At 39.7% G+C, this 144,179-nt stretch overlaps 10 protein-coding genes and 2 pseudogenes across 17 annotated transcripts in view; 8 read left to right on the forward strand and 4 right to left on the reverse strand.

The window, feature by feature from the left end:
* Positions 1 to 764: 764 nt before the first annotated feature.
* LOC122670148 (UBP1-associated protein 2B-like) lies at positions 765 to 54,153 on the forward strand. Of its 6 annotated transcripts, none has more exons than XM_043867132.1 (2): positions 765 to 2,409; positions 53,960 to 54,153. In XM_043867132.1, the coding sequence occupies exon 1, from the start codon at positions 824 to 826 to the stop codon at positions 2,396 to 2,398; it is 1,575 nt and encodes a 524-aa protein (XP_043723067.1). In that variant the 5' UTR covers positions 765 to 823; the 3' UTR covers positions 2,399 to 2,409; positions 53,960 to 54,153. The 6 variants fall into 6 exon arrangements, with proteins under 6 accessions (XP_043723067.1, XP_043723069.1, XP_043723070.1 ...); XM_043867134.1 differs by having other exon boundaries at positions 765 to 2,398; XM_043867135.1 differs by lacking the exon at positions 53,960 to 54,153 and adding an exon at positions 5,144 to 5,282.
* On the forward strand, positions 19,861 to 20,084 carry LOC122670150 (annotated as a pseudogene).
* Positions 20,941 to 25,119, forward strand: LOC122668348 (disease resistance protein RGA2-like). Its single transcript, XM_043864933.1, has 2 exons — positions 20,941 to 24,197; positions 25,074 to 25,119. The coding sequence occupies exons 1-2, from the start codon at positions 20,941 to 20,943 to the stop codon at positions 25,117 to 25,119; spliced, it is 3,303 nt and encodes a 1,100-aa protein (XP_043720868.1).
* On the forward strand, positions 29,923 to 32,022 carry LOC122668349. The gene has a single exon (XM_043864934.1). It carries the CDS (start codon positions 29,923 to 29,925, stop codon positions 32,020 to 32,022), a length of 2,100 nt encoding a protein of 699 aa, XP_043720869.1.
* LOC122668350 (putative F-box protein PP2-B12) lies at positions 42,451 to 43,885 on the reverse strand. Its single transcript, XM_043864935.1, has 3 exons — positions 43,598 to 43,885; positions 43,409 to 43,527; positions 42,451 to 42,942 (listed from the first exon to the last, which is right to left on the reverse strand). The coding sequence occupies exons 1-3, from the start codon at positions 43,883 to 43,885 to the stop codon at positions 42,501 to 42,503; spliced, it is 849 nt and encodes a 282-aa protein (XP_043720870.1). The 3' UTR covers positions 42,451 to 42,500.
* LOC122668351 (F-box protein PP2-B15-like) lies at positions 44,696 to 46,625 on the forward strand. Its single transcript, XM_043864936.1, has 3 exons — positions 44,696 to 44,884; positions 45,750 to 45,871; positions 46,065 to 46,625. The coding sequence occupies exons 1-3, from the start codon at positions 44,696 to 44,698 to the stop codon at positions 46,591 to 46,593; spliced, it is 840 nt and encodes a 279-aa protein (XP_043720871.1). The 3' UTR covers positions 46,594 to 46,625.
* On the forward strand, positions 50,897 to 52,951 carry LOC122668352 (putative disease resistance protein At3g14460). Its single transcript, XM_043864937.1, has one exon. It carries the CDS (start codon positions 50,897 to 50,899, stop codon positions 52,949 to 52,951), a length of 2,055 nt encoding a protein of 684 aa, XP_043720872.1.
* A 1,124-nt stretch (positions 54,154 to 55,277) lies between the features above and the next one.
* LOC122668843 lies at positions 55,278 to 71,582 on the reverse strand. The gene is made up of 2 exons (XM_043865393.1): positions 70,662 to 71,582; positions 55,278 to 56,539 (listed from the first exon to the last, which is right to left on the reverse strand). Exons 1-2 carry the CDS (start codon positions 71,515 to 71,517, stop codon positions 55,284 to 55,286), a joined length of 2,112 nt encoding a protein of 703 aa, XP_043721328.1. The 5' UTR covers positions 71,518 to 71,582; the 3' UTR covers positions 55,278 to 55,283.
* An 11,663-nt stretch (positions 71,583 to 83,245) lies between these two features.
* Positions 83,246 to 107,658, reverse strand: LOC122668353 (putative disease resistance RPP13-like protein 1). The gene is made up of 3 exons (XM_043864938.1): positions 104,460 to 107,658; positions 95,716 to 95,718; positions 83,246 to 83,672 (listed from the first exon to the last, which is right to left on the reverse strand). Exons 1-3 carry the CDS (start codon positions 107,636 to 107,638, stop codon positions 83,246 to 83,248), a joined length of 3,609 nt encoding a protein of 1,202 aa, XP_043720873.1. The 5' UTR covers positions 107,639 to 107,658.
* LOC122667231 (50S ribosomal protein L3-1, chloroplastic-like) lies at positions 85,345 to 86,478 on the forward strand. Its single transcript, XM_043863479.1, has 2 exons — positions 85,345 to 86,011; positions 86,138 to 86,478. Exons 1-2 carry the CDS (start codon positions 85,345 to 85,347, stop codon positions 86,425 to 86,427), a joined length of 957 nt encoding a protein of 318 aa, XP_043719414.1. The 3' UTR covers positions 86,428 to 86,478.
* An 18,632-nt stretch (positions 107,659 to 126,290) lies between the features above and the next one.
* Positions 126,291 to 127,624, reverse strand: LOC122668354 (annotated as a pseudogene).
* Positions 127,625 to 130,082: 2,458 nt separating this feature from the next.
* Positions 130,083 to 144,179, forward strand: part of LOC122669150 (ABSCISIC ACID-INSENSITIVE 5-like protein 2) — a 15,115-nt gene continuing 1,018 nt past the window's right edge. The window contains exons 1-3 of one of the 3 annotated variants that reach the window (XM_043865833.1): positions 130,083 to 130,245; positions 130,835 to 131,953; positions 132,052 to 132,123. In XM_043865833.1, the coding sequence (XP_043721768.1) occupies positions 131,108 to 131,953; positions 132,052 to 132,123 (918 nt within the window). In that variant the 5' untranslated portion in view covers positions 130,083 to 130,245; positions 130,835 to 131,107. Of the gene's footprint in view, positions 130,246 to 130,296; positions 130,722 to 130,834; positions 131,954 to 132,051; positions 132,124 to 144,179 lie in introns of those variants that run through there. The other 2 variants (XM_043865834.1, XM_043865835.1) reach the window with 2 other exon arrangements.

Below are 144,179 nucleotides of genomic sequence, written 5' to 3' on the forward strand. Positions count from 1 at the left end.
TTACCCACAACACAACCACTCACCTTTTTTTGTTCAATGAAAATAAAATCTATCATTTCACATGTATACCTAATTTTTTTCATTATAAATAATACGAGGACTGAATTTTCGCACACCAATCCAGGGGTTCAGATGGTATTGAGAACAATGGGGGTATTATTGACTTTGTACTAAGGGGTGGAATATTTATGACTTTAGATGGGTGTAGGAAAACTTTTTTTATAATATTAATTTGGGAGGGGTCTCGTGCACGGCCGTCCACCAAACGATTGGATGGGGCTGAGCAATGTACCATAACACAATCTCGTGTTTGAGACTTCCCTCTCCTCCCCAGTCCCTCATATGTTGGCCTTTGAGCCTTCCCTCCTTCTCTGTCGGTCCATGGGCCTCCCCTCCCCCTCCTTTAGTTGGCAAAAAAAAAAACGAACTCATTGATGTCTTTTTTCTTTTTTGCTCCTATCTTTCCCTACTCTTATTTACTAATAGCCATGGTTCAAAACCAAGACTGAGTTGGATCGTCCGTTCCACCCTCCAACCATCAGGTTAAAAGATCCCACCATCGGATTGGACCAATAATATGTAGGCCCAACATGCAAGCCCAATAGCCCATACTTTTTTTTCGCTAGACCCCAATAGCCCATACAGACACGATACGGAAATGTTGTTTTTTTGGTAAACCACCTGTATATATATGTTTCAACCGGTGTTCCGAACCCTACGCAGAAAGTAAACCCTAGCTTCGTTTTCCGTCGTATCGTTCAGCTCTCTCTCTCTCCTTCTCTCTCCTTCTCTCTCTCTCTCTCTCTGCGATTGAATCAAATCCATGGCGAAAAAGCGAAAGCTCGAATGCAAACCTGAACCAGAGCCAGAGCCAGAGCCAGAGACAGCAACCGTAGAAACCGTAGAAGAAGAACAGCAGCAACAACTAGAGCAAGAAGAACAAGTCCCCTTCGAGGTTGATGAAGAAGAAGAACAAGTAGACACCGGCGACGCAGAGGTCGCCGAAGAAGAAGATGAAGAAGAAGACGAAGAAGTAGACGAAGAAGTAGACCCAGAAGAAGACGGAGAAGAAGAAGAAGAAGCAGAAGCAGCGAAGGAGGGAGATGTTCAAAACCCCTCAAACCTTACAGCATCATCGACGGCTGTAGCAGCTTCTTCTGCACCATGGACTGCTGCTAATACCACTGCAGATGATGACGACGATGGAGAAGAACCTGTGCAGAATCTTCTGGAACCATTCAACAAGGAGCAACTGGTTGATCTCCTCCGTGAAGCTACTGAGAATCATCCAGACGTGCTGGATCGAATCCGCAAGCTTGCCGATGTGGATCCTGTTCATCGCAAGGTCTTTGTACATGGTCTTGGTTGGGATACCAATGCAGAAACCCTAATCAGTGCTTTCAAGCAGTACGGTGAGATCGAGGATTGTAATGCCGTCTGTGATAAGATTTCTGGGAAATCCAAGGGTTATGGGTTCATCCTCTTCAAGCACCGAAGTGGGGCTCGTAAAGCCCTAAGACAGCCACAGAAGCGGATCGGTAATCGGATGACGGCCTGCCAGTTGGCCTCTGCCGGGCCGATTCCGCCACCCGCACCGGCTGCACCGCCGGTTTCAGAGTACACACTGAGGAAGATCTATGTTAGCAATGTATCAGCTGATATCGATCCTCAAAGGTTGCTTAATTTCTTTGCTAAGTACGGGGAAATTGAGGAGGGACCGTTAGGGTTAGACAAGCAGACTGGCAAGCCTAAGGGGTTTTCGCTGTTCGTTTACAAGACAGTTGAGAGTGCGAAGAAGGCATTGGAAGATCCACAGAAGAATTTTGAAGGTCATATCTTGCACTGTCAGAAGGCAATCGATGGGCCGAAGCCAAACAAGCAGTACTACCATCATCATAACACACACCACCCTCAGCATGGCTCACATTATCAGAGAAATGAAAACCCTAATTTTATGGGGGCTATGGGGAGCCATGGTTCTGCTGTGCCGACGCCTGGTCACATGATGGCCCCAAGCCCGGCTGGGGTGCCATTCAACCAAGCAGCTACACAGGCGTTGAACCCGGCTCTAGGACAGGCAATAACGGCATTGCTTGCAACCCAGGGTGCTGGGTTAGGGCTGACGAATTTGTTGGGAACACTTGGGTCGACTGGAGTGGGGCCACAGGTTAACCAAAATGTGCCTCAGATGTTGAACAACACTAGCCATGGAATGCAGGGTGGGTATGGGAGTCAGTCTGTTGCGAATAATATCAGTCCTGGTGTGATGGGGGGATATGGGAACCAGTCTGCTATGCAAGGAGGATATCCGAACGCGCCTATGGGACAGGGCAATGCTGGTAGATCACAGCAAGGTGTGGGCCACATGGGTGGAGTTGCGCCTTACATGGGTCATTAGGTAAGGCACAGGTAATGGTAGACATAATCTCTTTCGGTAATACATGTTCTCCTATAAAAGAATTTTTTTTTCCTGAAATGAGTATTTGTTATATGGAATGCATAGGATAACTGTAAACTTAAAGTCCTACAGTTAGGCAAACTTTATTTTGTTGTTACATATGTGGTGGGCATTTTCATTTGTCAAACCTTCTGACAAAAAGATAATATCACACAAATTGAGGGGAAATCAGTAAAGAAATTATACAAATGAGTTTGGAATTGGCCGACATTTATAATTCCGTCCCTGTTTTATATTAGGATTCGAGTTTAGGAAGAATGAAATACATAAACATTTTATATTTCAGAAGTTTAGAAATTCAAATCAGTGATGATCGGTTACTCCATAACAGTAGTGTGGGTATTTTGTGATAGTTCTTATATAACTTTACTGACATCATTAAACCTAATTCAATGATAGTGAGTGGACTAGTGTTAAATGTTATATGAACTTTATATGACCAACAAATACTCAACAAAATGATAGTTGCTTAGGTGTCTGTTTCAGATGTTGAGTCTGGAGGCCTTCTGTTTGTAGAATAATGGGCGAGCTATTTGAAGTGTATAGTCTGTCTTATGAATAACAAAAGAATCAATAAATGACATTTGATTGGTTGAACTAGGGATATTACTAAATCTGAGATTCAGCTGGTGCCAAATGAAGCTTTGGGTAAATCCTGTTTGTTATATCAAGCATGAAAAGCTACTGTAGTTACTAGGAAGCTGAGTAATTTCTGTAGCTTTTCAGAAAAAAAAAAAAAAACCCTGGGTCACAAAACCCTGATGTTGGGTCGCTATGGGGGCCCATTCGGAAAGAGAGTCATATTATATGGGTAGTTGCAATTTTGTAAATTCACAGCTTCCATGCATGTCCATGCACCCCGTTGGTAGTCCTTGCACCCATTCCAAATTTATAGGTTTTTCAATAATCTGTTTTCCCTGATTGGCCAACTCCGTTTGGGCTGAAACTTGACATTTGAGCAGGGGACTCTGGGGGTCTACTTGTCCACAAAGTTTCAGTCCAATCTGATATGCCTTATGGCAGAAGTAGGCACCCAACCATGGCTTTGTTGTGTGAAGCGCCAGACCAGAATTTTTTTTAAAAATTTTTTTTTGAAAGAAATGCTTGGTGAGTCATGATGTCTATTGACCACCGAATATCCAATTCATGGAGGAAGTGTAGGGTGTGAGTGCCATGGAGTTTCAAATGTTGTCCTGCTTCTTGTCTTTCAGATGCTAATTGGTTAGGATATCTATTAATTCTCTTGAGCCCCATTCAATAGCTTGAAAGAAGCATTGATCCAACAATTCTGAGTATCATGTTGGTAAGCTTATCTTTATAGTTTATATAGTGGAAACTGGAATCATAATTCTATTGACCAATCTGGGTCATACTAACAGTGGTTGTCTGTGCTTATTTTGGTGAGAGTTTGGACCATGGCTTCTGTCAGAGTTGACTGTTGGTTGGTTATTTTGGATCAATTGTACATCTGCCTGGTGTTGAGAGGGGGATGGAATCACCAGAGAATTAGTGGTTTTGCGTTTTTCTGGCTCACGGGTTTCTCACTCTACTCAAAGCCTGTGATTCTTTGGCGGTGTTTATATTCATGACATATAATGTGTTTTTTTTTATTGCCTAATTTTGTGAACCGATTCATTTGAATTTAACGCTACCACAAGGTTGGTAAGTTTTTTGGTCTTTGTTTACATTGAATTACTAAATTTTGGAAAGCTAACTTTGTAGTTTCCTTAAAATGGGAATTTTCGTTCCAAAATTTACATTTATGTTGGTGAGAGAAACCTTTCACTGACAATCGTTTTCAAGTGTTTGGTATGTTTGGTAACATTTAATTTTGTTCTTCTTAATACTTTATCAATTGAGTTCTCCGTTTCTGATTTTTTTTGCTCATTATTTAATTGTGTACCTTTATTTTGTAAGAAAAATAGTTTGGTTGTTTATTAATTTGATAAATGGATGCTTTTGCTTTTGTAGTTCTGATTTAAACTGACATAATAAACTTTGGGTTTCCTACATTTCATAAGTTTTCCAGTTAAAGCTTTCTCAGGAAATTTTTGTTTTTGAAATAGGCTTTTTATGTGTTACTTATTCATTGTGCAGATACCTACTAGGTGCAATCTTTTAGTCATGGACTGGTGATTCTTCTGAAGTTCCAGGAGCTCATGCAAATGCGATCTTTGTCTTTGTGATGAAGTGTTGCTTTTTCATTACCATAAAGACCAGAACTTAGGCTTTTGTCAAGTGGAGTCACAGTGTTCTATTTTCCTCCTTTTCAAATCGTTCACTACTCTTCAAAAAATATGTACTATGTTGGATTTCGACATTTACTTTCTTTTAAGCTCTGGCCAATTGGTTGAGTTATCGAGTATGGAACTTTATGTACTTTGTGGAGTCGAGATAAATTATAAACAACAAATCTGCATTCTTGTTGGGGCTGGTTGATACTTGCATGATAGCATATACTCATAGTTGATCTGATTTTATGATACCTTTAGTACATATGCAATGATTGATTGTGGTTATCAGACTTTAATGCTGTTGCCGCCGTCAGTGATGTGGTTGCTTATTCTTGATGTTATTGCCTTACTTGGAAATACTTGTGTTGTCAGGTTGCCTGGCTGAGCATTCTGTTTTATTTATTTAGGTTAACATATATTTCTGTATTGCTTATCAGATTTGTTGTTGCAGGTGGTTTCCTCAAACAGTGAAGCAGCCTTTTCTGCTACTATAGATGCACCTAATAATCATACTATTTTTCTCTCACCCTTTAAGAAAACCTACTATGAGAAAAAAGGGTTCTTCAAATGGATTTCCTATTAGTTATTTGTGTCGGAAGTGCGTTGTGTTTGTAAGACTTTAGAAAATGCTAGTTTTCATATTTGTTATATGAAATAAATGGCCAAAGAAAATACCTAATAGGCAGATTATTGCTTTTTTCTTTGCGAGAAGTTTTTCTGCTGGATAAGCAATTTGTGTTGGTAATAATTTTTGTGGTCAATATTCCATAGGCTTGATTAGGGGTTTGAAAGCAAACCAAAAAGAATGTTCTCTGTGCCTTTCATTTTCAAAGGAAGATTGAGTGATTTTAGATGGGTTAAAATCTTTTCTTAATTTTCCAAAAATTTTGGGCTCTTTTCAGTCCAGAGGTGATCCCTAGTTTCCAAAATTTTAAGGCTCTTATCAGCCCACAGAGTTGATCTCTGTTATATTTAAGTGCTCAATTTTAAGCCAGCCCTTGAGGGTTTGAGGAGCTTATTCTTGCATTCACCGTTCTTGCTTCGCCCCTATGGTTTATCGTCTGGTTGGATAACATGTTTTCACCCGTGGAGTACTTATAAATTGTATGTCATCAATGATCTCCATGATTTTCGTAATATACATGTGTGATGGACATGAGGATTCAAACAACAAAGAGAAGAAATCTTCAAGTTGTTGCTGCTTGGGTATGTATTATTGGTCTTCATCATTGAGATTGCTTGGCATTTCTTCTGGCAACGGAAAGGTAATAAATTGCTCCAACTTTGTGGCTGATTATTTTAAGTGAAAGCTCTTGAGTTGTGTGAACTTAATTCTTTAAAGTCAGAAGCTGCCATCGATATCTATAAATTTGGGAGATGTAGACAATGAACTCTCTATAAAACACTTGTCATTAAAAAAATTCTGTAAAAACATTTTTATGGATTGGCATTTGGTTGAGTTGGTTTTTGTCTAGCAAATTCTTTGGGATCTCAGCTTCTCCGTTCTTGTATGATATGCAATTTTTGCTATAGCAAAATTTGCTTTATATGTACCCGTAACTTCAATTGTTTTTCTAATCTATTTATGGAACACATAAATCTCTTTTTTGGGTTTTTAGGTTTCTGTTTGGGTAGCAACAATTGTCATTGAAAAGAGACTAATCTGAGATTTTGAAGCAAAGGTGTTGGTTTCCTTCTTGTTTAGTCTTATCCAAAGATAAAATTCTGAGATCCTTTGATTTATCAAGTCAATGTTTTGAACTCATGGGAGACTTCTTTGTACTCTTTGATTTCTAAAGATGTCTGGCTCATAATGAATAGAGAGACGCTACCCCACATCGACAGTGGGGTATTCTCCCACGCCACACCAATCACGGCATAGGAAACGGTTTCGTCAATGGGGGGGTCCCACATGGTCAGGGAGGAAAGAGTGTCAGTGCAGGGCCTACATGGTCAGGATGTGAGAGGGTGTGGGAAAGCATCCCTCACTGTCAGCATGGGATTTTCCCTTTATTTATAAATATGATTTCATTAAAAAAACTTTTCTCGTGAAAATATGAAGTCGTTTTTATGTTTGAAGCAACTAATCTTTTTATTTTTTGGGTTGCAAATTAGCAATTGAGTTTATTACTAGCGTTTGGTACTATGGTGGGCTTTCTTATAACAAACTAATTGTTGGAAGAAAGTTTATACTGTAGGAGATTTTTAGGTTACAGATAATTATTATGAACCGAACTACCAATTTGGTTTCTCAAAATAGTGTCTGCTGTGAGAGTTTTTTTTTTTGTTTATTAAGTAACGGGAGCTTGTTGTGGATCCTTTGCACCTGGAGCCTTTTCTCCCTCACCCTTGTTAACGACTATTGCACTTGGAGTATTTGGATATCTCCAGTTAATTAATGGGCTTCTTTTCACTCAATTCTTATGTAAGGATGGACTCTTTACATGAGTTACAATATGAGCTTGTTGTATCTCTGTATTTTTTGAATTATTAGCCAAATGTTACCCTCTTTTATAAGAAGTTTACTCACTAGTGAATCTGTTCTGAAAGTCTTTTTTGCTTTGATAGGCAAGATCTCTGTTTTATACTTATGATGGTGTCAAAGACCGTTCTTGACAGCATCTGTTTGTTGTTTCAGTGATTTCAAATTCAGTGTATGCATGATTGAACTTCCCGAATGTTTTCTCTACTCTTCTTTGTACGACGTACAGCTAGTTGACCATTTATATTTGGACTTTCTTAAGTTTCATGTATCCTTTCCTCTTTCCCGCACTTGGATTTGTTTTTTCGTTTAAGTAATGAACTACTTTGGAGAAGTAGGGAACTTTATTTCTGTCCGATCATGACATTATCTGATGTCGAGCTGCTTTTATGTATCGCGAGGCATCTTGACTCGGTGGGTCACGAAACCAAGACAGCGGTGCTGGCTATAATGGCACTAGAGAGATATCTAAAAACCAGATAAATTTATTTAAACAACTCAGATATGCATGAAAATCTGGTCAAATGGTCTATTTGTCGAGGAGAACAAGTCCGTAAAATTTTATGTTGTTCTAATGGTCAGATTCGAAGATATGGTTATAGTCTAAAAAATAGCAGGTCATCAAAATAGCAACCAGATGCAGCAAGTAATAGAAAACAACAGGTAGAGTCAAGAAGTTGTAAGTTAAGCCTACTTATAATAAAGTTCAGACTTAGAAGGGGGTGTATATAAATTAAACTTCAGCAGTTGGAAGCTTGTAAAATAGAAACTAAGCTGTAACATCATTCAAAGATGGCAGTAAAGTGCCAACAGAAGTTCTGATTGATGGACAGAACTGGAGGCTGTAATGGCACTAGAGAGATCTGAAAACCAGATAAATTTATTCAAACAACTCAGATATGCATGAAAATCTGGTTGAATGGTCTATTTGTCAAGGAAAACAAGTCTGTAAAATCTTATGTTGACCTAATGGTCAGATTTGAAGATAGGGGTAGAGTATCAAAAATAGCAGGTCATCAAAATAGCTACTAGATGTAGCAAGTAATAGAAAACAACAGGTAGAGTCCAGAAATAGTAAAAGGTAAGGTCACTTGTAATAAAGTTCAGATTTAGAAAGTAGGGTGTATAGAAATTAACAAGTTAACTTCAGCAATTATAAACTTGTAAAATAGAAACTAAGCTGTAACAGCACTCAAATATGGCAGTGAAGTGCCAAAAGAAGTTCTGATCGATGGACAGAGGTTGAGGCTATAATGACAGTTGAGAGATCTGACAACTGAAGAGAGAACTACAATATTTAGTCAGCAGATGCTAAAGTAGAAGAACAAAACAGAATTTGAACTTGTATGTGCAGAAAATGGTAAACAACAGAAAATTTACCTTGAGAAAGGAAAACTAAAGTATAGAAGAAAAGGATATGGACTGGGACCCTCACTTAGAACTTGACTAGCATCTCACTCATCCATTTTGGCATCCGACCAAGCTACCTTTGCATCCCACCCAGGGCTTCACTGCTTCTTACAGCAAAGGAGCTATGAATCTCACAGAGCTAACAAGCAAAAGCTATGTTTGAATCTCAAAATCGTAGGGCCTTTGTGTAGTCCCTTTCTCTTTAGGTATAGAACTAAGAAATAAAAGAACTAGAAAACACCATGCACAAGCTAGGGAAAGTCTCATTACAACTCAACTCTTAAAAAATAGAAAATTTCTAGAAACTCTGAGAAAATAAAAACAAACACCTAATTTCGTATAGGCTTCAAATCCCTCATATTTGCGATTTTATAGAATTAGCCCATTACAATAGAAAACTAAAAAATACTAAACCCATTGGGCACTCAAAAGTTAGCTTATTGGTCCATTCCTGGTTCAGTCTGACCCAATTAATGTAGTGCTAATAGGATCACAGGTTAAGGTACAGAATGGAATCCAAATTGGGAGAAAACTGATAACTCTATTTAAACTACTCAGATATGCATGAAATACTTGTCGAATCGTCTATTTGTCAAGGAGAACAAGTCTGTAAAGTTTTATGTTGATTAATGGTCTGATTTTGAAGATATGGGGTCGTGCTTGGCGTGTTGGTCAAGTGCTCATTTGCTGAACGATTGGTCACGGGTTCAAGTCCTGGAAACAGCCTCTCGGGAAATAGGGATAAGGCTGCGTATATTTGACCCTCCCCAGACCCTGCTAAACGCGGGAGCCTTGTGCACTGGGTACGGCCTTTTATTTTGAAGATATGGGGTAGTCTTAAAAATAACAGGTCATCAAAATAGCAACAAGATGTAGCAAGTAATAGAAAACAGCGATTAGAATCAAGAAATAGTTAGCCAAAGCCACTTGGAAACAAAGTCCAGATTCAGAAATCAGGGTGGACGGAAACTATCAAGTAAATTTCAGCAATTATAAGCTTGAACAAATAGAAACTGAGGAAGAAGTACTGCTGTAACAGCACTCAACGATGGGCAGTGAAGCGCCTATAGAAGTTAAGATCAATGAACAGAGGTGGAGGCTATAACATTACCACAAAGTGATCTGAAAACTGAAGAGAGAACCAACAATATTTAGTTTACAGATTAGAAAGTAGAACAAAACAAAATCTGAACTTGTATGTGCAGAAAAGGGTAGACAACAGAAAACCAACCAAGGACTTCACTGCATCTCACAGCAAAGGAGCTCTGAATATCACAGAACTAACAAGCAAAAGCTATGTTTGAATCTCAAAATTGGAGGGGAGTTTTGTAGCCCTTTCTCTTCATTTATAGAATTAAGAAATAGCACAATTAGGAAACTCTCCATGTGCAAGCTAAGGAAAGTCACTACGCAACTTAACTCTTAAAAGTAGAAAGTTCCGAGAAATTCTAAAAACATAAAACAAACACCTCAAATCTCTCATATTTAGGATTACAGAATTGGCCTATTACAATAGAAAACTGGAAAGTACTAATAACCCAATGGCCTATATAACCCATTGGGCACTCAAAATTAAGCCTACTGGTCCATTATGATCAAACTGATGGCCATGGTTTGCTGGTGCATCACTGAAAACTTAAGAGGGAAGCTTTAAAAATTCAGTCCTATGTACCTCTTTTGGGGTTTGTTTGTAAGCTTTCGGATGGATATGGAATTAGGAATTTTTGGCACTCTTTTTACAAGTTTTTTTTCTGCTGGAACATGTGATTTTTGGCAAACCTTGTTTTAGGTGTACAGCTTGTGAATTTAGATCAATTTTGTCCACAGTTTTATATAGTTACTTTCAAGGTTTTCCCAAGTTCATATTGTTTTTTCTTGATTACTTTTTTCTTCTTCCTTGTAATTGTTCTTGTTAAATCTTATGCACCCATTCTCTTGGGAGGCTACATAGGATGATTTGAATGAAAGAATCTGCGGGCCTCTATATTTGGGACATACCAATCTTTGGCTTGGAGAAGAAAGAAGGGGGGGGGATTCACTGGCTTACTCGTCGATTAAATTCTTAAGATACTTTCACTTCTTTGCTTTTGAACCTCTCAAATTCCCATGATTTTGTCACCACTTCCTGATAATGCTATCCTTATGTCTGGATTTGAAGTTCTTCTTTATGCAGTCCGGCTACACAAGGTACTCACCGTGAAGAGTAGAGGCTCCTGGATTCAGGAAATTTCCTTTACTAGAATCCATTTGGGTCTTGAGGGTAAGATTTCGCCTTTTAGTACTTTACATTCCTTTTTTATGTTTTGCATGGTCTTTTTTGTTAGTGTTCCTTGTTCTGTTTTGGTGGGCTTGTTTTTATTCTTGTTCTTTTATCATTCTTTTTCTTCCTCATGCAATTGGCCTTTTCTCTTGGATGATTATTCATCATAAACCAGCTCAAGTAATTCTATTGTTTCGTTTATGGTGGATTTGAACTTTCATACTAGCTAGGATATATATTGGGTAGGGCTTTTTGGACCCCCTGCGGGAAGTATTTGTCCTGGTTTGGAACATTTTATTCGATTGATTTTTCTTATATCTCTCTTGACCTTGTGCACTTTGGTTACTTTCTCTTATATCTCTCTTGACCTTGTGCACTTTGGTTACTTTCTTTATTCAAATCGATATTCAAATTTCTTCTTGTCCACTTAATTGGGGCTTTTGGGGGTGGGGTTGGAATATATAATATTATATTGTAGACACTACCCATTATATCCACACACACCTGGCTGAGGAGAAATAGAGGAAATGGATTTTGCAATTGAGTTCCAGTTTTTCTTGGATGAAAGGAAAGTTTATGTAATGATCTCTTCCTTCTCTATGTATGGTTGTTTTTGAAAAGAAAGGGACTGATGGCTCTTAGGTTTTTTTTTTATTATAAAAAAATTGTTTCTACTCCAAAATACTGTTATAAGATGTTCGCTAAATGACCACAAAGAATGCGATTGTGTTGAAAGTTCGTCAAGATTTTCTTTCTAATAATAGAATTCACTTCATAGCATATAAGATTTATAAAACTAATTTACGGATGTGCGTGTTAATCATGTGATATATCTGTGTTATTATTGGAGGTTAATTAGCAAACTCTATTTACAGTGCTGTTCATCGGGTTTGATGATGTGTTTTCAACTGGAACCATTCATCGGGTGTTTTTCATTTTTGTACCTATCATGGTGCAGTGACGATGAATGTTTTTCATTTTTGTACCTAACATGGTGCAGTGAATTCTAGCAACACCACTAAAGGAAATGATCATGTCCCATTCGGCAGGTTATACTGTAGTGTGGAGATTGGCAGCCTCGCAACTCCGCATGTTTTTTCTCCGTAAATGCATGTTTAGTTCTTCTGCGATGCTTTGGTTGCTAGGTTGCCGATGGTGTTTACTAGTTGCCCAGTCCATGGTTCTGTTTCTCGGTAGCGATGGATCTTGTGGATGGTTACTATTCTATGGAGCAAAGACGAGTGGGATTGAGAGGGTAGGTTGGTGTGGAGATGGTTGCTTACGTTGATCATTTTTTTCTGTGACAGTACCTCCGTGGGTTTAGGTCTTTAATTCGTCATACCTCATTACCCTTGGTTGGTGTAAGCAACGGTGTCGAGTAACGTGTGAGGGTTTTTATGTTTCAAGTTTCTGTAATGTTTTCAATCGTGTTAAGTTAGTGTGACTGATTTGCTAATTTGAACGCTTGGTGGATCTTAGATTGAAATATTTTTTTGGGGGTGGTGGTGGTGTTCATTGGTTGCAAGAATTTGGCCCATGGTTAGTGTAGTTGCACTACAACAATTTCAAGTATAAGGTGCTGGCTGAGGGTTGTTCCTTTTGTTATTTACGATAGAAGAGTAAAAGTTTGATGCATATTCCTATGTTTTGACCTTGGGGTTGACGTACGGTAAGATTTGGTATGATTTCAATTTCGGTTTGATTTCATTAAATAGTCAACAAATAGGTTTTTTATGAAGGGATTGAAATTGTTTGCATCAATCTGAATTATTTCAAGAATAAGAAATTTATTTGATAGATCAAATTTTTCAGAACAAATTCTCTATTTCTTTAGGAGAGGGTGGTGGTGGTGGTGGTGGTGGTGGTAGTAGTAGTGGTAGTGGTAGGGGCAGGGGCGGAGGTGAGGTCAGGGCCGTCCTAAGAAGGTGATTGTGGCGGGAAGGTGGTGCTGGCATGGTGGGGAGGTTGTGTTGGACGGTAGTAATTGTTGTGGGGTTAGCGTATTCGCATGGTAGTGAGGTGTTGGTGGCACAGTCTGGCTTGTGGTGGGGTAGTGGTAATATCATGGAGGTGGAGGTGGAGGTGACCGGGGGGCGGGGGTGGGGTTTGTTTTGTAATGATTGCATGGTGGGGTTGAGACCATTTTGAGGATTTTGTTTTCTTTTTATCATGAAAGTACTACATTGCCCATCAAATTAACGATGTGTTCGAAATTGGAACCACTCCTCAGTTGGAATTCCCTTCTATCTGATTTCTATTTAAGTAAGATAAGGTGATAAAATTAAACCAAACAATTTCTAAAAGAAAAATCATACCACATAAACAGATACCCGATACCCACGGAAGTATATATTCCTTCTCACAATACATGTGTGGAATTGTGTCTGAAAAGGAATAATTATTATGGAAAATTACATGATTAGCTACTTTTGGGTGGGTTTTCATTTACAAAACTGTCCACTCTATGTTTGAGGTAACAAAAATAGACAAAGTTAAGGTTTACAAAACTGGACAAAATAATGTCTCTCTCTCTCACATTTATGTTTTTAGACATTTTTACCTTTGTCATTGTCTTTTTGCCCAGGCATGCTCCATTCCCTGCAACCCTACCCTTGTCCTAGTCACTGCTATTCTCTGATACCCCAAGTAACAGAGGTAAAAAAAAGAGATTTTTTTAGAAGGGAACTGCCGAAGAAGGAAGGAGAGTCACTGTTTTGTCTAGTTATGTAAAACTAAACTTGTTTTTGTCAATTTTTGTTAACTCAAACATAGGGTGGACAATTTTGGAAAACCCAAGAGTAGCTAGTCATGTAATTTTACCTAATTATTATCTCCAATTCGTTGTCTGCACCAATTCACTCCAATTCCTCACATAGGAGTAGGATCTTACCCCACCTTGGGTAGTGTGATTGGGCAGAGGGTAGGGTGGTCATTTCTACTCTTATGGGAAGAATTGGAGGAATTGGAGCGTGCAACGAATTGGAGGGGATAACGATTCGTCTGAAAAAGGGGAAAAAAAAAAAGAAGAAATGGAAATGGATCACTACATTAAGTTGGAGAGTGCTGTGGCATTTTAAACTGAATATGTGAGAAGGTCAAGATGTCAAATTTCAGATTCTAGCCAATTAAATTTATCAGATCATTTTCTTCAAACATTCTATTCAATTTTGGGTTCACAGAATTGGATCTGAATGGTGGAATCGGCTTACATGATTCTAAGAATTTTTATCGTATGCGGTTCCCTAGTGCCTCTCACAAGAGGAGGGTGGACCCCATCTGGGCAGAGTGTTTGGTCAGGTGCCTCGGGTGGGTCCCACCCCCCTCTTGTGAGAGGCACTAGGGAACCGCATCGATTAGGGAACCGTAGACGATAATGATTCTGATTCTAATTGTGGCTTTCCCTCCCATTTTTAAAGTTGTTAAAAGAGTGAAAATTCAGTGAAACTTACTTTTACCAAGATCTATAAGGTAAAAAACCACAAATTTATGTTGTTTGATTCCTATTTCGATTGATCTAGCTTGATCCTCTTTGAATGACAACTTAAAAAAACCACAAATTTATGGAAATTTTTACTTCTTATAAATTCAATTTTCTTGGATTTTCCCCAATTTTGTTCGATTCCTATTTCAATTGATCTAGCTTGATCCTCTTTGTCGATATTAAGTTTCTGACCTTAATTAAATTTCTCACTTTCTAAAGTGCTTGTTTTTCATTTTTGAAAGACCAAAGATGATTTTGGATTTCAAGTGATGGATCTTATTGAAGTATCCGTATCCTTTTATACATGTATATGGAGAGTTCTATCGTAGGTGAGTAGTTCCTTTATCTTAGGAAACTAGTTTACAAGAGATAAACATTAAAAGAGATATACTAGAGATTAGAGATAAGATCAGCCTTTTGAGTTTTGTTGACTGGAGTTTTGTTATTAATTTTGCAGTACACGAGTTAATCTACATGATAGAATACGCCACATACATCTCAATGGCCAATTTCTTATATTTTATATAATGGAAAATCAAAGCTGCCTCTCGTAGAGCCCTAGACACAAGAGTGAAGATTATAGAGTGCACAAAATAATCTCCCATTTGCATTGCATCCTGCGAAATAAAAATTCTCATCCATGTTGATGCCCTTATTCACTCTCATTTGCCTCGCGTTGGCGTAGGGGATATGCGATCATACAATGATTCTTTCCCATCATATATATTTATGAACTAAAAATCATTGTCAGGTCAGGTAGTGTCACACCAGTGCGGGGGCAAATCAGATCGCATGTAAGGATATCAGTATAGATGCAATTAGGGGTGCAAGTTTGGCCCTGCTGGCCCGAGTCTGGGCTGAGATATTTGGCCCTGAGGGCAGGTCAAGGCTGGAAACTTCTGACCCTGAGTTAGGGTCGGGTCGGGTTAGGGTTGAAGCCTCGAGCTAAGCTTGGCCTGGCCCGGCCCGACCCTGATTTAAGTTATACTATAAAATATATATTGATATAATTTATACATTATGAACTTTAAATTTCACCCACATTTTTTTATATAATATACTATATATGAAGACAATAAGTGTTACAATATAATTTATTATATTATTATTTTATGTAAAATTAATAAGTTCTTCTCAGCCCATTTCAACCCATGCATTTCTTTCCCCCTCCCCATGATCAGGGCCAATTAGGGTTGGCCCGGCCCGACCCTAAGGGCGGGTCAGGGTCGGGTCGGGCTTGGGCCCAGCTAAGGGGACTTAGGGTTGAGCTAGGGTTCTATAAAGCCCAGCCCAACCCGACCCTGTTGCAGCCCTAGATGCAATTTTTTGATTATATGAGGGATAGGGTGGTTCTTTCTTCTTCTGTTCTTGTGTCTAAGCCTAGCGTTTTGTTCCCCAAATCTGAAGTTATTGGCCATCAAGATTAATTGGTATAAATAATTTTCTTAAACCATTGAATGCCATATGTCATGATTGAAATACCATATGAAATAGAAAAACCTGCTAAAAATTTTCAACAATCTACTTAAAACAATTTTGTTCTTTAAAAATAGTATTTTTGAGATATTGTAAAATTCATTTAACAACCAACCAATGAACATCAGTAGGCGAATGCATAAATTGAACGACCTTATTAACGACAAAACCAATATTAGGTTGGGTCATGAGACGTACTAGAAGGCACTAACCACCTTGCAAAACTCAGTGGTATCCGATAAAAGAGAACCACAAGAAACCATCAACGGTGGTGAAGAAGCCATTGGAGTGGCAACTGGTTTAGCACCATCCATTTTTGTGGTAAGCAACAAGTCGGCGATATATTTTTGCTGATTTAAGAAGAGACCATTAGCAGTCCGATGAACCTCTATACCCAGAAAATAGTGCAAGCTCCCCAAGTCTTTTATAGCAAACCGTGTAGATAAAGTAGCTAGTAGGCTTGTGATGGCAAAGGAGGAGTTACTAGTCACAATTAGATCATCCACGTAGATGAGAAAATATAGGATAATGTCTTTGTCATGATAGATGAATAAAGAGGAATCTGTTCCGTGAAGGTTTGAAACCATGAGATTGGAGAAATGAACTGAGACTGGTATTCCAAGCACACGGTTCTTGTCGAAGATCATAAAGCGATTTGTGGACCAAAGTCGGGATTGGTAGAATCCACAAATCCAGGCAACTGGGACATGTACAAAGTTCCAAGGTGATCCCCATGTAAGAAAGCGTTTTGAATATCCAATTGGCGTAATGGCCAGTTGTGTGTGACAACAAGATAGAGAACTACAATAATAGTTGTAGGTTTTAACCACTGGACTAAATGTCTCATTAAAGTCAAGACTTGGGCGCTAGTGGAGGCCTTAGGCAACGAGGCACGCCTTGTGATCCTCAATTGAACCGCCAAATTACCTTTTAAAACGAAACACCCATTTGCATCCCACAACATGTTGATTGGGATGAGATGGGACCAAGAACCATGTTCCATTGCGGAGAAGAGCATTGAACTCCTCAATCATTGCTTGTCGCCAAGATGGGACACGAAGAGCTTGGCTGTAACAAGTCAGTTCACAATCAATGGGAATGGGATGTTTAGTTGTTGTCAAGTTGAGCTAGGAAGAAGGTTTAACAGACCCAGTTTTGGACTGTGTCAGCATTGGATGGATGGAGATGGTTGATAAAATGGAAGAGGGTGGAGGTGGATCATTATGTGGTGAAATAGCAGAATGGGGCTCAACTGATGTTTCAGTAAGGGACAGTACATCAGAGGAAGTGGCAACAGGTAATGCTGCAATGGTCTCTGTGGGTAGAACAATAGTCAGTGGCAACAGGTAATACCGTCAGGGAATGCAGCTAATGAAGTAGGGAAAGGAAAGATGAGAGGAGGAACAAAGGTATACCAAAGGTCAACAAAGAGTGGTGGGACTGAGCCGGAGGATTGGGATACCAAAGCAAAAGGAAAAATTAGATTCTTCAAATATAACATGACGTGAATTGCATAGGCGATTGGATCTTGTATCAAGGCACTTATATCCTCTATGGTTGAGAGAGCATCCAAGAAAAAGACAAGGCTTAAAACGAGGATGAAGCTTATGGGGAGAATAAGGACGTAGCTAAGGATAACATAAGCATCCGAAGGTGCGTAGTGTAGTATATAGTCTGGTGGCGTGTGAAAAAGCCTTTCCAATGAACTAACATAAGCAATTAAGGGTGATGGCATACGGTTTATTATACAATGGTTAAGAAAGCGTACGACCAATATTGTGTTGGGAGATGAACATGAAATAAAAGAGCTAGGCCTGTTTCAATAACATGACGGTGTTTCCGTTCAACAATCCCATTTTGGGCTTGGGTGTGTGGACAAGAAACTCTAGGAGAGATGACATTAGTTGTGAGTAAAGGGATAAATTTTTGAGGGTTTTTCTACAAATGCCTCCCCTAAAAAACCCATTTGTACAAATGTATCCCTACAATTTTTCAAATTGCAAACTCCCTCTCCTTTCAAAACATTGTAATATTTTCATCCAGTCCGTTAGTACGCGTGAGTTTCAGGGAATCTAATGACCAAAATCACCCTTATGACAAAAACCCACCAAAATTAAAGAATAAAATAGCCAAATTGCCCTCATCTTCCTCAAATTATTTAGGGTTTGAAACTAAAAATCAATTTGAGGAAGATTTGAGTTGAAACTAAAAAATCGAAGGTGGGATGATGGGTAGTGGTAGTGGTGTTGAATGAAAGCGACCATTTCGGGTGGAGGACCTGCCAGTAGTGGTCACACATGGTGGTGAAAGGAGATTTCATGGTTATCTGACCTTGCTCGTTGGTGTTGGACTGTTGGGTACAGAGACATCAGTAGAGGTGAGAGGAAGAGAAAAGGAGACAGGGCGAGGGGATCCACAAGGGGGAAGCTGAAGAGCAGCAAGCCTGCAAGTGTTCTATTTCTTCTCACTCTCTCTTGGAATTGGGAGCGGAGACTGAAGAAGTGGGCTTTTCAACGTTTTCATTACTGTCTTTTTAATGGAGGCATGGTGGAATGGTCATGGCCTCGTGGGTATGTATGTGAAGATGGGTTTATCTCTCATACCCAATTATCTCTTTATAAACAAGAATTTCACATAGGACAGTAAGCACAACTGAAGGTCAATCGGTCATTCTATAGCATTCTTGTGATGGGATACTATCGATTGATGGAAAACATGACAAAATAGACCTAATTTCTTACCAAACCAATACAATCTTTAGTTTAGTTAACAAGTTGATTGTAAGTTTAGTAGTTTGATGGAGGAGGAAGAAGAAGGGTTATGAAGAGATAATTGGGTATAAGCTAAGGTTAGTACAGTGACGATTTTCAGTTTCAACCCAAATCTTTCGTACACAATTTGGGGAATATGAGGGCAATTTGATCATTTTATTCTTTAATTTAATGGATTTTTATTATAAGGGCATTTTAATCATTAGATTCCCTGAAACTAATGTCTAAATGTCCTAGATTAACGGACTGGACCAAAGTGTTACAGTGTTTTGAAGGTAAGGAGGAATTTACAATTTGAAAAGTTGTAAAGATGCATTTAGACAAATGGACATTTTTAGGGGGACATTTGTAAAAACCCCATTTTTATCGTCCGCTAGACCTTAATGACAAAGCAAGCAACATGAAATTCAAAATATATGCATTATCTGAAGCAAATTGACAAACCGATATCAAGTTGCAATGCATACTAGGAACACAAGAGATTCGAAAGATAAAACTGTGAGCCAAACAAACTAAGAATTGAAGAACCAGTGTGAGATACTTGTAGACCTTTACCATCGCTTACAACAATCTGATCGATCGGGTTCCTCATAGGGAACACTCAAAGAAAGATTTGACATATTTGCAGTTAAATGGTCATTAGAACCGCGCGGAATCTGGTAACCAAGCATTAGTAGAAGAAGAGGGGTTGATGCTGAACACATACCAAGAAAGGCATGATTGAACCTCTGTGGACAATTGGTGGCAATGTGATCATTTTGAGAGCAAATTTGACAGCAATAACGATGTATGTTGGTAAAAGAGGATGAAGATGAGATATCACCTGAGACGAATTGAAAGAACCAGAATCATGATTTCCACAGTCAACAAGAGATGAAATCTTGGGATACTGATGATACGATCCTTAATGGAGAGCTGATGTTGAGAAAATCGAGGCTAAGACTGAGCTCATCTGTTATTGTAATAGCGAAATCGTGATCCTTGACCACGATTACTAAATCCATTGGTTCGATGACACCTTCGACGTCACCGTAACCTCCGGTTTCGCCTCTTCATCCCAACCGAAACCACCAAAGGTGACGTCATTCACCTCTGCTACTGCGCTTCCCTCTCGACACAGTAGAAGCGAAGGTCAGATTCACACAACCCATTTACTAAATGAAACGGGTCATTTCAATTGGAGAAATAGCAGTCTCCACAAAGGAGATTGGAGTAGCGGGGGTGCTTGCAGCGATAGTAAACCATTCCACGATTGGGATTAAACAATTTCCAGATGTTTATAGGGCAGCAAAGGGTTCTATCACTTCTGTTCCGATTTCCTCATCCTCGTCCCCGAGCTCCGCATCATAAGCCAAGATGCCGTCGCATAAAACCTTGAAAATCAAGAAGAAGCTCGCGAAGAAGATGAGGTAGAACAAGCCCATCCCTCATTAGATCCGCATGAGGACCGATAACACCATCAGGTACAATGCAAAACATAGGCTCTGGCGCCGCACAAAGCTAGAGTTTTAAGGTGTTGTGAGCTAGCTCTTTCTGGGTCAAATTAGAGTTGGTCTTGCAAGAGAATGGCAATTTAATATTTATTGTAATTGGTACATTTATTAATTGGGAACTCTAACGCGTCCATAAGCCAGATTTTGTTGCAATTGGTGTTTCTCTCTGTTGCGCAATATTTTGAACAAGATGGTTAGTTCAATAAAATAAAAAAAAAGGGCAGCAACGATGTACTATTGCACAGCAATTCCCTTGTTCTTCTTGCTAGGGGTGTTATTGATTGGACGAAATTTGAAACCCTTGCTAGGTGTGTTATCGATTGGACGAAATTTGAAACATCATCCCCAAAACCTGAAGTACTCCTCTGCGACAAAAAAGAATAGGAAAATTTTGAAACCCTAGATTATCACCCCCAAAACCTGAAGCTGCGACGAAGAAGAAGAGTAGGAAAAAGAAGAAACCCTAGATTCTCACTCCCAAAACTCTGTATATGCACGACCACCATCGGCGGTCACCAACTTGCCTCCACCACCGGCATTTTCCTACCCTTATTTTTTTAGAAACCGGAGGTCGGTGTAACCGGTTAATACATGAACGGTTAAGATTAAAGGAAAATATTTGAACGGTTTAGATTTTAGGTGGTGTGTTTAGAATCGCGTTTAACGCGCAACTCAGATGATCAACATAACGGAAAAGTCACAAAAGGAAGTCAGCCAGGGGTGATCAGGTCAGTCCTCGCTCTCACGGATTGATGGAGCAGAAGGAGTACAAAGTAGCAGAAGGACTAGAGCAGAAGGCCCTAGTCCTAATTGTTTGGTCTCTCGAAGTTCGTAATACAAAGTAGCAGAAGGAAGAGAGAGAGAGAGAGAGAGAGATGGCGAATAAATTGATTTCTGATGCATTGAAGGCCCTTATTTCTGATGAATTGAATGACTTAATGACCATCGTGCAAAACGGGTGCAGAGGCCATAAAGAACTAGAGCAAAAATCTTTCATCCTCCAGAAAATCCAAGCAGATATTCAGGACGAAGAGGCGAAATCCCTCAAATCAATGGAAAGAGGTTCTGAGGGCTGGAAAGCAAAGCATGCCGATTTTCTAAAGCTGAAAGACCTGGTCTACGATGTTGAAGACCTCATAGACATATTAATTTCCGAGGCTCTCACTTCACAGATTCAACAACATGAAGGCCACTTCGTTGTTTCTCGGATTGGCACCAGGGCTTTCCATGCCCAAACCCAAATTGATGATGAACAGGGGAGCAATGGTCTGGTTGCCCGAACTAGTGACAAGGTTCGCAAATCCTTAACCCTTTTTCGTGATTTCTTTCCCTTGAGAAAGATTCGTCTTAACAGTGAGATTGGTGAGTTGAAAGCTAAAATAGAGACGATATCCCAAAAGGAGGTGGAACCCTCTTCTGGGTTTAGGGTCTATTCTGAAGACCCAAAATCTTTTCCTGAGATACACGTTTTTGGGAGGAAGGCTGACAAATTGGATATAATTGAAATGTTATTGTCAGATGAAGAGGAGATTGAGCAGGCATTTCCTGTGATTTCTGTTCTTGGTCCAGTGGGTATTGGGAAGACGACCCTAGCTCAACTTGTCGCCTGTGATGAGAAGGTGAGGGAGCATTTTGATATCAGAATGTGGGTTCCTGTTGGTGATTGTGAAGGTTCTGATTTTGATGCGGAAGGGGTTTCTAAGTTAATTTTAGAATCTGCAAACTTCACATCATCTGATGGCTCTGATCCCTCACAGTTTCTACAAGAATTTGTGACAGGGAAGAAATTTTTCCTTGTTTTAGACGATGTGTGGGCTGAGGATGTCAATAGGGTGTTGCTATGGATAAAAACCCTTCAAACTGGACATAAGGGAAGCCGGATTTTGGTCACGACCAGAAGTGAGAAGGTGGCGAATGAATTGGGCACACCTTACTTGTTGCAGCCTCTGGACAAGAACTCTATCTATCGTCTGTGTGGATGTTTGGCATTCTGGCACAGTGGAGTTTTTTTGAAGGGCGATTTCGACCAGGACAGCAAGTTTAAGGAGCACTTCCACAGGGAGATGTTTAAGAAAACTGGTGGATTTCCTCTGTTTGCTAAGGCTTGGGGGGGCATTCTTCTTTTGGAGGATACGAAAGGAGGATGGAAATCTATCATGGAATGTGAGATTTGGGATGCTTCCAGATATGGGATGTGGCAACAAAACCCTCAGCATAATGTGTGGAAGGATGTATTACAGACTTCTGTATCGAGTTATGTTCGCTTGCCTGCATATCTGAAAAGGTGCTTCAAGTACTGTTCACTATTCCCGAAAGGATTCTGGGTCGATAAGGAAGTGTTGACCCAGTTATGGATGGCTGAAGGTTTTATCAATCATGAGAAAATTGGTGGGGATTATTTTGATGAACTGTTGTCACAAACTTCTTTCTTTAAGGACATAGAGAGAGATGACAATGGTAACATAGTTAGATGCAAGATGTATGAGCCATTACATGATATTGTTCGTTACATAGCAGAGGATGAATGCTCTGTTATGACAGATGGAACCTTCAAAGGACCCCCATTGACTTCAAGTACCCGCCATTCATCATTGCATTTTTTAGAGAAGACAAAGCCTATTCTCAGCTCATTGGACAAAGCTAACAAAATGCGCACCCTTTTATGTTTCGGGAATCCGAGCTACCTCAGAGTGCCAGGTGATTTCTTCTCTCATTTGAAGTTTCTTCGTGCATTAGATTTGAGTCTACCTCTAATAGAGGAGTTGCCACATTCTGTTCGTACATTGAAACAATTAAGGTACCTTAATTTATCTTATACACGAATCAAGAAGCTTCCTCCATTCATATGCAATCTTTATTTGCTTCAAACCTTGAAGGTTTCTCATTCACTACTCCATGAATTGCCCAAAGGGATTTGGAAGCTTCAAAAGTTGAGGCATCTGGAAAATGATGCCACTCCCATGAATCATTTACCACATGGGATTGGAAGAATGAATAAAATGCAGACGTTGAGTGAGTTCATTGTGGGAGGTGAGAATAGCACTGGAGAGCTAGGGAAACTCACACATCTCCAAGGAAACTTAATTATTAGTAATATGGAGAGAATTAATGATATGGATGATGCTGGAAGAGCAAATTTAAAAGGGAAAGAAGGTATAGTTTCTCTAGTTTTGGATGGCAAGAAACATCTGTGCCCACAAAATTCAGATTGCAAGAGGCGTTGCAATTCTTTGTTATTGGTGCATATGTATAAGGAGGCTATGGTGTCAAAAGATTGCAGTGCTAGTGAGATGGAGAGGGTGGCAGAAGTGTTTGAAGGCATCAACCCCCATAAAAACTTGAGAAGATTGGAAATATGGAACTATATGGGATCCAAGTTTCCCAAATGGCTCGAGGATGCATCACTTGTGAATCTTGTCTCTTTGAAATTTTGTAAATGCCTGAATGTGGACCATTTACCCCTCCTGAAAGGTGAACTTCCATCCCTTAAGTTCCTCCATATATGTGAAATGGATCGGATTAAAATTATAGACCGCTGTGACCTAAAGGGATTTCCAAAGCTAGAGAAACTATTTTTGGAGAAAATGCCTTGTTGGGAGACGTGGAAACTGGAAACAAAGGAAGGGGAAAGCCCTTGTTTCATGGAACTGATACTTAGTAATTGTCCCAGTTTGAAAGTACTTCCAGCCCTGCCAGTAACATTGAGGAAATTAGCGATTCGTAATTGCCCAGCCATTTGTCATTATAAACCTTTTCCACCTCTGGAATACCTTGCGCTGAAAGGTAATGTTGGAAGTCTACATTCTATACCAGAAATTCCCCAGCTCAAGTCATTGACAATTGGGTCATTGCCAGAAGTAAATTCTTTACCAAGAGGGCTACACCAACTCAGGGAACTTAGGACACTGAATATCCACTTTTGCCCCAAGTTAGTTTCATTGCCTAATGAGCTGCAACAACTCACTAAACTTCAAGAAATAAATATGGCTGGGTGTCAAGTTTTGACAGAGCAGTGGCAGAAGGGGATAGAGGAAGATTGGTCTATGATAGCTCGTGTTCCTGATATAGAGATGGACAACGAAAAATATCCTCCATCAAGTCCAACTGTCAACAAACTTCCTGCCTTCATAAGGTTAGATTCCTTAACTATTTATTAAACATTAGCTACTACATAGCTATGCTATATTATATATGGATTGTAATTTACTAGATCCAGGGTACAGAGCCAATGCTGTGAAACCCTATCATAGTGCGTTGTCACTAGGGTTTTTGAAAGTTGAATTGGAATGGCTGGTCAAACTGGATTGAACCAGGAAGGCGTTACCATTTTTAGGATAGTTGGTAAACTAAAAAGCCATTACATTACCTTACTTTTTCAGGTTCTATGTTTATTCTACAGTTAGAAACTACACATAACATAGACTGCAATCTGAACCAAGAATGGTATACCTTTATGCAATGATTCTTTGACTGGAAAATAAAAAGTGAGCTTGTTAAGCTCTTACAATGGCTTACTCTTTCAAGCAGTAACACTTCAGTTCAGCACTGTTGAGGCTTCTTTCTTCAAGCAGTAGCTTAACACTTCAGCATGGTAGTATCTCACAATAGCATTCAGTTTGGATTAGTTATTGAGAATTTGTTCAATTCTACGTTGATTTAGGTGACATTGATTAGCATCATGGAAATCTCGAACCTTGATCCCCTTTATCAATTTTCCTGCATCACAGAAATGGGAACCTGAAATAGGTTAACACTTCCAACTTCCATGAACCATGATAACTGCAAATTGTGGTTGGAATCTAGAATGCTACGTGACCATCTCTTCATCTCCTAGTCAACCAAGCCTTGAACCTTAGACCACATGGTTGCATACACAATTAACAAGCCATTGAGGATACCAAGAGGATACGTGACCATCTGATCCTTAGCTATTAATCATACATCCTAAAATCATAATAATTGAAGTTCTTGTGATCCAAACTGACACTAAATGGTTTCTTTTGTTCAGGAAGCCTGAGGTATTACGCAATGATGCTGTCGATGGTGAAGAGTGATGCCGATGCCATCTTGAGTGGTGATTACAATATGACAATGTTGACATTGTTGATTGCAAATAAGGATATGGTGGTGATGATGATATAGGATTGGGATGAGGAAGAAGACTTTGGCAGTGAGAATTATGAGAATAAAGAAGGAAATTTCTGTATACCTTTTTCTTGATCTTGGACAACAAAGTTTGTTGACCTTGGGACCTATTTTCTCTGTTATTAGACTTATCTGCTACTATTTCTCTTATTTTTTTTTTTTGGCTCTGAATGTATTATGAAGAAGGATATAATACATACAGAGCCCAGGCACATGGGCAGCCTGTGCAGGGGGGCAGGGTGGTCATTGCGCCCACCCCCATGTGCCTAGGTGCAGGCTGCGCTGCGGCACGGAGAACAGCGCCCCATAGTTTATTTATTTCTGTAACCAATAGGGCCCCGTACTACCAAAACGGGGGAAACATAATTTGGCTCTCCTCCTGCTGTAGCGAGCCCCCCGCTCCCCCCCCCCCCCCCTCCCCTTGAAATGACCAAACCCAGGAGTTTTGCTGGGCAGGATCCTCCACCTCCCGCCACGGCTGGAGGAGAGCCAGATCCAGGGGAACAATATTGCTAGAGGTACATTCTATACTTGTCTCTCGATGTTTGTTTTTCTCTCATTAAAATAAAATAAGTTTCAAAATAAATTAATTTTAACTTGTATATTTTCAGTACATAAAGATCTAAATGTTGTCTTTGTCCCTAATCCATTTGGTAAGTTTGCAGCCCAAAAGTAGGGCTGTCAACTGGTAGGGTAGGGGGTAGGGTAGGATAATGGCCTTACCCTTTTCCTACCCACCTATCCTCAAGGGTTTAATTTTTTTTTTTTTTTGTGATAGCTTGGTATAAATTCATTACCTTACCATCCAAATGAGGTTCGGGTAAGGCTGTTAAATGGGTAAAGATGACTAAATGATTGACTGAAGTTTACATATTGTATATGTATAAGCCATAGGTGCTCTTGTTGGCAGAGCATGTATGGATATCTTTGATTGGGACACCTAACTGGTCCACGTGGAAGGGTCAAATGATAAATTTTGCATTCCAGCATATGTCCATGCATATCTACTGGTACTCTAGCTATTATTGGACCTCTTTTAATTTTTTTGTGCTTTGTTTTGCCACGTATCGACCTTCAGTTGGGCTGAAATGTGTGACATGCGAACATGGGACCTTGGAGATCTATCTGTCCGCAAAATTTTTGTCTAATCCAATCTGTTATGTGGCAGTAGGCATTCCGACTGTAACTTATTATGTAAACTGTTAGACCAGAAAAGCTTCTCCCTAATAAATAAATATATATTCTTAGGTGGGTAAATTGAAATGGCCTCCAATGAGGGCCGGATAGTAAGTGGCCAAGGCAAGTAAAATTGACAACCCTATTCAAAAAGCATTTTCCCCTTGTGGCAATAGGAAATTCCAAAAATTGTTTTTCTTGGTTGGTAGAAATAAGCTCAATTAAGGGTGCAGGAAAAGCGCAAGGAGTCGGTCTTACGAAAATCGAACAGCAAAGGAGTGGAATTTGGCCAGTCAGTCTTTCCTGCTAAGGAGTTCACCTTTTAAGCCAAGAAGTCGGCCACGCTGTTAATCTCCCTGGGAATATGAAGAAAATTACAAGTTCTAATGTGAGTCATTAGAAGTTTGACATCCGAAATAAATGGGAGGATATCAAAAAGGGGAGGAGAATCAGTAGTGTTGTATTTAACTGCTTCCAAGCTGTTTGATTCCACTCTAACACATTCAATAACCTCTGAAGTGCAACGAAGCAAACCACTTCTGATAGCTATAAGTTCTCCTTGTAGAACTGTTTGAATTGAAACTGGTTCAGATGTATCCGAAGTAACCACTCCTTTCCAGTCGCGGATGACAAAACCAAGCCCACCTTTACCATACTTGAGGGCAGCGTCTGTGTTGAGAAGGAATGTTCCAGTTGAAGGGGGATTCTAGGTTGTAAGATTTGATGGATTCCTATCCATAGTTGCAGACTTGAGGTAGCAGTGGTCTTCAACTGGGCATGTTCAAATTCCCCAAATAGGATTTCAGCTCGCCGGTTGACTTCCAAGGGAGATCCAGTCACTCCATTAAAAATAAGATTGTTTTGAGCTTTCCATAATTGCCAACATATAGCCGCTGCAAGACCTTCCAATTCTTGCCTCTGCCCTTTACATAACCCAGACCAACCATTCCAACTTTGGATTTATAGGAGGAGAGTATCCAAGACGGGATCCAAACCAAGATGCTCTAGCAAATTCACAATCCAGCAAAAGATGATCAACCATCTCTACAGCTGCGCCACATTGAGGACAGAGAGGGTCAATGGGGAGCTGGAGTCTCCCAATATCAACTCCTGAAGGAATACCCCCTGCACAAGATCTCCATAAGAAAGTTCTCATTTTCGAAGAAGTGAAACTGTTCCAAATCTTCTTTCAAACAAGAGATGAGATTTGAGATGCCAGAGTTGATACAAACTTTGAGTTAGATGGCAGGCCCGTTGGGATTGAAATCGGAACATCTCTCCCACCCCACTGTCATCTAGCTCTGTGATTCCCATTTATGTGACAAATTTCGTGACAAAACCATGGCTAAATGTTTTTTTTTTTTTTTTCCAATGTTTATTATAACTTGTTATTTTATTTGGCAGCATAGGAACATGGTAATACATATGGCGGCTAAACCAGATCCGATGTGGATTATGAACATTAGTAAAAAATGGTTGTGTGATCTTAATATTTACCCCCTACCCCCCCAATTTTGTGACAATTCCTCATCATATGCTTTTGATATTCCTCTTTTATTTTGTTTAGATACTATGCCGATATTTCACTATCCTGTTCTTATATGCGCAGGAACAATTGCCTCCAATATAAACAGATTTGGATGGGTATTTACCATTTTGCTGCAGGGAGAATTAAAATCATAGCTACAAGTTTTTTGGAAACTAACATATTTTTGGAGACAGAAATCTTTGGCATTAACCAGGGCTTGGAATTTTCTACAAGAGAGGTACACAACATCAAGGAAGTGTGGTGTAGTAACAAGGATATTGTGGATAAGATAAAGAATCCAAATGCTGCTGTGCGACACTGGCCTCTTCTTTCAATACTTTTCAAGGCCAATCAAGCTTCGACTTCAGTGTCTTTAGCTCATACCACAAATGAATAAATCCTACCCCTTCTTAATGTTTTGACAACATACGTATCTATTAACAAAGAGCAGATAATGCTCTCAGACAATATTGTACAAATTCTTTTATCTTCAGCTTAATATATATTTTCTATTCAAAAAAGAAAACCAATTCAGTTCAATGTTAAGCTTAAATCCTTATATAAAATAAAAAATTTAAACAATTCAATGTTAAGCTTAAATATTTTTCAATAAAAATTTTAAAAAGAAAGTAGTTGTTTGAATAAAAATAAAAAACCTAATAAAATAATTTAAAAGCTATTTAAAACCGAAAACCATTTACTAAAACGATTCGATTTTGATTTTACCTAGAAAAACTTACATCGAAAAGAAACAAAACGAAATGAATTATTTACACCGAAACTGAACTGTTTAACACCGCATTTCTAACCCTATCCCTTGATGGGACGCCATCCTAGTGTCCTATATGGCCCTCTCGTGTAGAGATGACCGGAAGCAATTTTGAATAAAATTGCACTCGAGCTCAGCCCAACACATTGGCTCATTTAAGTTGAGTTTCACTCGATCTCTTGATTTACAAGTTAAAACCCTTGGATCCTCTCCAACACACGTGTCAGCTGGAGGGACCACACTGGGAGATCACCACACACACACCCCGTGCTGGACAGGATCCAAATCTCCACGGATGTGGTTTCGATCCTTCCGGTGAGTTACCTTGTAGTTTCAGTCCAATCGAGTGTCAGGCTCAAACTATATCAAAGAGAAGGTTCCACCTTATCCCCGTTCGGGTAAGGCGTTCAGATAAGGGTAAGACAGTCTTTGTGCGTCTCGATATATGTAGAACACACACTTACTCACTCCCTCTCTTTTGTTTCTCTTTCTAAAATATTGGGCATCGATTTCATCCAAAGAGATTCATCAAGAGAGATAGTTTCTCGATCTCTTTCTTTCTTTGCAGGTGTCTTTGGTAATTTTCCAAACTTAACTTAGATGAGCGGAGCATATATAGATACTACATACAGCAGCCATGTTGGCCGTGAACCATTGGTGGGTGCACCATAGCTGTCTATCTTCAATTCGATCGAAACCATTTTGTTCATTTTGGAAGCTGAGAATTAGAGGTTTCATTTCTTCAGGTGATAAGTACAGTATGCATCTATTTCATTTTCCTTCCCTGAGGAACTCTTATATAATACATAATTTGTATTTCTCTTGGGTTTCTTGATTTTCCTTCCCTGAGCTAGGAACTCTTATTCTGGGTATTGAAGTTTTTTCTTAAATTGCTTCTTCAGGTATTTGAGATCAATTTTCAGCTTAATTAGTTCCTTGCCACAGGCCAGGTTTTAGCTTTCATAAGAAAATGAAAGAGATGCATTTCTGACAGTCCATCGACATGAATCCCTAATTATTATAATTGGGTAAGGGAATTAAATATGCTTTTCTGACAGTCCTTAATTGCATGCCTCTAAAACAAGAAATGAACTTTTTTCTCTCTCTCTCTCCCTTTTAAAAAAACATATGATTCTATACCATGTTTGAAAGATTATAGACTTTGGTTGTTTAATTACAGGTAGGTAGGGAGGGATATATAAATCCTGCCAAAACTAGGAAGAAGAAGTGTTTGTGAAAATGTTTCTATCAAAGATAAGTAAATTATGGAAGGTATGGGAGCTTAGGACATTGGTTCTTATCAGCCTCTCCATTCAGGTGTTACTTATCCTTTTCGGAAGCCATAGAAAGCGTATTGTGACCAAGTGGGTTAGCCTTCTTCTTTGGTTGGGCTACTTGTTGGCTGATAGTGTTGCAACCTTGGCTCTTGGTGTCCTTTCGCATAATGGAGATTCCGAAGATCATTCATCATCAGCAAATCAAAACAATGATGATCTACTTGCATTTTGGTCACCTTTTCTTCTTTTACACCTTGGTGGCCCTGATACCATCACTGCTTTCTCTTTGGAAGACAACGAATTGTGGCTCAGGCACTTTCTTGGACTCAATGTTCAAGTCGGAGTTGCATTTTACATCTTCATCAGGACTCTATCAGAAACCAAGCTACCAGGAGCCAAACTGTGGTTAGTCACCATCCTAATGTTTATTGCAGGAATCATCAAGTACTCAGAGAGGACATGGGCTCTAATGGTTGCAAGCCGAGATAATTTTAGGGAGTCTATGGTCACTGCTCCTGACCCTGGACCCAACTATGCCAAATTCATGGAGGAATACTGTTCCAAAAAGAGTGCCGGACTAAAAGCAGAAATAGTCTGTGAGCCAGAGCCAAGGTCACAGTTGCGGCGGCGGCGGCGGCTTTCCCATGGGAGTAATTATGTTGAAGAAGAGAGCAAAATTATAAGCGATGAGGATCTTATATTTGAAGCCCACCGTTTCTTTCAGATATTTAAGCGCCTTATTGTTGATCTTATTCTCACTTTCCATGATCGGAATGAAAGTCAATCCTTCTTCATGAAACGTTCTTGGGATCAAGCTTATAAAGTCATTGAGATTGAGCTTGGGTTTGTGTATGAGGTTCTCTACACAAAGGCTGCTGTGATTCATACACTTACAGGTTGCATTCTTCGCATCTTTAGTGCTTCCTCCATCACTTCTGCTTTCATTATCTTCTACTTGTCCATCAACAAGATTAACTACTCAAAGATTGAGGTAGTAATAACTTATGTACTTTTGGGAGGGGCTATTGCTTTAGAGATTTGGTCACTAACTCGATTAGTCTTCTCAGAATGGACTATCATCTGGATGAAGAAGAAGAACCTCAATCAGTTATCAACACTTTTATTTAGAGTTGTTTCTTATTTTAGACCAATCGACCAACCAAGATGGTCGAATTCCATGGCACAATACAACTTAATCAAGTTTTGTATCAAAGATCAGTCATCAATCGTTGGAAAAATGATGAAGCTCATTCATGTCAAGGAAATTTATGACAAGTTCTGGTACAGAACATATATAGGTGTCACTGATGATCTTAAAACATCCATATTTGAGGACTTGAATCAGAAGTTACGCAATGCAACAGATTCCACATCTTACAAGTATTTCAGCACTTGCAGAGGGGAATTAGCACTTCAAATGATCGATTACTATGATGATATACTTGATCGGAGTATCAAAGTTGAATTTGATGAAAGCATTTTGCTTTGGCACATTGCTACAGATATTTGTTATTTCTTGGATGATGGAGATCATCATAAAGAGATTAATTCAGAAAAAATTCTTTCCAACCAGAGGAAGAGCAGAGCTGTATCAAATTATTTGTTATATCTTTTGGTGTCACGCCCTTTCATGTTGACCGCAGGGATTGGACAAATCAGATTTGGGGACACATGTGCTGAGGCCAAAAACTTTTTCCATCGATTGGAAATCGAAATTGATGAATCACAAGCTTGTAGGAAATTGCATGAAGTAGACACACAGGTTCCCCCAATAGAGGTGAAAGGAGATAGGAGCAAATCAGTATTGTTCGATGCATCCAGGCTTGCGAAATCGTTGCTTAAGTTGGATATAGAGAAGAGATGGGAGATGATGAGTCTTGTGTGGTTTGAGATGTTGTATTATACAGCAAGTCATTGTAGGGGAAATTACCATGGTCAAAGGCTTAGTCTGGGTGGAGAGCTTCTCACTGTTGTTTGGTTTTTAATGGTCCATCTTGGTATAGGAGAGCAAAACCGTGTGGAATCAGGACATGCTCGAGCCAAGTTGATAGTAGACATGTAAATTGATTTAATTTCTTGGGGGTATTTATGCATGTTGTAATATATATATACACGGGTATAATAAGGGTAGATTTGTCTTTGTAAGGATACTATTGGAGGGGAAAATGGGTGGCTATGGTGAGAGCGATGTTGTAAGAGAGAAAAAATGGGATGATGTAAGAGGGATAAAAGGAGATGATGCAGGGGTACTGAGGTGGCATCCTTAGAATGGTCGAAATGAAATCTTTTTGTCATAAACTTAAAGATGGTGATAAACTTTCAATCCGACCATCAGATTTTTACGATCCATGTATCTATGGAAATGTTTTGATATATGCTAAGTTAGGAAGTTTGAATTGTTGGAACTCTTCCCTATGACGATTTGTCGATAGGGTCTTTGTATTTATAAAAATATTGTGTAACTGTAATTTGAATATACAATGGTGTTTACATTTGAAAATAAGATTGAGTTTGTTTCAAACTCTTATCTCCTAAGTTGGAGGAGGTATCAACGATCTAGGAGTCCTGATTATATACGTTGACTTCATCAACTCAGAATTCGAATTTGAATTTGGTTTAGCCATATCTTCTTCTGTTACATGCTACATAATGATACAAATATCAATCACAAATTGGGTCGGGAACACATTCAGATATATGTGCCTGAAGTAGGTGAGGTCCACATAATCAGGGTTTAGTGAAAGGATGGCCAAACAGTTTCTTATTTGCACAAATTTTAGGACATATTTTAATATGATAAAACAAAGCTTTCCACCAAGTTTCAGCCTATTCTGATAGTGTTTGGGCATCCAACTTGTTTTAGGGACAAAACAGTCATTTCCATCAAAAAAAAATCTTTGAGAGGTGTTTTGGGATCCAATCACTGGCACCAGAAAGTGGGCTATTTTGGAGTGACAAAATTCAATATCTACAAAAGGAAATTTTTCAAAAAAAATAGGGGTAAATTATACGTCACCCCCTGGTTTTCAAACGAAACTCAGATCACCCCCTGGTTTTTGAAAAAACTCAAATCACCTCTTCTACAGTAACGGTGTTAGTTAACTATTAGTTATTGGTGTGAAAGGACTATTTTACATTTTTACCTTTGTACAAAAACATTAGAATTAAATTTACAATACTACCCTTCCTTCATCTTCAACATTGGTCAAGGGTAGTTTAGGGATTTAAATTTATTTAACTGGCTGACATCATCACTTAACAGCATAAAACTAACGATAGAGACTAATTTATCATATTGGGTTCTAAACCAGGGGTGATTTGGGTTTTTTTTCAAAAACAAGGGGGTGATCTGAGTTTCGTTTGAAAACCAAGGGGTGATGTGTAATTTACCATTTTTTTTATAAACATTTTTTCTATAACCCCTACTCTTATATCTTAAGAGTTATTTGTGGGCTATGTTATATTATAGACTTACGTACAGTACTACCCTTATAAGTTCTTTGTCTCATGTCATTAAATGAGGGATATTTTTGGTGAAAAAAAAATTGATTACAACTCTATGTAACTGTCTGGTGACACCAAGAATGATCTGTTGAACACACAGTGCAGATGGCAATGACTGTGTGTTGGTTGTCATTGTTGTCAACACAGTGCATGTGTGTTGTTTTGGTCTTAATGCAGTTACAACGCTCAGGCTAGTTCAGGTAGCATTCTGGTTGAGTATACATGCTTATGGGAGTGCAGGCAGTGACTGGATAGTGTCCCCACCATCCCCAGTAGTTCTTACAGTGTTCATAATGGCAGTGATATCATTACAGGGGTTTGACAGTGTATACAGAGGTCCCATAGTGTTTGGGAGTCATTCAGGGGCATTTCTGTCATTTTAGACATGGACAACATTCAGGGACATTTATGTAATTTTACAGAGTACAAATGGCCCAGCCAGGTGACAGAGAGCATCTAGTAGTATATTGGTGATTTTGTCAGTCACAGAGGTCTATGGAGTGTTGACACAGCTCACAGGGGCATTTTGGTCATTTGACAGTGATGTGACATGTTGGCAATGATGTTGGAGCATCCGGGGATTATGTGGCAGCATAAGATTGTTCAATGCTGTGTTTGGAAGCCTTAAACAGCCTTGGATGAAGGCTAGGTGTATTAAGAATGTTGATTTCATAGGTATCCACACTGGCAGCGTGTTCATCGGCATTTATGTCATTTTAGGCATGGACAGCATTCAGAGGCATATATATAATTTTGCAGAGTACAAATGTTCCAGCCAGATGACAGAGAGCATCTAGTAGTATATTGGTGATTTTATCAGTCACAGAGGTCTATGGAGTGTTGACACAGCTCACAGGGGCATTTTAGTCATTTGACAATGATGTGATATGTTGGCAATGATGTTGAAGCATCCGGGGATTATGTGGCAGCATAAGATTGTTCAGTGTTGTGTTTGGAAGTCTTAAACAGCCTTGGATGAAGGCTAGGTGTATTAAGAATGTTGATTTCATAGGTTTCTACACTGGCAGCGTGTTCGTCGACTTTTTTACAGGGTATAATGACAGAATTAGGCGGAGCATTCTACATGAATATTTTAGTTCGTCAAGTCCTCTTTCCATCGGTTCAAATGGTTCGTTAATCCGATGTCAGACGAGGGAGTTATGAATTTTCTCGTATGGGTACACAGAATAGAAGCAAATCTAAAATTTTTTAGATTTCATCTCATGCTTTCGGCCAGCATTACAGATGGTTTATTTTGCAAATATATATAAGTGCTGTCTACAATGATATAATTGAGTGAAACAAGAAGGGTCTTTCTGAAATTATCAAAAGTTAAAGAGATTTCAAAAAGTGGAATCATGAGTGGCTTTTTGAAAAAGATTGTATAAAATCTTTGATTCCTTTTTAGAGCTTTTGATTGGCTCTTCAAAAAACACTTTGGAATTCATGCAAGTCACTCTCTAACTTTTGGGAAGTTTTTTTAATCTATGCGAGATTGAAGATTCTCTTTTTGAAAATTCCATTGGCCCATCTAAAAAGGACTATTTTGACATTTACATGGTCTCTTGTAAAAAGTAGAGAGAGGTGGTCTTCTTCTCCATAGAGAATACTATAGAACCGTGGAGAGCAAAAAGAGAAGAAAAGAAGAGAAGAGAAGAGAAGAAAAGAAGAGAAGAGAAGAGAAGAAAAAGAAAGAAAAAAAAAGGGGTTTTCCATTTTTAGAAGAAACAAGCAATCAAGAATGGAATCTCTCTCTCTCTCTCTCTTTCAAGCTTTGATTTTTTAAGAAATAGAAGGTTGTTTTGGCTTGTAACCCTAAATAGTTGATTTGCTCATTCATGGTTTGAGTTCCCCTCTCTATCTCATGTCTCCAGCCTTTCTTGATGCCATTGAAGATTTGAAATCATAAAATTAGAGCCTCTTTTTCGTGGTTGCAGCCAAGAAAGAAAAGGGAAAAGAAGAAGGAAGAAGAAAGAAGAATGAGAAAGGAAGAAGAAGGAACGAAGGAAGGAAGAAAGAAAGAATAAAAAAAAGAAAAGAAGAAATTTGAAGCTCCATCTCAGATTCGGTGTTGGAAACAAAGAAAAAAAGAAAGGGAAAAAGAAAAGAAAAGAAAGAGAAAGGAAAGGAAATGAAAAGAAAGGAGAAGGGAAGACAGTGGTTTCCCACACTGCCAGGAACCATTCCGGAGCATAAATGATTGAGCACACTTGAAGATTCCAGTTCTACATCAAATTGGGTGAAGTTGAAAATTTCAGTGAGCTACCAGAGTTGCCAAACTCCATCACCGGACATCAGTGATCAGAGACAGTACATGGTTGTGAGATTTTCTATACTTTGTTGCCTGTTATGTTTGATATACTATATTTCCATTGCATATGCTAGCTAAGTTATACTGCCATAGACCTATACTATGTGGATTTCATTGTAGGGTATTTGTATAAGCTCAATTGTTTTTATTGAGTTGTCCAGTTGCATCTGGACACAGTGTTGGTTACTAGTGGGTGCTAGGAAACCTTTGGGGGTAACATCCTTGTCTCTACACTTAGAGATAGAAGCAAGTCAGATGTCTTGAGTCATAGGTGTGACTAAAACATCATCTGCCGTGGGTGCGGCCTCTCAGTTTTATACTGAAAAAATTAGTGATGAGTAGATGTTGAGGTCCAAGTGACCATTACTCCGTGCACGTAGGCAAACTACCGAAGCACGTATTTCTTTGTGTGGTGAATGATTGCTTGCCTTTGTCAGAAGTGCTTTTCTGCAGTATGGGTGTACACACCTGGTAGAGCCTTTGACTGTCAGACTGGGGTGTGTATGTGATTATATGTGCTAGTAGTGTGTGTGGTTGAGTGCCATATTGTGTGATAGCATCAACTCTTGGCAGCACTTGATTTAGCAGCTCTTGACAGCAGTATCAGTGACTGTGGTTGTATGAGACTGAGTCTGGATTGCTATGAGAGTGTGATTGTGTGTCTTTTGAGAAGACTGTGTGGGTGGTTGTGGTGAGTGTCAAAGATCTCAACAGGTGAACTAGGAGTGAAATTGTTGAGGGAAAAGATGTTTAGAGTCCACTGATTCACCCTCCCCTCCTCGGTGGCCATCACTGTTCAACATGATCCTAAAAAAAAAAAAATTTGATTGGAGTAGGAGAAGAAATATCAGGGACTAAAAGCTCCATAACAAAACACCCAAACGTGACTCTGCGTACTCGTCTTGTAAAAGAATGACGAAGAAAGCATCATGTTAAGAAATTTCAGAAATACACTAAAGTAGGTGGATGTTTGGTTGAAAATGAAATTGATCGGAGGAGAAGAAGAAAGATCAGGGGCTGAAAGCTCCATAATACAACACCCAAAGTCCCATTTAAACATGACTGTGTGTACATGTCTTCAAAAAGAATGACTAAGAAAAAGTGCGTTAAGAAATTCCAGGAAGCCACCAAACTAGGTGCATGGTAGAACATGAGTTTGATTGGTGGAGGAAAAAAAACAGGGACAAAAAGCTCCATAATACAACGCCCAAACATGACTGTACGTACACACCCTTAAAAAAAACCAAGGATGAAAAAAAGCCACCAAAGTAGTAGGTGCATGGTTGAAAATGAATTTGATTGTAGGAGGAGAAGAAAGATTAGGTAATGAGAGCTCCATAAATGTAACGTCCAAACATGACTCTGCGTATTTGTCTTGAAAATGAGTGACAAAGAAAGCACATTAAGAAATTTCTGAGAATCCACCAAAGTAGGTGTATGGTTGAAAATGAATTTGATTGGAGGGAGGAGAAGAAAGATCAGGGACTAAAAGCTCCATAATTTAATGTCCAAATATTACTGTGCGTATTTGTCTTGAAAATGAGTGACGAAGAAAGCGCGTTAAGAAATTTCAGGAATCCACCAAAGTAGAAAGATTAGGGACTGAAAGCTTCATTATACGTCAGCCCAAACATGACTGTGCGTACTCATCTTGAAAATTAATGACGAAGAAAGCGCGTTAAGACATTTCAGGAATCCACCAAAATAGGTGTATGGTTGAAAATGAATTAGATTGGAGGAGGAGAAGAAAGACCAGGGACTGAAAGCTCCATAATAGAATGCCGAAACATGACTGTGTGTTGGGGTGCAAGTTTGGGCCTGTCTGCCTGAGCCCATCTTGACCTGCCCTGAGCTCAAACAGGGCCTGGGGTGAAATACCTTAGCCTTGAGGGTGGGTCAGGGTTAGGAATTTCTGGCCCATAGTCAGGTCCGAGCCGGGCCAGGGTTGAGGCCTTGGGCTGAGCCCAGCATGACCAAGCCTGACGCTGTCTTTTTCTTCTTTTTCCTCCTATTGTTCTTTCTTCTTCTTCTCTTCTCCTCCGGATCTTTATCACCTCCAGTTGGCTGCCCGGCCCAGTTCCCTAGTTCCTTTAACAAAGGGGGGCTGAAATGACCTCTCTACCCATGCCCAAACACTTTGCCCGGGTGGGGTCCACCATCCCCCTATTAGAGGAACTGGGGAACTGGGCCGGTCAGCAAACTGGAGGAGATAATTTTCCCTTCTCCTCCTCCTCCTCCCTGGCCTGGCCCAGTCCCTACATCTCCCTTCCCCCTCCCCATGATCAGGGCCAATCAAGGTCAGCCTAGTCTGGCCCAACCTTAAGGGCGGGTTAAGATTGGATTTTCTAGGCCTTGAGTCAAGGCTGGGTCAGGCCTGAGCCCAACTAAGGGGACTCAAGGTTAGGTTGTGTTTTCAAAAGCTCGGCCCAACCCGATCCTATTGCAACCCTAATTATGCTTACCCATCTTGAAAGAAAAAAAATGACAAAGAAAACGCGTTAAGAACTTTTAAGAAGTCACCAAAGTAGGTGCATGGTTAATGTCAAGACTATACATAGGGACAAATTAATAAAGTTACGGACTTTCTTGTCCGAAGAACATTCAAAGCATCCTTGTCAAAAAAGAATGTTCAAAGCATATAAGCGTAATGCCAATTCCAGTTGAACAAGAAAGAAGCTCATAATGACCATGAAGAAAAAACCTGCGCGTTAAGAAGGCTCTGAAGCTTCCAAGAAGAAAGCTCAAAGCACTTCCAATCCCTTATTGGTTAATAGTTTAGACATGACTCTTCTTATACGTTAATTATTAGAAGAAGATAGAAAACTTTGTTCCAATTATGCAGCCTTATTCCATGTTAATTTCCACAATTCATGTTATGATTTGGACGACAAAATCCACTACTACTTAACCAGAAAAGTAGTCCATGAAGAAAGCCGCCAAGTACGTATTTGTTGCATCATGCATGCATGGTGTCCCTCTATGAAGGTGATTAATTGCATTACACGTTTTTCTATCCGTCACTAGCTCTATTGTAAAGTAGAGGGCAGGTCTTCGGGCAACGATTGCTCCATTGTGACTAAGTGGTCACGGATTCGTGTCTGAAAATAGTCTCTATGTGAAAATAGGGGTAAGGTTATGTACAGAAAACCTGATGAATTACAAAATTAAATTTGAAGGAAACAATTCAACAGGACAGAGAATTGTATATGACATAACATAACATAGCTTATGAAGGGGTAGAGCAATATTGGTTGGGGATGTGGAACAGAATTCACCTGTTTTAAATGAAAAGTACTTCTTAATATACTTTGACGCGATAGACATCATCACTAGATTTAGATTTTTTATTTTCTAGGATTAGATTGCTATGTTTATAAATATGATTGATTAATATCGACTGTACCCAACAGAGAGGGTGAAAATATGAGGGTAAGGGGTCATTTCCATAGGAGGTGGGAGAGATAGACTCAGGCTGGGCACAACATTGGCGTGCCTAACTTTTACCCTAATATTTATCATTTAAGTTAAAATCAGAGTTCCAAATAGAGATTGATTTTAGAACAAAGTTAGCAAATATCAGTTCGGTTTTTGCCCGCTACCCCCCCCCCACCCAATCTCTTCAGTTATTCCTTAAGCTATGTTTGGAAGCCAAGAAAAGAAAATTTCAAAAAAAATTAAATTTTATGAGAGAGATAGCACATAAATCAATGATTGTATCATTATGATTTTTTTTTTTATTATGTTTGTTTCTTTCCTTTTATTGTCTTCCAAACATAGCGTTAGTAACGAGGTTGACTACTTCTTTTGCTTTGGATTGCACTATCACTCTTGAAAGGCCTAATTGTTTTATGGTTAATATAAGGGTGTCAAACGGGACGGTTCTGGGTAATTGGGATGGTTATTTCCCGATTCCGCTCCCAAGGAGGTCAATCCCAAAATCATCCCATTTACTAAATTGTCCCAAAACTAGGATCTAGTCAAAATGGGATGCTCCGGTTTCGGTTCTTAACGGTTCTAAGCACTCAAATTCTCAAACAGTTAAATATTACAAAATTCCTAAGTATACAAATAAATTTCCCAAACATACAAATAATTGAATATATTCCTAAGTATAAAATAATTGATAACCCTTAGTTTTTCTTTATAATTACAATATAACTCTTATATAAGTTATAACTATTAAGTGTTAATTAATTTAATCATAAATAAGTAATTTAGGCATGTTAAATATAGGTCCTAGTAGTTTCGGTTCTAATCTATTCCTTATTGGGCTTTTGATTTTAGATCCGTTAGAAAACCCATCCTAGAACCATCCCGTCCCATTTAATAATTGATCTCAAAAACAACTCTTAGAATCATCCCATTTTGTTAGGGACCGGATCAGTTCCGGGTTTTAGCGGGACGATTTTGGGATAGTTCCCGGTTCCAAACCCATATTGACACCCTTAGGTTAATATGTATTTCTGCTGACACCTTATTCTCATGTCTCTTAATCTCAGTCGTTGGTTAACCAATTGTCAGTCTCAACCATTGAAGATGCAATTCTACCAAAAAAAAAAAAAAAAAATTGGATTTTGACATTTTATGCTTGACAGGCTGTCATCGTGACAACATGTTAGTTGAAAGTATTGGATTTTGACATTTTATGCTGTATATCAAATCCAATTTAATGAGATTAAATTAAAAAAAAAAAACGTTGCATGGTAGAGTGATCTTGTGCCTTGACATAAGAGCGCACAAAATCATCGTTCTATCTCTTTTAAAATCAAAATTCACATACATATTGATATTCTTACATGTGTTCTTATTTGGACCACACTGGAGGAGGTGTTACACGATAAAGCAACGATCTCTTGTCCTTAAATTAATTAAAAGATTTTCTAATTGACATCCCTCAAGGTGTCATTGTTGTCCATGTTTAACATGACTGTAATATAAATATTATTCTAATATCTTTTTGCATCAAATATGAAGAAAGCAACACAACTAGTTAAATTCATTCTTGACACATAAGAGCATATTATGATAATATATTCTATAAAATTTGGTCAATCTCTACCTGACATGGAATAAGTCTTTTCTGGATTTTCACACCGTTACATATAAATAGGAGGTTGGAAGCAATTGCATAGATCGTATTCGATTGTTCAAATGCATATTGATGTATTATTTTCAGTTGTTGATGATCCCATCAAGTCCAACACAAGATTTAAAAGTTTTCCACTTCTATCAAACAGAAAGAAGACAGGTTTGGATTGGATTGGGTCAAACTCAATCCAATGCCTCAACTCTGACCCGGCCAGACCCTAACTCAATGCTAAAAATTCCCAGTCCTGATCCGTCTTCATAGCCAAGGTATCTCAGCCCAAACCCTGTTCCGGCTCAGGGCAGGCTCAGGTTGACAGGGCCAAACTTGCACCTCTAAGTTTACTCCTAAAAGACTAAAAACCTAATACATAACAAAATACCGATTTGTCCTCTCTCTTACCGATTAGGTCTTTCATAATGTACCGATTAGGTCTTTTATTTATCACGAATTGAAGGCTGATAAAATTCCAAAAAGGGTATGCAAACATATAAAAGAAGAAGCATGACATCCATCCCTTTAGGCTTGTGGCAGCGGAAAATCTTTAATCTAAACTCTCTCTTCTTTATTTTTTTCAGTCAGGCTTTTGAGAAAAAAAAAATTTCTCATAGAATCGGTTGCGGCGAAGAAGAAAGTTCAAAACCCTTTCAAATTGGTTGCAACTCTTATGTGTTTATAGATGAATGTCTCATGCTAATTGCTTTTTTCGGAGATCACCAAGTGTGCACTTAAAACCCTAAAACCATTGTTATACTTTGCACTGCGGCCTCTGGGTTGAACTAATCGTATGGCTTTGCTGCATGATGAATAATTGATTAAATTAGGATTTCCATCCACCAAGACGAAAGTAGGGAAGAAAAAAAAACGAAAGAAATCATTTTACAATGTCGTGAGTTTACAATACTACCCCCTTAACAATGTTTCTTAATTCTTTCCTTAGAAATTCAAAATAAAAAAAAAGGTAAAGGCTGGAGTGCTGGACAAACTGCACCCCCTATGGCCATATGGGAATGACCCTAGCCGTATTCGGCTCTCCTCCAGTCTTGGCAGGAGTTGGAGGATCCAGCCCAGCAAAAACAGGGGGGGGTTTGGGTTATTTCACAGGTGGGGCCCCCTTGTTTTTGCTGGGCTGGATCCTCTAGCTCCTGCCACAATTGGAGAAGAGCCAGGTCCACCCTGACCTACCCTCAGCTCTGGATCCTATCTATTGGTTACAACCGTTAGTTTTAAGAAAGCCAGCCACGTACGCAACCCTCTCCCATAAAAAAATATGTGTATTTAAATGACATATTTACCCTTATATTTAATTATAATGCTCATATAAACTATAAAGTAGGAGGCATTTTCAATTGGATACAATCAAACGATAATAGAAGTGTCGGAAAAAGAACACAATCTGGTCACATGTGGCATGTGGCCCCTGCGCCCATACACAGGGGGTCATACAAAATGACCACCACAACCACCTCATGGATGGGCAGAAATTCTTGAGGGTGCGGCCATCATTTCATAAGGCCCTGTCTGGGTGTAGGCCGTGCACGGCACACGACCAGGTAGCACATTCTCTTTCCCTAATAGCGCCATATATATCTATCAGGAAAGTAAGACCAACACAATCAAAGATGCTCATATCGATTCATTAATTCTCTTTGGGCCTGAGCTCAATGCCTTGAATGATGAGTCCAGACTTCCAGTTGAGATCCTTAACCTCCTTGAGAATCATCTCTACGACCCCATCCTCACCACCACTAATTTCATTGATGAAGAACTCACCCATCTCTATCTCCATCCAGTGCCCATCCCCTCTCTCCTTTGGTACTTGTCCTTCCTGCTCCCTTTGTCTCTCTTCAGGATCCAAATACACAGACTTTCTTTTGGTTGTCACTTCTCCCTCTTCATTACCACCACCGGCCAATTTGACTGAAACTTCTACAAGCTGATTCACGAATCCGTAGGCCCTCTCCGTGAACATGAACACCAAGTAAGCTCCGTATGTTGTGTTTGGAGACAGCAGTCGTGTCTCCATCCTGCAAATAATTTCGAGCCAACACACTTCCAAGAGCTCAGCCACCTCTGAAAACCTGTAACTTGCAAAGATTAGTCAACACATGAGCGGCCATCGTGCTGCGTGGATTTTAGGAAAAATTTTTGCTGCTACGTCCATAGCAGGACTGTTCCTGCTACAAGGCTGTCAAGAAAATGAAATAATTCACTTTCCCTTTGGTTTATAAATACCTTCCTAGGTTTTAGTCTTGTAGCAGGAACATTCTACTACCAGTGTAGCAGCAAAATTTCAATTTCGTTCTGGATTTTATACCAATTAATCCAATGGGTGTTTGACATTATTGAATTTTGATCCGTAATTTTGAATTTTGAATTGAGCTCCTTCATCAACCATTGGATTATTATAAAGTCCACATGACGGAGTGTGGGTTGAGCGCAGCACGTACGATTGCCACTCAACCCCAGACCGTAGAGGATCCAAATCCGCTATCATGAGGTTTGAGAGAGAGAGAGAGAGAGAGAGAGAGAGAGAGAGAGAGAAACCTGGATTCAGGAAGAGGTCGCCATGTCCAATACCTTGGGGTATTACTCCAGATAATGCAAAGCTCTCTTGCTCCAATCATATAACACTTCTTCCCACTGCATTTCTCCAAAGCGAAGGTCTGCAATAAAACGCATGCAGAGTGTTATCGCTAGCTTTATATCCATTAATTCATTTAACGAGGAATTTACCTTTGTGCCTCTGTCGATGAGAAAGGGATTATTGCAGACATGGAGAAAAAGCTCCTTCTTAGACGAGTAAGTCGCCGGGAACGGAGACACCGACGACGAGAGGATCTGCTGGATATCGGGGGGAAAGAACCTCTCCCACACCAAGTCAGAATCAGCCACCGATCGAAAAACCGTAGAGACAAACGATAACCTGCACGCATCTCGAGGAGATGTGAGGATTACATATAGAATGTTCCAAAAACAATCTTTGGGGAGGTTGTACAGATCGAAGGTACTCCCTTGCTCCATGAATGCTCTGCGCAATCAATCAGTCTCGTTCGCTCGATCGCTAGCTCTCTTGGCTTGGGTCCTGCTCTGAAATAGAAGGAAGGCAGCTTCGTCGCCAAGCGTTTACTCCCTTTAAACTTTAAACTTGTGATGGTAAGTAATGGATCTTCATTTATAAAATGAGAACGATATATAGAGCGAATGAATATTTAATGGCTAAGGTTCTAGGTTCTTTCTTCTTTGTTTGGTGAAGTTATGCAATTTCGACGAAAATATATATATATATATGTAAATAATCAATCCAGTATCCTCTTAAGTAGGTAATACATCACGTCACTTGACTGACCGCGTCACTGCCGGGTGTTCTTGTAGGCTGGCTCAGGTTCTCGAGACCATCCACGGATCCACCTCTCTTGGTTCCCATCTGTGCGGTCCAGAGGCGGTTCGTACAAGAATGGTTGTTCTCATATGAGAACCTAAGCTGCACTTGTAATTTTGTGGGATCCACCAGCATCTCAATCAAAAAGAACATTTAAAGCGTTAAGATAAGAAGGCTCTGAAGCAAGCCTCCAAGAAGAAGAAGTTCTAAAGCGTATTGCCAATTCCACTCGAACAAGAAGAAACTCAAATGGTCATGAAGAAAAAACCTACGCGTTAAGAAGATTTTGAAGCTTCCAAGAAGAAGAGAGTTCAAAGCACGTCCAACTTACCATAGGATTATGTGTACATGTGGTTGATAGACAATGAATGATCTCGCCTGAAAATTGAGATTATTTTACAAAGAATTTTAGGCAACAGTTTATTCTCTTCGATTATATATTTTATTGGGAGATGCGTTGGAAATCAGCGTGTTGTTTAAGAATCCGGCGACCTACCAAATCGGATAGGTTCTGGGAGAGGCGGCTGCCGCCGGACTATCAGGATGTTCTCTCCAGAGCGGTTTCTCCTTTGAAGTTCAAGTCCTACGAAGAGCTCTATACCCTCCTATGTCAAGGGATTTTAATAGACGGGAAAAGAAAGGTAAGCTTTCTCTCTCTCTCTCTCTCTCTCTCTCTCTCTCTCTCTGGATTAGTTTTCTAAGTGAGCTTGGCGATTACAGGATTTCAACTTTTCAAGGCTTAATTTGATTTGGATATGAATCCTTGAAATCCAGATCCAAAATTTGGAAATACAAATGAGTTAGGCTCCGTAAAACAAAAACTGATGCAAATGAGATTAGCCTTTTTCTTTTGTAAGAGAAAAGAAAAAGAAAAAGTCCCGTAATCATATTCTCTAATTCTCACTCCCAAAATCGATTAAACGGTTGAATGTAATAAAATCAAAATCGAACTGTTTATTAAACGGTTAAACACGGCTTGTTATCATCCCCAACCCCTGACCTCTTTGCCCTCTTCCCGTCCACCCCCGGCCCTTTGAATCTCCGCTGCCTCGTCCCATCTCCGACTCCCCGATCTCATCCACCCTTTACAACATTGCAGTTCCGAGAAGAAGAAAGAAGTCCTTACCACACACGACCCTGACCTTGCGGGTGGGTCAGGGTTGGATTTTTTAGGCCATGTATCAGGAGGTGGTTGTTCCCACTGGATGTGAGCTACCCGGACCAGAAGCCATCCAATCACGTGGGACTCACTCATGGTGGATGTCATCTGGGCGGCTCATAACCGGTCATTCTCGTACAAGAATGGAAAGGGAACCCAACTCTTGAATCAAGGTTGTGCCAAGGCTGTGCCTAGTTAATGGGACTAAGGGTTGGGTTGGGGTTTTAAATACCCTGATAGAACCCGACCCTATTGTAGCCCTAAATTGATGACATCCATATTAATGTAATAATATCATTCATTAAAGTAACTTTTGATCTGTTTTTTTGATATTTGTATATATGTAGTGGTTCTCATTGGAAGAACAAACAGGGAAAATACGGTATGTCATAAGTGCAAGAGAACTCTACATTTGCTGGTCAAATGATGAACAATATTTCAAATGGAAATCCAATATGCCTGAGTCTAGGTGAGTATTTTTCCTATTTCAAATTAAAAACTGAATTTTTTTTTTTTTTTTTGGGTTAGACTGCTAGTTCATGATAGAAATTCGGTCCTCCTCATTTGTTTTCCGTTTTAATATATTGAGACAATTAATCAACATTAATTTTACGTAAATATGCTGATGAAATTAATTCCTAGCTCTATATATATATATATAGGTTCCCAGAGGTTACTGAACTCCTTGATGTGTGCTGGTTGGACATCGTTGGATCAATCGATTCTTGTAAATTGTCACCTAAAACAACTTATGGGGCTTATCTCATCCTAAAATTTGTATATAATGGTAATTATGGTATCGATGATGGATTAGACAAGCAACCTGCACGAATTAGTGTCGAAGTTGGTGGCACTTTCAGCTCTGGAACTGCGTATTTACGTCCTAACAGGAATGTGCATTTGTTGAGGGGACGCCTTCAATATCTGTACCGTATGCAAGTTTTGTCCACTAACCCTTCTGAATCCATTCAACAACAACAAGAAGAAGAAGAAGAAATTAAAGTTGAAGAAGATGGAAGCACACAAAGAGTCGCCAAACCTAGAGTTGATGATGATTGGATGGAAATTGAATTGGGCAAATTTTTCATCGATGGAGATGCTGGGAAGGTTGAAATGAGGCTAAATGAAACTGGTGATCACTGGAAATGTGGTATTATAATTGAAGGCATTGAGGTGAGGCCACTGGATTAACTACTTATAACCACAATAATATTGTTTTCAAGTCTATATATAAAGCAGTGTATATACTGTGGTATATATGCATCTGTTAGACTATCATGATGAGTTGCTTTTATAATCTTATGAGAGAGAGTGAGAGTGAGAGAGAGAGAGAGAGGTTACAAAATGTTGTCTATTTTCCTCCTTGTATTTGATCATGATGTCTATCTACAATAACCATATATTTGATTAGCAAATATAGATTGGAGCAAGACGAATTCTCACTCACTTTGAGTTGTGTAAGGAGCTTTCACAAGTTTTATGCCGTTTATACCATAATGGTTATGAACACAATGTATGTAAACCTGTGAAGTCTTTATATGGGCTAAAACATGCACTAAAACAACTACATGAGAAACTTGATATAATACTTATATCAAATGGATATCTTGTAAATGATGCCAAAATGTGCTTATATAGTAAGTTCCATCAAGGTAAATGTGTGTTTATCCTACTTTATGTAGTTGAAATGTTGATTATGGGAACAAAGCCCGAATCCTCTCCAATGACATTTAACCACCAGAGTCGATCTCCCATCATCCATGGGGTATGGTACCACCTCTGGGGTGTGGGGATCACACCCCATGGATGGTGGGAGAACGACTCTGGTGGTTAAATGTTATTGGAGAGGATCTGGATTCAAGCTTAGACATGGGAGGTGCGATTCTTGGTATCAAGATCATCAGAAAAGAAAAATACATTATACTATCTCAGGCCAACTATGTTGAAAACTTACTTAAAAAGTAAGTTTATTATGACTTATCCATTATTAAGACACATTTAGAAATGGGAGTCCATCATAAAGAAACTTGGGTGAACTTGTTAATCAAAAGAGATATTTACAGATTATTAATTGTTCAATTACATATTTAATGAATTATACTAGGCCAGATATCACATTAGTCGTTGGTAAATAGAGTCAACATGCTCATCATCCAAGTAAAGAGCTTCGGTATGGTATTGACAGGCTACTAAGATATCTGAAAGGTAAAATAAATTATGGTTTTCATTATAGCAGAAACCTGACTGCATTAGAAGGCTATTGTGATGCTAACTAGATTTCAGATACTAATGAATCATTAGCAAATAATGGTATGTGTCCACACTAGGAAGTGGGGGGATCTCTTGAAAATCGATAACAATCCTGTGGTACAGGATCCACCATGGAAGTAAAATTTATGGCTTTGGGAAAAAATAGGAACTAAAACTGAATGGCTCAAGAATTTGATGGCAGATTTACAATTGTGGCTAAAGTTGTCGCCTTTTATATTACTTCACCGTGAGAGTTAGGCAGAAATAGTTAAAGTTAAAAGTAGAGTACACAATGGGAAAAAAAGGACACGTCCGCCTAAGACATAACCTTATAAGGAAGTATATAAACAAAGAGACGATAGCTTGTTCAATCAGAAAGCAATCTAGGGGATATATTCACAAAACCTATGTCTACAAAGATTATGAATGAATCATCTAAAGAATGAGTTTAAAGCCTGTGTCATAGCCTCATAGGTCATATGATGAACACCCAACCAATGTGAAGAGATAAATTCTTGAATTAGGTATAAAGGGTAAAAGCAAAGTCACCGGATGACTTACCTAGTACTACTAAAATATTTGCTCATTCTGATTAGATAGAAAAATAGTAACACTACAATGAAATGATGATGAGTTATAGATTCTTAATCAAGCCGGATCTCATTAAATGTGGGGGTTTTAAACGGGTTTTCTAATTCTGTATTCAAATGTCTTCTTTTTCATTTAATTTTTTATTGAGAAAATTACTTGGGCACCCCCTAGACTATGGCCGATTTTCTTATTATCCCCAACTTGTCAAATAATTACTTGAACACCCCTTGCATTTTACCATTTCTTTCAAGTAGGTCATGTTCGTTAGTTTAGTGATGATGTCATTCGTTAAATTTTTTGTAATGCCTAAACTACCCCTAAAGGGTACTGAAGTGACATATTTACCCCCTTCTTCCTGTAACCAAAAAAAAAAAACCCAGCAGCTATGGCTGCTGTTTCAAAAACCATTAGGGCATCCTTGAAGATTAAGCCTGAAAGGTCAAATTGACGCTTCTTTGACCTACATCTCCTCTTTACTGTCAAGCCGAAAAGGCCGATGCAAAGCTTCGTGGAGAAAACCATTGGAACTGTCAGCCGAAGAAACTATAGCAGAAATAGAAGAAGAAAAGAAAGAAAAAGAAAAAGTCACATTTAAAGAAGCCATGGCATCAAGCTGAGAAACTTCAATGGCTATTTCATAATTTCTTTTCACGAGCTTCATTTCTGGACTTAATTGCCATGTCAATTTGCCTTATGAGTTCCTAGGCAATTTCATTTTTTCTCTTAATAACTCCATAAGCAACAACTGGTATCCCGTTGTACTTCTGAGATCTACGGAGCCCAGAACCTGAGAAATTCTTTAAATTACTAACCTTTCCAGAGATCTTCTCGATTCCAATCACAAGCATCTGAGCAATGGTTTCAATTTTCGACCGTGACGTGTCCCTTGCTTTCACAGCTTCATCAAGTTGCCTAGCACTATCCTCCTTCGGTTTGGAAAGTTCATCTTTCAGCCTCAGAGCCTCTGCTAATTCCCCTGATAACTTGTCATTCGTTCTCACGCTTCTTCTTTTTCCTGTAATGCCTCATCCCTTAGCCTCGTGCTCTCATCACGCTTCTTTATCGCCTCATGAGCAAGCACCTTAAAGCGATTAAAGGACAGCTCAAGCTCGGATTTGGCACTCTCTGCAGCCTCCCTAGCTTTTCTCTCACGTTCAAGCTCTGTAAGAATCTTCCTGAATCTCTCCACAGATATGTCTTCTTGAGACGGAGACTCGAGGCCTATGGGGACCGAATCATCCCCCTCCACATCGTTGATTCTTCAATTTCTCAAAAAATACAATAAGCTTTCAAAGATGGCGGCGGTGGTGGTGGATACAACCGTGGTGGTGACCGTGACTACTAGAAGAGGAAAGAAAAGAATTGAGGTTAGAGATGAGGGTAATATCGTCTTTTCATATGCTGTTTTAACAGAGTTAGTCACTTAGGGTACGGTTGATAGAATCTTTAAAAAGTAGAGGAGGGCATTATCATTTTTCAGAACTTGGGGATTGGGTTAATATTAAGGAAACTTAGAGGGGAAAGGGATGATATTTCCCCTAACTTACTATGTATATATTAATCGGTTTTAAACGGTTTATCATTAGTTTAAATGATTTAATTTAATTTAAATCTTATAACTAAACACGGTTTCGACTTAAACTGTTGGATTCGATAGACGGTTTTGGTTTGATTTTGAGACCATATCTGTAAGACTTTAAAGGTTCGTTGGTTCATAAGAAAGTATCCCTCTTGGGTATGTGCACATTTATTCCCAGAGTATTTTATACAGTCCCCCCACCAACAACCTACAACAGCCCCCCCCCCCCGCCCCCCGCCCCCCGCCGGTTCCCTTCCGCAGCCCCTCGCCAGTAACTCACATCGCCATCACGAAGCCCCAGCCACGGCCGCCGGGCACCCCACAAACTCCACCAGTGAACCCCCAGGGCCCTGACACAAGAGAGAGAAACCCAACCCACCAGAAGAAACCCGCACCAGCCCCTGAGAAGAAAAACCCCAGCAGCACAAAATTGTTGCTTCTTCAAATCTTATGATTTGGCTTTCCGATTTGGGGGCGATCTTCAAGAACTCTGTTCAGCTTCTTCCAGGCTCAGACCTGTGATCTCTGTTAGATGGCGTGGTGAACTCTAGCTCAATGGTCTCCGATCACAGACAAATCTCACACCTTCCTCTCCGTTCTCACCCGCAGTGGATCAGAGCTCGCGCCTCCAGGTTAAGTCATCAAGAGAAAGGAACTTTCAGTCCTTCAACTCTATTTCCGAACAGTAATGGACTAATGGGTGGTGCATCAACAATAGCTGCAACATCTAAGCCTCAAGAGGACAGGAGGTTTCAGAGAAATCACAAAGAGAAGCTTGCTTTCACTAATCTACTTTCCAAGAAGAAATAGATCGACTAATGGGTAGTGCACCAGGAGCACATATTCAGACTTTCTCTTTCTGAAAGCTCACTTTGTTATTCCTCTTAGAGTCAGATGAACGTATAAGCTTGAAGAGTGGAGGAGATCTCGGTGAAGGCAGTAGGAGAAGGAAACCTTAGTCCCTTTATTCTTTTAAAGGAAGAATGGACTAATGGGTAGACACTAGAATCAGTAGCAGTAGCAGCAGTCTTGTAATAAGGGTCTCTTTGCTACTTTTCTCCGAGGAAGATGAAGATGTCGAGTGCAAGTTGTGAAAAGGATCTCTTCTCTCATTTCTTCAAGAGATGGTCATCAGCAACCAAAGCCATCACTGAGAACTCAGGGAACTCCAATAATATAAAAGAACAGTTCAAGAAGATTGAGAAAGAACTGATAGAGATAGAGAGATCCCTCAGCTCCATCAATAAATGGGAGAAAAGTGTTATGAAGATGTTCCAAGATCTTGACCAAATTGCTGACTACTTGATCAAAGATCTCACCTCTGCCGCCAGTAGTTCCAATAAACCCCATGCCGGAATGATCACCAAAGATCTCAATGATATTGCTGGGATAATTGGCAAAATCAAGATAGAATCACAACCTTTCCACCGTCTACCCATGATACATAAAGCAATTAACAATGGTATCAGAAGCATAGAACCAGAAAAGAAGTGGCAAAAGCTTGAGTCAGAGGAGGATATAATGGCTAGTCCCGCAATAGCTGATGCGCAGTCTATCTATGACAATTTAGAACCACGGTTGCAGATTTGTTTTCTCTGTCTTTCCATATTCCCTGAGAACTCAATCATCAGGAAGAGATCTTTGATTTATTGGTGGATTGGGGAAGACTTGGTGGGTCATAAGGAGGTTGAACAGGTTGGAGAAGATTGCTTCATGAAGCTGTGTGAGAGTGGCCTTATTGAGCCCATCTCTGCTGAGCATAGTAGAGCCCCTCATAGTTGCAGATTGCACCCTTGGGTACGACGGATGGCAATTCGCATTGCAAAAGAAACCATGTTCTTCGACTTTGATTCCCATGGGAAGCCAATTTCAGGTCCTTCCATGTTCCCACGACGTGCCTGCGTAGCAACGACCGAGGAAAGAATAGTGGAGCAGGTTGATCTGGAACCAGATCCAAGTAAATTGACGATGCTATTCAACATAGATGTTCATTGTCTAGAATGTAATGAGGAAGAATTCAAGAAGCTCAAGAGCATGGAGATCTTGCAGTTGGGACGGTGGATTAGTGAGCCCAAGCATCACATTGAAGTAGACAATCCGAACTTCTTAGATCACTTGGGGCTTCTAAAAAATCTTAGGTATCTTGGGTTGCAAGGAGTTTCAAGGATTACAAAGCTTCCAGAATCAATCAATGAAGTGAGTGAATTACGAGTCCTGGATCTCCGAGCATGTCATAATTTAGAAAAGTTGCCCTCCGGGATTGCATCCCTTAAGAAGCTCACCCACTTGGATGTGTCAAAATGCTATTTGCTGGAGTACATGCCCAAAGGTCTTGATTCCCTCTCAGAGCTTCAGTTCTTAAATGGATTTGTGATTAGCAATCTGAAAAGGCAGGATGCTTGTAAGCTGAGTGAGTTAACTAAACTTGAGAAGCTTCAAAAACTCAGCATAAGCTTAAATGTGGAGACAATGGCTGCAGATGGAGAGTTGAAGGCAGTAGGTGGAATTCGAGGCCTCAAAACTCTTACAATAACATGGGGAGGAGGGTTGGCATTGTCAATGAAAGGCAAAGACAGAGACAATGAAAAATCTAAGAAGCCTGCAGCACCTAAGAGAAACATTTCATTTATTGAGAAAGCTGGAAAGAAACTAACAAGAAAGCCTACAATGACAAACGAGGCAAAGCCACCAGTCAAAATTTCCCTTCTGCTTCCACCCAATCTTACAAAGCTGGACCTCCAATGCTTTCCTCGGGAGGAGGCACCAGAATTGCGGAAAGATGAACAAACAAAGAGTTTGAAGAAACTCTACTTCAGAGGAGGGAGGCTAAGGAGCTTAAGTGGGATTCAAGAAGGTGGTGTAGTCTCCAAAGTTAAAATTGTTCGTCTGCGGTTTCTGCAGAATTTCAATATAAGAAGGCCTGAATTGGAGGAAATATTCCCAGATCTGAAATATGCTGAGATTCTCAATTGTCATCATATCAAGACCTCATTCCTGGAAGAGGAAAGTGTGTCAAGGCGAGATAGAGATAGTGCAAGCACAAGCAAAGGCAATGCAGCACCTTGTTCCTCAATTAATTATAAGATCGATGGTGTTGGCTTCTCTGATACCAGTGAGTTGACTAGTTAAATTTACACTCCCTTTGTTTGGATATTGGAGTTTGAAATGATCTTTTCTTTGTTAAAATTCACTTGCTCCTCAGATTTTGTCTTCTTGTTTTGTTGATTTGTAGTTCAAAAATCTTCATGTACCACAAGTATATGGTAACTTCAATCTTTATTTAGTGATAGGATTAAGAATTCTATGCTGTTAGAGAAAGTGAACTGATGCCTCTTTTTAGACACAGTTCAGAAATAAAGATAATTGTCCTTCTTTGCTGCAAATTTTCTTCTGTTTTCGACCTATATCTACTCTGTTTTCTAATGATTATTTTTGCTCTTCCTTCTACTATTTTCAAGTTTCATCATGTACCACTGCAATCATCTGTATGGGTATCTACGATAGGTAATCGGGGTATGAACCACTTCTATGATTGAAGCAGCATTTTAAGAATCCAACATCAATCTGGACTGGGTCACCATGTATGTAAATTGGGCAATGTCAATCCAAAACAATAACATTGGCAATCTGTCATTGTTGAACTGACCCAGTGATTCAAAAGGATGAAGCTCATTTAATTAGGCTACATTTTTGTTTAAAAATCGTTAGGCTAGATGAAATGCACCATCAAATTATTATTTTCAAGTTTTGAATGTTATCTTGGAACCATTGTTAGTCACTCGAGTATGAAACCCAGAATGGCATTCGCATCAAACAAAGCTGAAGGTCCTGAAATATCAACTCCCCCAGACTTGCCAAGTAACTGGCTTACAGGCATCAATTAAGTGGCTTTGCAAAATTATTTGTCCTCTTTTGTATACCCAGAAGAGAGTTCACAGAACAATTCAAACAGATTCAAAATAGTGTTGTGTTGTTTATTAATTTGATAAATGGATGCTTTTACTTTTGTAGTTTCATTTAAACTGACATAATAAACTTTGAGTTTCCTACATTGCACAAGTTTTCCAGTTAAAGCTTTCTCAGGAAATTTTTGTTTTTGAAATAGGTTTTTTTTTGTTTTACTTATTCATTGTGCAGATACCTACTAGGTGCATCAACCTTATAGTCATGGACTGGTAATTCTTCTGAAGTTCCAGGAGGTCATGCAAATTCGATCTCTGTCGTTGTGATGATGAAGTGTTACTTTTTCATTACCATAAAGACCAGAACTTAGGCTTTTGTCAAGTGGACAGTTTTCTATTTTCCTCCTTTTCAAATCTTTCACTACTCTTTATGTACTATGTTGGATTTCGACATTTACTTTCTGTAAAAACAATTTTATGGAGTGGCATATGGTTGAGTTGGTTTATATCTATCAAATTCTTTGGGATCTCAGCTTCTCTGTTCTTATATGATATGCAATTTTTTTGCTTTAGCAAAATTTGCTTTATATGCCCCAGTAACTTTGATTGTTTTTCTAATCTATTAATGGAACACATAAATATCTTTTTTGGGTTTCTAGGTTTCTGTTTGGGTAGCAACAATATTGTCATTGAAAAGAGACTAAACTGAGATTTTGAAACAAAGGTGTTGGTTTCCTTATTGTTTAGTTTTATCCGAAGATAAAATTCCGAGACCCTTTGATATATCAAGTTAATGTTTTGAATTCATGGGAGAATTCTAAAGATGTCTGGCTCATAAAGTATAGGGAGACGGTACCCCACATCGACAGTGAGGGTAATTTCCCACGCCACACTGATCACGGCGTAGGAAATGGTTTCGTCAATGGGGGGCTCACATGGTCAAAGGAAAGAGTGTCAGTGCAAGGTCTATATGGTCAGGATATGAGAGGACGTGGAAAAGCATCCCTCACTGTCATCGTGGGATTTTCTTCCCTTTATTTATAATATATGATTTCATTAAAACATCTTTTCCCATGAAAATGTGAAGTCGAATTTATGTTTGAAGCAACATACAACGTCTTGCCCATTATATATATATTTATAGACAAAAAATCGTTATCAAGTCATGTAATGTCAGCACCAGTGTGGGGGCAAATGAGACCGCATGTAAGGGCATCAACATAGATGTAATTTTCGATTTTATGGGGGGACAAGGCGGTACTTTCTTTTTCCCTAACTTAATACGATTTTGTTCTATAGAAATATTAACTACAATTACATCATACAATACAAACCTTTCAATCACAAATGAAAAAACTCACATAAAATAAAGGGAAAAAGAACGCTTTCGGCACGTGACTCCTGTGCCTAGACACAGGCCACAAGTAGTGATCGCCCTCGTGGATTTCCACACGTAAAGGTGGAAATCCACGAGGGTTCAGCGTTCATTTTTGTGTCACCATGTGTCTAGGCACAGAAGTCACTCGCAGCTAAGTAGAGTTCTCTTTCCGAAATACATATTACATCTTTACAATTAACTTAGCTCGAGCATGGCCTGATTCAACACGATATTGCTCTCCTATACCAAGATGAGCCATTAAAAAACAAACGACAGTGAGAAGCTCTCCCCCAGCACTAAGTCTTTGAGCATGGTAATATCCTCTGCATTCACTTGCTGCATAGCAGAGCATCTCCAACCACACACGGCTTATCATCTCCCATCTCTTTACTACATTAGGCTCATGTACTAACAATGATTTTGCAACCCTGGATGCCTCAAATAATACAGATTTACTTCTATCACCTTTCACTTGTACGGGTGGAACTTCTGTGTCTACCTTATTCAGCCTTGTACAGGCTTGTTTCTCACTAGTTTCTGTCCCTCTTCGATGGAAAAACCTTTTGGCCTCAGCACAGGTATCCCCAAATCTGATTTGTCCAATTCCTGCAGTCAACATAGAAGGACGTGATACAAGAAGATATAACATGTAATTGGATATGTCTCTACTTGTTTTCTGCAGGTTGGTCAGCACTGTTTTGGGTTGAGGATGCTCTACATCTTCTACTCCTCCATCCAAATAATAGCAGATATCTGTAGCTATGTGCCAAAGCAAAATGCTTTCATCAAATTCAGCATTGATGCTATTATCTAGTATCCCATCATTTTTCCCGTTTAGTGCCAATTGACCTCTAGAAGTTCTTAAACGCCTGAGAGACTCATAATCTCTTGCTTGTTCCAACATGCGTTTCAGAGCATCGAAGATGAATTTCTTAAGGTCGTCAGAAATTTCTATGTAACTTCTGTGCCTGTGATTATCAAAAAGGTCCTTTAACTGAGGAATCATGAGCTCCATAACTTTTGTCCCAAAGAATGGCTGCTGATCTTTGAGGCAAAACTTGATCAAGTTGTACTGAGCCATGGAATTAGACCACCTTGATCGGTTGGGTGGTCTTTTCCAAGAAAGAACTATAAACACAATTCTGGTAAATCGATTGAGATTTTTCTTCTTCTTCATCCAAACAATGGTCCAGTCTGTGACGAATAATCGAGCCAGTGACCAGATCTCTAGAGCAATAGCTCCACTCAGTAAGACGTATGTTATTCTTACATCAATCTTGTCATATCTTTGCTTATCAGTAAACCCAAAGAAGATAATGGAAACAACAATAATGGAGGAGACACTGGTGAAGCGGAGAATCCAACCTTTCAAAGTATGAACCACAGCCGCCTTGGTGTATAGAACCTCATACAAAAACCCAAGTTCAATCTCAATAATTTTATAAGCTTCATACCAACTTTTTTCCATGAATAATCTCTGACTTTCATTTCGATCATGAAAAGTAAGGATGAGATCAACAATAAGTCGCTTAAATATCTGAAAAAAATGATGAGCTTTCGATATGAGCTCAATTTCATCATCAACAGTTCTTTGGCTATTTCCATTCACTTTTTCAATATCCTCGGTAGAAGAAGAAGACTCAGGTTCCCTTTCACAGGCTATCCTTGCATTGACCCCGGCATTCCTTTTGGAAGAGTATTCCTCCATGAATTTTGCATAGTTAGGTCCTGGATCAGGATCAGTGACCATGGACTTCCTAAAATAGTCTCGGCTTGCATTCATGAGAGCCAATGTCCTCTCTACGTACTTAATGATTCCCCCCATGAACATTAGAATGGTGATCACCCAAAGCCTGGTAGGTACAGGCAACGACATGATGATGATATAAAGTGCTGTTCCAACCTGGAATAGAAGTCCAAGCAAATGCCTCAACCAAAGCTCATTATCTTCTAATGAGAAAGCTGTGATGTTGTCCGGACCACCAAGGTGTAGTAGAAGAAAAGGTGCCCAAAATACTTTAAGGTCAACCCTTTCGTTCCCAGGCTGATCACCATTAGGCTTGTTATTCACGGTCTCAGCAAGGACACCAAGAGCCAAAGTTGCAACCCAATCGGCTAACAAGTAGCAGGACCAAACAAGGAAGCTGATCTTTCTGGCTGTTGTATGCTTTCGGACACTTGCGAAGGAAATGAGTAGAGTCTGAATGAAGAGGCTACTGAGAACCAAGTACCTGAGTTCCCATAAATTCCATAGCCTTCTTATCTTATCTGGAATGATTTCCATATCCTGTTTCTCCCTTTGCTGCTTTTTCTGAGTTTCCAACTCTGCAGAAAAAGAATGGTGGGTATAGAAAAATGCAAACCTAAAACGTTGCAAAGAAGACTGAAAATCGCAAACAAACAATCACACATACGGATCAGACCGGAATCAGCCGGAATCGATCCTCAAGAACCCTAGAATCAGTCCTCAGATCCAAAAAATAGGAAATTTCTAGGGTTTTTGGGTGTGAATCGGCCATATTGGATTGGTTGGAATCGAGATCAGTCATGGCCGAGTTCAATCCGAATCAGTCGATTCACAGATCCGATTCGTAATTCTTAAAACCCTGCTCTTACGGGATTCTCGTGTCAGGTATCATAGGAGAGAGACCAATGTAGCCTCCTATGTGGCCTACCAACTCGCAATGTATGCACAATCATAACCATAGTTGATAATCAGGTATTTTGACTCGACTCACGCTTTTAAAAACCTGGTGAATTGATCAAGTCAAACCTGGTTAATAGGAGGGGGGGAATCTGAGAAGAAATTAGAGGGGGGGCGGAGAAGAAGCCGTGAGAAGAAGAAGAAGGGAGGAGGTGTGCCCACGCACAAAAAAGAAGAAGAAGAAGGGGGGGGTGTGCGCACCGCACAAACTCACTTTGTTTTCTATTCATTCTTCAATTCTCTAATGATGGGGAATTACATCATATATAAAGAGAAATAAAAGGCAGCCAAATATTCACAAACCACCCCCCCCCCCCCAAAAAAAAAAAAGGCACTCAAAAATAAAGACTCCTAATTACTTACTAAAACTAGGCTAACTAAAATAGAAATCCAATAAAACTCAATTTGGAAATTTCCATATATGTCTAATAACTACCTTAAAATAAAAGATTACATAATAATTTCTCAAATAAAATAAACTTTCTAAAATCCTACTAGATCCAAACACTCAAACTAGACCCGGTTCAACTGGGTTTGGGTCGGTCCAATGTGGTACACCAGTTGGGTTGGCCCGGTCCAAGATTATCCTGCATCAGTGAGCTATTTTTTATTTTATTGTTTTAATATCTTTCTTCTTCACCTTCTCTGAGTGAGGAGGGATTGAAGCTATGATTGCTTCATGGGCGAGAAGAGAAAAATTAGGGATGTAAAAATCCGAATTCGACTCGTATCCCTATCTGTTTAGGGGTATCCAGATCCGAATTTGGATAATCCAAAACAAAATCTATCTGATCTAAATAGATATCAACTAAATTAAAAAATTAAATATCTAATGATATTGAGGGTTTTTGAAGGTTCGACAGGTTCTACATAATGAAGAAAATAGCTAAGACATGGTGTGAGCAAATCATATCCACCTAGGGGAGGAAGGTCTGGGTTATACAAGTCAAGGACGTAAACAGATAGTCGAAAATCCGAATTCAATTCGCATTCGTATTTGGTTAGGGGTATCCATATCTGGTCAGGAGATATCCATCAGATCCGATCTGTATTCGATCTGTTTACATCCTTAAGAAAATCTAATATTGAAGACAACAAACAAAAATTATAGGGTTCTATTTAGTTGTAGACCAAACTTATGGTCTATGAATAGTATAAGGCCTAATTAAAATACCTAACTACTTGCTGAGTTTCACATGACTTGGGCAAAAACACCGAGTCAATAAAAATTTAGACACTCTAAGACCTGGTTTGGTTATTTCTTAAACCTGGACGAGTCTACTCTTGACCAAGTTTCATGATTTTTTTACTCAACTCAGGTGGCTCGCCCGAAATCAAAACCCGGTAGTCCAACTATGATCAGAATTGCTTCAAAATTGACTTCCTTGATGAACATCCTTCCAGTGTACCCAAAAAACGAAAAAAAAAAAAAAAGATGAACATCCTTCCATAAGCCTTAACATGTCAAGGGTTTCACTCTGAACTCTTTCAAATGTAAATCCTACTCTGTAGGCCTACCTGAAGCCACTTTGAACAACATGTTACCCTGAGCCAATCATAGTTGGAAAACCAGGTTTTGACTAGTTAGAATTCTTAGATAACCTTAAGCATGGAGTAGCTAATACATAGACAACAGATTCCATATGGACCTGCCCTTACAAAGCTTTCCTATTTTATCTCTTAAGCATTTCTAGTCTTAAATTTTAGTTGTGGACAAGAAAAATTCGTGTGTGTGTGTGTGTGTGTGAGAGAGAGAGAGAGAGAGAAGGGGAGAAGGGCATATTAAGCTTCTAGAAATAAGAAAACAGAGACTGAGGGGAGAAGGGCAAATGAAGCTTCTAGAAATAAGAAAACAGAGACCGAGTGCTGGATCAAAGTAGAAATGAGAAATGTAAAGTTGGGAGAATTCTTACATGAAATACTGGTGTTGATATGAGTGTTGGCAAGAGAAACCTGAAACGAAAACAAATCCAACTCAATTCAGAAAGCAGATAGGGAAAAGCAAAGCATTTCCCCCGGTATTGAGCTGATTCCACCAGATGGTACCTACGAGCGAGCAGCGAGGTAAAAAGGTTAGAATATACAACAAAACCCACACAAATTTGAATGGATTCTTTAAGATGTGTGATGCTTGATTAAGAAAGAGGTAGAGAGAGAAATCTGATACCGATATCCTGCACTCGTTGGTAACTTGGTACATATTAGAAATTTAACGCCCAAGTCTGAGCTTCACTCACTTTCTTGCATAAGGGAAAGAGGAAAGCAGCAGACTACTACTCCAGTCCAGAGTAAGGAGGAGTACTCTCTCTCTCTCTCTCTCTCTCTCTCTCTCTCTCTTCTCTTATTGAGGGTTTTGGGGGTGGGGTAGGGTGGGTTGAGTAGGGGTCGGGCCGGGAGATGTGCATTTTTAAAGATTGGGTAACATATGGCATTTTGCAGACATTCAAACGGAATCATTTCCAACATTCATCTATGTTTATTAAGGGCAAGAGAAAGCTACATGATCGTGTGGGTCTTGCGCCACCCAGCGTGGGGCCTAGTGGAAGCAAGCGCGGCAGCATTATTGGGGGCGAGTAGGCGGGTGGGCGGTCATGTCGTGCCTTGTGTCTAAACGTAGGAATCACGTGACCAAGTAGCGTTCTTTTTCCCATTTATTAAAATGGAAAAAGTTCTCTGAACCAACCACTGGTGTGGGGTATACTATTAGGAGTCAGTATCACATTCACGTACATGAACATACGAGAACGACTCATAGCCAGTCAGATGGAATCCATTATGTGGGACCTACATGGAGTAGATTCCATCTGAACGAATGTGAGCTGTTCTCGTACGTGAATCTGAGACCAACTCTATACTAAAACCCTGTGTCTATCTCTCTCCTTCTAACATGAAATGACCTCATTGCAATCTCATGTAAGATGCTATTTTATCGCACCTCATTAGTGCAAGTGTAGAATTTGTGCCAGCCCGACATTATCCACCGGGGGAAAGTATGTACTTGGCCTTTCAACATTAGTTTAACTCAAAGACATTGGAAAACAAAGTATGTTTACTTGCTGGTTTTGCGGTTCAGATCCATCCAAATGATCCTCGATTTGTTACATTTTCAGTCAAGCCAAGGAAGTAAATTTTCATTAATTTGCCAACTTGGTCTCCATTTCCTCTTCTAATCCGGTTGCATTGCAGAAGGACCCTCCATAATCTTGTTTTTAAAATGCCCTTGTTTCTACTAAAAATGCAGCTTTAGGAATCGTTCGTTGCCAAGTTTGAATGGATTTTTCCTTCGAGAGCCGTCACAAGATAAAAGAAGGAAACGCTCACACTTCTTTTGTCAAGGTGTATGGAGTGGAAGCTGTTCTCCTGTTGAAAGAGTCAAATATTATTTATGACTTTGTATGGCCACCCGGGTGGACCTTTATCCCCTGAGGTTCGTTGATTGGTATAGTTGTGTGGTTCCTCTCATAGAGGGTTGAAAGGACCATTCCACCCCCTGATCGAACACACTGCTTGAGTGGGATCCACCCCCTTTTATTAGAGGCACTATGGAACCGTACCGAGCAGGGGAAACGCAATAATAAAAATTCCTCTTAAGAGGCACACAAATGACGAGAACACCAAGCTCCAAGCTCTTAAAGGCTTGACGACAGTGAGAGTAATCTTCAACAGTGTTTTGGTGGAAAGTTGAACACAACTCCAATGTATCAACATATCATCAACATCAATGATTTGTAAAAGTTTTTCCAAAATTCAACTTTTTTTGTGGAGAGCGTGTGCTGCTGGTGTAGCAATGGGTTATGCACTTTGCCATCGCAATATCAGAGTGGATTAGTATTGTGCTAGGTGTGGATCTGTTGAAACTATCTCACACATTCTACTGGATTGTTCATTCACCCGTGTGACATGGTTTAGTTGTTCTTTAGGGCTCATGATTCTTTCGGGTGATGATCCTTCACTAAGCCATTGGATCATGGGTTAGAGCAATATCTCACGGTATAAAGGCACTCGCCAAATGGGGATTTCATTATGCTCTTTTATACATTGGATTCTTTGGAAAGCACAGAATGATAATGTATTTGGCCAACGGTGTTGATCTCCATTAGAGGTAATTCAAACGTCTTTTCATGTTTTCCAAGAATTTTATAAGTCTTAGAATTCTATTGCTGTGCAATCTCCATCAGTGGCCCAATCTTCATTAGCAGTTTCTGGAGAATTCTCTCACTAGCCATGCACGACTCAGATTTTTTGTGATGCTAATTTTGCTTCCTAACTCATTCAAGGGTGGTGTTGGCATTATTTGCTTGGATTTTTGTGGTTGACCCATTCATGTTGTTTCGATTCCAATGAGTTTTGAGGATATTGCTACTAGGTAGGCTATGACTATCCGCTCTTCTCTGTTGGACTGCATATCAAAGGGCTATGACAATGTTGTTATTGCATATGCTAATAAGGAGGTTATCACTTACTTGAAAGGAGGATTATTTGTGTCTCCTCTTCGCATCCGCAGCGTGGAGGATATTATTCATCTTTCTACTTATCTTGATACATGTACTTTCACTCATGTTCCAAGGAAAAATAACAGTTATTTTAATTCCCTCACAAGGAGGGCTAACATGTACGATGGTATGGCCCATTTCCGATCCATGGTCTGTTGATCTATGAAATCCTTAGCCATGAACTTTCACGTTTTCATAATAAAACTCTTTTTACCACACCAAACAGTAAAAAAAAAAAAAAAGGTCAACATCAATGATATAAACAGAAATATCAATTAATTTCTCAATGGTTCTGAGGTTTTTAAAGAAAAACCCTTAAATCCCAAACCATCCATCTATCCACCCATCTAAAGGTAGAATAAAGTAAACCCAGCAACACTTATAATAAAATCTAAACCCTAAACCATATTAAACTCAATTGACTTAGTCGAGATTGTCTAGAGTCCAGTCCGCTTCCTTTTTGTTGATGGGCTTGGGCCCATCTCACTAAGGCATCGTTGTCCAACTAAAATGGTGGTGATGACTTTTCAAAGACTCATATTTAATAGACTCCCCTGGTCATATGTGTACTGCGTAGGTCGCAAACACGTGACGATGACTCTTTTTTTTTGTTTTTGATGAAAGTGTAATCATACAAATCACATACCAATCCCAAAATATTAACTGATTTTTAGGACCGTGGAATCACGTGACGATGACTTGAATAGACCCTTCTTCATATCTTGGATTTAGAAAAAAATCCATAGATATATCAATCGACTATAGTTAGGATTCTTGATCTTCTTAGGAGTCGGCTCTTATCTGTAGCGGGTGTTCTCTCGTCATCGGTATATCATTATAGGTATTTCCTTTCTTTTCCTTTCCTTTTTTTTTTTTGCATCAATCCAACCCACAACATGTGAGACTCGCGCTCAAAGTTTCCCATTCCTTTTTATTCGGCAAACAAATGGGGCTTTATAAAGTCCTAGTAATAATATATTTCTCTTTAACAAAAAAGATTAAAAAAAAAAAAAAAAAGTAATCCTATGTTTAGTGTGTTCGTGTCTTAAGTTTATTATAATGCTTTGCAAGGCCTAGCAACATTCCTGAGTTGGTAATGCTTTGTACGTTTATATAAACCAACAGTACAATCGTAGATACAAATGAATGAACAAAATTTAGATTTCTCTGTGTTGATAAAGGTGGCCCCGCAGCATAAAATCCACCGGCTGCTCGTTTGTCTCAAAAATCAGTAAGAAGTCCACAGTCCCATTATTATTATTTTTAAAAGGGAATCCATGCTATGCTCCTCAGTCCTCTCCCATCCTTGTCATAGTATAGGACCCTCACAAAATTGCCAAGAATTCTTCATTGGGTAGTTATATATGGTTGCAATAGACTCACCACCGTATACATACATATATACATACATACATACATATCCGAATGATTTGTTCAACTTGTATCATCGAAAAGTATGTATACAGTGTCTATTATTACGATCCTGATCCTCTACTGTTGAGATGCCCGGCAAGACCGTGCTATGCAAACACAGTAAGGTTGGAAATGACCGCCTTACCCCAGCTCAGCAGTAGAAGATCAGGAGTGCTATTATTATTATTAGAGCAAATTTCACAGACACCCCTTTTAAGTATTCAATATGTCACGGATTTGCCAAACTTTGGAAAAATATCACGGATTACCCTTACTTTATATTTTTATTTCAACTTAATCTACTCCGTTAGGTCTGCGCAGTTAAGTTGCTGTTAGTTCTTTTATAATGATAAAATTACCCTTACCACAGGGTGAACTGTCCATAATATCCTTAAGGGTAAAACCCAAATACTCATGTTTTAATGATATTACCTTTAAGATTCCTTATTTTTTGTAAACCCAAATTTACCTCTGCCCTATCCATTCCTGCAACCCCAACCTTGGCGAATACTCATTTGCAGCCTGGGTTTATGAACGACGACAAAGATGGGATTTCTATTTTACGAATTAAGAGAGAGATAATAGGAGACGAGGAGGTGATGGGGTGGTCATCATCTATGCAGCCTCAGTTGTCACTAAACCATGTTTCGTTTGTCTGCAAATCAATGAGCAGATCAATGAGATTCTATGAGGAAGTATTAGGGTTTGTGCTGATTAAACGCCCTTCTTCCTTCAAATTTGAAGGAGCTTGGTAAGATATATAATAATCTCTCTCTCTCTCTCTACATGTTTATTATTTTTCTTCACCCGCATTCCCTTCTCTACTCCTCAGTGTTTTTGTTAAATTTGTTTTCTTCTTTTCAACTTTTGTTCTTCCTTTGATTATCTCTTAGATTTTTCTAAAATGCTAAATGTATGGCCCACTTCATATATCATCTAATTTACAGGTGAAAGATATTCCTGTACTGGCCGGCTGCGTTAAAATCATAATGGAAGGAGCCCCCAAAGGAATTCGTCTGTCCGATTTCTGGGTCTTTAATGGCGGATCCGGTGATTGTTGCTTCAGGGCATACTATCGACCGAATCTGCGTTCAGGTTTGTAAAGACTTGGGGTTTACTCCAATACTCCCAGATGGCTCAAAACCTGATTTCTCTACTGTAATCCCTAATATCGCCATTAAATTGACTATTCTCAGCTGGTGCCGTACTAATGGCGTCGAACGACCTCCAGAGGTCTGCTTTGCGGAGAAGCTCGTTCGTGCACTAATACCGACTGAGAAATCAACTCTCAATTCCACAAAAGAAGAAGAAGAAACAGAGAATGAAGAGTTGCTAAAAGGAGTGGCGGAGAAGCCTCCAGTCCAATTTTCTTACGCAGCAACCGAGTTATATCGCCAACTGACTCACTTCTACACAAGCTCCGAGGAATCGGTAATGGCCGCGCTTCCCACATGAGAAACACTTGCCCTTGAAACCACCCTCGACGAAGGTTTTGTAGTCGGTGGAACCAATCTCTGTGATACATTTGCGGAACAGAGGGTATAGCGAGCGAGGGTTGCTGAACTGAGGGCATGGATGGGATGGGGTTGCAAGGGGTGTAGGTCTGTGCGGCGATTGCAGTGGTAGATTATTGCGGAGGTTGGGGTTCGCAAAGGGGGTTGGTGGTTGTACAGGTGGTGGTGGTGGTGATGGATGAGAGTCTCAGTTGAAAACGAGAAGAAGAAGAGGAAGAAGAAAGAAGAAGAAGAATAAAAAGTAGGTGGGACCCACTTATTTGATTAAAAAAACGTTAATAAGGAAGATGATGGAATTATAAAAGTTTTTTATTAAATTACTAGGGGGTAAAATGGACATTTTAATTTTAGTTGCTAACTTTGCTTACCTTAAGGGAGAAGGTTGCCATTTTGACCAAGTTTGGAAAGTCCATGATATATTGAATATTTAGAGGGGGTGTTCGTGAAATTCATCCCCTAAAGAATGCACCACACTTGAGAATCTGATCGTCTACCTAACATTGAAAATCAAAAAACGTCACTGCCCATGCTTTTACGATTGAATATTTTTAAGTGTGGCGCACTAAGCGTCTATTGTCAATCGTTGTAAAACGAGGGTTGTAAATGGATCAGATTCGACTCGGGTAGTGCTATATCCGCATCTGCATACGATTAGCTATCGAACGAATTCAGATAATGCTAAACAGATACGGACACGAATACGGATCGAATATTTTATCTATTTACTTGTAAATATAGTTTTTTGAATAACTATAACTTATCCGTATTCGTTTAACTTTTTGAACGGATTTAAATAGAATTAAACAGATACGGACACGTGGATACGAAAATGAATTTCAACTATTCATTTACATCCGTACGTAAAACCCATCACCAACTGCAATGACTGCTTTGTTAGGTAGTTGTGGAACGTATGCAATGACTGCTCATTGATATGATATGCTTTGTCGTCCTTGGACTAGCTGTGCTCGCCGTCTCAGAATGATTGAAAATTCCACAGTCCTTTCAAGTCTTGAAAAAGTTTTCTACAATAATTCATTTTATGAGTAAGTGGGATCTGGGTTCTGTGCATCCGGGCAACTTATGCCATTTTCTCTTTTGATCTGTCTCTTTAAGGAGTGTCCGCATTTAAAATTCGCAAGTCTTCGCAAGTCTTCGTGTTATTGTTATTTTATTTCCCAAATTGACATATGAACTCTGCTTCCCAACGCATTTCGACCATCGTAAGAGACTAGCCTATCTTTGTTGTTTTTTTTTTTTGTTGGAATATTTGATCTTCTTCATCGATCGCTCTGGTCATCAACCGATAGAGAAATGTCAGATTCCCAATGTGAAAAAACCCTCTCTGATTTCTTAGATCGCTGGACATTGGTGAGAAGCACCAGCCCCACGAACGATGATCTCGTCCGTGGTATCACTGACAATCTCGAAGAAATTAAAAAATCCATTGCTTCAGTCACTCAATGGAAGAAAGAAGTCTCCGAGGTTTTCAGCCAACTGAGCCAAGACCTTAAACCAAGGGTTTTCCTTTCCCGTTGTTTAATCAAAGGCGACGACAACGGCAGCGGCGGCAGCAGCGTCGTCATTAATGAATGGGTTCCCGGCAACCTCAGATACATCGCTGACAACGTCAATGGAATCAAGAAAGGAACCAACGATATTGTGAAGCTTCCCAGAGTTGAGCTTATTAAGCCACAATCCAACAAGAGACGACGATCAACATGCTGGAAGAAGCTCATTTTGGAGGAGATGATAATGGCCAGCCCAGGTATGGCCATGGCTAGGTCTACCTACGACGGTTTGGAACCTCGGGTGAAGCTCTGCTTTCTCTGTCTTTCCATATTCCCAGAGAATTCAGTCATAAGGAAGAGATCTTTGATCTATTGGTGGATAGGTGAAGGCTTTGTGGATGGCAAGGATGCTGAGCGGGATGCAGAAGAATGCTTCAAGAAACTATGTGACAGTGGCCTTGTCGAAGGTGTCCAAAAACAATACAGCAGATCACCTCTTAGCTGCAGATTGCATCCATGGATTCGTTGGATGGCAATCGAAATTGCAAAAGAAACCATGTTCTTCGACTTCGATTCAGATGGAAAACCAATCCCACCACGTCCCTCCCATTGCACACGGTTTGCTTGTGTGGCGGCGACGTCTAGAGGAGAAGAAGAAGCAGAGGTACGAGCAGAGAAGGTTAATCTCAAGCCGAATGCGAGCAAATTGCGGTCACTGTTCAACGTGGATGTAAATTGCATCGAATGCGATGCAGAAGAATTCAAGAAGCTAAAGGAACTTGTGACATTGCAGCTGGGACGATGGAGTACCTTACCTGAACATCACATTGAACTGGTGAACCCAACCTTCCTCGATCATTTGAAGCTCTTGAAAAAATTGAGGTATCTGGGTCTACAGGGGATTTCAAGGATAGCAGAGCTTGCAGGGATTCAACAGCTTAGTGAATTAAGGGTGTTGGATCTCCGAGCATGTCATAATTTGGAGAAATTACCAGCAGAGATAGCTTCACTCACGAAGCTGACGCATTTAGATGTTTCTGAATGCTACCTGCTTGAGTATATGCCAAAGGGTCTCAGAGATCTTTCAGAACTTCAATTGTTGAATGGATTTGTGGTGAACACTTGGAGCCAGGATGCCTGCGAGCTCAGTGAATTAACCAAACTGGATAACCTTCAGAAACTCAGCATAAGCGTAGGCATGGAAGCCATGGGCAAAGATGGGGTCTTGGATCCGATTGGAGAGATTACAGGTCTACAATCCCTTAGGATAACATGGGGATCCACCATAGAAGAGAAAAACGATGGAACAGGAAAGATGATGGGCAGTTTGTCCAAAGTTATGAGAGCAGTCGTGAGGTTTAAAAGAGTTTTAAGCAGTTATAAAAAGCCGGCTGTGGCTTTGACCGCTTCTGAGCAGCCATCATCGTCCAAGATCACCCTTTTTCTTCCTCCGTCTCTCACAAAACTAGATCTTCAGTGCTACCCTGAGGAGGAGCCACCGAGGTTTATGAGGAAGCAGATTGATCAGAAAAAGAAGAGCTTGGAAAAGATTTATTTTAGGGGTGGTTGGTTAAGAAGTCTAAATGGGATTCACAAAGAAGAGGTTTTGGAAGTGAAGTTCATTCGTCTACGCTTCTTGAGGGATTTCTTTATGGACAAGAATGATTTCAAAACGAAATTCCCAAATCTACAAAAACCTTGTAGACCTTACAATTGCCCCCGCATTCAGAGCTGGTTTTCAGAAGAAATCGCCTCTCGATCGAGGAAAGATGAAGCCAGCACGAGCACCAATTGTTCCACTTAATCGAAATTTTGGGTTGCTTAGTAAGTGTTTCGTTCCTGGCACTCAAAAAGATGAAGCCAGCACCGAACACCAATTGTTCCACTTGATCGTAATTTTCAGTTGCTTAATGAGTGTTTCGTCCCTGGCACTTGGCAGGCACCGTGTTAACTCTGAAGTTGAATTTTTGCTGCTTTAATTTTTTTCTTGCAATTTGATTTATAAGCGAGGGAAAAGAAGCTTGCAGGCTGCAGGGCCCCTGCACCATGGACACAGTGGTGGTGGAAATGACTGTCCCATTCCTCATGAATGATGAAAATTTCATCCTTGTTGATGTTTCTACGTTTGCTTCCATTGGCCTTGCACTAGCAAGGGCTACATTACCTTTCAACGAACCCTCTCCTAATAATCAATCTCTTACATTTTCGTACTCTCGTAAGTTGTTTTTCAATTATTTTAGGGCAAAAGACTGCTGTTGATGTTTGAATGCCATATGTTATGACTCATGACTGAAATACTATATCAAGTAGAAAAGTCTGTTAAAAAATTTCCACAACGTAGTTAATACGATTTTGTTCTATAGAAAAATCAACTACACTTAAATATCCAACAGAACTGATCAGGTATTATATATCACATACAATACAAACTTTCCAATAACAACTGAAAAACCTCATATAAAATATAGGAAAAAGAATGCTACCTGGTCACATGCGGTGCACAGCTCCTGTGCCTAGACATAGGGACACACATAATGACCGTCGTCGTGCCTCCATGAAAAGGCGAAAATCCACCAGGGTGCGGTGGTCATTTTGTGTGGCCCCGTATCTAGGCACAAGATCCACTACACGCAACCACCAGGAGTAAGCTTCTCTTTCCCAAATAGATAGATATTACATCTTTACAATTAACTTAGCTCGAGCATGGCCTGATTCTACACGATATTGCTCTCCTATACCAAGATGTGCCATTAAAAAACAAACGACGGTGAGAAGCTCTCCCCCAGCACTAAGTCTTTGAGCATGGTAATATCCTCTGCATTCACTTGCTGCATAGCACAGCATCTCCAACCACACATGGCTTATGATCTTCCATCTCTGTTCTACATCAGGTACTTGTTTAAACAATGATTTTGCAACCCTGGATGCCTCAAATAATACAGATTTACTTCTATCACCTTTCACTTGTACGGGAGGAACTTCTGTGTCTACCTTATTCAGCCTTGTACAGGCTTGTTCCTCACTAGTTTCTGTCCCTCTTCGATGGAAAAACCTTTTGGCCTCAGCACAAGTGTCCCCAAATCTGATTTGTCCAATTCCTGCAGTCAACATAGAAGGACGTGATACAAGAAGATATAACATGTAATTGGATATGTCTCTACTTCTTCTCTTGTTGGACAGCACGCACAGTTTTGGATTGATGATGACCACCTTCTTCTCCTCCATCCAAATAATAGCAGATATCTGTAGCTATGTGCCAAAGCAAAATGCTTTCATCAAATTCAGCCTTGACGCTATTATCTAGTATCTCATCATTTTTCCCTTTTAGTGCCAATTGACCTCTAGAAGTTCTTAAACGCCTGAGAGATTCATAATCTCTTGCTTGTTCCAACATGCCTTTCAGACCATCGAAGATGAATTCCTTAAGGTCGTCAGAAATTTTTATGTATCTTCTGGGTCAGTGATTATCAAAAAGGTCCTTCACCTGAGGAATGAGCTCCATAACTTTTCTTCCAAAGAATGGCTGCTGATCTTTGAGGCAAAACCCGATCAGGTTGTACTGCGCCATGGAATTAGACCACCTTGATTTTTTGGGTGGTCTTTTATAAGAAAGAAATTTAAACACAATTCCGGTAAATCGATTGAGATTTTTCTTCTTCTTCATCCAAACAATGGTCCAGTCTGTGAGGAATAATCGAGCCAGTGACCAGAACTCTAGAGCAATATCTCCACTCAGTAAGACGTATGTTATTCTTACATCAATCTTGTGATATCTTTGCTTATCAGTAAACCCAAAGAAGATGATAGAAACAGCAATAATGGAGGAGACACTGGTGAATCTGAAAATCCAACCTTTCCAAGTTTGAACCACAGCCGCCTTGGTGTATAGAACCTCATACAAAAACCCAAGTTCAATCTCAATAACTTTATAAGCTTTCTCCCAACTTTTTTCTGTGAAGAAGAAGGATCGACTTTCATTTCTATCATGGAAAGTGAGGATGAGATCAACAATAAGACGCTTGAATATCTGAAAGAAATGATGAGCTTTTGATATGAGCTCTATTTCAACTTTGCTGCTATCTTCATTCGATTTTTCATCAATATCCGGAATAGAAGGCAGCTGTGATTCAGGTTCCTTTTCACGGGCAATCGATACAACGAGCCCGGCATTCCTTTTGCAAGAGTATTCCTCCATGAATTTTGCATAGTTAGGTCCTGGATCAGGATCAGTGACCATGGACTTCCTAAAATAGTCTCGGCTTGCATTCATGAGAGCCAATGTCCTCTCTACGTACTTAATGATTGCCCCCATGAACATTAGAATGGTGATCACCCAAAGCCAAGTAGGTACAGGCAACGACATGATGAAGACATAAAGTGCTGTTCCAACCTGGAATAGAAGTCCAAGCAAATGCCTCAACCAAAGCTCATTATCTTCTAATGAGAAAGCTGTGATGTTGTCTGGGCCACCAAGGTGTAGTAGAAGAAAAGGTGCCCAAAATGCTTTAAGGTCATCCTTATCGTTCCATGCTGACTGATGATCATCACCATTAGACTTGTTATTCACGCACTCAGCAAGGACACCAAGAGCCAAAGTTGCAACCCAATCGGCTAACAAGTAGCAGGACCAAATAAGGAAGCTGATCTTTCTGGCTGCTGTATGCTTTCGGACACTTGCAAAGGAGATGAGGAGAGTCTGAATGAAGAGGCTAATGAGAACCAAGTACCTGAGTTCCCATAAATTCCATAGCCTTCTTATCTTCCCTGGAAAGATTTCCATATCCTGTTTCTCCCCTTGGTGCTTTTTCTGAGTTTTAAACTCTGCAGAGGCCAAAAACAAAAAGAAATTAAATTTTTCCTAGCTAGAAAAGTAAACCAAGAAAGCAAAGCAAATGGGCAACAGTAGGAAATTAAATGATACACATTCTTTTCTTATTCTCTATCCTCCACTAACAACTCAATTTCCTTCACACTTCAACTCTTCGACTCCGGATCATCCCACTTCTGTGGAGAGTATTTACTCTCCGCATATTGTGGTAAGCCAACACTTGGCCTTTTATTTAAATTTCTATATTTTTTTTAATATCAGAAAATGGTGGCTGCAGAAAAACGCAAATCTAAAATGATGCAGATGAGAATGAAAATCGCAAACAAACAATCACACAATGCACACAAGGATTTCCATGGATTGGCAATATTGCCTTCGTCCAAGATGAGATGAATCTGCTTAACTATCAATGGGGAATAGGGTAACAGCTAACTGCTCGTCCTCACACCTCTCTCATTGATTACATAGAAAAAACCCTCACTCGCAAACTAACAATCACACAATGCACACAAAGATTTCCATGATTTGGCAAGATTGCCTACGTCAATGTTGAAATAAGATCGACTTAACTATTAATGGAGAATAGGGTTACAGCTGCTCGTCCTCACACCTCTCTCATTGATTACATAGAAAGAACCCTCGCTAAAAATATATAGTGAAATTCTATACAGGTCATTTACAAAATACCCATTTAGCCCTATTAGTTGTGAGCAAATCATATCTGCTAGGGGGAGGAAGGTCTAGGTTATACAAGCAGGGATGTAAACGGATAGTCGGATTCAATTCGCATCCATATTCAATTAGGGGTATCCATATCTGATTAGGAGATATCCGGATCCAATCAAATTCAATCTGTACTTGGTCCGTTTACATCCTTAAAAAAAGGGGCTAATATTGAAGAGAACAAACAAAAATTATAGGATTCCAATTTAGTTGTATACCTAACTTATGGTCTATGAATAGTAAAACCAAACTCAATGAATTTCACATGACATGGGCAAAAACACAGAGTCCATAAAAACTTAGACTGACCAGGACCTGGTCTGGTCATTTCTTAAACCTGGGCGAGTCTTCTTAACCCCGAACCAAGTTTCATGATTTTTTTGACTCGACTTGGGTGAATCGCCCGAATCAAAATCTGGTTTTCCAACTATGGTCAGAATTGCTTCAAAATTGACTTCCTTGATGAACAGCCTTCCATAAGCCTTAAACATGTCAAGGGTTTCACTCTGAAGTCTGTTACATGTAAATCCTACATTACTGGCCTACCATGAAGCCATTTTGAACAATCCGTTACCCTGAGTCCATCATAGTTGAAAACCAGGTTTTGAGTTGTTAGAATTCTTAGATAACCTTCCGCATGGAGTAGCTAATACATAGACTACAAATTCCATTTGGACGTGCCCTTACAAAACTTTCCAATTTTATCTCTTAAGCATTTCTTGTCTTAATTTTTAGTTGTGGACAAGAAAAATTCGCGTGTGTGTGTGTGTGAGAGAGAGAGAGACAGAGAGAGGGGCAAATGAAGGTTCTAGAAATAAGAAAACAGAGACGGAGTGTTGGATCAAAGTAGAAATGAGAATTCTACAGTTAGGAGGATTCTTACATGAAATAGTTCTGTTGATCTGAGTGTTGGCAAGAGAAACCCAAAACGAAAACAAATCCAACTCACTTCAGAAAGTAGATAGGGAAAAGCAAAGTATTTCCCCCAAAATTGAGCTGATTCCACCAGATATGCATATGATGGTACCTACGAGCAGCGAGGTAAAAAGGTTATGAATGAGTATGTTAGAATTTTAGTTCTAATAAAATTCCATATGGACATAATTAAATCCCTAAACCAGGCTAATTAGGGTTTTGGTCTAATAAAGTAGGGTCATTAAGTTATATTAGAAGTCTAATGTGGACTGGCTTAGTGTGGGCCAGATAGATTCCTATTAGGACTGTGATGAGTCAGACCCTATAGGGATTACTATATAAGGAGAACTAGGTCCCCCCTCTACCCAACACAACTTATTATTCTCAATTGTTATTGAGGAGTGCATTCTTGAAAGAGAGAGAGATATTCAGTGTTCGTCGTCCCTGCGCATTGGGTATTCTCATCAGGCCAGTTACTTTGGGAATAGAGGGGAAGCACCTAGATCTTTGTTCTTTATTTTCCGTTGCAATCATCATCACTATGGATGCGAAACAAGGTTGGTGGTTCTATCCCTATTTTCTATTATTTATTTGATTGTGTTCTTGAACGCCCTATGGAGATCCTGGCTTTTGGGATTTTGTCCCTATTCGGATCGATTTATTCTAACATTTGGTATCAAAGCCTCCATAGATCCGTTCTTGAACCTATATGGATTCAAAATAATATAACATAATAAGGGAATCGAAAATTTTTCGATTCGAATTAAGGTTTTTAGGGTTTTTTCCAGTTTTCCAAAAAACCCGTACGGACACTGGCATTCTGTCGATTTTTTTAGCTGGCGAAAACAGAATCTGATCACATGGGGGCGTAGAGCTCGAAAAATCAGAAATTTTGGTGGGTGGATCACCGCCGGCGGCTGCCGGACGCGCTCTCAAAGCCGGCGGCAGCCGCGGGTGATCTCACTCGCCGGCAGAAGTATAAAAAAAAAAGAGGAATCTGGGTTTTGCTATCGTGCGCCTGATATTATTTCTGGGCGATGCTAACGTGCGCCACTCGGGTTGGGTAGACCCGATTTCTGACCAGAAAACCCGATCCATTGACCCGGCTGGTGACCCGTCTTGGGTTGACCCAAACCCGGTTGGACCGGGTCTGAACCGGGTTACGTGAATCGGGGTTGAACCAGATTGATTTGGTTTGCTTTTTTGGATCAGTTTGACCAGTACAGTCAACCGGATTTGGACTTTAACTTTGACCGGGCTTTCTGGGGACTATGAGACTCCGTTTGGGGTCCCGTTTTTTGCGTTAGCTCTGTTTTTCTGTGCTCTACACAGTGGTGCCCTCTGTTTTGATCAGATATGCATATTTTAAATATTTTTGATATTCTTTTGATGCATGCCCTTTTATGTAATTTATCGGTTCGTTCTATTAAGAACCGAACCAATTTCTGAATTGCTGGAATACCTACCTTGATGAACAGAATTATTATTATTTTTGTGTTAATTTTAAGACATTTAAAGCCCCTTGTCATAAATTATAAAATAACACATTGTTTAAGGATGTAAGTAATTTTGGAAAATCCCGAAAGAGGGTTTCATGTTTTTGACAGGATGTAGCCGCCAAAGCGACCTTCCTTGTTGGATTTCTGAAACACCGGTCTTATACAGTTGTGGGATGTCCTTCAACTCTGATGTGTGGTCACACACCCAAAGGTGGTGATCATGTATTGGTACTTGAAGGGGTACATATACAGTATGCATGTGAATAGGTTGACCATAGAATTCTGCACACCCAAAGGTGGTGGATTTTGAAAGTTGAGCTGTATTCCCATGGCCACTGGTATGTAGGGATTTTTTACAATTGCATATTGAGAATTCAGCCCAAAGGTGTTTTCACAATGATGTGTGTAAAATTCTCATTAACTTATAAAGTTTTAAGTTGTACTTGCATCATTTTAATTATTATACTGTTCATTGTTTAAATTTTCAGTCACCTTCTCTGTCAATAATAACATGGTTACTATTGAGCTCTTCACTGGGTCAAACTTGAAGAAATGGAAAGAGGACATTATGTTTGCTATAGAAATGGCAGATGTGCACACGTCCCTTGTTATGGATACACCAATGGAACTAACTGCTGATAGTACTGAGGATGAAAAGTCTGTGCATGTTGCATGGCAAAAGAGTAATCGACTCAGTATACTGTCCATAAAGAGGTCGATACCGGAACACCTAAAAAGTGGTCTGCCTGAGAAATGTACTGCCAGGGAATTGCTAGATGCAATTTCCAAGAGATATAAAGTTTCATCAAATGCTGAGATTGGGACACTTCTGCTAGGGTTATTTAATATGGAATATGATGGTTCTGGGGGTGTTAGGGATTACATTATTAGGATGGTTGATTACCAAACTAAACTCAAGGCCTTAGACATTCCTCTTCTAGATGCCCTAATTGTCCATCAAGCCTTAAATACCCTACCTTCTGAATTTGGCATCATAAAAACCAACTACATTTCCTAAGATGGACTCTGGAGCATTAATGACCTAATTTCTAGGGTTGTGTCTGAAGAAAAGAAACTGAAGAAAGAGAAAAAGCCTACTGCCCTGTTTACTTCTAAACCCCGTAAGAGTAAAAAGTCTAGAAACCATACTCATAAGTCTGCCAATAAACAGTCCGATCAGACTAACAATTTGGGACCCAAGAAAGACTCTTTGAAGAAAGAGAGTGATCGCTGCTTCTTTTGCAAGAAGAAGGGTCACATGAAGAAAGACTGCGACAAATACAAGGTTTGGTTACTCAAGCCCAAGCAGCCATCAGGTAATGATTCTTTGGCTTTTGTTTGTGAATTCAATCTATCAGAAGCCCCATCCAGTTCTTGGTGGCTAGATAGCGGTGCAACTAACCATGTTGCTTTTACCATACAGGGGTTCATAAACCGGAGGAGGCCAAACAAGGATGAATCCAGGCTGGTCGTAGGAAATTATGGACATTCTGACGTAGAGTTCGTGGGAGATGTCATTTTATTATTAGATTCTGGTTTTAAATTGACTTTAAAGAACACTTTTTATATACCGTCCTTTAGGCGGAATTTAATTTCGATTTCAGTTTTGGACATTAATGGTTTCTATTTTGAAATAAAGAATACTATGGTTAATTTATTTTCTAATTCAACTAAAGTTGGTTCCTGCTTTATGTCCAACGGATTGTACAGATTGTGTTTGTCTCCCACTGATATCTACGTCTCCTGTAATGTTGAAAGCGTTGTTTCTAAAAGACCCTTACCTAAAGAACGGTCTTTCACATTGTGGCATCAGATGCTAGGTCATATTTCTAAGGCAAGAATGGAAAGGCTGATAAAGTCTGACATCCTGCCTACTCTCGAAAGTGATCTAGACACTTCTGTAGACTGTTATAAGGGAAAAATGACCAAAATAAAGAAGAAAACTGTAGTCCGTAGTTCTGACCTGTTAGAGGTCATTCACACTGACATCAGTGGTCCCTATTCAGCCACATTGTGTAAAAATTTTTATTTCATCACTTTTACAGATGACTATTCCCGATATGGATACCTGTACTTAATTAAAGAAAAGTCTGAATCTCTTGACAAGTTCAAGATTTTTAGGACTGAAGTTGAGAAACAGTTAGGGAAAGTTATTAAAATTGTTAGATCTGATCATGGGGGTGAGTATTATGACAGACATGGCGATGCTGGACAGCTTAAGGGCTCGTTTGCCAAATACCTTGAGGATTCTGGAATAGTTAGTCAGTTTACTATGCCAGGAAGCCCTGAACAAAATGGGGTCGCCGAAAGGCGTAACCGTACCCTTATGGACATGGTGAGGAGTATGGTTAGTAGGACAAATTTACCTAAGTTCTTATAGGGTGAAGCCTTGAAAACTGCTCTTTATATCCTTAACCGTGTACCTATTAAAGCCGCTCCTCTTACACCTTTTGAGTTGTGGACCGGCCGTAAACCCAGTTTAAACCATCTTAGAGTTTGGGGGTGCCCTGCAGAAGTGAAGTTGTATAATCCGACTTTAAACAAGTTGGATCCCAAGACTACTCGTTGCTACTTTGTCAGCTACCCAGATCATTCGAAAGGATATAAATTTTATAATCCCTGCGGAGGCACTAGGATTGTGGAGTCACAGACAGCGAAGTTTCTGGAATTTGATGTGGCCGAAAAGAATGACTGTTCTCAGACTGTTCAAGATAGTCACATGATTGGTACATCGGTACCTATTCAGACTGATGTGGGGCATACTGTGCCATTGGTTACACCTGCTGGAGTTCAAGAGCCTGATATTGATACCGTCCCCGACATTCATGTAGCACCTGATGAGATTCCTCTTATTCAAGATGCGATTGAGGATCCTATCATTGATGCAGTTCCAGCTGAGATTCCTCAGATTCAGGTTGAGGCAGTAGTGGCACCATTACGGAGATCCACCAGAGAGAGAAGGTCAGCTATATCACCTATCTATGAGGTCTATCTGGGAGAACATGACTATGACATTGGTTATATGATCGATCCAGTTACTTATTCAGGTGTTGTTTCTAGTCCTCAGTCAGATTTGTGGATAGATGCGATGAGAGATGAAATGCAATCGATGAAACATAATGATGTTTGGGAGCTTGTTGATTTACCTAAAGGTTGTAAGCCCATTGGTTGCAAATGGGTGTATAAAACCAAAAGAGATTCCAAAGGAAAAGTTGAGAGGTTTAAAGCCAGACTGGTAGCCAAGGGATTCACTCAGAGAGAGGGAGTAGACTACAATGGGACCTTTTCTCCAGTCTCCTCGAAGGATTCTTTCAGGGTGATCATGGCATTGGTAGCTCATTTTGATATGGAGCTGCATCAGATGGATGTTAAAACAGCTTTTCTCAATGGCAATCTTGATGAGGAAGTCTATATGGTTCAACCTGAGGGTTTTGCAGTGGATGATTCAGATCATCTTGTGTGTAGACTCAAGAAGTCTATCTACGGTCTCAAACAAGCTTTTAGGCAGTGGTATCTGAAATTTGACAGTGTTGTGACTTCGTTTGGTTTTATGGAAAACAAAGTGGATCAGTGTATATATCACAAGGTCAGTGGGAGCAAATTCTATTTTCTCATTCTGTATGTGGATGACATCCTGCTTGCAAGCAGTGACCTAGGGATGTTGCATAATACAAAGCAACTTTTATCTAGGGAATTTGACATAAAGGACCTTGGTGAGGCCTCTTTTGTTCTTGGGATTGAGATCCATAGGGATCGTTCTCGCCGTTTATTAAGTCTTTCTCAGAGGCTTATGTTGATCGTGTTCTGGAGAGGTTCAGTATGCTGGATTGCAAACCTGGGAATGTTCCTATTCTCAAGGGTGACAAACTAAGTTCGACACAGTGCCCAAAAAATGAAGCTGAGAGGGATGAAATGAAGAAGGTGCCTTATGCTAGCACACTTGGTAGTATCATGTATGCTCAGGTCTGTACCAGACCGATATTGCTTTTGTGACGGGACTTCTTGGCAGGTATCAGTCAGATCCTGGTCTTAGCCACTTGGTTGCTGCCAAGAAAGTATTGAGGTACTCAAGGGGACAAGAGATTAGATGTCGACTTACGAACACGTTCCGAACTCAAGCTAGTGGGGTATACTGACTCGACTTTCTTGGTGTGAGGATGACAGAAATCCACATCAGGTTATGTTTTCTTGATGGCAGGAGGGGCAAGATCATGGAAGAGTAAAAAGCAGACATTGGTGACCACTTCGACTATGCAGGCAGAGTTAGTAGCATGTTATGGGGCTGCTACTCAGGTTATTTGGCTCAGAAATCTCATAAAGGAGTTGACTATTGTAGATTTTGTGGATAGACCCATCCAGATATACTGTGATAACAGCTCTGCTGTGTTGGTTATAAACAACAATAAAGGACTTAGAGGGTCTAAACACATGGAGGTCAAGTATTTAACCATAAAGGAGAGAGTAAAGGAAGGTGACATTGCAGTGGAGCATATTAGTACAGATGATATGGTTGCAGATCCCCTAACCAAAGGTCTTCGCCCTTGTGTTTTTGAGAGACATGTCATGAGCATGGGCTTAGTTGCATCATGGGATGTGGTTAGTTAGTGGGAGTTTGTTTTATTTTGCTTCATTGTAATTTAAAGTTTCTTTTCATCTGTATTTTTACCTTATGGTAAACTTTGATTTATATATATATCAGGTGTCATTGCATGCAGTTTTTTTTAAACACATGAGTGTTTTATTTATTAACATGGTGTATATATTTCTGATTTTAAGTCTTAAGGAATGTGTTAACCTTAAGCAAGACTGGGGCATTAAGTTGTTAGCCTAAAGGTATGTCTTGTAACACATAAAGTATAACTCGAGTTATTTCTGATGATACATATAGATTCGTTAGAATCACAAAGTTTATTTCTCTAGTGAGCCTGTGCCACTTAAAGAAGAGAAATTTTGGACTGATAAATGGATAATACATAAGGAATCACTATGTGAGTATTATCTCGTTACCACACTACCACATTGCATCCATGTTAATAGAGTTGAGGGCTCTCGTGACCATGGAAGGCTCTGTGTCGCTTGATCATAGATGCAGTTATCGCTATGATTCGGTGTCTAAAACTCTATGGGATAGATTGACTTTCTGATATGACCTCTAGACCAATTTATTTTAAAAATTGTGCACATAAAGTTTTCTTAAAGAGTTGTTAGTCTGTGATTTGTTTTGGTCAAAACTGTTTTTAAATCCTTTTAAAAATAAGGAATTTAATGTAAGTCCAAGTGGGAGAATGTTAGAATTTTAGTTCTAATAAAATTTCATATGGACATAATTAAATCCCTAAACCAGGCTAATTAGGGTTTTGATCTAATAAAGTGGGGTCATTAAGTTATATTAGAAGTCTAATGTGGACTGGCTTAGTGTGGGCCAGATAGATTCCTATTGGGACTGTGATGAGTCAGACCCTATAGGGATTACTATATAAGGAGAGCTAGGTCCCCCCTCTACCCAATACAACTTATTATTCTCAATTGTTATTGAGGAGTGCATTCTTGAAAGAGAGAGAGATATTCAGTGTTCGTCGTCCCTGCGCATTGGGTATTCTCATCAGGCCAATTACTTTGGGAATAGAGGGGAAGCACCTAGATCTTTGTTCTTTATTTTCCGCTGCAATCATCATCACTATGGATGCGAAACAAGGTTGGTGGTTCTATCCCTATTTTCTATTATTTATTTGATTGTGTTCTTGAACGCCCTATGGAGATCCTGGCTTTTGGGATTTTGTCCCTATTCGGATCGATTTATTCTAACAGAGTATACAACAAAACCCACCCATAATTGAATGGATTCTTTAACATGTGTTATGCTTGATTAAGAAAGAGGTAGAGAGAGAGAGAGAGCTGATACCGATCCTGCACTCGTTGGTATATAAGAAATTTAACCCCAAACTCTGAGCTTGACTCGACAGTCAACACTCACTTTCTTGCAGAAGGGAAAGAGGAAAGTAGGAGACTGCTACTCCAGTCCAGGGTGAGAAGTACTCTCTCTCTCTCTCTCTCTCTCGTCTCTTATTTGGGGGGCGTGGGGGTGGGGTTTGAGTGGTGGTGGGGCGGGATGTGCATTTTTAAAGTGTGTGAATGAGTCTAAGGGTGCGTTTGGTTACATTTGTGTTCTCAAAAAATACTTTTATCTCATAAGTACTTTTTTCTATTAACCTAGCAGAAAATTGCTTTCTGAACAGAAAAAAAACAAAAAATGGCATTTAGTAGACATTCAACCGACTCATTTCCAACACTCATCTGGCAAGAGAAAGCTACCTGGTCGCATGCGGGGCTAATGGGAATATGCGGACAAGCATCATGGGGGCAGGATTTCCACCTTTCCATGGGGTGGGCGATCATTTCACGCCCCTGTATCGAATTTTTATCATCTACGGTTCCCTAGTGCCTCTCACAGGACGAGGGTGGATCCCACCGGGGCAGAATGTTCAGTCAAGTGCCCCGGGTGGGTCCCACCCCACCCCCCTCTTGTGAGAGGCACTAGGGAACCGGTCAAAGAATCATAGACGATAACGATTCCCCTGTGTCTAGGTGTAGGGGTCAAGCGACTAGGTACCATTCTTTTCCCCATTTATTAAATGGAAAATATTCTTTGAGCTGCAGGGGAAAGATATATTAACATCTCTGTGAGAAATAACCTCGTTGCCTCTCATGTAAGAGGTCGTTTTATTGCACCTCATTGGTGCGCTCCTCTATGCTTTTTGCTCAGAGATCCCTCTCCCTTATTAAAATGTCATTTTCACTTATATATTTACAAAAATGACATTACCTCTAAAATAAACTACTGCTCAGACACTGGAAAAATAGGAACATTGGAAGATATAGTATGTTTATCTGCTGGTTTGCGGTTCAGATCCTTCCACATGATCCTCATTTTGTTACATTTTCAGTCAAGCTAAGGAAGTAAACTTTCATTAGTTTGCTAACTTGATCTCCATTTCCTCTTTCTAGTCCAGTTGCAGTTGCAGTTGCAGGTGAACCCTCCGTAATCTTCTTTTTAAAATGCCACTGTTTCTACTAAAACTGCAGCTTCTATCGTCATTGATGTAAAATTTTTTATTTCATTTGATAGATCCTAATTCCCAACCCCAGGCGAAAGTGAAAGGTAGTAGAAGATGGGGTTGATCGTTGAGAAGAGGGTTTTGTCATCAATTCCAGTTTGCAAAATGTATCTAAGTTTTCTCTCTTATTCCCAGAATCAACCCTTTAAATGGAAGCCCTTTACTTATGATACATTATTATTATCTAGAGTAAATTATTCCGACCTCCCCTGATCTTGCTGATAATTCACGGAACCTCCCCGAATTTTTATCGTCTCCTGTTACTGCACGGTGCAATGCTGCATCATGTGGCGCTGCATAGGCCATGTGTCACAGTGGACCCCACATGGTGCACATGGCCTATGCAGCCACCGCACAATGCAGCACTGCACCGTGCAGTAACGGGAGGCAACAAAAGTGGAACCTCCCTGCGTTTCTGACAATTACTTAAACCTCTTCTACTTTTTAAACTTGGCTTCACTGTTAGTCATGAGATCTATTATGGTAAATTCAAAATTAACCAGTCAAATAAGGATCAATTTGGTTGGATTCGGATTTTTTGGATCGGTTAAAACCGTTCAGGATAGGTTTTGAGAGCATTGTGTTTAACCTTAACAAAGTCATTGTTACAGAAAATATGGACGATAACATAAGAGATAACTGGTTTAATTACAAGTTGCGCAAGTTACAACATCAAATTACAGAGATGAAATTAAAGCAGCAAAAATTTTTAATATTAGAGTTAGCAACTGAAAATTACAATCGAGTCGAACTCGAACAACTAATTGGTGGTGCTCGTGCTGGCTTCATCATCTTTCGTGATTTGGGGCCATCTGTAAGGTATCAGTGTTCCTGGTTGCAGATTTGGGAATTTCACATTGAAATCCTTCACTTTCATATCCAAATCCCCCAAGAAGTGTAGACGAATAAACTTCACTTCCGAGCTCTTCATCTTCAATTCCTAATAGGCTTGTCAACCTACCTCCCCTAAAATAAAGCTTTTCCAAGCTCTTCTTTTTCGCAAGTTTTCTCTCAAACGTCGGTGGCTCCTCTTTAGGGTAGCACTGGAGATCTAGTTTTGTGAGAGAAGGGGGAAGAAAAAGGGTGATCTTAGACGATGATATCTTTTCTCCTCAGTAGTCCGCCGCGAAGTCTGCTTACTCCTGTTTATTATAACTCCTCTAAATTTCAAGACTGCTTTCGTAAGTATGGACCAACTGCTGGTCGTCCTCCTTCGTTTTGCTTCTATGGTGGACCCCCATGTTATCCTAAGGGATTGCAGACCTGTAATTTCTCCAATCGGATCCAAGACCCCATCTTTGACCATGATCCCATCTTTGGGCATGGCTTCCATGCCTACGCAAATGCTGGGTTTCTGAAGGTTATCCAGTTTGGTTAACTCACTGAGGTCGCAGGCGTCCTGGCTCCAAGTATTCACCACAAATCCATTCAACAATTGAAGTTCTGAAAGATCTCTGAGACCCTTTGGCATATACTCAGCTTCTTGAGTGAAGCTATCTCCGCTGGTAATTTCTCCAAATTATGACATGCTCGGAGATCCAAAACCCTCAATTCACTAAGCTGTTGAATCCCTGCAAGCTCTGTTATCCTTGAAATCCCCTGTAAACCCAGATACCTCAATTTTTTCAAGCGCTTCAAATGATCGAGGAAGATTGGGTTCACCAGTTCAATGTGATGTTCAGGTGTGGTACTCCATCGTCCCAGCTGCAAAGTCACAAGTTCCTTTAGCTTCTTGAATTCTTCTTCGTCGCATTCGAAGCAGTTTACATCCACGTTGAACAGTGACCGCAATTTGCTCGCATTCGGCTCGAGATTAACCTTCTCTACTCGTACCTCTGCTTCTTCTTCTTCTCCTCTAGACGTCGCCGCCACACAGGCAAACCATGTGCAATGGGAGGGACGTGGTGGGATTGGCTTCCCATCTGAATCGAAGTCGAAGAACATGGTTTCTTTTGCAATTTCGATTGCCATCCAACGAATCCATGGATGCAATCTGCAGCTACGAGGTGATCTGCTGTATTGTTCATGGACGCCTTCGACAAGGCCACTGTCACATATTTTCTTGAAGCATTCCTCTCCTTTCTGTTCAGCATCCTTGCCATCGATAAAGCCTTCCCCTATCCACCGGTAGATCAAAGATCTCTTCCTTATGACTGAATCCTCTGGGAATATGGAAAGACAGAGAAAGCAGAGCTTCACCCGAGGTTCCAAACTGTCGTAGGTAGACTTAGCCCTGGCCATACCTGGGTTGGCCATTATCATCTCCTCTAGCACGGGCTTCTTCCAGCATGTTTTTTTCTTTTGTTGGTGAATGATCTTCCAGAGTTTTGATTGCCACTTGTTGGATTCTGGCTTAATAAGCTCTCCTCCGGGAAGCTTCACAATATTCTTGGTTCCCTTCTTGATTCCATTGATCTTCTCAATTATGTATCTGAGGTTCTCGGGGACCCATTCACTAATGACATCACCGGCCTTGTCGTTTGCCGTTTCGAGGTCTTTAATTAAATGGGAAACCCTTGGTTGCAGGTCTTCTCTCAGTTGGCTGAAACCATCGGTCACTTCTTTCTTCCATTGGGTGACTGAATCAATGGATTTCTTCATTTCTTTGAGCAGATTGTGGACCAGATCATTGTTCGTGGGGCTGGAGTTCTTCTCGTAGACTAATTTCCAATTGTCTAAGAAATCAGAGAGGACTTTTTCATATTGGGAATCTGACATATCTATTGCTTGATGACTAGATCGATCTATGAAGAAGATCAAAAATTCAAATAAATGTCCGCAAAAGAGTCTCACAGCGTTACCATGGCTGATCTCTAAAGCGGTATTCAGAAGAGAAGAATGGTGGCAGCAGCAGCAATGGTCGGAATGAGTGGGAAGAAGAGTTCTGAGGATTTTCATCGTCTCAATTGCAACCTCTCAATTATATTTCAATTACATACCTAACATGAAGACACGTGGCGTTAGATGATCTGACAGTCTAAATTAAAATAGTAATTTATCTTTCATTTGGCTCAATCGAAAGTTTCCCTCCATTCTCTCTTCATCTCTGCTCTCTCAACAACGAACTGAACTTGTGCTCCACGGTGGTGCTCCTCTCTCACGATGACGATGACCTGACCAAACTCATTGTAAACTGCATCCTCACGCCGGCGTTCACCTTTGTCGTGGTTTCTATTTATAAATCCCTAACTCTCTGTCGTAGGCGTTCATCTTCCTCTCACGAACGAAGGTCTCTGCCCTGCTATTTCAGAAGGTAAATGGGAGTATTTCTAATTCCCCAACTCCCACTCCTCGTTCATCTTCCTTGCACGAACAAAACCCTAACCCATTCTGACTTTGGGTTTGTTTTGCAGACCCTCATCTGGCAAACTCCTCTCCCTCAAGGCGCCTCGACATTTCTATTTCTAAATCCCTAACCACAAAATTTTAATTCAACCCAATTTTTAATGCCGGACTGTACTATAGAAACTCTCATATCTCTGGATTAGAAAACAATTTCCTCTTCTTTCTTCCTCCAGCCCAGGTAGATGGATAAGGGATTTATTGGAGTAAAGTCCCACGCTCGGTTGCAAGACACTACCTTCCCCAGCGTCAATGGCGCTCTCTTTTTATGCTCGTTTCCCTTTCTCTATCTGTACTGGAACTTCAAAAACTCACACTCGCTGCCTTCCTTCGTCGTGCTCTCTCGCCGGACCTATCTCTCGAGTTACTCTCGCAAAACCAATCTCCCATCCCTCTCTTCACTCTCTGTTCTCTTCAATCCCCAAACAGAGACAATCAAACAATTCCATAGTCATAAATCCTTCACTGTAGTTATGAGCTATGAAGCCGGAATTGGAGTAATGGGTACAAAGCTCGGAATGATGACCTACTTCGAGCCTGAGGGAACTGCTGTTCCAGAGACAGTAATCGGTTTCAGGGAAGGAAACATCGTGACTCGATTGAAAACCGAGTCCACTGATGGCTACAATGCAGTTCAAATAGGATATCGACGCGTGAGAGACAAGAAGCTCACAAAACCTGAAATGGGTCACCTCAACAAGGCGGGAGCCATTCCCATGATGCATCTCCAGGAGTTTCGTCTTGTCTCTGTTGAGGGCTTGGAGCCCAATCAGAGATTCATCGTTGATGAAATTTTTAATGAAGGTGATCTTGTTGATATCTCTGGAAAATCTATCGACAAGGGCTTCCAAGGTCTGTACTTTTTCAAATTTATGTCTGTACTTTTTCAAATTTATGTCTGTACTTTTTCAAATTTATTGCCTCTTTAATGTTTCATAGATAGGACCCATGACCCATTCTTCTCTATTCTCGTTGCAGGTGGGATCAAAAGGCATAATTTCCGGCGAGGTCCGATGACTCACGGTTCAAAGAGTCACAGAGCTTTGGTTTCCAGTGGAGCTGGAACAACGCCTGGACATGTTTATAAAGGGAAGAAGATGCCTGGAAGGATGGGAGGAATGAAGACAAAGATCAGGAAGCTTAAGATTATGAAGATTGATAATGAACTCAGGTTTGTGATTGTCAAGGGTGTGGTTCCTGGGAAGCCTGGGAATCTTCTGCGGATTACGCCGGCCAAGATTGTGGGGAAGAACATACCCAAGAATTAGCAACTCCAATGTGTTTCGTGTTGTGTTCTGTTTTTGATTGTTTCTGTTTCTTTCCATCAGAAATTTTCCATGCATGTTGTTTGTACTCAATAGTCATGGATGCAATTTTTCTGTGCGCATCTGTAGATTTGTGATTAATAGATTTGAGAAGTACATTCAATTTATTAACTTACTGTTGAATTGACTGGAATCCATCAAAGATTTTAGAGCAGATTTTTGCAGCTGTTTTCCCTTGAATGAAAATTGTCAACAGCTACCGCATAATATATATACTGCTTCAAGAAGAATCTTGTTTTACCAAAAAAAAAAAAATGGGGGAGAGAGAGAACAATGCAAAGGATTCTTGGTTTGCCTTTTAGAAATGGTATTTACAACTGGAGAGGGCATGAAAAGATTGATGATATTTTCGACCAAAAAAAGAAAAGATTGATGATATTTATCTTTCATATTTGATCTCAATTTTGATTGACTGCCTATCTTACAGCTGCAACCAAGAATGTTTTACAAGTTGAGAAAAAAATATAATCCTAAGCAAATAGCTTCAGCCTATGAGAATTTGGAGTCTCTATGTTGTCTTTTGTACTTTTAAGAGGAGATGGTTTTTTATTGAATAATAAACCAGGACTTCACCAAGGCTCCATTTCCTTCAAAGTAAAATGGGTGGATGTAAAATGAAGCAGGGGAAACTATTTTCTTCCTACCGCGTGTTTGAGAGGAAGTTAAGTATGAGGGGAGAAATCAATACATTGCAGCACCCTGTTTCATGTTCAGATGGATTAAATGACTTCCTTTCAAAATTATGGGTAATCATTCTGACCATATCTCGTTTATGCCTGTAAATTATCTTGTTCTCAAAATTATTTTATTCTTGACTCCCAACTCTCAGTCTCAACTCGAGCTTAGGTCTGCAACTGTAGGACGACTCTATAAGATCTTCTCATCTTCACAGCCTTTCTTCTCCTTATTCTTCAAAAGTGAAAAGTGTCTCAAAATCTCCCCTTATTAATACTCAAGTTTGGAATCTGGTGACTGAATTAGTTCCTTGTGAAGATTTGCTCAAGATCTTTCCTGAATGATCTAATCGAATCACAGGAGGCAAAGATTTACTGTTTTGATTCTTACCCTACTTTCTCAATCCTCACCAATGACCAGCTTGTTTGATGTTATTGATTTTTGCATAATTTCATACAATGACCTACGATTTAAGGTTTTAATCATTCTCATTTTGTTCTTCTGCATCTTCTTTGGGTGGGTTTCTCTTTCAAATGTTGAAATTTCACAGCAGCACCATATCATCTTTTTTTTTAACCAATTTTTTTAGGATCAAGCAGTACACTTTTTATTATCATGCTTTAGCAGCAGATAGATTTCTAATGCCATAAATCTTACCTTACCCTCAACTTAATCAACCTATTTGTAAAGGCTCCCCTTGCCAAATCAAGATCAAAAGCATCCAACTGATCGAGTGGAGCCCTCGAGAAGTTTCATCTTACGTGGTTCCATCCTGCTGAACCAATCTAATGTTCTGGCTCTTCTACTATTATTCATTTGTGCTCAAGGCTAACCTCACTAACACAATGAATCAAGCCTCAATATTGACAATGCTCTTGGATTAATTAATAGAAAGAAGAAAGGACCTGTTGGTATAAGTTATTGCATTAGAATACGTGAGAAGTCAGCAAGATTACCACAACTAGCAGTCTTCACTATTATTGCTACTATCAAATTACAGATCTGGAACAAAGAGGGGTTGGGGGGGGGGGGGGAGTTGGAGAGGGATAGAGTAAGATAATACACATATTGATAGATCAAAGGAACCCCCCCCCCTTTTTTTTTAATGACAGTTTGGACTTTTAGACAAACTAGACCAAAAAGGAACTCAATCCTCACATATCAACCATTTATAAAAGTTTTTACAAGATGAAGTACATACAACAGTTCTTCAATTGACTGAATTGGTCTGCCCATATTAAGAATTATGAAACCAGAAAATAAGCTTCAAGCCCCTTGGAATACTTTTCTTGCAATTGTTTGATTGTCTTTGTTTGGGGATTGAAGAGAACAGAGAGTGAAGAGAGGGATGGGAGATTGGTTTTGCGAGAGTAATTCGAGAGATAGGTCCGGCGAGAGAGCACGACGAAGGAGGGCAGCGAGTGTGAGTTTTTGAAGTTCCAGTACAGATAGAGAAAGGGAAACGAGCATAAAAAGAGAGCGCCATTGACGCTGGGGAAGGTAGTGTCTTGCAACCGAGCGTGGGACTTTACTCCAATAAATCCCTTATCCATCTACTTGGGCTGGAGGAAGAAAGAAGAGGAAATTGTTTTCTAATCCAGAGATATGAGAGTTTCTATAGTACAGTCCGGCATTAAAAATTGGGTTACATTAAAATTTTGTGGTTAGGGATTTAGAAATAGAAACCACGACAAAGACGAGTCGTCGTCGCCTCCGGTGCCTTGGGGGAGAGGAGTTTGTCAGATGAGGGTCTGCAAAACAAACCCAAAGTCAGAATGGGTTAGGGTTTCATTCGTGCAAGGAAGATGAACGAGGAGAGGGAGTTGGGGATTTAGAAATACTCCCATTTACCTCCTAAAATAGCAGGGCAGAGACCTTCGTTCGTCAGAGGAAGATGAACGCCTACGGCAAAGAGTTAGGGATTTATAAATAGAAACCACGACAAAGGTGAACGCCGGCGTGAGGATGCAGTTTACGATGAGTCTAGTCAGGTCGTCATCATCGTGAGAGAGGAGCACCACCGTGGAGCACAAGTTCAGTTCGTTGTTGAGAGAGCAGAGATGAAGAGAGAATGGAGGGAAACTTTCGATTGAGCCAAATGAAGATAAATTACTATTTTAATTTGGACCGTCAAATCATCTAACGCCACGTGTCTTCATCTTAGATATGTAATTGAAATGTAATTGAGAGGTTGTAATTGAGACGATAAAAATCCGAGTTGTGATGCTATTTTGGGAAATAAAATAACAATAACACGAAGACTTGCGAAGACTTTTGTTTTTAACTACTCTTTGAAAGAAAAAAAAGGGAGCAAAAGAGAATTTTCTTCTTCGATTGTGTGCAAATTTTTTATAAATAGAAGGAAAGGTGTTTCTCAGCCGGCGGGGGTTAGGCAGCATATAGATACAGTAGCAGTTTCAGTCCACTCTCTCTCTCCTTTTTCCATCACTCAACCTCTCCTCCGGCATGGTTTGAGGAATTGGTATCAGATCAGCTAGATCGGTCGATTCTTACTGGCACTGATAAAGAGTGATATCGATTATTGGCCACTCCCGTATTGATGGATGGGCACATATCAAGAGTAAAAATGTAAAAAATCTGATTTTTTTTAAAAAAAATAGAAAACAGTGGTAAATTTTGACCGATCAAGACCAATATGGGCCGATCCAGATTAGTATTGGATAGATATCAGCCAAGACTGATACCAATCCGGCAATCCCTAAATCCCCTGCTTTTATCGAATTTCTCTCTCTCTCTCTCTCTCTCTCTCTCTCTCTCTCCCTTGCCCTGGTTGATGACGACTTTGTCTCTCGTCTGGATTGGAGGGTTCCTCACCCACCAGCTCAACTCAAAGAATTCTTCTCAATGTTGAACCCACCAATCAGGGGGTAGTAGTAGACACATTGTCATGGGGTCAAAAAGAAGGAGGAGAGAGAGAGTTGCTTGTATAGCCTACGCCACCCAGAGCGCAGGGACCAATCACTGTGCACGTAGAAGCATAGATAGACATTATATGTTTTTTTTCCATTCACGAGTTGGTGGTTGTTTCGCCTCCCTTTGTGTTTGGGTGCAGGCACATGTGGTTCTAATCTATAGCCACGCTGCCTTTCAAGGAGTCCTGTCTTAAGAAATATATATATCTGAGCCGATGGCTTAGACTATAGAACAAGCCAACACCAAAGATGCATTGGATTGCTTGGGATAGACTATGTTGGTCCAAAGAGAAAGGAGGTTTGGGGTTCAGAGAATCAGGTCTTCATAACACTATGCTTCTCTCCAATCTAGCATGGCGTTTGTGGAGCCAATCGGATTCGCTATGGGCTAGATTTACGAAGAGTATCTACTTTCCAAATTCAGATTTTTTGAATGCTAATTTTGGTAACCAGCCTTCATGGGCTTGGAGGAGCATTTGTGAAAGACAAAAAATGTTTGATGGATGATCTCATATGGAGGGTTGGTTCAGATGAATCGATTCGAGTTTGGGATGACAAATGGGTCCCAACTCTTAAAGATTACCGAGTTCAATCTTTGAAACCCACAGAATGCTCTGTAGCCATTGTAGCTAATCTCATCAATGGGGAAAGCAGAGTTTGGAAATGGGATTTAATGCTCTCAATTTTTCACCCAGATGAGGCCCATGATATTGCAAAAATCCCTTTGAGCCTATTTCCAACTCTCGATGCTTAGGTGTGGAGCGCCTCAAGATATGGCACGTTTCCGATTTGCCCTGCTTACCATTTCCTAACAAATCAAAAACGCTGAGAATCAAGCTAGAAGAGCCTCGTCCTCAAACCAACCGTACTGGTCTCAGGTGCTTGAAATAGGCTGGAAGAGGATCTAGGGATGCCACACACTCCCCCAAAGTAAGAAATCTGTTATAGCGGATATGTGTGCAGGGTCTGGCTTCTGGTGAAGCTCTTCACCGACGACAAATTCCCACGTGACCACTGATAACGCACAATCTCAGCGGTCACCCAAGGATTCAAAAGAAGAGTCTTCAAACAACAAAAATCTTCAAACGTCTCTCTCCTAGTTTGTAGATAACAAACTCATGTATATCTCTATCTCTTGTAACAGTCACAAAGAAGTTTAAAATTGTTTATAAATACAAGATATCCGAAACCACCAGATAAGGTGTGAGGACAATTCAAATCCCATTTGTTTTCAAACTCTATCATGGTATCAGCCTAAATGCCTAAGCACTCGATCCTCCCTTCTTTCTCTCCTTTTATTTTTTTCAAATTTTCAAAATCTCGTAATGGCCACTTCTCCTTCCTTGGCTTCCTCTGTCTCATCTTCCCTAATCTCTTCTTCTCCATCAACTCCATTTGGTTTTGGAGGAAATATTTCTCATATCCTTCAGATCAAACTTGACAAAAATAATTATCTGTTGTGGCGAGCTCAGTTTTTACCTCTCTTTCGACTTCATGGATATCTTAAATACGTTGATGGAACGTATCCTTGCCCACTCGCCACTGTCACGGCACCACCAGCTGCCGACGCCACTGTTGCTGCCTCAACAACCATGGACAATCCAGAGTATGTGACCTGGCAGCAGCAAAACCAAATGCTTCTCTGCTGCCTCATCTCTACACTAACCGAATCAGTTTTCTCATTGGTGGTTGGTTTAAATACCTCTCATGAAGTTTGGAATGCTCTTGAGAAGCACTTTGCATCCCAATCACAAGCTCGGGTTATGCAACTCGAATTCCAACTTCGATCCTTGCAGAAAGGAACGATGTCTGTTGCTGAATATGTTCAACAAGCCAAGACTTTGGCTGCGCATCTGGCTGCCGTGGCACACCCAGTCCCTGATTACCAAATGGTGCTCAGTATTTTAAATGGACTAGGACCTGAATATGATGGGTTCGTGACTTCGATTACATCACGACTTGAACCCCTTCCATTGGATGATTTTCTTGGCATTCTCAACAACCAAGAAGTTATCTTGCAAAGTCGAGCAATTGACGTAGTTCCAACAGCTCCCAGTGCCAATGTTGCTGTCAAAGAAAGCACTACAACTCCTTCTTACAGAGGACGAGGACGCAGCCGTGGAAGAGGTCGTGGTCGGTTCTACAATGACAACATGGACCATCGATCCACAGTGTACTGCCAACTGTGTAATAAACCTGGTCATACAGCCATTAGATGCTATCAAAGGTTCAATCCAAATATTACACAACAGAATCAACCTGCTGCCATGTATGCTGCTTCACCAAATACTGCACCTGATGCTGCCTGGTATCCTGATTCCGGCGCTACACATCATCTCACATCCGATCTGGCAAATCTCTCCATTCCTTCCACCTATAATGGCACCGATCAAGTTCGGGTAGCAAATGGTTCAGGTTTGCCTATCTCTCATGTCAGTTCCTCTACTTTGCGTACTCCTTTGTCTTCATTTGCACTCAAAAATATTTTTCATGTTCCAAATATACAGAAAAATCTACTCTCTGTGTCCCAATTTACCAAAGATAATGACTGTATATTTGAGTTTCACCCTGATTTTTGTTGTGTAAAGGATCGATACTCGGGGAACCTCCTCATGCGCGGCCAGAGTAAAAATGGTCTCTACCTTCTCAATGGTGCAACTGCTTCAAATAAATCAGTTTCTCCTGCTGTTAGATCGTCTGTGTCAAGTACTTCAAATTCCGCCACTGCCTATGTTGGTGAAAGAGTTCCTATAATGGTATGGCATGATCGGTTTGGACACCCTGCTCAACGTGTAGTGTCCTCGATTATTTCAAAGCATGCCTTACCTGTAGACCCTTCTTCATCCTCTTCTAAATTTTGTGAACCATGTCAGTTAAGCAAGTCTAGTCGTTTGCCTTTCAATAATTCTGTTTCTTGTTGTAATGCGCCATTGGAATTGATTTATTCAGATTTATGGGGTCCATCTCCGCTGCCTTCTCTCACTGGTTTTAAATATTATATCTCTTTTGTGGATGATTATAGCCGTTACACTTGGATGTTTCCACTAACTACCAAGTCAGAAGCTCTCTCTACTTTTGTTGTTTTTAAAACACAGGTGGAAAATTATTTTGGTGTTAAAATCAAAAGCTTTCAGTCAGATGGTGGAGGTGAATTCAGGAAATTCAAAGATTATTTAGCAGCCAACGGCATTTTTCATCGATATTCTTGTCCACATACAGAGGAACAGAATGGAATTGTTGAAAGAAAGCACAGGCACATTGTTGATTCCGGACTTGCGCTCTTGACAAGAGCCAATATTCCCAAAACCTATTGGGATCATGCATTTGGTACGGCAGTATTTTTGCTCAATAGAATGCCTACACCACTGCTGAAGAATATTTCTCCATATGAGAAACTCTTTAAGAAGGCACCAGATTATACTATTATGCGGGTTTTTGGATCTGCATGTTACCCTTGGCTACGCCCATATCAACATCACAAGTTGGATAATCGCTCATTGCAATGTGTGTACCTTGGTTATTCCATCCAACACAAGGGTTATAAATGTCTTCATCGTCCCACCGGCCGGATATATATTTTGCGCCATGTAGTGTTTAATGAGGATAAGTACCCATTTGTGGATCCTTCCCCATTACCCACTTCCACCTCAAAACCATACTCACCAGTAATTTTACCATTACCCGTACCCATTGTGACTCAGGGGGTGCAAACAACAACCTGTTCACCATTATCTATTTTACCTAACCAATCTCCCAGCATAATACCACTACCAGCCCACCCACAATCAAATTCACCATCAACCCAGACGGATCAGTTGGCAATTATTCCTTCTCCACCATCACCTCAAATTGAACCCACTACTTCCATCATTAATCAACAATCACCACAACCTACAACCGTGGAAGCTCATCAGCCAAATCCTATTTCCACTCATCCAATGCAAACCCAGTCCAAAAATAATATTAGAAAACCAAGAGCCTTCAACTCTGAGTTACAAACTATTTGTCCACCTATATCACCCAATACTGCACCCTCTGAACCAACGTGTTTCACCACAGCCAATAAGGATCCACAATGGCGAGCAGCTATGGTTGCAGAATTCAATGCATTGGTTAAAAATGGGACATGGGAATTAGTACCATATCAACCTTCAATGAATATAGTTGGGTGCAAGTGGATTTATCGGATCAAGACCAAGTCTGATGGTACTATTGACCGATATAAAGCACGTTTGGTTGCTAGAGGGTTCACCCAAGAGCCTGGTTTTGACTACGATGAAACATTCAGCCTGTGGTTAAACCCACTACTATACGACTTGTTCTCTCTCTTGCGGTCACATACAGTTGGGACATTCGGCAATTAGATGTTCAAAATGCCTTTTTAAATGGCAACCTAACTGAGAAGGTGTTTATGGGACAACCACAAGGGTTCGTTGATAGCCGGCACCCTAATCATGTTTGTTACTTGCGTAAGGCGCTATATAGGCTTAAACAGGCACCAAGGGCCTGGTATCATCGGTTAAGCTCATATCTAATGTCAGTCGGTTTTCAAGCTTCACAAGCCGACTCATCACTGTTTGTTCAAAGAGAGGCTGGTCACATACTGTTGGTACTCGTCTATGTTGACGATATAATAGTCACAGGAAACAATTCAGCTAGCATCTCTTCTCTAATCTCAAAATTGGGAGTTGAATTTGCTATCAAAGATCTTGGGCGGTTGAATTACTTTCTTGGCATTGAAGTGAGTCACTCCAGCACTGGTATTCATCTGACTCAAGCAAAATATGCCGCAGATTTGCTCAACCGAACCAGCATGATGAACTCTAAGCCATGCTCCACGCCTATGGCTCCATCGGGTTCGAAGCTCACAAAGGACACAGGGTCTGAATTTGAGGATGCAACCTTGTACAGGAGCACGGTTGGTGCCCTTCAATACCTTACTTTGACACGGCCAGATCTGTCATTTTCAGTTAATAAGGTGTGCCAGTACATGCACAGCCCAACATCGGATCATTGGATGGCAGTCAAGCGTATTCTTCGGTATATCAAAGGCACAATCAACTATGGACTCTCACTTAGACCGGCTCAAAAGGCTGACATCACTGCGTTCACTGATGCAGACTGGGCAGGGTGCCCCGATGATCGCAGATCAACCAGTGGCTTCTGTGTCTACTTTGGTCCAAATTTGATCTCTTGGAGTTCGAAAAAGCAACCAACTGTTGCACGCTCAAGCAATGAGTCCGAATATAAAAACCAAAGTCTTCGCAAGTCTTCGTTTTATTGTTATTTTAGTTCCAAAACTATCGGTCCCCTACACTTAGCCTATATTTATTAAAACTCCCTCATTTTAAATTTCTTTTATGATACTCCCCTGTTTTTAAACTTTTACATCTCCTTCTCCCTTCATATTTTTAAATACCTAGATTACCCTTTCTTTTCACCTGGTAACCTACCAATCTATTTATCCATTCTTAATGAGTGGCTCACAAGTTGATTTTGCCGAACCAAGAAAGAACCAGCCAGTTAACAAATTTTTAACAAGTTTGCTTTTACCAAAACAAGAAAGAAAAGCGTTGGCTTTTCAAGACTCCTACTAACGAATTATATTTAAATGTATTGACACTTACTTAAGGACATATGTCAATTTATCCTCTTTTTTTTTTCCCATTTGTCTCATCCATCATCATGGATTTAGTAATCGATGATAGGATCAATATTGGGATGGATCAGTATCGGTCTCAGCCGGATGAGAAGGGTGGTACATTCAATAAGGTAGCAACAAAAGATTTTAGGGATTAAAAGATAAGAGGAAGAACTACTTTGTTAGTGGGAGGAGCGTTGAAGAGCTTGGTTCCATGAAAGCAAATTTGTTAACGATTGGTTCTTTCTTGGTTCGGTATAAACAACTTCTGAGCCAATAAATAAATTAACAGGATACTAGGTGAAAAGGAAGGGCAATCTCTTCAACTTCAAAACACATTCCGACAATCGCCGGTACTGCGACCCTTCTTCTGAGACTATTTTGCTAACTTCTTTTTTTGGTTTTTTTGAATATTTGATCTTCTTCATCGATCGCTCTGGTCATCAACCGATAGTTAGATCGGTGGACATCAGTGAGAACCACCAGCCCCACGAACGATGATCTCGTCCACGGTATCACTGACAATCTTGAACAAATTAAGAAATCCATTGCTTCAGTCACCCAATGGAAGAAAGAAGTCACCAAGGTTTTCAGCCAACTGAGCCAAGATCTTAAACCAAGGGTTTCCCGTTGTTTAATCAAAGACGCCAATGCCGCCGGCGTCGTCATTAATGAATGGATTAAAGACTAAATGGAAACCAGAGGAGACGATGAATTGGTTAGCTTTCTCAAGTGAGTAAAGCTAGGGTATATTTCACTATTTATATATCTGTACAGATTGAAGAGTAATAAAGAATAAAGAATAAAATCAGTTACAAAAGAATGAGGCAGAGTGCTAGTGCTCTCTGTTAAGTGATCCTTCTAGAATACGGGGACCATGTGTAGCTGTAGATGAGGAGGAAGAGGGAGGTGGATAATCGTCTGGAGATACGTCTGAGATAGCCTCTGATGTGGCATTTCCTTTACTCCCCCTCAAACTGAGCAAGGACCGAGGGTACAGGCCCAGTTTGGAACAGAGGCTGCGAAATGCAGACTTAGGCAGTGGCTTTGTAAAAATGTCTGCGACTTGGCGCGAGGAGGGGACAAATTTTGTAATGAGTAAACCAAGGGCTACCTTCTCACGTACAAAATGGTAATCTAACTCAATGTGTTTGGTTCTGGCATGGAAGACCGGGTTGACGGTAAGGTATAGAGCACTAAGGTTATCACAAAAGAGAGTGGGTGGATGAGGTTGGAAAATGCCCAGGTCCCGGAGGAGGAAGGAGAGCCAAGTTAGTTCGGCTGTGGCAGAGGCCATGGCCCGGTATTCGGCCTCGGCACTTGAACGGGCAACAGTGGCCTGCTTCTTAGCACTCCAGGAGATGCAAGTGGAGCCCAAAAAGGTGCAAAAGCCCGAGGTGGATAGCCGAGTGATAGGACAACGGGCCCAATCGGAGTCAGCAAAGGCATAGAGATTGAGATTGCCATTACGAAGGATATGAATGCCATGGTCGAGAGTGCCACGAACGTAGCGAAGGATACGTTTAACCATGCGAAAATGAGCCTGGGTAGGAGAGTGCATATGCTGACAAACCAAATTCACAGAATAAGAAAGGTCCGGGCGAGTGAGAGTGAGATATTGGAGGGTGCCCACGATACCACGAAACAAAGAGAAATCAGGAAAGGGATCCGAGTCATCCGGAGCTGAAGTGGCAACAGGTAAAGGAGTGGACAAGGGTTTGATCTCGGTCATGTGGCATTTGGCCAGCAGGTCACGCGCATACTTGGATTGAGTAAGGAGGAGACCATGAGAGGTGTGGGAAACCTCAATACCCAAGAAGTAGTGAAGAGACCCCAAGTCAGTCATAGAAAAAGAACTGTGTAACTGAGAAATAAGAAGCTGTAGCATAGTAGAGTCGTTGCCGGTGAGGACGATGTCGTCCACGTAAAGGAGAAGGACCAAGGTGTGGCCATTATGGCGATAAACAAAGAGGGAGGAGTCGTAGGTGCTGCAGAGAAAACCAACTCCAGCAAGAAATGGCTGAATTTATCGAACCACTTAAGGCCGTAAAGGGCTTTGCGAAGGCGACAAACATGGTGAGGCCGAGAAGCATCGACGAACCCGGGGGGCTGCTCCATATAGACAGGGCTGCTAAGAGTGCCATGAAGAAAGGCGTTCTTGACGTCTAATTGACGGAGCGGCCAACCCTTAACAGTTGCAATAGTGAGCACCAACCGAATGGACCCTGGCTTAATGACAGGGCTATATGTCTCCAAGAAATCCAAACCGGGCTGTTGGTGATATCCTTTGGCAACGAGCCGAGCCTTAAGGCGTTCCAACGAACCATCGGATTTAATTTTGGTCTTAAAAACCCATCGGCAACCCACCAGATTGTGATCAAGGAGGGGAGGAACCAAGTCCCAAGTGTGGTTCGAATATAGAGCAGAAAGCTCTTCCTCCATAGCACGCTTCCACACTGGGTGGGAAAGTGCGGACTTCACTGATTTGGGTTCCATGGGAACAATTGGTGCCATGAGTGCATATTTAGGATTTGGTTTAAAAATCCCATGTTTGCTGCGAGTAGTGATGCTGGATGGTGGGGAGGCCACGATTGGAGAAGCAGGTGAAGTGGGTTGTGGTTGGGAAGTGTTAAGAGAAGGTGGGCTAGAAAGTGGTGCAGGAGAAGATGGGCCAGGTGGGTCAATAATAATATCAGGTTGTGGTTCAGGTGGATCCACAATGGGTGCAGGTAGTGGGTTAGGCATGGGCTCAAGAAGTGGGCTTGATGGAGCATCGGCTGGTGGAGCTGCTTGAGGAGAATCATAATGGGCAGCAGTGGGTTGAGTAGGAATTGTTGAGTAGGCCGGTGAAGGTGGGCCTTGCAGTGAGCTGTCCTGTGGTGCCAACCATTCAAAAAAGGTGCTAAGTTCACCTTTAAAGCAAGGTGAAGTGGGATGAGTGGAACCTGCTGTGCTTAATGGGAAGTCTTCTTCATTAAAGACCACGTGGCGCGATATGTAGACACGGCCAGTGGGCCTATGCAAGCAACGATACCCCTTATGATGATCGCTGTAGCCCAGGAATATACAGGGCAATGACCGTGGCTCCAATTTGTGAGAAGTGGTGTGCCTGATGTAGGGAAAACATTGAGAACCAAAAGCTCTCAGCATGGAGTAATCAAGATGCTTTCCATAGAGTGTATGCAGAGGCGTATCCATGTGGAGAATCCTGGAGGGAAGCCTATTTATGAGGAAAACAGCAGTGGCAAAGGCCTCAACCCAGTAGCATCGTGGGAGAGAGGCATGAAAGAGCATAGCCAACCCCAATTCGACCAAGTGACGATGCTTGCGTTCTGCGACGCTGTTCTGTTCGGGTGTTCCAGGGCATGACATATGATGAACAATACCATGAGATTGTAGATGAGCTAAGAACTTGTGATCCACAAATTCACCCCCTCCATCAGATTGAAAGATTTGAATAGGCCGATTAAATTGCTTTTCAACCATCTTGTGAAAAATAATAAAATGCTGTAGAAAATCAGATTTGCGCTTGATAGGATAAATCCAAGAATAGCGAGAGTAATCATCCACAAACAGTATGTAAAAACGAAATTTCTGTATTGAAGTAATGGGTGCTGGTCCCCAGAGATCACAATGTATGCGTTGAAGTGGTGCTGTACTGCGAGTAAAGGAACTTGCAAAGGGCAATTTAGAGCTCTTACTCATTTGACAACTAGAGCAGAAATGTCTGCGTTTATTAGAAACTGAAATGGCCCCTGTAGAACTAAGAAAATCAGAGATTCTTCCTTGTGGATGTCCCAACCTGTGATGCCAAAGATCTGCAGTAGCAGTGCCGCATCTATTGGAGAAGTTTGCTGCAAATGAACACCCATCAAGGACATATAAACCATCATCTTGCTTACTCCCCGATGCCAGGACTTTCTTGGTCGACAGATCCTTGATCATAAACCCAGTATTATTAAACTCGGCAGAGCAGGGATAATCAGATGTCAACTTGGAAATTGAAAGAAGATTTTTCTTAATAGAAGGTACTACTAGCACATTTCTCAGTGGAATGGAGGAGGAACCGATCCCAATACTACTCTCTCCACTGTGAGTGATGGGCAGAAGAGAACCATTCCCAACCATTACTCTATCAGATCCACTATAAGGAGTGAAGCTGTGAAGATTACCTGTGTTGTCGGTGATGTGAGCATTCGCTCCAGTATCTGGAAACCAAGCAGCATCCTGTGAATCAGAGAGGTGAACTGCAGCGAGAGCTCGTGGGATCTCTTCTGCTTGATAAGTGTGATTGAAGCGTTCCCAGCATTTCAACGCTCCATGGCCCATCTGTCCACAGATTTGGCATGAGATGCGGCCAGGACCTCGTCCATCACGGTTGTTGTAATTAGATCAAGCAGATCCTCCAGTTCCTCCAGATGAGTTGCCTTGATTCTGAGTGCTTCGCTTGTCAGATCTGGGTGAATTTTGGGAAGAGGAAAGACTTCTGTTGGTTGTTTGGGTAAATCCCCTACCCTTAGAGGTGAAATTGCCACTTCCGCTGCTCTTTGGCTTTGAGAATCGACGATTAGCAGAGTTCGCCGATGTGTGAGCACCATAGAAGGCCAAGTGTGGATTGCTGGATTCCTGGGAAGGCTGATTTCCCTTGTTGCGAAGCTCATGGCTGAGCAGAAGTGGAATGATTTCAGAGTATGAAGGCACTGGAGGCTTCAACATAGTAGTTGCAAAGGCCTCATAGTCAGAGCCAAGGTTGGTTAACAGAGAGAAGACCTTGCGTTGATCAGGGATAGGTTTCCCAATAGCACTGAGTTGATCGCAAAGAGATTTGAACTGATTTAGATAATCAGTGAGTGATGAAGAGTTTTCTCTCTTAAGGAACTGCAACTTGGAGAGAAGCTCAAACTCTCGTGCTTCAGATGTTTGGGAAAAGGCTGCAACCAGAGCACACCAGAGATCATAAGAGGTCTTCATCCCAACGGCATGAACCAGGACTTCTTCAGAGAGGGTTGCTGTGATCCAAGCCTTAACCAGTCGGTCAGTTCGAACCCATGACATATAGTCTGGATTCACGGCTTTCTTCCCATCAGCAGTAGTGATTTCTGGTTCAGGTGATTTGGTTTCACCGGTGATGAAGCCATATAAGTCTTGGCTTTCAAGAAGAGACACGATCTGGTTTTCCCAGAGAAGGAAATTCGAAGGTGTGAGTTTGAGCGAGGTGAACGGAGTAACGTTCAAGGTTGAAGGGTATGGATAGGCCATGGCTACCTTGACGTGAGAGCTTTCTCCCTTGGTCTGCTCTGATACCATAAAGACGAAATGGAAACCAGAGGAGACGATGAATTGGTTAGCTTTCTCAAGTGAGTAAAGCTAGGGTATATTTCACTACTTATATATCTGTACAGATTGAAGAGTAATAAAGAATAAAGAATAAAATCAGTTACAAAAGAATGAGGCAGAGTGCTAGTGCTCTCTGTTAAGTGATCCTTCTAGAATATGGGGACCATGTGTAGCTGTAGATGAGTGGGAAGAGGGAGGTGGATGATCCTCTGGAGATACGTCTGAGATGGCCTCTGATGTGGCATTTCCTTTATGGATTCCTGGCAACCTCAGATACATCGCTGACAACGTCAATGGAATCAAGAAAGGAACCAACGATATTGTGAAGCTTCCCAGAGTTGAGCTTATTAAGCCAAACGACAATCAACATGCTGGAAGAAGCCCGTGTCCGTGTTGGAGGAGATGATAATGGCCAGCCCAGGTATGGCCATGGCTAAGTCTACCTACGACGGTTTGGAACTTGCAAACAAATTTCCGAAACCAAAACCAAATCTAGCTCATCTCACTGTTGTAGGACACATGAAACTCTGTGTTCGGTATTGCAGAATGGAGAATCGATCGAGCATAGTATCGTGAGGCAGAGAGATTTAGAAAAAATAGAGAGGGAACAAAAAAGAAGAAGAAGAGAATGGTGGGGTACCTTTTCGGGTCCTTATCGCCCCCAGTACCGGGGGTGTTATGTGTATCATGCGGCCCATGTGTGCATGGTGGGGTCCACTGTGCACACATGGGTAGGGCTTTTTAAAACCCTAGCCCAACCCTGAGTCCCCCTTAGCTGGGCCCAGGCCCGCCCTGACCCTGACTCAGGCCTAAATACCTTGACCCTAACCCTGACCCTGACAGGCCAAGCCCAGCCCAAACCCATCCTGATTGGCCCTGGTCCTACAATAATTTAAATTAAAATAACAAGATTATATGTAAGATGTGAGAGAGGAAACTTGAACCCAAGACCTTTTGGTAGCAATCGGTTTCTACATAACACAAACTACCAAGTGCACTAAGCACTTGTTTATATGAATACTGGCTTCTATTTTTTAATATATAAAGAAATTTCCTCAGGGCCAAAATCAGGGTCGGGCTGACCCGAGGTCTCAACCCTGACCCGACCCTGACTCAGGGCCAGGAATTTCTGACCCTAACCTGCCCTCAGGGCCAGAAATCTTAGCCCAGACCCTGTTCAGGCTCAGGCGGGTTCAGGCCGACAAGGCCAAACTTGCAGCCCTACACATGGGCGGTGCTGCGCCACACAATGCGCATAGCACGCCCCCAGTACTGGGGGCGATAATTTTCCGGGGTTTTCGTTCTCTTTTTCCTTCGGTCAATCGCGCGCACTGTGTATGTGTGTTATATTGTTGCAAATATCAGAATGACTCTTGATCTGGTCCCTTATAATTCCAGACCAGAATATTCCTTTTTTTTTCAATTAGTTATTATTTCATTTACTTAGAATATTATTCATAAATAAGAGAACACCCCCTATTTGGATCTAACAAAAATAGTTACAAAATCAAATTCAAAAAGGTTAAAAAGTCACTCCCAATTCAAGTACAGAAACTGAAATTTCAATGGTAAATGAAATTTTCACGTTTCAACTTTCAAATGTTGGGGTTTTTCTTAAATCTAAAAACTCCATAAATCTTATTAAGATTAAACATTACTAAAAACTAAGAGAGCACCAAAATAATCGTTTGTTTTGATATCTACAAATATATTTTCATTCCAAGTGATTTTAATAGCATTCGGACACACAAAAAAAAAAAGTTTGACTGGGACTCAACTTTGTTAATACTAATCGTATTTAAGAAATTTTAGACTTGAAGAAAAACTTTATTTTCTGCCTAATACAAATGGTCCCATGTCCCAAGACCAACAGTTGAACTGTCAACTTATTAGAGAACAAGCATGTTTTTCTAATTAAGAACAATTTAATTTTTCATAGATAAGATCATATATTCCGAAGATTAATATGGATCATTTATGAAACTAAGCACACCAAAACAATAACCATTATTTATGCATATCTTCCAATATAAGTTGTACCTTAAGAGTTGGGTCCTTACATCTTTGCCACGGGCACTACCAATCGTCTTAATCGTCTCCTTCTTCTCAGTCACTGTTACCATCATCAGAAGCATCTTCTTCGTGATTACCACCATTGTCACCAGAATCATTATCATCTTCTTTGCCATCACCATAACTGCAGCCATTGTAGCATAACCAACCTTTTTAGTTACTGTCACCAAGATAAGCTGTCTTACACACACACACAAAGTAGATTATTTATGAACTCCAATTACTTGTCTTAGTCATATATGTACACAGATGCTTTCATAACAGTACAGCTCTCCATTACCAAAAAATAATAATAATAATATAGCTGTGTGTGTGTGTTTTAAGGGATGGAGTGAGGTAGGATAATAAGGAAAAATCAAAGAAACTAGTTCTTTACTCATAAGGAAAGACTCATGCTGCTCAGCATACCTGTTACCAATTACTATTGATCATCTAAATGAATTCTGATCCACCATTCCACTCATGTTATTTATATTTATAAGCAAATGATTAAAAGGCTGCTTTAGTATCCAGAGAATTCTTTTCATTGATTAATTGAGTGATAAAAGAGGAAATGTAGGCCGAAGACATGGAAAACTAATAAAAATGGTAGAATAAAATTCAAGTGAAATCTATGGATATTATCATATCAGAGATTGTGCTGGAATGAATAGTAGTCCATGTTATCAATTCCAACCAACCAGAGTAAAGGCAGGGATGGATAAAGTGCACAATATGTTGAGGGATGATCTTTTAAAGAATTTTTTTTTTTTTTTTTTAACACAATATACATATGATAATGCTTGTAGCATAAAGGTTCAATTTCTAGCATATAGCATGCTGAATGGTATCTGGTACCTACAGTTATTTCAATCTTGTGGAGGGATTATTTGGTCATTTGGACAATATATTAGATGGCAAATTCGTTGAGAGACCATGTAACAAATTTGTGGCTGTGGTGAGCACAGATCTCTCTGTTGACTGTATGACTATAGTTTCCCTTAATAGGAATTACGGGGAGGGATCAACACACTGCTGGTGTATATTGGCATCTCACATGCCAAACCAATGGGTGCAGAGGGGGGGGGAGTTTCGTATATAGGGGGCCCACATGGTCAGGGAGGAAAGAGTGTCTTAATAAGGAGAGTAAGTGTCAAAGATTGTGAGAGGACGTGTATTACCGGTAGTATGTACATCATTTTCCTTAGGAATTAAAAGACCCAATAAAATTTTGGAGTTTGAATTCTAATTGGAACATGGGAATTACCCTCAGGTCTAGAGTTTTAATTCTCACAATCCAATCATAGAGCAAATGTAAAATGAGAAGGGAAACGCACCTGGGGGAGGCAATAAATTTCTCACGCAGGTTGGATTTAGTAGGCACCTTGTTGTCCACCTCTATATATGGTATCTTCTTCAAAATCTCTTTATTTTTCTTCAACCAGTCCGTTAGGAGTCGACATCCAGCTATATGTATTCTTTGAAGATTGCTGAGCTCCTTTGGAAGTAAGCTCAACCTTGGACAAAAGTAGATGTTAAGTGCTGAAAGTGACTTGAGTTTGTCGAATCCATTTGGAAAAGATGTCATTTCGGGCGATAAGGCAATGGTCAAAGACACAAGATTGGGAGCGTCTGGTAAGGAACACATATTCCCAATTCCTTTCAGCACAAGGTACTCCAAAGTTGGGAGTGGAGGGAATGGATTCCATTCAATACCTTTGCAATCATGAATTTCTAATTTCCTGAATGTCCATGGCAAGACTGGAAGGTTTTTCAATTTGGGGCACTTAGAGAGTATCAGTCCCAAGAAACAGGGCAAGTCTCCTTCTTGCAATTCCAAATTCCATTCCTCCCATTTAGGCATTTCCTCCAAAGTGAGCTGCTCCAACTTGGGAAAACCTTTTAGGTCATAGTTTCCTATACTTTTCACTTCAACAATGTCACATATGTGGAGAAATTTAAGAGATGGTAGTCCACCAAGGAGGGGCATTTGTTCCATCTTTAAACATTTAGCAACTTTTAAAGAGACCAGTTCACTGAGTGATCCACTTTCCAGCCATTTGGGAAGCTTGGACCCAAAATAGTTCCATATCTCTAACTTTTTTAAGCCTGGATGTGGATTGATGCCTTCAAACACTTTCTCACTTTTCATTTTTCTATCATCATCTAGTTTGAACTCAGCCTCGCTACACATGTGCTCCAACAACAACGAATTGAAACGCCTCTTGTGCCACAAATTTTGTGAGTTCAAATGTTTCTTACCATCCAATATCAGATGCTTTATGCAGCCTTTTGTATTTAGATCTGCTCTTTCGGCCTCGCCCTGGTCAACAACCCTGTCCAAGTGACTAATAATTAACCTTCCTTGGAGGTCTCGAAGATTCGCCAGCTCTCCAATGCTACATCCACCATCACCCCCCACAATGAATTCACTCAACTTTCGTATGTTATTGAGTCTACGAATCCCAGGTGGTAAATGATTCATGGGAGTGCCATCGATTTCTAGATGCCTCAGATTTTGTAGTTTCCACATTCCTCTGGGCAATTCACTGAGTAATGAATGTGAAAGCTTCAAGGCCTGAAGCAAATAGAGATTGCAAATAAATGCGGGGAGCTTCTTGATCTGGGTATTAGACAAATTGAGGTATCTCAAGTGTTCCAATTTGGCAACAGAATTTGGTAACTCTTCAATAATAGACGAACTCAAATCTAATACCCTAAGCAACTTAAAGTGAGAGATCAAATGACTCAAATCACTCACCTTGAAATTGCTCGGACTCCGGAAACATAAGAGGGTGCGCATTTTTTTGGCTTCATGTAAGTCGTTTTCAGTGGGCATTTCATTGAAGCAACACAATGAAGAATGGAGGGAGTATGGTTTTAAAGGCAGTTCATTGAATCTTCCATCCGTTATAAAACAGAACTCTCCCTCGGATATGCGACAAATGATATCATACAATGGTTCATGGATCTTGCATCTAACTATGCTTCCATCTTCGTCTTTCTCTATATCCTTAAAGAAAGAAGTCTGAAACAGCAATTCTTCAAAGCATTTCTCAGCATTTTCCTCCTCTTCAGGATTAGTGAAACCCTCAGCCATCCATAACTGGGTTAACACTTCCTTTTCTATCCAGTACCCTTTTGGTATCAGTGAGAAATATTTGAAACATAGTTTCAGATGTCTGGGCAAGGAACTATAACTCGATTCGAGCCTGTGACAGAGGTCATCCCACACATTACTATCAGCTTCCCTTAGCTCACACTCCATGATCGATTTCCATCTTCCTTTCGGATACTCTGAATGAAGAATTTCACACCAAGCCTTGACAAACAGAGGCAATCCTCCACTTCTTTTGAAAATATGGCTCTTCAAATGTTCCATGAACGGAGTGTTGTTTTGGATTTGTTTCTTAAAACTTTGATTTCCACAACTACGCGCGCATGCAATCGTTTGGCACAAGAGCCAACAAGCATCCATGTTCAGAGGCTGCAAGAAATAGGGTAGCGAAGTGCCCAATTGCCTTGCAACCTTTTCGTTTCGAGTTGTGACCAAAATCCGGCTTCCCCTGATCCCTGTATACTTGAGGGAAGCCTTCAACTGCTCTATCTTCTCAATATCCAGAAACCTCGCATCATCTAAAACAAGTAGAGATCTCTTTTTACCCACAGTATCTCGAAGAAGTTGTACGGGATCATCTCCACATAGATTGGCAGACTTTAAAAGCCCTCTTGCAATTCCTCTCAAATCTTCATGAGCAGACACTACAACCCACATTTTGATTTGAAAAAGCTCCATTACCTTATCATCACCGATAACAAGTTCAGCCAGGGTGGATTTCCCAATTCCCCCTGGACCAACAATTGAAATCACTGGTAGACCCTGCTGACACTGTTGATCATCATCTGACTCAAGTAAGTTTACAATACTTATTTTGTCTTCATCTCGGCCAACAACCTTCGGGACCCCAGGAGACTTGGGATTTTCAGTAGCAGTTAAGTTCCTGGGGGAACGGATCTCATTTATCCAGGAAAAATTTGGCTCTAGATCAGTAAAATTAAGCCGAAATTTTCTGTGGCAACGGAATAAGAACTTGCGTACCTTGTTATATCCTCGAGCCATCAGATGAGTGTTGTTGTCTTGGTCATCAGGTTCGGATCCCTGGAGATGGAGAGTCATAGAGCCAACACGAGCAAAAAGATCCTTACCACGTTCCTGTGAAATGAGAGCTTCGATTCTCAGCATGTCTAAACGGTCTTCCACCTCATAGACAAATGCTTTGAGTTCAAGAAAGTTTTTAAGCATCAAAGTCCTCCCCTCATAATTGACCCTCTCCATCGCCATCGGTGTGATGAGGGTCATGGCCTCTGCTTCTTGAATAATTGCAACCAAGGTTGGGAAATCGAAAGAACGCTTCTCCAGATCTTCAAGACTAAGCTTGGTCTTGAGACGCCCATCCTTTCCATTCAAAAGGGTCCCTAATTGTTCCTTCGCTTCAGACAACAGCTGTTTCGCCATTTTCTCTAGCTCTCCTCTCCTTCAATAAATGGTCTGGTCTGTCTACTTCTATGTTCTTAGCCTTTAACTTCCACCGGAGAGGAAGGCAAAGTTGCCACAGAAAAGATATTTGCATCGCATATTTCCAACTTTAACCCTTACCCGGGCCATTTTCCACGGCGATGACTTGTGGAGGTCTCCTCAATCTAGCAAGGGTCTTTTCCTTTTGGTCCGAGTCTTTGTGCATGGTCACGGGACTCACTCACGTCACAACTCACACGTCACAATTTTTTTTTTTTTTTTTTTTTTTGACAAACACTCATGGTTCACAAAAGGATCTGGCACTCCTCCAGCTGTGACGGGAGCTGCAGCCTGCAGGGTCCAGCGCTAAAAAATCAGATTTGTCTCCTGTCCTGCAGAGGCGGGAGCTGGAGTGTCCAGCACCACCTAGGATAGAGGCACCTGGCATGTTATTAATCCAACGGTCAAATGGGAACTTTCCATCTTTCATTCTCTCGTTCTACCCAAAACCCGATCCGAAAAAAACAAAAACCCATCTGATTTTCTTTTTCGTTTTCCCATTCTCTTCTCTGATTTTCCTTACTTGAATCAGGTTGTGTTTGAATTGATGATAACCAATACATTCAGTTTCTCTCTGAACAATCTCTTTTTCCTCAATGGACAAATAGGGTAGAAAGAATAACGTGTAATGGGCTTTAGAGACACGGAGCCGTCGGAACTCACCTGCGATGGGGAAGAACAATCGCAGGCCGTATCAAATCGACTTCTTCCTCCTAATCTCTTTCTTCTTCTCCTTCTTTTCCATTTTTTTCCTGATTTATCTTGCTTAACCCTAGTAACCGCAATCCATACCTTATTCTCTATCGTTTCCCCCATCTTCATTTGAGTTTTTCTCTGATTTAGAAACCCTAACCGAAATCTCCATCTCATTACCACCGGTAACTTACCTCTATCTCTCCATTTCTAATTAAATCCCAAATCCCCATTGATTCTCCAACCAACACCACCCAAACCACCGAAACCCTTTTCCTTTAATTCTCTAAATCCTCCTCCTACTTCCATTGAACATCCTTTTCTCATGTTTAAATCTCATTATCAAAGCCATTGCTTCCCATAAAGCAGTGGAGTTTTGAAGTATAAACCCACTATAACTGAAAAAGCAGTGGAGTTTTGTTCAGAGATAATGGTTTACAAGTATGTAGAAACCCACTAAGTGTGTAGAAACGTGGGAGAATCGAAAATCAGCAGCATTAGGAATTCAGAGAGCTTCCATTTTCATGTCTTAGTTAATACTGCACAGAAAAGAAAATAATCCCAAGAGAGAATACGAATCATTTAGGTGTAATACAATACGATAAGGGGTTGTAATCTTTTCATTTTCATGACGTAGGGGAGCTTCGTTCCTTGGAGACTATCGGAAATAAAAGGGGAAGAGTCCGAGAGAAACCAAAAAACGAGAGGAGGTTTTTGTATTTTCGGGTCGGATTTTGGGAGAACGAGAGTATGAAAGATGGAAAATGGATTACAATTGCCCATTTTCATTTGACCGTTGGACTAATAATATACCACGTGCCTTCATCCTAGGGTGGTGTTGGACACTCCAGTTCCCACCACTGCAGAATAGGAGTCAAATCCTCAAAAACCACCCCAAAAATAGGGAGGAATTCGTCATTTCACAGGTGAGCCCTAGGTGGGAGTCACCTGTAAAATAACCAACCCACCACAGTTTTTGCTACGGCCAGAGGAAATTCATTTTCGGTTCACAAACCCCTACTTGGGTTTTAGTATATTCCAAAATATCTTCCCAATACCTATTCCCGCCTTCTCCCACCCTATTCACCGTGGGTGGAGGGAAACTTGGACCTTAAGCATAATATCTTTCGGTTGAAAATGTTTCTTGTTTTTAATAAAAAAATGATTATTATTATTTTTTTTTTATCTTTGGATTGTACCGGTAGATTGGTGTTTGATCGATACAATATTTGGGATCGGCCTTGGATGATACCGTCTGACCCATGGTTTTAGTGTATAATATCGGATTGAGTATTGGTCATCTTCAAAATCGATATGATACTAATACAGTATTGGCATGGATCGGCCATATCGGACAAGTTTATCTTTGGGTTTCCTTAAAAATAGATTTTCTTGTCTATTGTATCCCTTGTCCGTATCGTTCAACCAATATGGTATCGGGCGATCCAATACCAATACCTCAAACCATTATCTGATCCAAGCAACTCAACCAATTCATTCCCAATATTACGAACCATGGTCCTTGGATTAGCTATGCTCCCCGTCCCTTAATGATTGAAAAGTCCAAAAATCCTTTTAAGTGGTTTAAAAATCTCTCCAGTAATCCTTTTTTTTTTTTTTGGTATCTCTCCAGTAATCCATTTGACCATATAAGAAATGAGAGAGATTTTATGAGCAAGTGGCGTAGCAGAGTGCATCAATTTTTTTTGGACAAATGTTCTCTGTGGGTGAGTCCGCCCCTGCGCCCAGACACATGGGGTGGGGGGAGAGCAAAATGACCCTTGCTGCGTGCCTAGGGGCCACACTCCTAGAGAACTCTTGCCTTACTTTTTTGTTTTGCAAGTAGAGTGGAGTGCATCAATGAGATATATACAACAGAGGGCAACAAACTCTTTTCTTGTTTTTTTGGTAAAAGGGCAACAAATTCATTTCATATGAAAATGAGAAATAGATACAAAAATATCAGATGCTCAGTAAACCTTTTCCAAAAATAAAATAGAAAAATTACGAGATTATCCAAAATTAGGTTTCATCTTACAAAAATACCCACCAAGTAGTTTAGGATCTTTTTGGTATCATCTTTCATTTTGTTTTTTGGTCTATTTAAAAAAAAAAATCATTACTAAAAACCATTTTTATCAAAAAAATAAAAATTGTTTGATAACTATTAATAAACACAATAGAATGCAGAATGTAAAATGTAAAATGAGTTTGGTAATTAGCTCGTGTAGCTCTTGTTCCGCTTGGTTTATATGCAGAGATCCCTCGTCGATCGAATAGGATAAGAATCCCTTCGGTGCGCCTCTCAGATCCCCCGTAGCTTTATTTTATTACTTCTCTTGGGTGAGCGAGTAGCTTGTTGCCCTTGCCAATATATTTTAGGACTGAGTTCCCTGTTTAACTTTAGCTCTCTTTGCCCTTTAGTCTGTTTTTAAGGCTGTTTGCCTCTTTTTTAATCTTCAATAAATTTTTATTTACAAAAAAAAAAAAGTGTAAATAGTTTTTATATATTTTAGTGGTAGGTGAAGAAATTCTCCGATCACCCATCTTCTTTCCCAAATCTAGCGAAGAGTTCCTTTTATGTTTTTGGCTATCCTCTTCCTCCCAATTCTATTACAGTATAATGAGAGAAATGGAGAGAATATCCGGAGTAATAAATGGAGAATTTCTACTTTCTGTTTATAGGGAAGAGAGCTCTGTGAATCGTGGGAAGTAGTGGCCAGGGGTGGGGAAGATGAAGGTGGGAGTTCTTTTTATTATCAAATAAAGCGTTCTCGATTAAGGCTGAAGAAGAGTGGGGTTGGGGCAGTTTTAGGTGCAGTCAAACGCATGCCCCTCTGAGTAGCAAAATCTAATAGACAGAGTCAGAGATTACAAGGAGAGCAGAAGGGGTTAGAAGGGGTTACCCCGGTGCGCTCTCGCTCGCTCTATATATCTACAAACCCATTACTTCCTTAATAATCTTCAAGTACTAAGTAGTACTTGCAGTACTTGGGAGTTGGTATTTGGACTTCACAATTTCAGCCTGCTGTGGGCTTAAACCAGAGACTGGTCCGGTCGAAATGGCGTCCGCGGAAGGGAGGCGTAATCATCATAATCTTATTCCACTTGCCGCCTTGATCGGCAGAGAGATGAGGAGCGATAAGATGGGCGGAGGTGCAGAGCGGGGTGCAGGGTGGGGAAGAAAAAGAAAAAGAAAAAGAAAAAGGGGTGGGAATGGGGGCTTGCCTTTCTAATTAAAGGAGAGAATGACTCATTTACCCTCAACTTAGGAAAATGACTAAAAATTTTTTTTGGCCAAAATCCATAATAAGGCCTCAACTCTCAACTCTCAACTTTATTATGGTTTTTCTATTACTTTGATGTTTTGTAAACAGAAATAGGGTCTATAAATTGTACCAAACACTTGTAAAATTATTTGTGTCAGAAAAACAAAATGAAAAATGATACCAGAAAGACCCTTTTAGTTATTAAAACTGTAACAACACTCAAATATGGCAGTGAAGTGCCAACAGAAGTTCTGATCGATGGACAAAGGTGGAGGCTATAACGGCATTGGAGAGATCTGAAAACTGAAGAGAGAACTACAATAGTTAGCCAACAGATTAGCAAGTAGAAGAACAAAACAGAATCTGAACTTGTATGTGCAGAAAAGGGTAAACAACAGAAAATTGACCGTGAGAAAGGAAAGAAAAAGTATAGAAGAGAAGGATATGGACTAGGACTCTCACTTAGAACCTGACTAGCATCTCACAAGTCCATTTTGGCATCCGACCAAGCGCTTCACTGCTTCTCACAACAAAGGAGCTTTGAATCTCACAGAGCTAACAAGCAAAAGCTATGTTTGAATCTCAAAATTGTAGGGCGTTTGTGTAGCCCCTTCTCTTTATGTATACAAGAAGTTAGGGAAAGTCATTCCAATTCAACTCATAAAAAATAGAAAAATTCTCGAAACTCTGAGCAAATATAAACAAACACCTAATTTCGTATAGATTTCAAATCCCTCATATTTGGGATTTTATAGAATTGGTCTATTACAATAGAAAAACTCAAAAATATTAAACCCATGACCCATTTTACTCATTGGGCACTCAAAAGTACGCCTATTGGTCCATTCTTGGTTCAGTCTGACCCAATTGATGGCCATGGTTTGCTAGTGGTTTGTTGCTGCATCAGTTCTCCCTGCTTCAAATCAGGGTGGACAGAAACTATAAGTAAATTTCAGCAATTATAAGCTTGTAAAAATAGAAACCAAGGAAGAAGTACTGCTGTAACAGCACTCAAGGATGGGCAGTGAAGCGCCAATAGAAGTTGAGAACAATGGACAGAGGTGGAGGCTATATTTCATTACCCATAAAGTGATCTGAAAACTAAAGAGAGAACTAACAATGGTTAGTTTACAGATTAGTAAGTAGAACAAAACAAAATCTGAACTTGTATGTTCAGAAAAGGGTAAACAACAGATAACCAACCAGGACTTTACTGCCTCTCACAGCAAAGGAGCTCTGAATCTCCACAGAACTAACAAGCAAAAGCTCAATGTTTGAATCTCAAAATCGTAGGGGAGTTGTGTAGCCCTTTCTCTTCATCTATGGAATTAAAAAAATAGCACAATTTAGGAAACTTTCCATGTGCAAGCTAAGGAAAATCACTACATAACTCTTAAAAGTAGAAAGTTCCTAGAAATTCTAAGAAAATAAAACAAACACCTCAAATCTGTTACAGTAGAAAACCTAAAAATACTAATAACCCAATGGCCAATATAACCCATTGGGCACTCAAAATTAAGCCTACTGGTCCATTCTGATCCAACCGATGGCCATGGTTTGCTGGTGCGTTACTGAAAACTTAATAGGGAAGCTTTATAAACTTCAATCCTAGGGTACCTTTTTTTTGGGTTTGTTTCTAAGCTTATGGATGGATATGGAATTAGGGACTTATGGCTCTCTTTTTACAAGTTCTTTTTTCTGGCTGGAATATGTGAATTTTGGCAAACCTTGTTTTAGGTGTACAGCTTGTGAATTTAGATCAATTTAACCACAGTTTTATGCAGTTACTTGCGAGGTTTTACCAAGTTCACATTGTTTTTTCCTTCTTCCTTCATTGTAATTGTTCTAGCTAGTTAAATATCATGTACCATTTCACTGGCATATATATATATATATACTTACTTGTCTGATTAAATTCTTAAGAAACTTTCACTTCTTTGCTTTTGAACCTCCCATATTCCCATGATTTTGTCTCCACTTCCTGATAGTGCTATCCTGATAACTAGATTTTAAGTTCTTCTTTGTGCAGTCCAGCTACACAAGGTACTCACCGTGAAGAGTAGAGTCTCCTGGTTCAGGAAATTGCCCTTACTAGAATGCATTTGGGTCTTGAGGGTAAGATTTCGCCTTAAATATGTTGTTAGTTAGTACATTACATACCTTTTTCTGTTGCTGTGTTCCTTTAATTTGTTCTGTTTTGGTGTGCTTGTTTTTATTCTTGTTCTTTTTTTCTTTCTTTTTTCTTCCTTATACAATGGATGTTTTTTTCTCTAGGGTGATAATCCGTAATAAACCAGCTGAAGTATTCTATTGTTTCGTTTATGGTGGATTTGAACATTCATACTCGCTAGGCTATATTGGGCAGGGCTTTTTGGATCCCTGTCGAACTATTTGTCCTGATTTGGAACAATATTTTATTGGCCGGGTTGATTTTTCTTGTATCTCTCTCTTGACCTTGTGCAGTTTGATTACTTTCTTTATTCAAATTGATTTTCAAATTTCTTCTTTTCCACTTAATTGGGGCTTTTTTTTGGGGGGGAGGGTGGGGGGGGGGGTGTTTGGAATATAGTGTAGACATTGCCCATTATATCCACCCCACACCTGGCTGAGGAGAAATTAGAGGAAATGAATTGTGCACTTGAGTTGCAGTTTTTCTTGGATGAAATTTAAGGTTATGTAGTGATCTCTTCCTTCTCTATGTATGGTTGTTTTTTGAAAAGAACGGGACTGATGCTGGTTAATTAGTGTTTTTATTATAAAAAATTGTTTCTACTGTAATATCCTGTTAGAAGGTGTTTGCTTAAATGATCACAAAGAATTTTTTTTTTTTTTTTTAGTAATAACCACAAAGATCGAGTGTGATTGAATTGAAAGTTCGTCAAGATTTTCTTTCAAATAATATAAAACTAATTTACGGATGTGCATGTTAATCATGACCTGTATTTGTACGTAACATGGTGCAGTGAATTCTAACAACCTCACTAAGGCTCTGGTTGCAAGGGGAATTAAATGGAAAGAAAGTAAAATTTTCATATTTAAAAAATAAATTTTTATAATCATTACCCCATATGACAATGTCACTAATTCTAAATCATTCCATATTTGGTTATTAAATTTTACTTTATTTTGCATCAATTTTCCTTTGATTTAAAATGTAAAATGTATCATTACTAAATATAGTAAGAAATTTAAATAATTTATACAATCAAATGGGTTAATGATTATAAAAATTTCTTTTTTAGATTTAAAATTTTTTCCTTTCTTTCCCTTCGTTTCTCCTTGCAACCAAACGAAGCCTAAAGGAAATGATCATGCCCCCATACGGCAGGTTTATTTCTTGTGCGATGCTTGGGGTGCTAGGTTGTGGACGGGGTTCACTAGTTGCCCAGTCCATGGTTCTGTTTCCCGGTCGAGGTGGATCCTGTGGATGGTTACTCTTCTATGGAGCAAAGACTAATAAGTGGAGTAGGATTGAGCGATTGAGGCTCTAGGTTGGTGAGCAGAACATGAATTATAGGTCTTCAATTCATTATACCTCATTACCCTTGGTTGGTGGAAGTGACGGTGTCTAGTGACGTGTGAGGGCTTTTTTGTCTCAAGATTTTGTAAGGTTTTCAATCGTTAAGTCGGTGTGTCTGATTTGCTAATTTGAACGCTTGGTGGATGTTAGATTGATTGTGGGTGGGTGGGTGGGTGGGTGGGGGGAACCCACACATAGTAGATGCCATCTGGATGGCTGAAACCCATACGAAAATAAGAAGTTTATTATTTGGAAACTTGTTTCCATATTAGTCTATAAGTACATACTAATTTACCACCCTGGCCCAAACGGATCGGATTCGGCTCGGATAGTGCTATATTCGCATCCGCATCCGCATCCGATTAGTTTTCAGACGGATTCGGATAGTGCTAAACGGATATGGACACAGATACGGAACAGATATTTTATCCGTTTATATGTAAATATAACTTTTCGAATAGCTATAGCCTATCCGTATCCGTATCCGTTTAGCTTTCGGACGGATTCGGATAGTGTTAAATGGATACAGACTCGAATACAAAAATGGATTTCGGCTATTCATTTACATCTCTACCAAAGATCGCCATTCTAACCATTTGCCCAGACCTGGCCACATTTGACTAAAGGGCTTTTTATAAGGTTTGCCACATTTACCAGATTAATAGATGGGCTGGGCTTGGGTATCTCTCTTACATCCAATGGACCAGTGCACCCCACCATAGTTACTTAAGCTAAATCCAAACCATCCAATCACCTTTTCAAAATATTTTACTTCATAAATTTCCATTAAAAAATTATGGGAAAAAGAATGCTACCTGGTCACGTGGCTCATGTGGTCAAACACAGGAGCACGTGAAAGTACTGCCCTGCCCCCTCCCCCCACGAAATAAAAAATCACATCTATGGTGATGCCTCTGCGTGCATTGACCCTGTGTTGGTGCAAACGCTACATGATCAGATAACGATCTCTTGCCCACAATTTATTTTGAGATTAAGCTGTATTTATATTTTAGTTTATGGAGTTGGGTTCCATTGGACCTCTGCTAGGGACCTACCTATTCCATCACGCTATTAATAACTACCATGTTATCATTCAATTGGAGCCCAAATTCAAAGGACAAGTTGTTTACATGTGTTGGGGTTCCACGCGAAAGTAACCATTCCACATCAGATGTGAATAGTATGATCTTAAGGCTAACCAGGACTTGGAGACTATCTCCTTAATGGTTAGCTTTTAGGGTGAATTCTACGGACCTTATCTGCTCCATTTCCCCAAGTTCCTCTAATAGAGGAGGCGGAAATGACTACCCTACCCTGCCTGAACACACTGTCCAAGTGGGGTCCACCCCCTCCCCCTTTATTAGAGGAATTTGGGCAAATGGAGCGAGCAGAAAATGGAGCTGATAAAAATACGAAATCTACCCAATTTCCAAGAAACGGTATCATAGTCGGGGCATAACAACTCTGATGTGCCTTCAAGGATGGAAAAAATCCCTGGGAAAAGATCTCAATTCCTACGTGTGCTCCCACGTGAATGAGACTGTTGAGGTTCCATATGAAAACAACAATTCCATATCGAATGTAAATAGTCTAATGACTTATAAGGACTTGGACACCCTTTCCTTAATTATTAACTTTTAAAGGTGAGTTCTACATGAATCCCAATAACATGATAATCATATGATTAAGATATGCCACGAAATTTGTTAAGTGATCTATCAAGGGGTCTTCAAAACTATTCAATGGTCAGTCCGTCAAATCATCAATCCATATGACAAAAAATAAAATCTATTCAATGGTCTGTTTGTCTAATTATCAGTCTATAAATTAAAATAAAAAACATAATAAAAATAAATTTTAAATAAGAGCATAGTGTAACCTTTTCCCCTTTATTTTATATTTTAATCTTGTATTGTTATATTTAATATATAAGATCCTTCAAACTAGATATAATATGGCCCAAGACACCCTACCTCAACTCACGCTCAGTTTCCACACCCAAATATCACACTACCAAAAAGGTTTATTAGCCACCACCATCCACTCTGGCTTTCTACTTAAATGTCACATTGTTTAGTCAAAGCCCTCGTGGCCTTGCTAATCAACCCATATATGTATGGTCATGTATGTGGCAACGATGGACTACTCATGTGACCCCATGCATGGCTCCTACCAAGTGCGATCCTTCTAAAGGATGGTATATGCTATGGAAGGCACAGGCCTGCATTTCTTGATGTTCCTCTCCTTTCCCTCTAATCCTTTTTTCCTCCAAATCTTTTTCCATAATATATATATGGGGGAAGTATTCATACAAGGCCATGTAAGTATGCATGGTCGTATCGCCTCTCACAAAGAGTTGGAAAAATCTTAAACCCCCATCCATTAATTAAGGTCTTGAAACTCTCACCCACTCACATACACGGCTTACACAGCCGTGTATGAAAACTTTCCCATATATATATGATACTTTAATAGTTCTTTAATTAAGCTTTTGCATAATTTAGTTACTTTGATCTCATTTTATTTTATATTATTAGCTTTAGAGGAAAAGGATTTGGGTGTTGGTTCCTAAATTAACATATGCATTGTAGTTCTCAAGAATGCCAAGCCACATGAAGACATAAGTTTTTAAAAATCAAAATGCCTTGGAAGGACAGAACAATTTTTTAAGTAGTCTTAGGAAAATGAAAGGCATAACAATTTATATTTTTCTAAGAAAGGAAGATCATGGAGTAGTAGTATAAAATAAATAATATATATTTTATAAAAGAAAGAATTTGAAATGAACACTAGAAAAACTTTTCAGAATATACAATAACTTCGACCATGGCATAGGAACTTTTCATTGGTGGAGAACATGTAGAACCCTATTCTTTTATTACAAACATCTTCTCTAGTACTATTTAATCATATATAAACACTTATATACTGATCAAAAGGAAATTAGTTGATGAGGGAGGGAGTCTACTTGTTATCTCTTATGTCGGGTTTCAAAAATATGATCGAAATTAGTTGATGAGGGAGTCTACATAACATACCCCTACGCTTTTGCCGCCCTTTCCTCGGTAGCTCTTTCTGTGACTTAAACCTGTGACGTGACGTTCGGCTCTGATACCAAATATTAGGTATTTGACCGATATGTCAAAAGTTCCAAAGCTGATGGAACACGTTAAATCAAGCTCTTTAACTTATCTCATACTAGGTTGATCCAATCTAACGCCCATATGATAGATCGAGTTCCATTATGCACATAACACATGTACTGACTTCGACTGATTCTTGACCAAGGAATCGACGAAGACTAATTCCAAGTTTTTAAACCTTGTGCTAATGCATTTGTTTTAGGTCTAACAAATCTTAATACAATTTGACTTTGCTTGGGAAGTTAAAAGAGTATCAAGAATCCCACCTTCACTAAATAGACAAATTAAGCAAAGGTTAGACATTGAAACAGAAATTAAGAAGTCTCGATCATTGCATATGCCTTACTTCGATGCCTTTTTAGTTCTCCTTCAAGCATGGAATGGAAGAAACACAACTTCCTAAAAACTGTATATTCTATGGAGTTTCAGATTGATGTGCTAAGTTATCTAAACGAAAATTAATGGAGAGTGCCAAGTGTCACTACCCAATCTTCCTCGACAAACACAAACATGTGACCATTGCTTATAAGGTCGTTTATTTCCATTTTTGTTTGGCTTGAAGTACAATATTTCCACTTTAATTAGTAGATTTATATCATTTATATATATCCTATTCCTTTTGTTTTAAGCTCTAACTAAAGTATATAAGTGTCCGAATCGTACACCTGAGCAGATAAAATGTCCTGGACCACCTTGGAAGTCACTAGCTAGGCATATAAACACTTCTCCAATAAAAGTAGTGGTGTATTGGTGTCATGGTTCTAAGTATGGGTATCGTATCGGACGATACGTATCTGTTTTGCCAGTCATTGATACGAATACCGTATCGATATTGTATCGGTAGCACGGTACGAACAAGGGATAAAATGGTCAGAAAACTCATTTTTTAAGGAATTTCAGGGGTACTTCTGTCCAATGTAGCCAATGTAGACCGATACTGTATCGGTATCGTATCGATTTTGCATGTTGCCGATACCCGTTCCGATACCGTGCACTAAAACCATGATTGGTGTAACCTGATATCACCTATTGGGAAACTTAAAATTGTTCAATGATGATACGGGTAAAATATCTCCACCATTCGCAACGCGACTATGAAATTGCAAACATGACCCAGTAAACTTCCAGTTCTATCTTTTTCAATATAGAAATCTACTATAAATCGGGCATCAAATATGAAAATCATACTCAGGGTAGGAAACTAAGGAACCCCGCACCACGGTGCCTGAAGAGATCTGTTATAACAAGAATCCAGCTCCCTGGTAAGGAAAGGAATCCTCACACACCACAGGAATTAGACACTTTTCATAACTGGACTTTCCAAACTTAACTCGTCTCCCAACAGAAACTACTATCTTGGGAAGACGACGTATCTAAGAGGGACTCTCATCACTGCCTTAGACTACCAGACATTCCAGTATTAATAACCCCAATTACTCTAAATTCTTGTGATCTTGCTCTAATGTTCCTTTTAATTGTCAGAAAGCAGACTTAGGCATCAGAGAGCCCTTGCCGGAGTCCGCTTTGGCCCTCTCATGGTGTTCTATTCTTTGAGATTCACAGGTTCATCAACTAACGCAACTCGTGTAAGCCAGGAGACAATTTTCTGCAGCAAAAATAGGTTTTGAAGATCTTATTGGTAAAAAAAATTAAGGGCAAATTTCACGAACACCCCCTATAACTATTCGAAATGACAAGTACACCCTAAATTTTGTCAAAATGGCACAGACTACCCTTATTTTATATTTTTATTTCAACTTAGTCCACTCCGTTAGGTCTGTGAAGTTAAGTGGCTGTTAACTCTTTTATAATGGCGAAATTACCCTTACCATAGGGTGAACTTCCTATTATACCCTTAAGGTTAAATCCCCAATATCCCAAATACAAACCAGATTTTCTTCATCGTTTTCACTGAGTACATTCTTAACTGAGAATGAGAACATTGTCTGTATACATGTTTGGTTAAATGCATTCACTGATGATATCAGTGGCGGCCGGCAACTGAAACTCTTCACCTAGCCCTTGCCCTTCAAAATGCAAAACCAAAGAGCACTGTGGTTGGAAGTTGGAACCCTAACAGCCTAGTCCCCTTCTTCTCCGGCTCCGGTCAGTTTGTTCCCAGATGATTTCAATGGTGGTCGACGATTGAAGTTCTTGAATATTGATTCAAATACCTCGAGTTGATCCTCTGCCACCGATGCTCCCTTTTTCTTCTTCTCCGTCTCTTGCAAATTAACGAGAATTGCTCCTGTAAGTTTTTTTTCTTTCTTTTCTATAAATCTAAACTTATTCTCTCTATATATATAAAAATTAAAGATAAAAGTAATGAAATTGTGCCATTAGTAGTTTGTTTCATATGGTTGCTTTGTTCTTTTTCATTTCGTTAGTGTTTTTAGCTTCTTGTCCTCTACAAGTCCTAATAGATTCTACAATGGTCCTTTCAAATCTGGTTTTCATTTTTATGGAGACTGAAAGACGGATCAAAATTGCAAACTTTTTAGTTGATGGTGTTCCTATTTGACGTATTTCATGGAGATAAACTTTGAGGTTGGCCGTGAGATCGGTTATTGTTAATCCTGCTACTGAAATTTTCTAAATCTGAGTTTCAGAACAATGTGCGCAAGCTCGTTGATTTGCTATGGCGGTTGAGAAGAGGGGAAGAAATGAAAGGACAGTTTTTTGTGACTGGAATTTATTCTCTCCGGTCGCAGAGAGCGTCGCCGACAGTGCTACTACTCACCGTGTCGTACTTTCCTGTTTATGGGCTTCTGGGTGAAATCAGTGGCGGTCGGAGAGACAGTGGTGGTGATGAGGAAGTTCGATTTGGGAAAATGATAGAATCTTAGTAATTTTTATTTAAATTATTAAGAGGGTAAAATCGACATTTTAATTTTTGGCTTGCTTAACGTCAAGGGAAAGGTTGTCATTTTGACAAAATTTAGGGTGTACTTGTCATTTTGAATAGTTATAGGGGTTATCTGTGAAATTTGCACAAAAATTAATGGGCGGATGTTCTTTGTGACGCAGTGTAGCCTACGCCTAGACACATGGGCCTACCATTTAGGGGGCAGGATGGTCATTTCGCCCACCCCATGTGTCTGGGCGTAGGTTGCGTCACCGGCACAGAGAATTTGGCCAAAATTAATATACTTGTGGATTAATTTGACTTCAAGCCTTAAAGTTTATATATGTTAAGTTCCATATATAAGAGTATATTATTAGATAGTTTAGTTGCAATCATTTGCTAGCTTGAACACATTTCATGATATCAAAAAATAAATATAAGGTTGTGTTTGGAATGCATATCTAGGTTGTTTTCATATTCTTGGGTGATAAAAATAACTATTTTTATCTTCCAAGAATGCATACCAAACGCAACATAACTGATCATAATTAATATATTTTCCGAATAAAATAAATGAAGTTCAAGTAAGATATGCGCGCATGCCAATGTAATTAAATTATAAAATTGATATGCCACGTGGATCTACACGCCGCATGTTCCTAAATCCCAGGGAATTTTTCTAGTGGTTCGAACAGAATATTCCATTCCACGACAAGGTTGCCAACCAGACAATATTCCATAGCCAATAAAGTGTCATTCTGAATACTCACTATTCAATTACAATTAGGGGTTAATCCAATTCAGTAATTACTAGTGAAAACCAAAATTAAACAGCACTAAACATCCTTTCATGACACTCATTATCCTTATTCCTTACTTATGCAAGTAAACAATAGGATGAAAACAAATTTTTCTTCTTCCATTACATTAGTAGCAAATATTATTAGAGACAAGAATGAAGATTTTAATAAAAGCTTATTGGTTAATGAGGAATGAAGCAGTAGTACTTGTGTGTTGGGAATATAAAATATATGGTTAGGGTATGATGATGGTCTTGCATGCATGGTATGTTATGGTGTATAGCAGACAAGTTTCCAATGGAAACCCTAATCTCAATGCAGCCACATGTGAAACCCTAATTACTTCAAATATAAGTGCAACTTGGAGGGGGTTTAGAGTCAATTATAGCGGCTGCATGCAATTGCAGAGGCAGCAAAACCTGTAATGTAGATATATCTATTTATGTTGGAGAACCCTAAAACCTGAAACCTGCTGCTAAGGAATTTTTTGAAAGTTAATTCCTTTGAGATTTTAAGTGCTCCACATGATGACAACTCCTAGGGTTTTGCTAAGCTTATTCCCCCATTTTCATGGGAACTTATAAAAAGCTTTGGTGTTTGCATAGAAGCACATGCCTTCTTATTCCACTACACTTACTGTTTATATGCCTCTTATGCTCTGTGGTTGAGATCCCATAGTTTGAACCAATATTTCATGTTTAGATTTGCAAGTACACAACATGGTAACAGTGTTGATCAATAGTTAGTCCAACTTGCTTCTACTTATATCTTGTGTTTTAAAGAAGGGGAAGAGTTTTCTATTTGGGAGCGTGGCTTCTGTGTCAATACAAGGGTCAATGAGATTGCACGTAGAAGCATGAATAGGGATAGGGCAGTCATTTTACCCCATCTTGTGTCTAGGTGCAGGAGCCTAGCTTCCAGAAAAGTTCATTTTTCTAAAAAAAAATAGGGGAGATCTCCCACAAAGTTAGAGTATAGTTTCCCACCAATAACAAGTATCGTGGGAGACACCTCATATACAACTCATATATAGAGTATGTGACATGAAATGTGAGAGGGTGTGAGATGGAAGCTACATACTGACATCATCATGGGGATCCCTTTCCCAAAGAAATATTAATATCATGTTTTTTCTAAAAAGGAAAAATACCATGTTACTCTATATAGCTCTTTGGGTCAATACCTCAATCTATTTATGTAATCTCAAGCTAAGGCAATAAATTATAGCAATAGCAAAAGAATTCAAGTAAACTCAAGAAAATTATAGCAATAGCAAAAGAATTCAAGTAAACTCAAGATGAATCCAGATCTGTTACCCACATGGGGACGGGTGGGGACAGATCCAAACTCAAAACCCTGACCCTTTTCAACCGCCATTTTTTTTTTGTCTTTTCAAGTTTCTATCTTTTAAATTATAATTCCTTAGTACCACCATATCACTTGGGGCACTCCCTGTGCTAAAACTTTTTTTTTTTATTTAAAAAAAAATTAATTGACAAAAGCTCCTCTAGCTAAACCAATGCCATGCTTTAGTGTCTTAAGTAAACCTGTTTTTTATTTTTTTTTTCAATTCTGTCTCACTTTTGTTTTCTGTGTGGGGTCATCCCATGTGGAATGTCAGGATTGGACTGTCAATTGATTCAATCTAGTGGGCCTCTGTGTGGATTTTTTTTTTTTCCTTTTATATAATTTAAAAAAAAAACAGAGACATGCAACACCATTAAACCACTTAAAGAGTTGGATTTCTTATCCCCTCAAGTGGGTTGGATAACTTGTGTCCTAACAAATTTTTAATGGGAGTTTTGTGTTAGATCTAGGAGCGTAGCCTACACTGGTAGAAACACATCCAGTGAAAACCTTTAAAATGGAATCACTTCAGGGAACAGAGAAGTCATTTCAAGGGTAAGGAAGGAAAGAAATAGACACACAAGAGAATTCCTGACGGTTCTAGGCCCAAATTATGGCATTACTTCAGTGAACCAAGCCGAAAACTAAAAGAACCTAGCTAGGAAGCCGGGTTGATGTTTCAAAAACCGGTCCAGCCTCAAAAACCCATTTCTAAGTCTAGGATTGTTTGGTTCAACTCGCCATCACCAAAATTGACTACTGGCTAGTAGAGCACTTAATTGTGACAAAAATTCTTGATGAGTGCCAATGCTAGTTACTGATGGAAGATATCTGATTTGTCAAAATTGATTATATAGGAGAATGTTAAACAAACAACCACTGCTCAACGGAATCAGATCCCACTGATGGTTAGAACTTCCTATTATCCCAAAATCTTTATGGGTTTAGATTGTAAAACAAAACATAACAAAAGTATGGGAGAGGGTTCCCCATTATACCAGTGTGGGGGAATCTCTCATGTCACACTAATAATGATGTGGCAAATTGGGTTCATATGATCACAGCAAGAGAGAGAAAATAATAAAAAAAATTTATGTACGGTTATTACACTAACGTAGTGGAAAACTTTTTCCTTAAAGTAATAGCCAAAAATCAGATGTGATGCACATATGAGAGAGAGAGAGAGAGAGAGAGAGACCGAGGTATGGTAATGAATGGGAGGAATATAGATATTCAAGAATAAAGACTGAGGGATTTTAGGAATTGGGAGAGAAACTCCTAAAAGGAAATGAATTTGTTTTCTTGAAAAATGTTTTTTTTTTTTAATTTTAATAAAATATAAAAATATTTGAAAATGAGAAATCATAATTTGAATGTATATAAAATAAAAGGCGAAAAAAAAAAGGTGTTGCAAGGAAGGCATTGGTCCCTTTTGATGAATAATAAGAAGAAAGTCATTGTTATATATAGGACATAATTTATCAACACAACGGTTGTGGAGAAAATCTAGGCATTTCAATCCATCAAAACGATTGAATATGTGTCAAAAATTAAGGGGTATTTTTGACCTTTAACTAGTGAAGGGAGTAATAATGACCTATCGTCGGAAGTTGCAGTGGTCAATCCTTACTAGAAATTTGAGACCTTTTCAATCTCTCCTATTGCCAGCGATGGAGCACTGCCAAGCTTCTTCTCCAACGGTTGCAAGATAGTTGTTTTGAATTTCTTAGGGTTTTTTAAGGTTAAAACGTGTAAAGGGCAAATCTATAATTTATACTTTCCAAGTTTCAACAGTGATAGTTATAAGGGTAAAATAGACATGTTCATTTAAACACTAACAACAGACTAACCCCGTTAGGTTTCGGGGGGTGTCAAGTAATTATTTCAAACATTGGTAATCGTAAGCAAAATGACCATAATATTGGGGATGTCCAAGTAATTTTCTCAAAATTATAATTAAATTCTTGGGTATGCACTTATGTAGTCATTTTCGATATATTTTAGCAGCTTTTATCAACACTAAACAAGAACATGGATGATGTTTTGTAATCCATTAAAATCCCAAGAGAATGAAACGAAGTCACCATTTGATGATCATTTTTTTTTAACTTTTTAACCAAAAGTCATTTCCAATAAAGAGATATATCCATTAGGCATGTATTATATATTTGACCCCTCTCATTAGTGGAAATTAAGTCTTCCACTTAAACTGGAGGAAAGTGGTTTTTACACGTGGCACCATATTAATGCGCATGCACATTTCATACTTAGCCCTACAAGAAGAAAAGTTTTTTAAGGATAAGGCAGGTGGGAATTACCTAGTTGAACTTAATTTGGAATAAAGATGTGGTCTTACTTCATTTTGAAATTGAACAAAACCCATGCATGCAACAAGGAAATTAAGGAAACACAATTAAGAACCATGTTGACCTACTAGTCCTTTTCATTGTTCAATATTACATTATTATCTTTATCCTTCTTTAGAGAGAGAGAGAGAGAGAGAGAGAGAAATATTAATACTTCTTATAAATGCTCAAGGTCCCATAGAATGAAAGAAAACAAAAAAAAAAAGGGTAAATTACACGTCACCCCTTGATTTTCAAATAAAACTTAGATCACTCCCTGGATTTTGAAAATACTCAAATCATCCCCTCTATAGTAACGGTGTTAGTCTGCTGTTAGTTATTGGTGTGAAAGGTTTATTTTACCCCTTGTACTAAAACATTAGAATTAAATTTACAATACTACCATTCCCTCATCTTCAACATTGGTCAAGGATAGTTTAGGGATTTAAATTTATTTAACTAGCTGACATCATCACTTAACAGTATAAAACTAACGATAGGGTATAATTTGTCATATTGGGGTCTAAATCAGGAGGTGATTTGAATTTTTAAAAAAACCAGGGGGCGTAGGGTTTTTTACAATTACCACCCCAAAAACTTTGATATCTACTATGACTCCCCTAAAAACTTTCAAACAACTACTATCCTCCCATGTTGCATACTAATAACTAACTGGCTCCCACTGTTACATTCCTGTAACGAAGAGGGTTAATCGTGAGAGTGTGTCATTGTCACGGATTTTCTAGGACCAAAATGCCCTTTTGGGGTGGTAATTGTAAAAAACCCCCCACCCCATCACTGTCCCTTCTTCTTCTTCTCCTTCTTCTTCTTCCATGGCGTCGATTGCAGAGAAGACGGTGTAGACTAAGACGAAGGTATCAACGATCTCAGCACCAAGACCATCACCCTTTGTGTAGCCATGGCTGACTTCATTGGCTCCACCACCCAACATCTGGTATTGAGTCTTTTGGAAGCCTTTCACAACACCGGCACCACCGATGGCTCCAAGGCATTGCATCACCATGTAGAACAGTGCCCTGATCAAAGATAGCTTCCTTGCAAGGAACAAACCGAAGGTCATAGCTGGGTTGATGTGTCCTCCTGCACCCACCACATCCATCAAACTCTAATATTTCAAGAACAAATCAAGAACAAAACAAATCCTAAAAGAATTTGTATAAATCAAGAACAAAACAAACCCATAAAAGAAATCAACCGAAACTGGGAAATTAATGAGTACAACAGCAAACGCTTACACAGGATTGCATAAACAGACAGTAACATGATGTGAATGAAAGAAAATCATGAGAGCGAAAACAAAAATTTTCTTATTCAAATATTTCATAATCTTGCAAAACATAAAAATCCGAAAAAATAGCAGATCTAACAATGAAAGTAGTAGAATAAGTGTAAGGGAAAAAAATCCGAAAGAGATAAACATCGAAGCGCATCATCAAATAATTGCACAGTAAAAGGCAAAACAGAAGCGCAGTTTGATAAGAAACAAGCTGAGAAGAAAACCCAAGAACTGAAAGAGTTCGTGAATAGTTTTACTAACCTGAGATACCAGCAGTGCAGTAGACAAGGGCAAAGATCATACCCCCAAAGGCCCAAGCGATCCCTTGAATACCCATAGAGGCACACATGTTGGGAGCTCTTTTAACACCCATGACAGTCAAAATAGTGATGTAAAGGAAGAGGAAAGTAGCCACGAACTCTGCAATTCCTGCTCTCCAGAAGGACCACGATTGTAGCTCTCCAGCCTCAAATAGAGGAACTGGGGGGTGGCTCCTTATAGTCCTTATCAGTTTGTGCAGCAGTCCCTATGGGCTGCCTCTCAGAGAACTTGTTAGCTCCAAGCTTAACATCTTCTTCCTTGCCCTCCATTTCTTATCTCTTGCTCTAGATCTTCTCTTCCTCTGGAGCTCTGAACACAACAACAAAAGGCACCAAAGCAGTAGATTATAAGAGTTTAGGACCTCAAGTGGAGAAAACAAGGTTTGGGGTTGCAGAGGAGGAAGAAGAAGAAGGAGAAGGAGGAGGAGGAGAAGGGACGGTGATGGGGTGGGGGTACTTTACAATTACCACCCCAAAAGGGCATTTTGGTTCTAGAAAATCCATGACAATAACACACTCTCACGACTAACCCTCTCCGGTACAGGAATGTAATGGTGGGAACCAGTTAGTTATTAGTATGCAACAGAGGAGGGTAGTAGTTGTTTGAAAGTTTTTAGGGGGTAATAATAGATATCAAAGTTTTTAGGATGATAATTGTAAAAAACCCAAAAAAAAACAAACACGAAAGCTCATGCATTGACAATACACTTCTTTTGGTTTATTATATATGTCACACTTACAAGGAATTGAAGTGGTCCACATAAGACAAGATGGATGGTAAGGAAACAAATCTATAAAATTTGAGAGGGGAGGGTGGGGGAGAGAAAAGATAAGCTTAAAAATTAAGTAAAACAGCTGCAGTCACTATCACGCCTTTGAGGAGAAGAAAGCCTTCTCTAAGCATAGATTAGAAGTAGCAAGGCTTATATCATATATTGCCATTTTAGGAAAAGAGCATGCTAGCTACTAAAGTTACCCCACAATGGGGTTACAAGTTGGTGTCTTCTAAAACATTCCTAGCTATTGTTCTAATTAGGCAACCAATTAAGGTTAATTTGTTTGTGTTAGGCAACCAATTAAGGTTAATTTGCTTATTTTTTTAGAAAATTAAGGATGGCTTTAGTTCCATGTCTTAAAGGTGATGATGATATGATTCCCAAGGTGAGATACCCAAGGGAATTTGTTCAATTGCAGCCACTTTAGGGGCTGAGAATAGGGAGGAAATAAGAGGTTTGTTCCATTGTTTAAATGGTTGGGTGATAAGGTTAGAGACTAAGGATAAATAGGAATGGAACCCTAAAGGCCTAAACTAGTGATGTGCCCCTTAGGGAGGGAAGGGATCCATTGGTCTCGAAAAATAACGGTAGAGCAGCCATCTCCAATTCTTTCCTATGTCCTTTCTAGAGGAGATCTCTCTACCTTTTAGGAGGCTTCTTCAATCCCAAGAGCAATTGTGTTTAAAAGATGCCTCAAGAAAGGAAGATTGAGGAAAATACTTCCCCTTAAGCACCTTAACCATTTTCATTTTGGATTATTCTCCAACATTGTCAAGCTAGAAGAGCTAAATTGAAACACCTAAATCCTTAAACCCCAGGCAACCCACCCCGTTTACTTCTACATAATTTCTCCAATTTCATCCAATAAACACCTTTCTCTAATGCATCTTTCCACCAAAATTTCCTGATCAATTTATTTAAATCCAAGCACAAGAAGGAAGGGAGGAGAAACATAGACATGGTCTATGATGGTAATGTTGATGATACAAAATTTATTAGGACTTCCTTACTAGCTGCTCAACAAATTTTCCTTCCATCTTGAAAGTTTGTTTTGAACCCTTTCAATAATATGGGAAAATAAGACGTTCTTGAATCAACCAAAACTGATGGGTAGGCCTAGATATACCATGGTATGTGATGATCATGTTGATGCTACATATTTTTTTAGGACTTCCTTACCCTGCTGATAACAAAATTTTCTTCCATCCCAAAAGTTTGTTTTCTTTTCATTATTAATATCGAAGAAATGTTCTCCACATCCAATGGATAGATATTTAGAAAAAAAAATGAGATTTTTTTATTTATAGGTCCTACTTTATCCTTAACTATGGGGGATTAGAAGACTTGAACAGTTGAACCCAAGACCTCCTTGAGGGTAATGGAGTCCCACACATCACATGCTACCAAGTGCAATAAGCATTGGGTGTGTGGGCTTAGTCCCACATCGGGAGTTTTAGTGTTGAGTGTGGGTGTGTTGTGTATATACGCGGTCCTAAAAGTCAATTAATCTTTTGGGATTGGTGTGTAGTTTGTGTGATTACATTTTCATTAAAAAAAAAAAGGACTGTGTGGGTTTAGTCCCGGGTGTGTTGTGCATATCCGCCATTCAACGGTCCTAAAAATTGATTAACCTTTGGGAATTGGTGGGTCGCTTATGTGATTACACTTTCATAAAAAAAAAAAAAAAAAAGGAAGGTACACTAAGCATTGATCACAAAAATAAGAGATCATATGAAAAAAAAAGGGTCCTAAACTTGATACAAGTACGACGGCATAAATGTCAAATCTGATTCCAATCCGAGGTTTACAAGAGATCATAGATGTAGTGATTGACTTTTGAATCATCAAAATCAGAAACTGAGAAAGGGGTTAAAACAGTAGTAACTGTAAACGACTGTGGCTGCGGTGATGGGTACGGCTCAGCTCTCCAGTATCTGAATTCTGAAGGTAGACAAACGTCCACTCGCACGGGGATGGCCCCATAAGAAAAAACTTACCCTTATAAATACAGGTCAGTTACTTGTCTTCTTTTTCTATTTTTATGATGAAAAAATGGGAATTTGGCTTTTGGGTTCCATTTTGCTTGTCCCACTGCAACTGTGTTGATTCCATATATAACGACCGATGAAGAATGGCGGTTTTCAAGATTCAGATCAGAACCTACTTAAGATTCAGATCGGATCCTACTGCAAGTAAGTACAGTGGGTTGTTTTTATTTTGTGGGTCAGAACAAGTTTGGATTCTCTTGCACTATTTGAGCAATAGTTTTTGGTGGAGATTTGATGGTTTTACATGAGAAGGGTTCTTCAGAGCTTTCATTACGGGCTCTGCTTTGCGGAAAATTTTTATGGGTTTTCTGTGTTTTTATTGAAAATGTCGTTATTTGTTTCATGCAAGGTGCTTCGAAGCCTTCTTTCCGGGTTTTGGGTTCCTGTGAAGCTTGAATAAAATTTCTTTCGTCCATTTCTGTGTGTGTTTTTTCTGTTTTGATCTTGGTTTGCCTTGATTGGTGTAAAAGGCATTTCCTTTGTTTCAATTTCTGTCTGTTTTGGGGGAAATGAGATCTTCTTTTCGGTTTTATTTAATTTTGCGTTGTAAGCATTGATGAGTTTGTTCAACTTTGTTTTCAAGTTCGAAGTTGGGGATTGAGGCCAATGTCTTTTTAGAGGTTGGTAATAGGGGATTCCTTTTTTATTTTTCTTATCTAACAGTGTTGAAATTTTTAAACCGTTGGAGAAAAAAATAAAAATTTTGAGTGACAACCTTTTTTTTAAATCTCAGGGTAGAGAAGGGGACACACTATTAACTCATTCGGAGGTTGGGTGGATTGTCGTGTTTCATTTAGTTTCTGGGCTTTTCAGGTTTGTTTGTTTTTCTTTTTTATTTCTTGGTGTTTTGAAAACTTTGGTGGATGTGTATTTGCAGTTGAGGTGGATCTGTTAAGTGCTGAAAACTAAACTTGTCTATTGTCGATTCTAGGGTTTCTAGGGTTTTTGCGACAGGGTTTTTAGTTTTGGGGTTTGGAATGATAGTTTTAGGGTGACTGTTCGTTGAATGGGGATTCAGACAATGGGGTCTCAAGGTGGTGGTGGTGGTGGTGGTGGGCAACAGTTGGCTCGTCAAAGCTCGTTTTATGCACTTACTCTAGATGAGGTTCAGAATCAGTTAGGGGACTTGGGGAAACCGCTAAGCAGCATGAACTTGGATGAGCTTCTCAAGAATGTGTGGACGGCTGAGGCTAACCAGGCCATGGGAATGGATGCTGAGAATGTTGCCTCAGCTGGACAACTTGTTTCAGCTTCAGCTTCGACTTCGCTGCAGCGTCAGGCAAGCCTGACATTAATTACATCTCTAAGCAAGAAGACTGTTGATGAAGTCTGGAGAGATATCCAACAAGGGCAGAAGAAGAACACTGAAGAGAAAAAAGTCCAGGAAAGGCAGCCTACTTTGGGGGAGATGACATTGGAAGACTTCTTGGTGAAAGCAGGTGTTGTTGCTGAAGCTTCTACTGAGAATCAGAATGCTGGGCCTGCAATGGGAGCTGATTCAATGGCAGTGTCTCCACAAAGTTTCCCACAACAAGCTCAGTGGTTGCAGTACCAGCTCCCTTCAGTGCAGCAGCAGCAACAACATCCGCAACAAAAGATGATGGGTATTTATATGCCAGCCTGTCCAGTTCCACCGCCTTTGACTGTGAGTGCAAGCCCGCTTCTGGATGTGGCGTATCCTGACAGCCAATTGGCCATATCACCCCCTTTGATGGGCACATTATCAGATACACAGACACCGGGCCGGAAACGGGTTGCCCCAGGAGATGTCATTGAGAAGACTGTTGAGAGGAGGCAGAAGAGAATGATCAAGAATAGAGAGTCTGCAGCCCGATCACGAGCGAGGAAGCAGGTGATCTGCGGCTCTTTGTTGTTTCTTGAAATAAATTACAATGCTGGTTATTCTTTTGTTTGATAATGACCTTAAAGATACGTGTGGGCAATGAATAGGCATACACAAATGAGCTGGAGAACAAAGTTTCGCGTCTGGAAGAGGAGAATGAAAGGCTTAAGAAACAAAAGGTATGATTCTATCAGCTTTCTTCCTGCACTTGTTCTGGTCCCTTATTTCTTCCTGAATAAAGGAAGCTTATTATTTTTCTCCCACTATTTTCAAGTTTTTAGATGATACCGTTAAGTTCATCATTAGGTATTGTACTAGTTGCAAAATCCAATTTTTGTTTGGGGACTTGTATAGAAAATTGAAGTATGGTAAAAAGAAACCAGGACAGGTTCTACATCCATTTTTTTAATTGGAAAGAAAAATGAAGAAATTTATTGGATGTCATTGATCCCAAATATATAGATTTTTGTGGGGGTATATTTGACAAGCCTTATGCACCACATCCAACATAGGGTTTGGAGCATTAAGTTGTTTCGAGTACTTATTCTGTAGGCCATCATTTTGACAGAAATCATTGTCCGAATTTAATTTGACAGAAATCATTGTCTGAATTTTGACAGAAATCATTGTCAATCATTTTGACAGAAGCCTAAAGGTCTCCCATCAACTTGGGGATTAAAATCATTGAGGTGTCTCACTGATTTGAGTGAGGATAGACTGGTATATGAAGTCTCTAGGATGAGCACTATTGTGAAATATTGTTTCTTCGATGAAGAAAAGACTGTCCCTATACATTTCTTCCTTCCTTCCAATATGTTTAATTGTATAGATAATGTATACATTATGTTAGTTTTGATGTAGTTTTCTTTTATCAAGATATACTTTGCATATTTAATTGATTTTTCTCTCTGTATGATGCCAATACATGTCAACAATTAATCAAGTGTTTGTTCCTGATTTTGAGCATGATCCTACTTCTTAATGTGAACCTTATCCCAAGTATTCTCCGTCGGCTGGTCTATCAAGGTATTTTAATGATTGTAATAGATTTCCTCTCTCTGTCTCTGTCTCTCTCTCTCTCTAGATGGATAGATAGATAGATATCATTATTCTGATCCAAATCCTTCATGTTATCCACCCCCCTCCCCAATTTCACCAGCATTAGTTGTTTTTGGCTGAGTGGATATCTTCATAAAAACAGCCCCGATTGACAGTTTGGACTAGCTTCCCTGATTTACGGAACTAAAAGAATCCTTTTGGAGTGTGTCTAACCAGTTTGGAGGAGGTCCTTCCCTCAATTTCAATTTCAATCGCAATGGCATGCAAAATGTGATGCAGATCAGAAAAGCAAGAGAAGGAAGAGCAAAACATCAGGTCTTTGCTGTCAATAGGACAGTCCAGCAGCCCTCTATCACCAGAACGTTTCAGTATTCTTTTCTGTTCAGCGTTTTAAGCTGCTAAGTCACTCCAAACTGAGTCAATGGAGGGGATTAATAGTAGTTTTTACCTTTTTATTTTACTTCTGTTATTTATTTATTTATTTTTATCTCATCCATAAGCTGGGATAGGTGTGATGTTAGCAATACAGCTTATCTCTCTGTCTTATCGTTATTTTTATCTCTAGAAAGTAAAATAGGACTTTATCACTAGCTGGTCGATGTGATATTTTATCTCCATCTGATTGCTATTTTTTTTATTATTTCTTTTGGATTATGTTATCTGTAATTCAGTCCTTATGCTACCCTAATACTGGTTAGCAAAGTTTATAAATAGTTACAACCATGGTACTAAATCTCGTTTCGTTTCGGTGTTTCGGTCTGACCGAAATTTCCGAGATACCGAAATTTCGTCGAAATCTCGGTCGAAATATGGTATTTTTCTGTGGGTGTAAAATGCCAAAAATGTCCGAGATTTCCGAAATTTTCGAAACGAGATGACCAAAATTTCCGAAATTTCGTCGAAATTTCATCGAAATATTTGAAATATTGCATTTTTTCATTTCGGACTTGCATTTCGTTTCGGACAGGTCGAGATACTCGAAATATTCGATATCTTGACCGAAATTTCGCGAGTTTTAGTACTATGGTTACAACAACAACAACAGCAATAACTCGGCCTTACCCCAACTAAATGGGGTTGGCTAAATGGATCCTATAAATAACAAAGTAGGGAGAACTAAGGTCCTCACAAAAAAAAGTAAGAGGAATGGAGAATGAAAATAGAAAAATGAGATATGAAAAGTAATCGATGGAAAATGGGAAATGAGAGTAAAAGGAAATAGTGAAGCCCAGGAAATCAAGAAAATCTCAGCTGCTTGGTATCAACAATGTGGATCCTTGCCCTCCAATAGGCTCTATCCGAGGTCAGACTTGGCACAAGGCCTAGACTCTGCACAAAGCCCTAGCTCTTTTAGCTCCCTCAATCGGAATCAGATCACTTCTCTTTACTGGGGCATCCTCAGGCCTCCGTTGCACATGGCCAAACCACCTCAGATGATATTCTCGGAACTAGTCGCTGATCGGAGCAACTCGCACTTCAGCTCTAATATGTTCGTTCCTCACTTTATCCTTCCTAGTTTTGCTGCAAATCCATCTTAACATCCTCATCTCTGCGACACATAGCTTCGCTATATTGCGCTTCTTAACTGCCCAACATTCTGCCCCATACATCATAGCAGGTTGGGCCACAGTCCTGTAAAATTTTCCTTTAAGCTTTAAACGAATGTGACGGTCACACAGTACTCCGGTCGCACCTCTCCACTTCATCTAGCCCACTTTGATTCTTTGTGAAACATCATCATCGATATCACCTTCTTTGTGTATGATAGACCCCAGATATCTGAAATAGTCACATGGCGGTACCTCTCTCTCCACAAGTTTCACAGTGTCAACATCCATCATAGTGTGGCTAAAGTTACACATCATATACTCGGTCTTTAATCTACTAATCTTAAAGCTTCTTGTTTCCAAGGATGATCTCCCCGTCTCTAGCTTAGCGTTAAGCCCTGCTTTTGTCTCATCCACTAAAATGATATCATCGGCGAATAGCATATACCATGGTACTTTGCCTTCGATGTTCTTGGTTAATTCATCTATGATAAACGCAAACAGATAAGGGCTTAGGGTGTAACCCAACCTTAATTGGGAACTCCTTGTCCTGACCTCCCGTATATCTCATACTAGTCACCACATTCTCATACATATCTTTAATTACATCTATATATTTACTCGACACAAACCCTCTCTTTCCAAGCACTTGCCGGATTAAATCCCTAGGGACTTTGTCATACGTTTTCTCCAGGTCAATAAAGATCATATGGAGATCCTTCTTACTTGCTCTACATCTTTCCATGAGCCTCCTCAGTAGGTGTATAGCTTCTGTTATGGATCTACCTGGCATAAAACCAAATTGTTTCTTCGAGATATGAGTCTCTCTCTTCTCAGGCAGGCTTCAATAACCTTCTCCCAAAGTTTCTTAGTATGACTCATTAGTTTTATGCTTCTATAGTTATTGCAGCTCTGGACATCACCCTTATTTTTGTAGACCGGAACTACAATGCTTCTCCTCCAATCATTTGGCATTTTCCTTGTAATCATAATCTTGTTAAATAGCTTGGTTAACCAAGAAACCCCACATGATCCTAAGGCCTTCCACACTTCTATTGGGATCTCATCTGGGCCTGGTGTCTTGCCGACTTTCATCTTTCTTAAGGCTTCTTTAACTTCTCCTACCCCAACATTACGTGCATAGCTATGATGTGTAGTGTTTTGATGACTAAAGTAGTTAACCGGATCGATCATATTTGAACTGTCTCCATTTAGAAGTTCACAAATATACTCATCCCATCTCCTTACAATGTCCTCATCTCTTACCAAAACTCTTCCATCCTCTCCTTTTATACATCTCATCTGGTCGAAATATCTCCTCTTCCTTTCTCTCATTTTAGCTACTTTGAAAATAGTTTTCTCTCATTCCTTTGTGTTTAGATTAGTATAGAGCTCCTCATATTTTCTCGCCCTAGCCATCCCCACTATCTTTTTGGCCTCGTTTCTGGCCTCATTGTACCTCCTTTTATCTTCTATATCATTAGTCCGTTGCCAAGTCTTAAACCTCTCTTTTTTTGGTCTTGATGGTTGCTTGGACCTCCTCGTCCCACCACCAGGTCTCCTAGGGGACAGACACCTCCCCTTTGCTTCCCCTAGAACTTCTTTGGCCACCCTCTTAATACAAGTCATCATCTCATTCCACTTGACATTGGTGTCTCCCTCACAGTCCCACTTTCCTTGTTTGACCACATTTTCAGTAAATGGGCCTAGGGACTCCCCTTTTAGTCTCCACCATCTTAACTTAGAGTGCAAAGGTTCCCTCCTCCCATGCTTCTGTGCACCACTGCACTGAGGCACATATCAAAGTTTATAAATAGTTATAAAGACTAAAGAATAAAGACCATAGGCCTTCCCCTTGATTTTGACTATACGATACTTAAGTATTTTCTGAGTTAATCTGTGGATTCAGTGATTGCTTGGTGGATTCCAAGTAAGGAGGTTTTGATGGATTCCTAGCCTGGACTTAGATGGATTCCTGGTCAGTTATCTTCTTTTATTTTCTGTTCTATCCATTTCCAAACAACAGGTTAGATCTACTCCCTTTCTGTTGCCCGTGATAGACTGATAGTACTGTGTTGTTATTCTGATTCTGTTTGTTCACATATTTTCCTATGATCAGTTTCTGTTTTGCTATGCTTTCATATTATTGGTATTGTTCTGGTCTGCTACTTACTCTCCTAGACCTTAGTAGCTCTAGGATTCTCCCATATCTCACGATTCTGCTATCAAACTTGACCCAATTTTTGTGGGCTGTATCTGTTACTGGATGATGCAGGAGTGCTTCCTAGGTCGCTTCAAATCCTTTTGGGAACCCAGACCGAGAACTGGGTCCAATTTGGGTCTTTGGCTAGTAGGATATTTTAAGATTTTTATTTATTTCTATTTTGGGATTAACATGCAAAATTTATTTTGATAGCTTAGGTAGGTGATAGCTACTAGGATTTATTTCCCAAATTAAATTGAGTTTCCAAATTAGAGTAGGTTTCCTTTTCTTGTTGGGTTTCTTTTTTATTTTTTATTTTTTTGGATGAATTGGTTTCTTTTTTATTTAAGTACATGTAAGCGTGCAATTAGAAGTTAGATTTGAGAATGAATTAAGTTTGTGTTTGTGAAGAGCCTGCGTGGCTAGGTGTGCGAACTTCTCCCCCCTCCCCTTTCTTCCTATGTGATTTCTTCCCCTCCCCTGCAACTTTGAGACCCCTCTCAGGTTGCCCCCTTCTTCCCTACCAGCCCTCAACCAATTTGGTATCAGACTCCCTCTCGCGTTCACCCCGTCCAAACCTTATATCCCCAGGATTGTCAAACCCTAACCCATCCTTTTTGAGTCCCACTGAAACCCCAACCCCTTCAATTTCACAGACAAACTCCCACCGCCCTCCCTTTTTTTCCAGTACTTCAATTGATTCCCTCCCCCCTTCACCCCTGGGTTCTGCCAGGAAAAAAAGGAGCAAGAAGAAAAGAGAGCTAGAACCAGGAGAAAAAAGAAAAAAAGAAAGAGGAAGCCGCATACCTGGTTCAGACAATATCCACCGCCAGTGAACAGAATCTCTTGAGTCTGACTTGGTTGATCTGATTTTCCGTGTGGGAGAACTCAGAGAAACTGAAACCTACCCTGGTTCAGGTCCTAGTTGAAGTCAAACACTGATCTCCTTCGATTCTGCCATTTTCTTCGCAGGTCCCCTTTCTGATTCTCCAGAGGTAAAATAAAAACTCCCATTCGATGTTGTCTACTCCTTCTATGATAAGTCCTCCTCCTTCAAATATTTTTTTCCCCTCTTTTTCCAATCTTGCACCTCACCCTTCTCACGGCTTCCTTTCGTTTAGCCTTATTATTGTTTTGAAATTTTTTATTTTCGGTTGTTTTTCCCATAGTACACCTGCCCCTTCTTTATAATTCTGTTTTGTTCTTCTTTCCTTTCTCGTTTCTTCTTTTAATTCCTTTTTTATCTTCCCATTATATCCTTCTAATGCCTCTTTATTCCACCTTGTCCTTATTTTAGCATCAATTCCTAGTTTGCCCTCCATCTTTAATTCTTAATCTTATTTTGTCCTTCCTTATTCTGATGTCCCAATAATCCTTAGAGATTCTATTTATTTACAGCAGAGCCAAACCTGAGGCTACATCATGGAGGTTGATCAATACGATTTGCTCCTTTCAATTAGAGATGGTTTCCGTTAATTGCAAACAACACTTCTTGATTTGAAGACAGGTTGTCGGGAGCTTGCCAATAATAATACTAAATTCTATGATAAGGTGTCAAGCATGATAGAATCTTCCGAAAGCGGATCAGAAGTGGCCAACGAATGTGACAATCAAGCTATGAACGGTTTGATCAAAATTGCAGTTGAAGAACTTATCGACGGTCCAATTTCAGTTGTGAAACCCTATGATCAGATTCCCATCGAAGAGATGACGTTTGCTAACGACCATCAAAAGATCATGATGGTTGATCGGGAGGTGCATTCGATCATCGCTCCATCAAAGTCGATGTTTGTGGATGCCGATCAAGTGGTGCTGATTCTCTCGTTTTACAAAACTCGAGATCGATTTCTTCTCAACACTAGGAGAATTGATGCAGGAGTGCTTTCCTAGGTCGCCTCGAACCCGTTTGGGAACCCAGATCGAGAACCGTGTCCAATTTGGGTCTTTGGCTAGTAGGATATTTTAGGTTTTTTATTTATTTATATTTTGGGATTAACGTGCAAATTTAGGGATGTAAATGGATAACCGAAATCCGAATCCGAATCCGCATCTGTATCCGTTTAGGGACATCCGTATTCATTTAGAGATATTCGGAAAAAAATCCGAATACTCAGATAAAAATCCAATTACTTAATAATAAAAAATTAAGTAAATAATGATTTTGAGGGTTTTTTAAGATTCAACAGGTTCTAGAATATGATGAAAAGAGGATCATGATCTAAGAGATATGGATTGAGAGTGAATTGTATCTGCTAGAGGGAGGAAGGTCCGGGTTACACAAGGCAGAGATGTAAACAGATGGTCGAAAATCCGAATCCAAATCCATTTAGAGGTATCCGTATTCGGCCAGGGAATATCCGGATCCGATCACATCCGATCCATATCCAATCCGAATCCGATCTGTTTACATCCCACATGCAATATTTTATTTTGATAGCTTAGGTAGGAGATAGATACTAGGATTTATTTTCTGAATTAAATTGGGTTTCCAAATTAGAGTAGGTTTCCTTTTCATGTTGGGTTTCTTTTTTATTTAAGTACTTGTAATCGTGCAATTAGAACTCAGGATTGAGAATGAATTAAGATTGTGTTTCTGAAGAGCCTGCATGGCTAAGTGTGTGAACTTCTCCCCCCCTCCCCACTCCCCCCTCCCCCTTCTTCCTATGTGATTTCTTCCTCTCCCCTGCAACTTTGAGACCCCTCTCAGGTTACCAGCCCTCGACCACTGGAATAGAGCCTTCAATTGGAATTTGAGCCTGTTCTGATTTTGCTGCTTCGAGTTATGAGTTTTCTCCCAACTCTGATTTATTTCCTTATTCTGTGACCCTGGTACATTAGCCTGCGTAGGGCAGGTTCTTGTTCTGTTTCCTGAGAAACTCTGCATAATTGTTCGACAGGTTCCAAACAGCTGTCAATCATAATTCTGTGTTGTTCTGATATTTCTCCTTTGACTATTCTGCTATACCCAAATTGTGATCCTGTTCAAGCTAATTTCCTACTGAATTTTCCTTTTCAACTTTAGACTTCATTATAATGCCGTTAATGTTGATCCGCATGGTTGTGGAATCTGTTTCACTATGTTGCTACATATTATAATCCATTCATTCCTCTGCTATACCCAAATTGTGATCCTGTTCAAGCTAATTTCCTACTGAATTTTCCTTTTCAACTTTAGACTTCATTTAATGCCGTTAATGTTGATCCGCATGGTTGTGGAATCTGTTTCACTATGTTGCTACATATTATAATCCATTCATTCCATGACTGTATAAGACTGCAAGGGTACACATTAAGGAAGATAAACATGCACCTGAAGTTTAGAGGCATAGCTCATATGCCTTGTTACCTTGGACCTGGCATTGTTTAACCAAGACATTTGCCTTTATCTGACTTTAGCATACATGTGTGCCATTGTGGTTGGGGCTGTTCCTTTCGAGTCAACAAGTCATAAGCACTTTTCATTCAACCATTGCAATCCTAAGGATTCACTTTAGTTGACCAAATAGTGCATGCTTTGTAGTTTTAACATCGATATGCCTGAAGCTTAGGTTCTATACAACTTAGCACATAACCAATGTGCTTGACAACAAAGCTTAGGCTTTGTTATATTTGTATTTGTTGATGACAAGTGAAGTTATTGTAATATTATGTCAATTCTTGTGAGCTATTACACACTAACATTGTGATTTATGCGTCATATATTGTTTTTATTGTTTAATTATTTGTTATGCATTTTTTTTTTTAAATTGCAATTCGCTTTAGTTAGACACATACCTTGCCTTTTAGGAGGTCTTGGTGCCTTGTGGGCACCTATTACCTTAATAACTCTGCATGTATCCCAATTGCTAATGGTGCAGTGTTTCTAACCATGGCTGGGGATGTCACAATTCCTAGCCATTCTTTGGAGTTTGGATGAGGTTCTGCGAAGTTGGCTGCTACCAACCAAGGAGTTTTATGGTCGATTAACAATTCTAGACCATTCTATCTTCTACTCTTCCTTCCAAGACTTTTAGGGTTTCTAATCAGAAGGCAAAATAAACAAAGAAGACAACCTGCTAGCTGGCTTTTGATTAGTGACTTGAAGGCTTAGTGCCTACCTTTGTGACTATTATGTGATATTACTGGAAAGGGGCTCAGAGTGAATAAAGCATCCTGCATGGCATTTCTTTTAAAGAAAACTTTTCCCTCTCTTTTAAAACTTTTTAATAACTTTGACCATCAAAACATTACCATTAGAACTTCCCTTCTCTTTTAAACCTTTTCAATACCTTTGGCCATCAAAATGTTACCATTAGAACTTTCCACTCTTAACACTGATTTGACCATCTGCAGTCCGATTTTCACTTGTAATCTCCCCTAGGCTGCTATTGTGCTTATCTGAAAAGAAAAAAAGCCATTATTCTCTCTCTTAATTGTTCCCCAACTGACAATTTGAATCTTCTTTTGCAACACTTTCTTTCTTTCTTTGAAACACTCCTCCATTGTGGAAAGGTTGTCTATCTTCTTCTCTAAGATTGTGGACCATCCTAGTGATCGCTTTCTCATTGTAGAATAAGCAGGCATATGTCTAAATGGAGAACCCCTGCTTGTTGAGAAGACTTGTAGCATAGGCAATATCTGATTCAGCAACCACACATCAGAAGAATAGGCCAATTAGGCCAAGCTGTGGGGCTCTTTTACAGCCTTCTGTTTTATCTTTGAGCTTCTATATTAGTGTTCTTATAGATTAAGGAGAGCTTAGTTGATCTAAGTTCTGTTTTTCTGTTTTAGAATTCTGTTTATGTTTCTATTTTTCTTCTTGCATTAAAAATTAGAAAGTTGTTTCTTGTAATCAAAGTCTTATCTTGGATTCTCAATCTATAAACATGTATGTAGGCCCTAGAGGCCATGAAATTGTAGAGGAAGCTTTTAGATTTTTTCTTGAGCCATGTGAACATATGGTAAGTGTCCTTGTGCTGGATTCCTCACTCTACGTTGGATCGCCTAGGCCTTACTTCAGTGGATTTCCAGTTGCTGTTATTTTATCTTCTCAACAGCTACCTCAATTCCAATCTATAGTTCAGTTATTGCTCTCATCATGTCAGGATTTTCTTTCTTCTTTATCAGGTTTATTGCTCTTTTTCATGTGGTCTGAATTGAATTTCCTTTCAGTTTGATCTCTTTCTGGTTCTGGAAATTCTGTGCTACTTTATTCAACACATGTCCTCCTTCTATAGTTCCAATTAACTTTGGTGGAACATTCTAATGCAAGAAGAAATCGGAAAAGAGTTGTCGCAAATTCATGACAGGAGGGAGATAGAAATCCATAAGCAATAAAAATAGAATGGACGCTGAGTATAAGATGGGATTTCTTTGTGAATAGCAGTAGGGATATCATAAATCATTATAAAATGAAAAAGGAACAGAAACAGGGAAAGAAGCTCTTTGATCTAGAATCTTTTTTTTATTTTTTTTGGATGAATTTTGATCTAGAATCTTATAATGAGGTACATTTTGTTTTTGATCTCTTTAATGCAGGCCTGGTTTAAGACGGTTTAATTTGGGCCAGGTTTTAGTATTAGTTTGGGTTGGACCTCGTATTTTGGTTTTATTGTTGTAATAAAGTGATTATAAAATTATGACCCTCCCCAGACCCCGCAATGGCGGGAGCCTTGTGCACTGGGTACGCCCTTTTTTTTTCTTTTTTTTCTTTTTTTTTTTAAGTTGTTAGTCGTTGAATTAGTTTAGGAAAGTTGAGTCCTTGAGTTAGTTTAGGAAAGTCTTTAGTACCTGTCGACAAATTTTCTCTCTTCTCTGTCTCTTTCTCTTCTCTTTACTATCACATGCTACTCTTAAATTAGATCTCTAGCATCAAATAGGTTTTCTATTGTTCAAACAAAAAATTAGAATCTATTTTTCAATTTGCTGTTTTCTCTCCCCTGTTTGTTCCATCGATCTCTCAATTCTCTACTATTTAATTTCTAATATTGTAATAATTTTACTCAGTTTCTGCTATCTTACATAATAAGATCTAGAATATCCTTTCCAATATTCCTGACAATTGGATTTAAATTCAGAATTTGTTCTCATCAACCACTGGATTAGAATCTTTTCCCTTCTATTTTTAAGCAAACCCACTACCAGCAGATCCATACTATCCCATCGAGTATACACGTGTGACTTTGTTTCCTTTTCATGGACTCATCATGTCTAGGCAATTCAAAAGCACATACTAGAAGCGAAATCCCTGATTCCCTTGAAAGTGCAATCATCTTGGCTGCAAAAAATAAAAAAGTTGAGGTACATGAGTGGGAGGATGATGATTCTAGTAGTGCTCCCCCCCCCCCCAAAAGTACGGGTGCCCCAGGACTTCCCATCTTTTTACGAATGGATTAAGTTGGGGGAAGAAATGATGAGCAATTTTGGCTCGAGGAAGATTTTTCCTTTTGACTGACATGCTTCCGGGATCTATGCATTATGAGGATGTAGAGAGATTAGAACATGGCATCTTCTACAGAATCTTCATTTTATGGTATCTCTTCGGACCTTCAATTCAAATATCCAGTTCAAAACATAAATTGCAGTTTCTCCAGTCATTGTTAAAGTAATTGTAGATGTGTTCTGGGGACCATTTGGATGGAAGATTATGGATCTTGGAAACCAGTGGAAAAATATGTGCAGATCTTTGCATGCTTTGACTGTTCATCTCAACTATATTAAATAACAAGAATAAGAATGAAGGCATTACTGCTATCTTTTACAACTCTTGATTCAATGCAAATTCCATTCAAATTCAAGGCTCGTGGTTTGGATATAGTTCATAAAAAAGTCAACACATGTGATATGTTGTAACCAGGCACGCTGCTGGTGCCTTCACCAGATGTTCCTCTAAATTGCATCAACTGTATAGGGCACCATGTATTCAATTGGATTATTCTCCTAGTGACTCCAGTTGAAATGGAGTTCAAAATTTTCAGAGCGAAAAAAAAAGAGTTTCTCTCCCCAATGCCTGGGGGAAGTTCCAACATAAGCATGTTGCTGCCTATGCTACATGTGACGTACTGTTGGTAATCTATTCCTTTTGGCTACAAAAGGCATCTGGTTTACCTATCCATTATTTGTAGATGCAATGTGTCATAATTTATGCTACTCTTGTTCTTCCCAGTTCCCCCTCTGGCTCTTTCTCTTTGGCAACTGAGAACCTTTGAGGATGCATACATGATACTGGATTGGTTCTAATAAGCTTGGACAATATACATGCACAGTCACTTTGTGGTTGAAGTTGCGAGTTTCCTTGTTTATATCCAGGTGTTCTGGGGGTAATATTGGATCAGTTTGAATTTTGTCTTAATTCTGACTATGTATTCCCAAGATATAGCTTACTTAAAAGTGCAGTACTAGCTTAAAGTAAATATGAAATTGATGGTTGCATGTAATTGAACGTAGA

The sequence above is a fragment of the Telopea speciosissima genome, chromosome 7 (assembly GCF_018873765.1).
Source record: "Telopea speciosissima isolate NSW1024214 ecotype Mountain lineage chromosome 7, Tspe_v1, whole genome shotgun sequence".
NCBI classification, from domain to species: Eukaryota; Viridiplantae; Streptophyta; class Magnoliopsida; order Proteales; family Proteaceae; genus Telopea; species Telopea speciosissima.

What these genes read in the sequence shown, in the direction of transcription:
- LOC122670148 (XM_043867132.1), top strand. Translation starts at nt 824, where the DNA reads ATGGCGAAAAAGCGAAAGCTCGAATGCAAACCTGAACCAGAGCCAGAG.
- LOC122668348 (XM_043864933.1), top strand. Translation starts at nt 20,941, where the DNA reads ATGGCGAATAAATTGATTTCTGATGCATTGAAGGCCCTTATTTCTGAT. An exon ending in AAACTTCCTGCCTTCATAAG is followed by an intron (nt 24,198 to 25,073) that starts GTTAGATTCCTT and finishes TCTTTTGTTCAG; the next exon opens with GAAGCCTGAGGTATTACGCA.
- LOC122668349 (XM_043864934.1), top strand. Translation starts at nt 29,923, where the DNA reads ATGTTTCTATCAAAGATAAGTAAATTATGGAAGGTATGGGAGCTTAGG.
- LOC122668350 (XM_043864935.1), bottom strand. Translation starts at nt 43,885, where the DNA reads ATGGAGCAAGGGAGTACCTTCGATCTGTACAACCTCCCCAAAGATTGT. An exon ending in TCATCGACAGAGGCACAAAG is followed by an intron (nt 43,528 to 43,597) that starts GTAAATTCCTCG and finishes GTTTTATTGCAG; the next exon opens with ACCTTCGCTTTGGAGAAATG. An exon ending in CGACCTCTTCCTGAATCCAG is followed by an intron (nt 42,943 to 43,408) that starts GTTTCTCTCTCT and finishes TGCAAGTTACAG; the next exon opens with GTTTTCAGAGGTGGCTGAGC.
- LOC122668351 (XM_043864936.1), top strand. Translation starts at nt 44,696, where the DNA reads ATGCGTTGGAAATCAGCGTGTTGTTTAAGAATCCGGCGACCTACCAAA. An exon ending in TAATAGACGGGAAAAGAAAG is followed by an intron (nt 44,885 to 45,749) that starts GTAAGCTTTCTC and finishes GTATATATGTAG; the next exon opens with TGGTTCTCATTGGAAGAACA. An exon ending in TCCAATATGCCTGAGTCTAG is followed by an intron (nt 45,872 to 46,064) that starts GTGAGTATTTTT and finishes ATATATATATAG; the next exon opens with GTTCCCAGAGGTTACTGAAC.
- LOC122668352 (XM_043864937.1), top strand. Translation starts at nt 50,897, where the DNA reads ATGTCGAGTGCAAGTTGTGAAAAGGATCTCTTCTCTCATTTCTTCAAG.
- LOC122668843 (XM_043865393.1), bottom strand. Translation starts at nt 71,517, where the DNA reads ATGGAAATCTTTCCAGGGAAGATAAGAAGGCTATGGAATTTATGGGAA. An exon ending in TTGGGAGAAAGCTTATAAAG is followed by an intron (nt 56,540 to 70,661) that starts TTATTGAGATTG and finishes AAGCTTATAAAA; the next exon opens with TTATTGAGATTGAACTTGGG.
- LOC122667231 (XM_043863479.1), top strand. Translation starts at nt 85,345, where the DNA reads ATGGATAAGGGATTTATTGGAGTAAAGTCCCACGCTCGGTTGCAAGAC. An exon ending in TATCGACAAGGGCTTCCAAG is followed by an intron (nt 86,012 to 86,137) that starts GTCTGTACTTTT and finishes TTCTCGTTGCAG; the next exon opens with GTGGGATCAAAAGGCATAAT.
- LOC122668353 (XM_043864938.1), bottom strand. Translation starts at nt 107,638, where the DNA reads ATGGCGAAACAGCTGTTGTCTGAAGCGAAGGAACAATTAGGGACCCTT.